We start from the raw sequence: 144,179 nt of genomic DNA, 5'->3' as shown, positions 1-144,179 counted from the left end.
TCCTTCCACGGGGTGGTCCTCACTCAGCTCCAGAGCCTGGTGGCCACGAGCAAAGCAGGTTCCCCAAGAGAGCCCGAACTGGGATTTCTCCATGTGTAGCCATTAACTCAAAATTCTTTGCAACTCCCCAAGGAGAACAGGTCTGCGGGCGTCCATCGGAAGGAGCTGCAGGGGTCCGCCTCCTCAGGTAACACAGGAGAAAGCCCGGGGGAGTGGAGGCTGCATATCGCTTTCACCTCCTACCGGAAGATTGCCAATCAGAAACCCTTGTCCTTTAGTTCCAAATCTGAGACTCTTGCTGCTGTGTCCCCAGATGGCGCATTGAAATGCATCCAAACTGTCTAACTGATCACCTCCTAGGGGCGCCTGGGTGGCTCAGTTGGTTGGGCGTCCGACTTCGGCTCAGGTCATGATCTCGCGGTCCGTGAGTTTGAGCCCCGCGTCGGGCTCTGTGCTGACAGCTCGGAGCCTGGAGCCTGTTTCAGATTCTGTGTCTCCCTCTCTCTCTCTGACCTTCCCCCATTCATGCTCTGTCTCTCTCTGTCTCAAAAATGAATAAACGTTAAAAAAAATAAAAAAATAAAAAAAAATAATTGATCACCTCCTAAAAAGTGGCAAAAGCTTTCTTCATCAAGGATCCTTTCCTTTCATTTGCCACAAAGCCACGTGATTTCTTCAACACATGCACTGAGATCCACTTGTCCAGGAGGCCTGTCCTGAACAACTTCACTTACTGAGAATTTGGAAAATGCGGATGATAGAAATTCAACTACTGTGACTGTTTTATTTCAGCTCGTCTCTAGCTCAGCACACACACACATACACACACAGACACACACCTCTCGCTTCCTCACTAGAACTCCATTCTGCCTGAATTGAAAGAAGGCGTTGCACACGCATGTGCACACGTGCAGTGTTTATAATGCCTACATGCCAGTGCAGTGAAGAAATCCACGTGTCGGCACGGAGTCAACGCGGTACGTGCTCTGTGAACATAGGGACCGTGGCACCAAGATCAGATCATGCCTAATTAAAAAAGCACGTATGTTTCAGGAAAATTAATATTTTAAAAGTATCATATGCCACGAAAACATAAATTTCACTCTAAGTGGGATAAATATGGGAGATACGTTGCTTCCTTTCACCTGAGACTAAAAGTTCATTGTTTGAAACTGGCGTAAGTCCTGGTTCCTGCCACTGGCTGATGAAATGAAATGCTCCAGTCAGCCCAGGTAGGCAAAAACAGCAGCAGCCAACCAAAATTCTAGTGTTCCCTAGCCCTGTGAGTGACAGATACATTTCACACGTGTTAGAAAACACGAGATTAGTTTGTGTACTAAAATCTGATCATGATCGTTCAACTGAGGCCTTCAGGCAACTCTGCATATAGAATTATGAGTTTTAAAGATAAGGATTTGGAACAGGCAGGATGATTCTGTGCTCCTGGAGAAACCCAAGTCTTTGGAATGTGGTGTGTGTTGAGTTTTCCTCGTGGACAGTGGGCAGGAGCTAAGAAGCAGAATCTGACCTTTCTGTCTGAGCTGCAGAGGTGAGCTGGGACAGACGCACCACTATTTATGATGATGCATCAGCACGGGCCCAGCGACCAGCAGATACGGATCGTGGTTCTCTTTTCTTTGCCACAAATAAGTTATGGGACTTTAAGACATTACTCATTCTCTTTCTGCCTTCTCTGGCTAATGGACATCATTGTGCCTGGCCCACATATCTGACGACATTGTTAGGGGAAGAATATGTCAATGACACTAGAAATAACAAGCGAATTGGTCTTAATTGAACATCGTCTTAGTCTCGTACTCTCGGAGGTATTAAAACATTAGAGAAGCAATACTTTTATGAGTCAAGAAACAAAGTTCGAAGGAAGAAAGCTACACGTCTGAAAGCCAGTGACTGAGGTAGGCAGTCTGACTGAGAGTAAGAATTGGGACCTAGTAGAACATTTGTTCATTCAACCAATATCTATATGTATGCTCACTTCGGGCCAGGCACTTGGCAACACAAAACAAGATACATCTTTATTTATTCATAAAGGGTATATCCATTAAAAAACAGTTGTTAACGGATCACTTGTATGTGTCATATTTCATCACATTAAAGAAGTCATTGATTTTAACATATGACCTTATTTAATAGGCCATACAGATCTCGAAGCGGTCAGCATAGACCCACCCTTGTCGAAGCTTACGAAAAATTTGAGTGAGATTTTTCTCAAGTATGCAAGTCCCATGTCTGGGACTGCTGTCTCGGACAGTTTGATCCAGGTTCCATCAAGTGTTTGGTGGCGAGGGGCCCCATTTTATGCGAAGCCACCGACAAAAAAATTACTGAGCCCGCCCTGTGCTGTGTGGAGGTGGTCTCTTCCCCCATGCCCCTCCAGAGGCTGACACAGACACCCATTCTCATCGACTTACTCACTCACTACGGCGTGTCCCTGCCAGTTCTCTATTACTTCTCCACCTGTAAGATGGGCTTTGTCAAATATCCCACCCTCATTAAATCCATACGTCGTTATACGTTGAAGTCTGGTAGCTGAGAAACAGCCCCAACGTGAGCTGCCCGAAGCAGGAGGGGAGAGGAACCAGAGCTGCAGAAGCCCCTTCCCACCACTCCTGCCCAGCAGGACCCGAGCCGGAGACACAGGGATGGTTTCAGCCTGGCATCGCCCCAAAGGGGGTCCCCATGCCCACGTGGGCACAAAGCATGGGAGTCTCTCCTGACCCCTCAGTGTCACATACATGGTAACAAGTGCTCTTTGCCAAGTCACCTCCGCTCCTCCTGCTGGAGATAGGACAGGTTTAGGCTGCTGGGGAGACAGAAGGGGGAACCCTGCCGGCGTTTGCACTGAGGGGTGTTGTTCCTATGGCCACACCACAACACCGCATCCTGTGTCGTTTCTAACAGGGACACAAGGTGCACCAACGTGCAGAAAGAAACCTGAGACCACTTGTTTTAGGAAAGTCTGCCTCTGGGAACTACTCTTTAATACTGTCTCCTGAAAGCAAGAATAGACTGTCTCGTGAATCCAAGGATTTTAGGCAATAACCACAGGCATGATTTCCATACCCCAAAACCAGAACTCAGGAGGAACTTGAATGTGAAGTTGGCCAGACACACTCCCGTGCCTGCTGTAAACAGGGAAAGAAGAGGGAAGGAGGGAGGGAGGGAGGAAGAAAAGAAAGGAAAGACAGAGGAAAGAAATTGCACTGTAAGAAAATATTTAGAAATAACAATTCTTTTTAGAAATACAAAATATAGAGAGCGATTGTTTGTAAGGAAGTCCTTGAAACCTCACACCCACTGCATTTTTTAACCCCAACATGTATAAATAGTTACGATTTCTTAATGGCCGTACACACATCATCGGGATCACTACAGATTTCTTCTTAAATTTGGGTGGAGACAGCTCTCCGCACATTTTTCTATTTCCTGCCAATCTGTGCAAAAGTAATCCGTGACCACACCGTGTGCTTATCACTCAGTGGCTGGAGGTCCTAGCGGCTCAGATCGCGACAGGCAGAAATAGATGGAGGAAACTTGAAGGACATTTGGTCCTCTCTGTTCAGAATGTTTTCTCACTGGGCAGAGAAGTGAATTACCTGAAATAAGTTCCGTACTGTACCAGCAGTAAGCATATCGGAAATTACGTGCTTGTAGAGTACTTGACGTGGTGTAGGCTCCTGATAAATATTAAGTGAATAATCGTGATGTTTGTGTTTAAATGTTAAGAAAACAGATTAGTCTGCATCTGAGCTATCCAAGATAGTAGCCACCAGCTCTGTGTGGCCATTCGAATTTTTTAAATAATTAAAAATTAAGGGGCGCCTGGGTGGCTCAGTCGGTTGGGCGTCCGACTTCGGCTCAGGTCATGATCTCGCAGTTCATGAGTTCGAGCCCCACACTGGACTCTGTGCTGACAGCTCAGAGCCTGGAGCCTTCTTTGGATTCTGTTGTCTCTCCCTCTCTCTGCCCCTTCCTCACTCACACTCTGTATCTCTCTGTCTCTCAAAAATAAATAAACATTAAAACATTTTTTTTAGTTAAAAATTAAATAAATGTTCACATTTCCTCAACTAGCCACATGTCAAGGACTCCACAGCTCCATGTGGGTCTTGGCCGCCATATTGGGCATTACAAAGGTTCCACTGGACAACACGGGTCCGTATACTGACTACCCAGGTCCCCCACAGCCCACGAGACCACCACGGCTGCTATCTGACATTACCTTCCTTATTCTTCTTATAGATAGTCTTATAACCTGCCTCCCCTTAAAGTTTGCTGTTTTAGGACAAGAAAAAAAAAATGCAGCCCTGCGAGATATTGACATCCAGCTGGAGTTTTCATCATCTCTGAATGTAGGAGAACTTCTCGGTTGGTTCCAGAAGGTCCTGACTCTCCCCATCAACCACCCCTCACCCCAGACTTCCTGTTTGTAATTGGTCTGCTGATCTGTTACTGTTTTTGGTTTGCTTGTTGCTTGCTTGCTTGCTTGCTTTTTATAGCCAGTGTTTTCTGAGAGCCTGAGAGTGAGTTCCAGATCAAAAAGTTGTACTGTAGATTCCAGAATCTACGAGACTGGGTTGAATCTCTTGTGACTTCTGCCTTTCATTATGATTTAAATAATTCCCTCAGATGAGCATTCATGTTATTCAAGATCTTTACTATGTTTTACATGATTATCACTCTTGTGAAGAAAGGGATTCCTTCTTACCTTTTCCTCAGTGCCACTAGAGAATGTATTTTGGTACCACCTTCTGTTGCTGGCATCACACTTATTTTTAACTTTCAGAGCAGTAGCACATACATTATTCAAAGCTTTTGCTAGAAGATCCGGGACAGACTCTGCTCTGGTGATTGCCTTTAAAAGCAATGAGTTGCCAAGCATTGAGCAAATCTCTTCTCCGGTTTGCTAGTGTTTTTATCTATCCTTTCCCTTCACCGAGTAAGCGTAGGAATTGTTATCGCAAAGAATCATTAGTGTGACCAGGTGGAGGAACGGGTGCCAATCATTAATTCATAACATCGTGTTTATTCTTCTGATTGTCTCGTCTAGTGCTGCTGGGTGTGAGGGTTCTCCTCTCCAACCTTCGTCACGTTGGAATTAGCTGAATGGCGAGTGTGTGAGTGTGTGCGGACTTTAGCTGTCATTCGTGATTTTGTCCACGGGATAAAACGAATGTAACTGGTTTCGAGGTCTTCTTCCATTTCCCCACCCATAAAAAAAAAAGATGACTAATCAATATATTTGTTTACTTTCATCCCTAAAATATCTATCGAGCAGTGGCTGCCTTGGGGGCATCCCTCCCTTCTGTCACTGTGTGGTCTCCATAGAAAGTCACTGATCTGGGAGCACCATTTTGATGAATTTCACCAAGTTCCCAGGACTCAGCTCCGGCTCTCACCCACAGCAATAATTACTTTGCTTTCGAAGCATCCAAAGCGAGCATGTCCTTCCATCAGTTGTTATTTTAGTTCCCGCTTGGATCAAGGTGACCGTGGAGAACAGCCTCTAACAATATCACCTGGTAGCTTTCATCAATTTAGTTGGGAATGTATGGCTTTCTACACAGAAAGAAGTAGTTCTTTTTCATGAGAGTTTTAGAAGATAAATATAAAAAGCACTATAGACAGAGTTTATACAGATTTACCCAATGGATGTCTCACTGTACACACACATACACACACACTCACACATGTAGTTGTATATAGACCCTTCTCATTGCAGACTGTCTCTAGGTCTCGAGTGAATCCTGCTTCCCTGTACCTCTTCTTGACCTATTTTATGTGAACACTTTGGGGGCCCATCCTGGCAAAGGCCACTGTCAGAAATGTCCCTCAGATTCTCTGTGTGTTTTCTCATTATCTGTTGTTAACACTTCAGGGTTTGAATAATGGCCCTTTCTCCTGGTAGTTTCTTATCATGGGGAAGTTACTTAACTCTGATGAATATTGAATATCAGTTTGCCCATTTGTAACATGGGCATAGAATGGTACTTGGCATGTAGGGTTTAGTCACCGAGACTAGAAGAAATAATGCAGTTCTGCGGCCCACAATTAAAAACGTGAGTGTCATATTACTCTTGTTACGATCATTCACAAGTTTTTTTTAATCCTGAATTTCAAGAAAATTCTTTGATTGTGCAGCGGTTTGGTACTTACCCTGTATCTCCTCGGTCTAACTCACGTCGGCCACTTACCGATTTTGCCGAGTTCAGTGAGGGGGTGGAAACAAAGTTCTCCATCAGATTTCTTAAGCTCCAACGGCTGTTGGCTGATGGCTGCCATGACAGGTAAAGTCCAGGATCTCAGCAGATCCTCAGAGTTGAAACCCATGCCTTGTTTATACCATGTCCAAAACAAGAGGTCCTAATTTAATTGGCAGGCTGTTTCCTTCTGGGCAGTAATTTGGGAGCCTAGGCCCCTTCCATCTTTTGTTTCCACCTTTGTCCACACGTGGCTATCAATTCGACAGGCTCACCTACATCACATGAACAGAGCATGCAAAAGGCGATGTCTCTCAAGGGAGTTTGTGTGGTCCAGCCTCGGAAATGGGACCTGTTCTTTGTGCCTGCATCCCATGGGCTGGAACTCAGCCCTACAGCACATGTAACTACACGAGGTTCTGGAAACACAGCCATGTGCCCAGAAAGAGTGCATGAGTTTCGTCATTACCTGGCAACACTGTCCAGCAGAATTTTCTGGGGTGATGGAAAGAGCCTTGATCAGTTCAGTGACCCCTAGTTTCATGTGGCTATTGAGCACTTGAAAGGCATCCCCTGTGATCGAGAACTGAATTTTTACTCACTAGCTTTAAATAAACTTGAATGTCCACACATGCCAGTGTTTCCATATTGGACAAAGCAGAATGACTGATCAATTTACTCCTGAATTTCCTTATCTACAAAGTACTGAATAACAAGCTCACGTGTTTCAAAAGTCAACAGAATTAAATGGGTAAGCGCTCAAGTTCACAATCACATTGCATTGCAAGCCTCCTTTCAAGAGCCCTCTCTCTCATTAGCCACTTACTGCCATTCTCAGCCCCCACATCAACTATGATGGTCAAGAGCAGCAAACTGTAGAGGGAGACCCCAAATCTGGCGTCTGGTCTCTCAGTGTATTTGTTGGGCTTTATTGAGCACATGACACCATTCTCCATCTGCCTATCTATAACGGATACGATACTTTGCTTATTATGTTTTTTAAGGGTTAAACAAGGTAATATATGTACAATCAGCAGAGAATTTAGCTGTTTGTTCTCAGCCCACATAGAGGCCCCTTATTGGACTCAAATCAACAGTCACCTGCATAAACTAACTCCCAACTAGTAACCGCTTCAACAATTTGCAAATAAAAGCCAAAATTGGCCGCTTTGATCTGAATCACTCTGTACTGTTCACTCGGTATAGTGACAATGGCTACTAATTTTTAACATCTGGAAGGCCCTATGTTTTCCGCAGGACCGTATGTTTTGTTCTTTTTTTTTCCCCCAGAATTGTCTCTCACTTTCCAGGCTCACAGCCCACGAGCTGCCCACCGAGGATGGCACAGAATACCTGTTAATCATTGCTTTCTGCCGCACGTGACTTGCAATGCCTGGCTTCCTCTGCCATATGCCAACCATGTGGTCCCCTGCACGTCCATAGTCTCGGAAGTTGGAGTGCGTGTTTTTCATCATGAGCAGGCTGTGCGGGAAGGTGAAGGGCCACGACGTGTTTGCAAAGCTGAGAATGAGCAAGAGAATCACGGGCCTAGAATTCGCGTCAGGTGCAAAGACCGTTTTCCATCACCGGGCACTGAGCCAAATGGCTTTCAGGAAACATTCAGCGGGTGTCTGGGGAGACATTTGGGGTGAAAACTGGCAGGCAGGCTCTGTGCAGTGGGTCCCCACCAGTCATGTACAGCCCTGCTTCATCTAAGTAGGCAATTCGCAGAATCGAAGACATATCCTTAAGTGTCTAGATCTCGTGCCTCTCGTTCCGTGTGAATGAAGTTCATGAGGACATGAACAAACACTCCCGTGACCGGCTGAAGGCAGGCCACGTATCTGTTCAGAAAGTTTCAGAACCATTTTATTGATTCTGATGCAAATAATAACTGGCTTATCACCCAGGATCACTGCACGTCATCATATACCACAATCGCAGTGGTTCGTGTTATAATTGCATGATCTCATGCATTTGAGGTGAGTGTGTTCTAAGATACAATGACACCATTAAGGTCGTGTCAAGGTAATTGTTCCTTGAGCTTCTCTGCTGGGATTTTTGTTTCATCACCAGATGACTATTGGCCTTGGGATGTCTATTTCAAGATGTGCCATGTTAGTATCTTTCTTCAACAGTGTCCTCTCTGTCACATTTAATAAGTAGCTTTTTAAATACAGGCCACTTAAAGAATTCAGATTGAAACTCACCACAAAAGCGAACCAGACTTGTGCCTGCTTTGGTTCCAAAGCCCACTCGGCCTCGGGCACTGCACAGAGCAGACTCGAGCTGTGTGGTGCTTGCTGGGTGGGAGGGGAAGGAAAGAGCCTTCAGAAGACATAACAGTAAGCAATTCGAAATAGGATCTGGAGTGAGACCTTCCATGGCTGTTTCTGGAAAATAAATTCAACATTTCCAATCAAGGAGAAAAAGCAGAAGCCTTTAATGAAAACTTCAAAGCCCCGTAGAAAGAGCCAGGAATGACGTGTGAGACTTCAGACTCAGTAAATGCTTTTTCTGAAAAATTTTTAAATGTTTATTTATTTTTTGATGGGGGGGGAGGGTGGGGCAGAGAGAGAGGGAGACACAGAATCCGAAGCAGGCTCCAGGCTCCAAGCTGTCAGCACAGAGCCCCAATGCGGGGTTCGAACTAGGAACCACAAGATCATGACCTGAGCTGAAGTCTGATGCTTAACCGACTGAGTCACCCAGGCGTCCCAATAAAGCTATTTTTTAAAAAAGAACGTGACACTAGCGTTCTACTCGAAGTAGTTTAGGGAAAGACTAAATTGGCCTCATGCCCCAAATTCAATCTTTAAAGTAAATGTTTGCTATTGAACTTCAGGAAAACAGCAACAACTTTAATGATTTTTAAGAACATTTTCTTCCGTTTTTGTCTGTAAGAGCTCTTTAAAAACAAATGGCCTAAAAGAATTGAAAACACACTCTAAATAATGTTGGTCATATAGGAGATAACATTAGCACTAAGTACATTCAAGTGCATATTTAGGGTGAATAAATCAAATCATAAAACTGGGGAAAATGCTAAATTGTATTTCTAAGACCATGCACTTTCTTCTTTGGCTGTGAATCCGATAAAAGTGAAGGCTAATAGGATGACATACTTTCTTTGTTTAAAATGCTTTTAAATATGAGGAATAGCAAACCAAGGCAATCTGGTGGTAGATATGGATTGTGGCATAAACTTGTGTCCTTGAGTCTCAAGTCAGAGATTAAGTGGTTGCTTCTTCCAATTTAGCTATAGTTGGTTATTATTCCATTCAGGTTGGACTTTTTTCCCCTTCGTCTTGAAAACACGCCCATCCTTTCTGATGATCAAGACTTGACTTGAGATGCTGTGGCGACCTCCTAAGTGATTCCTGGGGCCCCAGCCTTCCACAGCAGCAGGACCCATGCCACCCACATGGTTTACCTCGGTGGATAAAGTAGGGGGGGTGGACAGGAGCTGGTCTGGCTCAGTGACAGGGGTGGTTGGAAAGACAGAGCATCAGCCCAGCCCAAAGGGGTTGAACACTCTCGGTTCCAGCTGAGGGATTTCACGTGGGTATAGAGGCCAGATACTGAGGAGCCAGAAATCCATAGCTAGATGTGAAATCTCATGATTTCGTAAATGTCGGTGTCCACTTGTTGGATGAGCACTAGGTGTTGTATGGAAAACCATTTGACAATAAATTTCATACTAAAAAAAATTGCTGCTGTCCAGCCTAGATTTAAAACTCTGGGCCAACAGTGTGAAAGACACTGTTTGAGCCAATGACGTGAGGCCAAAAACCATTGCTGGGCCTGGCCTTGGGGCCCCCAGTTTGTGACTGGGGTGTGGGAGCTCTGGAGGGTCTCCTCATTATACCTGTCACCTATGAAACATCACTCCCTTGGGGTGACCCGCTTGGCAGTCGGCCAGCACCCCACAGCCAGAGACAGTCACCTACACTTACCGTTGTTAACTTCCTTTGGCTGTTGGAAAGGAACACGAGGCCCAGTTCGGAGCTGATGGCTTCCACGTCACTTGTCTCCAGAGCAGCTTAGGTCATAGTGCATATCCCTGTGCGTCCTTTCTGTCAGAATGCCTTGGCATGGAACTAAGCCATGACTAGATTTTGTACATCTTCATACATATCCACCAATAAAACAAAATAGGCCAAACTGTTTTAAATGCCATAATTGTTAAAGCACATTATCTAGTCACACCTGATTACCTCAAGTGCAGCCAGACTGCACTGAAAACAAGCCAGAGAATTCTCTGCCCTGAGGGTAGTTTCTCAGAAAGTCAAAGAAGACTAAAACAGGGAAAGTTAAGTGAAAATGGCTTCTCAGCCACCTGAGTGATTAAGTCTATAACACATTGCTTTTACTCTAATAATGATAGGGTTGGGTTGGCGGGATGATTGGTTTTTATTTCTGCCATATAGTTCAAAATGCCAAATATGGTGGCAAGTTGCCAACTTTTGTTAATGTCCTCGTTGATTACGAGACATTGTGCATCACTTAATTAAGATTTAGGGAGAAAGTTAAAAACATGAAATCAGATAAATATGAGAATTTTGGTATCTGGGACTGAGGGATGAAGAAGAAGAGGTGACCAAAGGGGTCAAGAAAGATTCAACTCCACTTAATTTAGCAAATACTATTTGAGCACAGCACTGATACAAAAAAATAATAATAATAAGATTCTGCACATTAATTAGGGCAGCTTATAACATAGGAGTAGAGATCTCTTTTTCAAAACTTCCAAAAAAATAATACCGACTAGAATCTCAGTATCATGGAGGTTACAGAGCCAGAGACAGATTGCATTAGGCTTGAAGACTGATGGGAATGTCCAACTCTGAAGCAGCCCAGTAGAACGGCTGATTGTGAAGGACAAATTCAGTTTTCGGGCTATTTCTTGGGGAATAGTGGAATCCTTAGTGGAAGCAGGAAAGTCAGAGGTGCAAGGAATAGATCCTGGAGGAAAGTTTGATTTGGGCCCTGATAAATCTTAAGGTACAAGTAGGTCACATTGGAGCAGACCACTGGAGGTGTGCAGCTGGAGTTCAAGAGAATCCAAAGCTGGAAATTTGTACTGGAAAATTGTCTACAGAGAGGGGATAACTAACATCCTTTGCTTGAATGTTATTCCAAGGTCAGAAGAGAAGGTTGAAAGAGAAGGGGCAAAAAGCAGCTGAAACCAGAATTTTTGAAAAACCTTATATTAAAGGCATAGAGAAAGAAAGCCTTCGGAAGCTACAAAAATGGAGGAAAACCAGGAAAACAAGTATTTTGATAGAAGCTTTAGGAAGGAAAGCTACCCAGAAGGATGTGGGAATCAAAGTAGGTCCAATAATGTCACATGCTGTCCAAGTTCAAAGACAGCAGGACTGCTTGCTTTGGTGAAGATAAGTCAATTTAGCAGCACCACAGGGAGAAACATTAGATATCAAGGGACAAATTATAGATAGGAGGAGTAGGCACAGGAAGAAAAGAAGAGCCAAGCCTGTTAGGGAGCATGACATCGAAGAGAGTTTGTTACGTATAATGATTAGTGAGGTCGAGAGAAGTTTTCGTCTTCTTTTTGGTAGGAGAGAGAAGACAAAATGGAGAAAAACTAAAGCACAAAAGAGGAAATAACTCATGGGTAAAGATTCTGAGGATAAAGTAAACTTCTTGGAGGACGCATGGGAAAGAAGGATTATTTCCTCTATTACAAGAGACAAGGAAGCTAGAGGGTGAGCATACAAAAACACGGGGCTCTGAAATAGAGACTAGAAACATCAGCAACACTCAAGACAAGACTGACTCCATGTATATAAGGAACGTCTGAGAGATGGTGGCGTGACTGGACTGAGGAGAACAGGGCAGCTTGATCAAGAGCGAGACGTTCGTGAGTGCCACTCTCACAAGGGAGATAGGGTTCTAGCAAAGCACAGACATGCATATATATAGTCTATCACCACATGTGTTGTTATATTCTCATCACTATCTTTTCCTTCTCCCAGTAAAAAGACAAGACACAGACTGGGAGAAAATCTTTTCAAGAAACATATGTGATTAAGGACGGGTATCCAAAAATGAACTCTTCAAATTTGACAATAAGAACCCAGTTAAGCAATCCAATTAAAAAATGGGCAAAAGATCTCACCAAAGTTACACAGATGGCAAATAAACATATGAAAAGATATTCAATATTATATGTCATTAGGGGATTGCAAAGGAAAGCAATAATGAGATACCCCTAGGTTCCCACCAGAATGGCCAAAATCCAAAAAACTGACAACACCAAATGCTGATGAGAATGTGAAGCAACGGGAACTCTCACTCTGGCTGGTGGGAAAGCAAAATGCCAGAGCCACTTTGGAAGACCGTTTGCTAATTTCTTGCAAAATTCAACATGCTCTGACCATATGACCCAGGAATCGTGCTTCCCGGTATTTATCCAAAAAATTGAAAACTTACATCTACATAAAATCTTGGAATGTTTATAGTAGTGTTGTGCATAATTGCCAAAACTTGGAAGTAACTCAAATCTCATCCAATAGATGAATGGATAAAAAACATAATACATCCCTGGAGTGGAACATTGTTCAGCCATGGGTGCATGAACAGGTAGAGCACAGGGGATATCTAGAGTATCAAAATCACTGTGTGATGCCAAAATGGTGTGTGCATTCCCTTACACATTGATTAAAACCCATGGGCTACATAATGTGAAGAGTCAACCCTAAGGTAAACTACAGACCTTGGTTAATAATCATGTGTCAGTACGGGCTCATCAACTGTAACATCTCACTAATGCCAGGTAGTAATACTAGGGAAAACTGTGCAGGTATATAGGAATGCTCTGTTCTTTCCACTCAATGTTTCCATAAACCTAAAACTATTTAAAAAACATCCACGGGGTGCCTGGGTAACTCAGTCGGTTGAGTATATAACACTTGACTTAAGCTCAGGTGATGATCCCAAGGGGATCCACACTAAGCATGGAGCCTGCTTGAGATTCTCTCTCTCTCTCTCTCTCTCTCTCTCTCTCTCTCTCTCTTCCCCCATCCCCTGCTCTCTCTCTCTCAAAACAAAACAAAACAAAACAAAAACAAACAAAAACCATGAATTTTTTATGTTATAATTGCAATTTTAGATCCACGCCAAAATGGAGTGAAAAGCCTGATTTGGGAATTCTCACCAATTATTTATACTTTCTCCATTTCTTTCGTCTCTTTCATCCTTAATTTTTATGTGTATGTGCTCAGCTTTTGGAATGTAAGTGAGAAGCTAATGGAGAGGGAATTTCCAGAGGAAGAAGTTGCACTATTTTGTTTTTATGAGCACTTGTCATATAATATAGCAAGAGATTCTGAGTATAATGGATGATCTTTACTTTTTATTTAATCTATTCAACCTAGAGCCTGTATTGCTCCTACATTAAATTTTCAGTTTGGGGAATTTAGAGAATAATTTTCACCTATTTTTCACAATGTATGATAATTTAGGAATCCCTACTTACATATTAATTGATATTTCACTTACCAGAAGAGTGAAATCAATAATGTTTAACTTATTTCAGATTATAATATTAAGTAAGGCATAAAGTTGGAATTTGGGAGAAAGTATTTTTAAAAATATTTGTAGAACAGGGGCACCTGGGTGGCTCAGTATATTGAGCGTCCGACTCTTGATTTCAGCTCAGGTCATGATCTCGTGGTTCGTAAGTTCGAGCCCGACATCGGGCTCTGTGCTGACAGTGTGGAGTCTGCTTGAGATTCTCTCTTTCCCGCCCTCTCTGCCCCTCCCCAGCTCACAGTCTCCCTCTGTCTCACAGTCTCTCCCTCAAAAACGAAAAACAAACAGAACATAGTTGTAAAACAAGTAGCCGACTTGAAATGATGGAAGTGCAGTGGGCTTGTGAAAATAAACGGCATGGGACAGAATGATGGAAATGGGTTGAGGTGGATGCGAGTGAAATAATGGATTAAATGAGGTTGATTTCAGAAGAACACTTTACATCGGGAAATTGGTAAGCAATCATTTTTTGCATTGCCGTGAATTACCCACATCTCCACCGTCTCTCATTTCAACAAAGTGCTGACAAATCACTGCTTATTAGGGAAAAAACCATGCAACAAAATGACACTCCACTTCAGGCAATATATGCGGTCAACACTGGAACACTAAAAACATTTAAAAATCTGCCAATTAATCCTTTTTTTTCCATGACTATATTGCCGGCTGATTACAAACGAGTCACCAAAACGATTCTCTGCATGCAAAATTTAGATTTAAGGAGGGTTCGTTTCAAAGCATAGAAATACAGGAATTACACCTGATTTGGTCAAACCTGGATAGTATACACCAATCTCGGAAACAAGTCAGCTCAAAAACGAGTAAATGTCATCCTAGGGACTGTGGCTGGTTTGCTCAGGTTCGTCCCCAGGAGGATGGTTAAACAAACCAGTCTGTATCCACGCCATGAGTATGACACAGACTTTAAGAGGTATGGATAACGAATGATAGTAAATAACGCAAGGAGGGGACGTCAGGAAATATCACCACAGATACTGTATTTGTTTATGTGTGCATCAAAAAGGACAGACACACACCAGTTATTTGAACACAGAAAAGTGAAGCAATTGTTGACTTGGCATCAGGTTGTGGATTAAGCAAGGCGGGGAGGGAAAGAATATGTCCACGGGGGCACGAGGGCAGCAAACGCAGTGGCCGCCACCAGTGCCGGGAAGAGAAGGGACGGCTGAATCGCAGGTGCTTGGGGGAGGCCCCCAGGAGCTCACGGCCCTCTAAGGAGGTGGGCGCCAGGGCGTCGGTGCTACTCATGACCCTGAGCTTCCAGGAGGCGCCCCCGGACGGCTGGTGCTGGTGCGCCCGATGTGGCGGGTCCTGTGAGCGCTGAAAAACTGTGCCCTGCAGACAGGAGCCGGGCGGACTCTAGGGGGGAAAGGTTGTCCCACGGGGAGCAGGGGAAGGAGCCAGCGCTGTGTCTGCCCTCACTCCCTGCAGAGTCTAGCACGGAGCCAGCTGGCCAGCAGGAATGGGATTGCAGAGCCCTGGGCCAGCATCACGGAGCAGTGGACAGACACACGGCAGCTTGGAGCTGAGGGACAGCGGCTCAGTCCCTGGCCCCGTGCTGGACAGCACCACCTCTCCCTCCTGCCAGTTCCCTCGTTCTGGGAGCACAGTGGAGTTGCTTCTCCCCTTTCCTAGAATGTGCCCTGGATGCTCCACTCTCCCTCCCAGGACATCCGGGGGCCGTCCATTCAGCCTCTTCACCGAGACAAAGGACCCCCTGAGGTCGGCCGCCCTGACTCAGTCGCCTCCGGAACCAGAGTCCCTTTCCTAAGCTGCACAGCGACCCGCCCGTCCTTGTCCTGCGGGCTGTGAGCCGGGCAGCGTGATCTGTCCCCCACCGCTCTGCAGTCTCCCTGGGGACCGGAGTCCCGTCTGCGGTATTCGGTTACGGCACATGCCAGCGACCTTGCCAGGTGGTCGCTAGAAACAGCGAAGGAGCAAACCCTTTAAGACAAAGAGCTGGACGATGCGTCCGGCTCTAAGACCACGCCACTTGGACTTGGTGCCAACACATCTCTAGAGCGAACTCTTCAGGCAAGTGGCTTCGGGATGTAAATTAACAACCGCTGAGAACAGACGCCGTGACCCCCATACCTGGGTGGAGGCTCTCATAACCTTGCGAGTCTGGGGTTCAGGTTCAGCGTATCCATCATGCAATCAGCCTAATTCATTGCCTTCAAATGCACTTCCTTTGCCACCCAAATGCTTTATCCTACATTTTCGCCGTGTCGTCATTAGTTCCGTCCCCAAAGCAACCTTCCAAGGCCGTTGCTCATTGGCTACCTGGAAGTCAGTGTGAATTACTTAACTGGCATGTCTTCTCCAAGGGTGTGTGATGGCGGATGAGCTGGAGAAAAGGAAGTGAGCGAAAACGGAGTCAGAATGGATGTCGAGCCTCCCCGCCTTCAGGCCACACCTGGAAATAATAACAAAACAGCATTCAAGCCCAAATGAAACCCAGGGTCCCCAGACCCGTGTCAGTTCTGCTTGTGCCCTAGAATTGGGCTTTATGTAGCCTTGCTTCAAAGATCACACCCCCTGCAACTCAGAAGTTGTGTTTCCTGACGTTTTATCTTTACAACTTGAGCCTTTCTTTGATCCTTTTCTCGGTCATTAGCTCCACGTAGACTCACCTTGGAATCATGAGGTAGATCCGGGTATAGCGGCTGGTAATTGGAACATCCCCAAGACGAATTAGCACAGACTCTCAGTATGACGTGGCAACCAAACAACCATGAGCAGAGCTGGGTCTGAAGTCGGGTAAACACAGAAATCGTGTCTCTCTTTTTTTTTTTATTTTTCTTTTAACGTTTATTTATTTTCGAGACAGAGAGAGACAGAGCATGAACAGGGGAGGGTCAGAGAGAGGGAAACACAGAATCCAAAACAGGCTCCAGGCTCTGAGCTGTCAGCACAGAGCCCGACGTGGGGCTCAAACTTACGAACCGCGAGATCATGACCTGAGCCGAAGTCGGCTGCTTAACCGACTGAGCCACCCAGGCACCCCGAGAAATCGTGTCTCTCTTAACATAGCCTGTTCAGAATCTGAATGAAGGGTAAGTGCCCGGATAGCGACAGCTGGCGGACCACAGTGCCAGGGATCAAGAAATGAGTGATTATGGAAAAAGAGAAGTAAAGAAATAAAATACTGGCGATAGCACAAGTACGAATCGGTGACAAAGTGCCCAGGAGAGAGAGGCCGAGAGAAAGCCCACCCAGGGGAGGAAATATTTAGGGTCGTAGTGGCGCACACGTGCAGAGATACAATTCAGTTTCAACAGGATGTTCACACCCTCCGCCGGAGAGCATTGAGGGAGTGGGCACCGTTACGCTAAATCATAATCTCCCTGGGGAGGAGCCACAAGCAAATTGACTAAGGTTATTTAAAATCGCACCAGGAAGCAATTTTTAAAAACCCCACTGAGACCTGTAATTCATTGGCAATGATATCAAGCCGACAAAACGTTTCCAGTTCTAATTTCGCCGGGCTGAGTGAGGCTCCTGTTTTTATTCTCTATGTTACTTATATTTAACCACTATCTTCTGAACTTTAAAGGGGGCTAAAAAAGAAAACAAAAAATGGGAAGAAAGTGCCAGATGTCCCTGAAAAAGATATTCACGATTTAAGATGTGTCGTTCTTACATCACGAATGAAATATCAAAGGCCAGTAAAACTAACAAAAAAACGAATGCCTTCATAAAATCGGGATTAAGGAAGAATCTTCTTTAATGGACACATCTGTTTTCTGGGGAGGGTTCACTGGAGCCCATCAGGAGCTGAGCGGCTGGTCTCTGCTCGCCACCAGCCCCCACTCCCTGTGTGTATTTGCACCTGAAAACACCTGCTCCCTTACCTCACGGGGCCGTACTCCGGATGGAACAGAGGATTGGATACTGAGAGCTGTCCAAAAAGCTACGGAACTCTCCCAGGGCACAGGCCAACTTCGTGTGACTTTCAAAGAAAGGCATCAAAACAGTGAAGTGACAAAATCTCGTATGGGATTACACACTCAAAAGATTTCTGCCTATAGCGAGTGCTCTTGGGTTTCAAACAAATGGGGATCGCCCACACAGACCGAACTGGATGAGACTGTACACCCCCCCCCCCCAGTGACTCCCTCAGTACCTTGAGGTGTCCTCTTATCTCTGACTCAAATCCTTCAGGCCACATCGTCAACCTGTTTGCATGTCTTCTGTCCCCAGTTGACCCTCCAAACACTTTGCTGTTCCTAAGTCATTCCTCAGCCATTTTACCTTTTGGTCCCTGGATCCGGCATGGGCCGCAGAAGACTCGGTTCTAACTGATTGTGTTCCCCTGGTCTCATGTCTTATCCCAAGAAAATAATGCTCCTCCCTGCCCCTAAAGTTCTGCAATTCTCCAAGTCCCAAGACTGCTCCCTGAGAAACCCTTCATGTACTTCGTGAGCAATTCTGTCACACTCCATACGGACCGCCATTTCTGACCCTCAGCAACCCCCCAGGCCCCCGGTCTCCACCCCTTCCCCACCCCCTCCCAGCACCCTCATTTTCAGTGCGACACCTTCTGGAGGGAAGCCATGTACCCCACACTACAACCACCTGACTTCACACGCTTGAACACTCCTCCAAGTTTTCCTCTGGAGACCTCGTGACATGCTATTCCAAATATTCTCTTTCCCTGTAGAGGATCACTCACTGATATGTTTAAGGGGCAGTGACCTTCATCACAAACTAAGCAAATTTACCATCTGTGTTCTGGGAAGTGCCCTCCAACCTCCTTCTGTGCTATTTAAATAAATGAACTTCCTTGTGCTTTTCATGTAGGATGACTGGTGATGGTTACAACTTGGTGGCTAGAAAAGTATAATCGATAAAATAAGAGAAAGGCAATTCGCAACAACTTCTTTGCTCATGAGGATCTTGTCCCATGATCCCCATATCAGCTGATGTGGGGTGGTTGGTGACCTTGGGGGACCTTGAAGGACGTGAGGATGAGGCAGCTAGAAGATTCTCAGTGTGTCCACGGGCTCAGTTGTAGTGAAAAAGTGGATTGACCTCCCCTTCCTTACAAGGGCAGGCCAGGTCCCACCTTCTCCCAAGTGCCCCTGCTTCCTGCTCTGAACTGGTGAAGCATTTTGTCTTCGCCCCTGGTGTCCTCATTAAGGGCTTAGCGTAGACTGCAGCACGTAATTACAAACCTATTTTTAATGCATGCACACATTCGCTCTTACCAAACAGTCGTAAAGCCATGAAAGGCAGAGAACCCGTTGCGTGTATCTTTTCCCCAGGGTCTGATGCTGGACCCTGTGTTCCAAGATATACTGAACGGGGACTCGGGTAGCGGGTGAAATGGTATGATACGCAACCAAACAAGAGAGATCGCTCATCCAGAAGCAGGCTCTCCGTTTCCTGGGTAGTTCCCTCACCCTCCACCAATATCTGCCCAAGAGCCGTTCTGAGCATTAAATGAACGAATACGCGGACACAGCTGGATCCAGCACGGGCTCGGGGCACATGCTCAGCGGAGCTCATGATTACTACGCTTGCCCGGGGGCTGCTTGGGGTGGAGGGCCATGCCTCTCCTTCTTCCACACACAGGCTTCAAGAACCACACTCCACCCAGCGTGGGAGCTCAGAAAATAATCGTGAATGTAAGAGAATTGAGGTGGCGGTAAAGATGCCCCAAACACTTCATACGTGTGATGTCTAGAACAAATGACTGATCAGATTCTACCGAAGCAAATGGCAGGAGGCATTTTGCTTTAGTTGTAATAAAATTTCATTGCAGATGCACTCCCGGTAATCACGGTGAAATATCGCCGAGCTTGAAGACCAAAAAGAAGAAGTAATGGGGAAGAAAGGAAACAGTAAAGACCGGTTCAGAACGTAATGCTGGAAGAGGGAAATTTCTTTCTTTCTTTTTTTCTTTCTTTCTTTCTTTCTTTCTTTCTTTCTTTCTTTCTTTCTTTCTTTCTTTAGATGTCACACACACACCTAAGTTTTTATTCTCAAGCTAGTTATTGAAACTGCGTCATACTGGGTTACAGGTGTTTTGCTTGGTCTTGTTTTGATTCCAGACAGGGATTATTAGGGGAATGTTGATATGAGGGGGAAAACACTGCCCTTCTGTGTGTCCTCTCTCAATACTTGGCCACAACCCTGTCCTCTGACACACGGAGCGATCCTGCAAGCCCGGCGATGAGTGCCACGATGTAACCGAACCCTGACACCATCTACCTGGAGATGGCCTCGGGCCCCACACTGGTCTCCCGCCCCCATGCCACACAGCAGCCACAGGTCTGGATAGTCACCTGTGCATCTGGCCTCCCGGCTACGAACTGGAGGCTCCCATGACTTCCTCTGCGGATCTGATTAATTTGCTGGTGTGGCCCACAGAACTCGGGAAACATACTCATTTCACTTACAGGGTCACCAGTTTATTATGAAAGGATGTAACTCAAGAACAGCCAGATGGAGGAGATATGAGGGGCAAGGCATGGGGAGAGGCGTGGAGCTCCAGGGGCTCCCCAGGGTGCCACTGTACCCCGTCTCCATGTGTTCACCAACCCCAGCGCTCTCCAAACCCTATCATTCTGGGGGTTTTGTGGGAGTTTCTTTATACAGGAGTGACTGGTTGGCAGCTGATCAAAACTCCAGCCCCTCTCGCCTTCCAGGAGGTCCGAGGTGAGACTGATATTTCCAAACCTCCCATCGTGGCTGGTTCCCCCAGCAACCAGCCGCCATTTTTAATGCTTGCTCTCCAAAGGTTGGGTCATTCACGTAAACTCAGATGTGGTTGGAAGGGGTTTCTTAGGAACAACAGGGCATTCCTTTTCCCTTCATGACTCCAGCGCTATTTCAGGAACCTAGGGCAAAAGACCAAATATTAGAGCCAAAAGATGTTCCCACTGCTCCGATCACTTCGTAAAGCGCAAGGGTTTAGGGCGCTGTGCGCCAGAAACGGGGATGAAGGTGAAATATACATTTCTTATAAATCACAATATCACAGCTGAGTAAAAATAACTTGAGATATTTTCGAATGCATGGTGGGGCAGCGGAATGAGAGCAGCTACCGTGCCCTATGACAGGTGAATAGACACCCACACTTCCTCTCTGGCCTCGGGCAGGAGCATGCCCGAGATACCAGGGCGGGATCTCTGAGCTTCCCAGGGCTGGGGGCGGGGAACGTGGGAGCCGACCACCCTCCATCGGCAATGAGCCACTTTCTGAAAACTGAGCTTCCCTGATTCAGGTCCACACTCCCCACTGAGGTTACAATGGGGCTTGATCATGTAGGGGCGAAGCTTCAGGTCATGCCACTCCCAGAATATGCAAAATTAGCATATTGATGATGCAGAAAGGGCTCTCTGGACCTCCTTCTTCTTACTCAAAGGAAGTCATCAAGTTTCCCCAGGAGAGAGGTGCCCTCCCTGCACCAAGAAGAGTACACTGTTGTCACCACTGCCAAAACAGATCCGTGCAAACATCCCTCCTAAAATAGCCCTGAATTCCCAGTAGTTCCCCACGCAGCTCCAGTGTATGGCCTGGAGCCCACACATCTTCTGCCTTCTTGCCAGTCTCTGCCGTGTTCCATTCTTTGTTGAAATGGTACCTGAGCCCTCAGGGCTATCTGGTTCCTTGGGTCTTCCTTTCTTATATAACGTAGGCCTCCATGCACACGAAGAATATTCACATTTAATAACGTGTATATGCTCGCCTCCTGTTCAGCTGTATGTTTGTTTTCTGTTCGTTTGTTTGCTTGCTTGCAGTTTAATCCCCAACCAGCCACAGAACTGAAACGGGCAGAGGAAAATCCTTCCCTCCCCTTCAGTTCCGAGAACATGGTTACCTGACCAGCAACGCCAACCGGGATTCAGAAATATTCCTGTCATGGCGACATTTCTTTTAAAAGCATCCGTCAGCGAGAGCTCCCTAGCAAAATTTTTCCTGATTGCCATACTTTATGCCCTTAGTTTAATTTGCTTAAGCAGGCGTTATGATTATAAATTGGCTCTTGATTATCCACAGAGGTATTATCTCCCCAAACTTTCTGAAAATAACGAAGCAGAAGCGGTAACCAAATTGTTTATTTTCTTTCACACTGCTCTGCTTGTGCCTTTACTTTCCTGGCTCCTGTGCCTGGCAGCCCGTGAGCGATTTTATAAGCTGAAACACGCGATTGCTTCCCCCAACCCCTGAAAGACGGACAGAATAAACTTGGGAAGAAGAACACCTAATGGGCATTTTTTTGCTGGAAGTGACAGTCATGTGGATGTCAAGGACACTCACAAGGAAAAATTCTGAACAAACTCAGGCGGGCGGGCATCTGGGGACGTCCCGGCAAGCCTGTGTCGGGCTCAAGGCTAGGGCTTCTCAGCTGTTACTTTACTGTGTCGTGAATTCCCAATGCACCTTGCAGAGTTAAACAACTTTTGAAGGTTCTTTATTCTACTCAGGGCTGCTTCCTAGTTCACGGATGGCGCCTTCTCTCTGTGTCCTCAGCTGGAGGGAGAGGTGAGAGGACTCCCTGGGGTCTCTTTTATAAGGACTCTGATCCTGACCTGGGGCCCCACCTTGTGACCCTATCACCTCCCTAAGTCCCCACCTCCTGACACGGTCACACTGGGGGTAAGGCTTCAACGTGTAAATTGGGGGTGGGGGTGCAAACATTGAGTCTACACCGTGCCTCGAGATCCACAGCACCTGCAGGGGAGTTCTGGAAGCTCCCTGTGGCCAGAGGAGAGGACAGAGGAACCAGACGGTGTGGAATGGGCACCACCAGGGCACTCAGGATGGCAATGAGACCCTGGCCTGTCGAGAGGCCGCGCAGGGGCAAGGCCTGGGAGTGTCCCCCCAGGACGCGGTGACACTGCTGTGATTGCAGTGCAATCCCTCCTGACCCCGCCTATTTCCAGGGACACTGTCACCTTTCTCTTGGAGTCGGCCCAGCACGCTGCGGGGCTGTGAGCACAGGGGGGCACAGGCTGGAGAAGCAGAGGTGCAAAGCCACCAATGGCAGTGGAACAAGGCTGGGGTGAGGCTGAGGCAGAGGGGCCTTCTACCCGCAGAGGGAAGACTGGCTCAGCAGAGTCAGCAAGGGCCAGCAGGTGCATTCCTTGTGAGAGCGGGACATCCAGCGTCCTGGGTCCAGCCCCGTGTCCCCAGGGCTGTCTCCACCCGTGCCTGCTGGGGCCTCTGTGACGCTCTGCGTTCCTGACCTCCTCTTGGGGGGTCTCAGCAGGATTCCTTCAGGCAAAGAAAGGTCCACCCAGGAGGAGGGGTCTCCCTGCAGACCCCAGGGGGGCCATCAGGAGCCACGGCCCCCCTCCCTCCCACACTCAGGAAGAGAAGAGGCGATCCGTGTGGTGTTTGGATGTTTATTTATTGATGTGGTGGGGGTGGGGGAAGTCTGAAATTTAGAGATGAGAGAGAAAGTTCTGTAGACAGTGCAAGAGAAAAGGCCAGCGCCTGCCTGGGAGGGTGGAGGCTTTTTATTTTATTTATTTTTTTTTAATTTTTTTTTAACGTTTTTATTTATTTTTGAGACAGAGAGAGACAGAGCATGAACGGGGGAGGGGCAGAGAGAGAGGGAGACACAGAATTGGAAGCAGGCTCCAGGCTCTGAGCCATCAGCCCAGAGCTCGACGCGGGGCTCAAACTCACGGACCGTGAGATCATGACCTGAGCCGAAGTCGGACGCCCAACCGACTGAGCCACCCAGGTGCCCCAAGGAGGCTTTTTAAAACACAGTTATCTGCTGTTGGTTTTAATTTAGTGAAGCTGATGAATTTTCCAGTTCCTGGATGGAGTCAAGAGCCCCCTTATTTGGGGTGCCTGGGGGGCCCATGCGGTTAAGCATCCGACTCCCGATTTCAGCTCAGGTCATGATCTCATGGTTGGGGACATCGAGCCCTGCGTGGGGCTGTGTGCTGACAGCTCAGAGCCTGCTTGGGATTCTCTCTCTCCCCTCTCTCTGCTCCTCCTCCTCCTCTCTCTCCCAAAATAAATAAATAAACATTAAAAAAACCCCAGCCCCCTCATTGGATGTCAGGTGAGAATGATGTCAGAGGCTTACGGGACGTATGGGCCTTTGCATTACGTTAAAATTTATAGCACACCGCTATTAATGAGTGACCCAAGTATCACAATACTAGATGCTCTAGTGGTACCCCAAATAACAAGTCTGAGAAACAGAAGCAGAGAAGAGGACGAGGGAGAGGGGCGAAGCAAGGGCCCTCCCAGGCGGATCCCCCCAGGGCTCGGGAGTGTAAATGAGCCCCCACCCAAGGTGCCAAAGTGGAATTTGGAATCCAGCCTCCTGGGGAGAGGGGATCCCTAAGCACTCAGCTCTCTCCCCTGCAGCTCCCCTCCCCTGTGTCTACCCCCCCACCCCCAGTAGAAGAAACACAGGCTTAACTAGAAGCAAAAGCCAGAGGTTCATTTTGTAATCGTTTCATGACATTTATTTTTGGAAGTTTTTCTCATGGGATGGAACAAATAATGGAGTATCAGGGAATATTTATATAAAATTTTTTTTTAATTTTTATTTATTTTTGAGAAAGAGAGAGACAGAGTGTGAGTGGGGGAGGAACAGAGAGAGGGAGACACAGAATCCGAAGCAGGCTCCAGGCTCTGAGCTGTCAGCACAGAGCCCGATGCGGGGCTTGAACTCACAAACCGTGAGATCATGACCTGAGCCAAAGTCGGACGCTTCACCGACAGAGCCACCCAGGTGCCCCCCCACCCCCCCGCCACCGCCGCCCAGGAAATCTTAATTTTTAAATGTTCTTACGTAATCACCTAAGATGTCAAATCTGAGGAAGGAGGGGGAATTATTTCATCACAGTAGGGTTTTTTTTTTCAACTTTTAATTACTGTGAAGTCACTAGACAAGTTGAATGATGTGTGGATTCGGTTTTGCTAATGATTGAAGAAAGCAGAGGGATCAGAAGCAGATGTCGGATAATTGGATTAAATCTGGACGTACCTAAAGGGACCTGCATACCAGGGTCACATAAAACAGGGCCGCTTATGTGCAAACACACATGCGTTGTTTCCAAGGCAGCTCTGGGGTGACGACTGAAAACAGGCTCCCGGGCTCAGGACCGCCTGTCTTCCTGTCCCCTCCCTGACCTGTGCAGGCTGAGACGCCGCCAGCAGCTCGCTGAACCTCCCCGTGACTCAGTGGCCCCGTCGGAAGGCGGACACGGCAATTCCTACCTTGGGGGGGAGGCCGTTGAGAATTAAGTGAGAGAACACCCGTAAAGCACTAAAACCGTACACACTCACTCGAGGAAGGCGTCGTGTCTTGCCCACAAGCCGGCGGGGTGAGGAAGGTGTGATAAAGCGGGGCCTCGCGTCTGCTTCTCAAGTAGATGACGTCCGAACCGAAGTCACACGCAAGGGGTTCTTCTCAAGGCCGGACAGTCTACTTGCAACGCCAGACACGGTGATGGGAATGTCACATCAACTGAACCTGCTAATCCTGACAATAGCCTGCAAACCGGGGGCCATGATCTACGTAGCTATGACTCAGGAAAGCCGCCATCCAACAAATGGATAACTGGAACTTGAAGCCGCGTTTAATAATCTAAGATGGAAAATGAGATGTTGACACTTCCTCAAGGAGAGGGAGGGAAGGAATAGTAAGAAATCATCAAAGTAGGTCACCCTCCAGAACACCTGGGCACAACTCCAAAGAGCGAACGAACCACAATGATAGTCTCCACACACGTGACACGAGACCTCGTTTTTGTCCGAAGTACCCGTGATGGGCAGAACTCAGGGGACGAGCGTCGATAGCTGGGGTGAAGACTAATAATGTCTGTGTGAACCTCAGATTTTAGTAATTACATCACTTTAAGGGCGCCTGGGTGGCTCAGTCGGTTGAGCGTCCCACTTCAGCTCAGGTCATGGTCTCCTGGGCTGTGAGTTCGAGCCCCGTGTCGGGCTCTGTGCCGACAGCTCGGAGCCCGGAGTCCGCTTCGGATTCTGGGTCTCCCTCTCTCTCTGCCCCTCTCCTGCTCATGCTCTGTCTCTCTCTCCTTCAAAAATAAATAAACATTAAACAATTTTTTAAAATAATTACATCACTTTCTATGCAGAAAGTAAATACTTTCAAGTAAGAATTTAAATGTTGAAGGGGTATTAGAACAATCTACCTATCTGACTATGACTCTCAAGGCATAGAGAATGTGTTGAGTGACGACCTAAGGAGGCAAATACTGGGAATATTCGAAGTCTGGTCATCTGGTTCAAATTAATTTCAGTAGCCGGAGAATAGCATCAATTATACACTAAAAATGGCTCTAATATGATTAGTGTGCAATACAGGGAAGCAGATCGTGATTTCCTTCCACGAACTTAGGTGACCTCCACACCAGAGCATCTCAACTCACCCCGCAGGGGGCTGGCATTTTTACAGAAAACGCTGCTCAGCGCTCACAGGCAGGTGAACTGTTCATGCACTTGATAAATCCCGAATGGCCATGTTGAAAACCTGTCTGCCATTCCATACCAATTCCAATGCGGGAGTGTATATATGGGTTCCCCCCGCATTGCCAAGCAAATGTCCACCACCCGCAGGGTGCCCTACGGTTCAACTCAGTTCTGACACTGTCCACCTGGAGATGGTCGGATCCCACAGGCTGAGGGTTCCGTCCCATAACCCTGCCCCCAACACACACACTCGAGACGCCAGTCAAAGGTCCCAGGTTGTCACCTGTGCTTCTGACCGACCGCTGTAGATCAGAGGTTACAGCGGTCTCCTGTTAGGTTCCATTAATTAGGGGCTCATAGAGCTCAGAGATGCAGCTTACTTACTGAATCACCAGGTTCTTATAAAGGATGCAACTCAAGACCCCTGCAAGCCGATGTCCCCAAATCTCCGGGTGTTCACTGGAAGCTCTCTGAACCCCATCCTTTTGGGGTTTTATGAAGCTTTCATTACACAGACATGGGGGGTTAACTCATCGGCCACTGGCACTTGGTTCCCCCTCCAGCCCCCTCGTCCTCCGTGAAGGTTGGTTGGGGCTGGATCTGAGAGTTCAAACCCTCCAGTCCCAGGCAAGCAGCGCCCAGTCTCCTGGTGTTTCCGAAAGTCACCTCGTTCACATGACATAAGATGCCTCAGTGTCTCTCTGCTTTTAGGAGATTCCAAGGGTGTGAGGACCTCCGCCAGAAACAGGGCAGAAAACCAAATCTGTGCCTCTTACTATAAATCACAACATCATAGCCTCCTTAAACGAAGGCTCTGAGCCTAGAAGGGAGCAGTCCCTGCCTGTCACTCCCCGGAAGGTCTGCCCTGCCCCTGGCCTGGGGGTGTGTGGGAGGAGTCTGCAGCCCTCAGTCTCCTTCTCTGCGAGAGGGACTGTCGAAGAGAGGGAAGGGGATCACGCACGCCACACTCAACCCAGAGTTGGAAACAGAGCCGAGTCCTCAGCAAGGACTATTATGTCATTAAAACGGCTGCCCCTTTGCGGCAGTTTCCTTCCTCATTTCGTGGTATCCTGTCTTACTCAGCTGTCCTACTTTTCGTGCTATAAATCTGATATCTAACCACAGACAGCAAGTTCCATCAGAGTCTGTATTTTACAGCTTGGTCTTTATTCTGGCATCGTCTAAACCACCTGCAGCACACTGAAGTGTTCCATAAATCCTTGGAGAATTAAAGGGGTTTTTCACATTAATAGTGTTAGCACTTATGTGTCTTCTTGGTGTCGGGCCCCATGTTTAGTGTTTCACGTGCTTCAGTTCACTTAATCTCCTCCAACAGCCTGGACACGCAAACGCCCGATGAGTGAAACACACTTTTTGATAAGCTGTGAGGATACAGCGTTTGTCGCCGTGGCAACCGAGGTCTGGCGGTCCCAGTCCGATTTTAGGAGGAAGTCATCGTGTCGTTGGTCTCTTCCGTCCTCGCTGTTCAAAGGCATTCACATGCAGACAGGGCAGCGTGAGGCCTGCCCCAGAGGGACCTTTGTCACTGCTGTCCCTGTTGCCCGCGACTCAAACGGATGTTCTAGAACCTAGACCCTCCGGTTACTGTATGGCAGCACTTTGTGAGCCCGGACGCACAGACCTCAGAGGTCCTTAGAACATGCCTTAGCCACATAAAACCAGAAGGAGAAAGTTGGTGTGTGTTGGGAGCGTTTGGCTCTAATTCAGCCGTCGAAGGGTGGAAAGCCTTGGTGTCGTGGTGCAGCGGGCATGACAGGTTATGAAGAATCCGGTGTTTGCATGAACGCTTCAGGTGAATTTTGAGCTTGCAGTGAGGGACTGCCTGCCAGTCGGCCCCCCAGACGTCCTGCTCCCGCTCTCTGGCAGTCCACATGGGTCACAGAAATCTCTGTCACGGCCGCAGCCTCTGCTCGAGAAGGGATTGTGTTCCCAGATGTCCTTACCAAGAGCTAGGAGCTGTTTCCTAGGTACGCTTCATGGTGCCTCGTCCACTCAAGCTCATACAAAAGCACTAATGAGCGTTCGAGGTACGAGGAAAGAATGAATGCCGTTGAGTAAAAAAAAAAAATGATGCAGAGATATATTTATAGAAATATATGTGTATGTGCTACAGTTTTCTCATTTTTAAAATGTTCTTAAATGCTAAAGTACAATATTTCAAAAATTTTTTTTACATTTTTGTTGTGGTAAAATCTATATGGTATAAAATATTACCATTTTTCCCATTTTTTAAACATTTATTTATTTTGAGAGAGAGAGAGAGAGAGACAGAGAGAGAGGAAAATCATGGGCAGGGGGAGGGGCAGAAAGAGAGGGAGAGAGAGAATCCCATGCAGGCTCTGTGCACAGCCTGACGTGGGACTTGAACCCACGACCCTTGAGATCATGACCTGTGCTTAAATCAAGAGTCAGACGCTTAACCGACTGAGCCACCGAGGTGACCCCCCCTCCCATCTTCGCCATTTTTATGTGTACAGTTCAGTGAGGGTCCGTATATCCACCTGTCGGACAGCCACCATCACCATCTGTCTCCAGAACTCTCTTTGTCCCAAACTGAAACCCTTTATCCACTAAACACACACACACACACACACACACACACACACACACACACACACCCACCGCTGTCCTTTGTAGCAGCTACCACAACAGACCCACAACAGCGGATTCTTCCTTTTCTCTCGCTTTGTTTTCCTTTTTCTTTCCTTTTTATTTATTGAAGTTTACTTGACATACATTATATTCGTTTGAGGCTATCACACAGGGATTTGACAATTCTATACATTCTGAGATGCTCACTGTTATAAATGTGGTCTTAATCCTCGTCCCCATCACGTATTTCACCCAGTTCCAACTCTTCTCCCCTCTGGCAACTACCAGTTTCTTCTCTGCAATTATGAGTCTGTTTCTGTTTCTGGTCTTGTTTATTCATTTGTTTTCTCTCTTAGATTCCATATAGAAGTGAAGACATGATATTTTTCTTCCTCTGCTGATTTATGTGACTCAGCATAACACTCTGTAGGTCCATCCATCTTGTCAAAACTGGCAAGATCTCCTTCTTTTGTGTGGCTGAGTAGTATTCCATTCTGCGGAATAGATAGATAGATGAATAGATACATAGATAGATAGATAGATATAAACATAGACATAGATAGATATAGACACACACACCACATCATTTTTAAAGATTTTATTTTAAAAATTTTGTGTTCACATTTATTTATTTTTGAGAGAGAGAGCAAGCGTGAGTAGGCGAGGGGCAGAGAAAGAGGGAAATACAGAATCTGAACCAGGCTCCAGGCTCCGAGCTGTCAGCACAGAGCCTGACACAGGGCTCGAACCCATGAGCTGCGAGATCATGACCCGAGACGAAATCTGACACTTAACCGACTGAGCCACCAAGGCACCCCAAGATTTTATTTTTTAGTAATCTCTACACCTAACACGAGGCTCAAACTCACAACCCTGAGATCAAAAGTTACATACTGCGCTGACTGAGCCAGCCAGGAGCCCACACCATATCTTCTTTCATTAATCTATCGACAGACACTTAGGTTGCTTCCGTATCTTGACTATTGTAAATAATACCACAATGAACATAAGGGTGAGTGTATCCTTTTGCATGACTGCTTTGTTTTGGAGGGGTAAATACCCAGTAGTGGAATCACTGGATTATATAGTAGTTGTATTTTTAACTTTTTGAGAAACCTCTATACTATCTTCTTTTTTTTTTTTTTTTTTTTTTTTTTTTTTTTTTTTTTTTTGAGACAGAGAGAGACAGAGCATGAGCAGGGGAGGGTTAGAGAGCGAGGGAGACAGAGAATCTGAAGCAGGCTCCAGGCTCCGAGCGGTCAGCACAGAGCCCGACGCGGGGCTCGAACTCACAGACGGTGAGATCATGACCTGAGCCGAAGTCGGACGCTCAACCGACCGAGCCCCCCAGGCGCCCCAACTCTATACTATCTTCTTAAGTGGCTGCGCTAGTTTGCATTGCCACCAACGATGCATGAGGGTTCCCCTTTCTCCACATCCTCACCAACACCTGTTGTTTCTTGCGTTTTGAATTTCAGCCATTCTGGCAGGCATGAGGTGATATCTCACTGTGGTTTTAATTTGCGTTTCCCTAATGATGAGCCATGATGAGCGTCTTTTCATGTGTCTGTTGGCCGTCTGTGTATCTTTTTTGGGAATATGTCTGCTCAGGTCCTCTGCCCATTTTAATCAATTTACTTGGTTTTCTTTGGTGTTGAATTGTGTAAGTTCTTTATATATTTTGGATGTTAACCCCTTATCGGATATGTTATATGCGAATACCCTCTCTCATTCAATAGGTTGCCTTTTCATTTTATTGATAGTTTCCTTTACTGTGCAAAATCTTTTTTTAATTTTTTTAATGTTTATTCATTTTTTGAGAGAGAGAGAGAGCGTGAGTGGGTGAGGAGGAGAGACGGGGTGGGGCGGGGGGGAGGAAACACAGAATCCGAAGCAGGCTCCAGGCTCTGAGCTGTCAGCACAGAGCCCGACGCAGTGCCCCAAACCATGAACTACAAGGCCATGACCTGACCCCAAGTTGGACGCTTAACCAACTGAGCCACCCAGACGCCCCCGCTGTGCAAAATCTTTTTAGTTAGATGTGGTCCCAATCGTTTATTTTTGTCTTTGTTTCTCTTGCCTGTAGAGACAGATCCAGAAAAATATTGCTAAGGCCTATGTTTAAGAGTTTACTGCCTGTTCTCTTTTAAGATTTCTATGGTTTCAGGCCTCACATTTAGGTCTCTAATCCATTGTGAGTTTCTTTTGGTGTATGGTGTCAGAAAGCAGTCCCGTTTCATTCTTTGCCATATTCCCATCCAGTTCTCCCAACACCATTTATTGAAGAGACTGCCTTCTTCCCATTGGCTACTCTTGCTTCCTTTGTCGAAGATCAATGAACCATGTAGTTGTGGGTTTATTTCTGAGCTCTCTATCCTGTTCTATTGAGCTACGGGTCTGTTTCTGTGCCAGTGTCACACTGTTTTGATCACTATAGCTTTGCGGTGTGGTTTGAAATCTGGGATTGTGATCCACGTGAGGATTCTTAAAGCATGTATATATATTTCAGTCTCTAATATTCTGGGATATTCAAGTCAGGAAATGTATTTTGAGTTATTTGACATTCTCAGTGGAGATACCTGTCATGTAAAACTTAGAATAGGAAGTGCCTAAGACTGTATTAATAAGGAAATGTGCTCAGCTTTATGAGATTAACACATGAAATTGAAGCAACAAATGCATTACTAGGAAAAAAAAGAAAGTAAAAGGAATTATGTCTAAGAGAAGCCAGAAAAGGATGCAGGTAGGAGCTGCTGAAGATAATAGCATCCCAGGGGCGCCTGGGGGTGCTCAGTCGGTTAAGCGTTCGGCTTCGGCCCAGGTCATGATCTCACGGTTCGTGGGTTTGAGCCCCGCGTTGGGCTCTGTACTGATGGCTCGGAGCCTGGAGCCTGCTTCGGATTCTGTATCTCCCTCTTTTCTCTCTGCCCCTCCCCAGCTCATGCTCACACTCTGTCTCCGTCAAAAATAAATAAACTTAAAAAAAAAAGATAATAGCATCCCATAGAACCTAGTACAGGTTAGTGGTTCCCATGTTAACCTCAGGTTCACGGTGAATTAACTGGAGTTAGTTATATTATCACTGTTACTATTTTATGTTCTAATCTTCTCACACCTCACTGGCCCTCAGGGACTGATTTTATAGTTTTGTGGATGACGCTGTAAGTGGGGAGAAGATGGGAATGCCAAAACAATGGGTCTGCATTGCGGTGACAATGGATGCCACCCACGTGGGCTCCCAGCACTGACCCTGCATTCGCCAAAAGCCACTGTATGAAGAGCCATAGGGGCACAGACGATGAAGCATCCGACTCGGGTCATGATCTCACGGTTCATGAGTTCGAGCCCCATGTTGGGCTCTGTGCTGACAGTGTGGAGCCTGCTTGGGATTCTCTTTCTCTCTCACTCTCTGCCCCTCCTCTGCTCATTTGCTCTCTCTCTCTCTCTCTCTCCCTCCCTCTCAAAATAAACTTAAATAAATAAATAAATGAATAAATAAAATAAAATAAAATAAAATAAAATAAAATAAAATAAAAACTCATAGAACCAGATTCAATATATATATTTGAAGACTAACTCTGATTTGAAGATTAAATTTGCCAATCTTTTTTCTCTCCCAAGTGGAGGATGCACTTCTCAACTTGTCAAAAAACACTTTCAGTCAGTATAGATCCCTTGTCCTCTCTCCCCTGAGCACAGTCCACGAGAGTTTGAAAGAAGAGTTTTGCATTACTAAATATCACTGTTTTCACAAGATTATGTCCAGGAGAACATCAAAGCTAAGCTAATGAACCGCCCCCCCTCCCCAAATTGATTTAGCGTTTGCAACCAAAGTTTTTCAGTCTGCAATATCTTTTATTATATTCTCCGTGCGGGCAAGTAAACATTCTGAGTAATGAATGTTTACTCCCCTATGTTCCTGATAAAAGCTTTATATTCTGACCTACATTTATGTGTAAAACACCGACACACGGATTCGCATTATAAAGCAAAGGTCTACAGAGTTACTTCCTCTGGTAGATAATACCTCATTTCCAGAAAACGGCCCCAAAATATTTGCCAGATGAAAAATTAGAGAATAATAGTTTTGTTCCGGTTAAAATAAATCCTATAAGGGAGTTTTGCTATCCAATCTATGTAGCATTCTCTGAACTTAGAACACGGTTTATGCTGCTGATGTTTTTTAAATCATAAAAGAAGAAACAGGAAGTTGAACTGAGCTGAATTATCAGATTAAGTTCTTTGATTTTAATAAAACCATTATGAAAGATAAAATAGAGGCCATCTATAATTTACTACCACCAAGTAACTTCAAATATTTTTGAGATTTTTTTTTAGCATTTTTATAGCTATTTTGGATAGTAATTATGACTGTGCTTGTTCACCAAACATGAGCACATTTCACATTGTAGAAACTTCACAAATATTTGAATGAATTTTGGCTCTTTTGTTACCTAAGTGTATCATGCTCTAATTATTCATTTTTATATTGTCAAACTTTAGATCGTTTTCTTTATTTCTATTACTATTCTGAGTACACCATGATAATGATTTTGGTGTATGTCTAATTTTTCCACATGTGTTGAGACTATTATCTTAGAAAGATTCCCCAAAATAGGAATTACTGAATCAAAGTCTGTGAACATTTAAGATTTTTGCCAACATGCTTTGCCAAGTAAATAATTTTCTCAAATACACAAGGCTTGTTGTTATTTATAGTCATATCAGCAATGTACCTGAGCACTCAATGTTTAATTACAAGATTTAAAGGTTAAAAAATACCATTTCTTTTTCATATGAGTCTTTTTTGTTAACTGTGGTGGTTAATTCCGTGTGTCAAATCAACTAGGCCACGGGGTGCCCAGATACCTGGTCAAAAATGACCCCAAGCATTTCTGTGAGGGTGTTTTGGAATAAGATTAATATTTCAGTGCATAGACTAAGTCAAGCAGACTGCCTTCCCTCATGGGGGTGGGTCTCATCTGATCAGCTGAAGGCTTGAATCGAACAAAAATCTGACTCTTCTCCAAGTAAGAGGGAATTCTTCCTGCTCGACAGCCTTTGAACCAGGACATTGGTTTTTGTCTGCCTCCAGACTTGAACTGAAACGTCAACTCTTCTTTGAGTCTTGAGCTTGATGGCTGTTGGATCAGAACTATACCTTCAACAATTCTGATTCTCCAGATTGTAGAGCCCTTGTGCAGATCCTCACATGAGCTGATTCCTTGCATCTATCCATCCATCCATCCCTCTACCTGCCTATCTCCCTATGCACTCACACACACAGACACTTGTACAACCTTGTGGTTCTCTGTCGCTGGAGAACCCAAGGCAACAACTTTGACTAGTTTATTGCATACTTGTCGATTCATTGTATTTCCTTACTTTGGAATGTTATGCTCATGTCCTCTAACTATGTCTATATGAGGGCATTTTTATTGGTTGCCATGAACTAACTTCTGTACATTTTTTTGTACATTTTTATAGTATTTTTAGTAATGCTTCAATTGTCCTGACCACCATGCCTCCCAAAAATCTCAAGAAATGCTATCAGAAATGCTAATTTTAACTAACACTTGAAGAAATTCTGATTCAGAAAAAAGAAAGAAGGAAAGAAAGAGAGAAAGAAAATGATGAATAACTAGAGTATGTACGACATGACTTTTCTTCCTCCTGGTCCAAAAAGAAAGAAAAATGAAAAGCAAGGTTCACATTTAGTCCACTAGGAATTAGTTGCTCTTTGGGCTTTGTGTGCTGGCCCAATCCCAGAGACAGGACACGGGTCTCGCAGGTTTTCATTTGTACTGGAGACACCCGAAGCCTCGTGAAGGCCATCAGCATGACTCCTTGCGACAGCAGCTGGTTTCAGGGCTGGAGCCACCCGCCTCTTATAGTCCAAGCTTTGGGCAATAGGGACACCACTGCTCCCGTCCGGCACCTGCCTGTCCGCACACCAGCTCATAGGACAGTTCCGCCGGCCGTTGGCTCTTTTCTCCACCTTGGGAAATGAGAGAGGAATAAAACTGACCCAGCAAGAGCAGTGGCTGACTGACCCCTGTGGTGGTTTGCGAGGATTTATCTAGCTGCTTCCGGTTTTCTTGGCAGAATTTCCTTGAAACACTAAAACGACCTCCACTTTTACATAAATCAGACCAAAATGGTTTCTGGCCTCGCTTGCTATTGTTCTCCCTGTGGCTACGGGTCTGTTTCTGTGCCAGTGTCACACTGTTTTGATCACTACAGCTTTGCGGTGTAGTTTGAAATCTGGGATTGTGATCCACGTGAGGATTCTTAAAGCATGTGTATATATATATTTCAGTCTCTAATATTCTGGAATATTCAGGGACACGCAGCCCGGGAACAGGGGACCATGGCCACAGCACATCCCCTCACGCTCTCCACCGGGCCCTTAACTACATTAGCAACATGCAGGGAGAGGGGCTCTACATTAGAAAGCCCCCAAACCCAATCCAAATTAAAAATCTCAGCATTCAGGGGTGCCTGGGTGGCTCAGTCGGTTAAGCATCCAACTTGGGCTCAGGTCACTATCTTGCAGTTCGTGGGTTCGAGCCCCGCGTGGGGCTCTGTGCTGATGGCTCGGAACCTGGAGCCTGCTTTGGATTCCGTGTCGCCCTCTCTCTCTGCCCCTCCCCCCCTTATAATCTGTTTCTCTCTCTCTCTCTCTCTCTCTCTCTCTCTCTCTCAAAAGAAGTAAACATTTAAAAATATTACAAAAATCAAAATCAAAATCTCAGCATTCATTGCTGCCTAACGTTCACTTACAGGAAGGAAAAAAAAATGGGATTAAGAGATCAGGGGGAAATGGAAATCTAGCCCTAAAGCCCAGCTGACCAATAACTACCCACAGAAAGTGTGATCATTCATTGTTTTTTCCTAAGACTGAAATTAAAACTATTACTGTTTCCCCCATTGAATGGCTGAAGTTTAACCAACAGCTGTAAATATTTTAGCAGGCAAAAAAGGTTTTCCTTAATAGGGGCTCGTTCAAAATATAGGATAGTAATTAAAGGAAACCACTGGTGTTTAGAGTTTTATATTCCCCTATTAAAATGAGCTATGTATGAAGAAAAATGCATACCATAAATGGAGATTATGGTCGGGGGGGGGGGAGAATTATCTATTTTAAGCTAAACATAAATAATTCATATGTTTCCCATAATAGCACATGCTGTCTTAGATGTTTGATATAAATTCCGAACACAAAGACACTGATAATATTACTAAAAGACAGTCATAAAAATATTTCTAGTTTCCATTGCCTACCACGAAAATGCTGGTCATTATTTAGGGCGAGAGCTTTTTTGTTGTTGTTGTTTTCTGAAATGATTCTATCAAAACCACTTCCTTTAGAGATGCACGACAGAGTGCAGGCCACCGCTCGCTGCAAACACACCCGTGCAAAATTGCAGAAGAACATATTCGAACGTGTCGTTTCTTTTTAACGTGCATATCTTGTGCCGTAATGGTCACTGGAAAGTGCTTCCAAATTTGCAGGAGAAAATTTTGTATGGAACATTATTTCAGGTGGAAAACTGGCTTAGGGGGAAAATTACAATTAAACCCTTTAAAAAAGATTTCACAGTAAGATGGTTGCATTTACATGGCCTCAAATATTTTCTTATTACTTACTTGTACCACAAAAAAAAAGATTTGGGGTCGCCCTAACAACAGAAAAAAGAAAAAACAGATACAATAGAAACATAGACCATTGGCGGAAAACTCAACGGCTGAGGGTCAAGCCGCTGATTTCCAGAGTCCCCAAGGAAAACTGTCGTCATACCACTTCTCTGGGCCACACTCGCCTACAAAAGGCAGGTGGCTCTCAGCATCTGCCAGCGACTTCCTCACCCTGGGCAAGGGGAGGACGCGGAGCACACCAAACGGAGGAACCTGGCGATCGTGTCCCGTGTGTGACCGCGGGGCACGGGGCCAGCAAGACAGATTCATGCTTTGCCTCAGGAAGCCCACGGTCTGGAAAGCAGGAGGGGAGAGTCATCAAGTCCTGAGCCGGAAACGCAGCCTGCAATGGAGGAAGTCACTTGTGCACCAAGAAGCCACCCCGAGGGCCGGCGGGGAGGTGTGGAGTGGGACGCCTGCCCTCACCTCCACCCGCCCGGTTCTCCTTTTCCATCCTTCTTCCCTTCCAACCTGCCAAAGGTGGCCTTTCAGAAGCACCAAGCTGAAAGAGATCTCAAAACCGCCAGGTGCAGAATGGTCAAATCATTCCGGGTCTCAGGTCTCACTCCTGCTAATAATCTTCGTGGGCGACCAGACGAGCCCCATGGAGAGCACCACAGAGTGCCGACCCCAGCCCCTTTCCAAGAGCTGGTGGGTCCTCATGAGCAGAGTGGGGGGCAGTGTCGCTGGGAGGTCTTGTGGGGTTTCATCAGCACAGCCATGCATTTCTCCCAAGACCTGCTCACATCAGCCTGGGCGCCTGGCAGCCCGTATTCCACACCTGCAAGCCGCCTGGCCCATAGCTCCCCAACCTGGCCAGTGGGACCCTGGATGATTATACCTCAGTTTTGCCTCAACCTGAGCCTCTCCTTGCATCCCAGGGAAGAGAACACTGGATTTAACAGCACAAAGAACATCGTTGACCTGAAGAGAGCAGTTTCCTGTGAAATCATAGGAATAGTAGCCCCGGCAAGATTAACTGTTAAACTTAATATATGGATAAGAGGAAGTAATGGTATCTCCGTCTATCTATCCATCCATCCATCCATCCATCAACCCTTCTTTCCTCCCTCCCTCCCTCCCTTTCCTTCCTTCCTTCCTTCCATCATTTATCCACCCATCCATCCATCATCCATCCATCACCCATCCATCCATCCATCCATCCTTCCATCAACCCTTCTTTCCTCCCTCCCTCCCTCCCTTCCTTTCCTTTCCTTCCTTCCCTCCTTCCTTCCTTCCTTCATCTATCCACCCATCCATCCATCATCCATCCATCATCCATCCATCCATCCATCCATCCATCCATCAACCCTTCTTTCCTCCCTCCCTTCCTTTCCTTTACTTCATTCCTTCCTTCCTTTCATCATCTATCCACCCATCCATCCATCATCCATCCATCATCCATCCATCCATCCATCCTTCCTTCAACCCTTCTTTCCTCCCTCCCTCCCTCCCTTCCTTTCTTTCCTTCCTTCCTTCCTTCCTTCCTTCCATCATCTATCCACCAATCCATCCATCCATCCATGCCTCAGGAGAGAGTACTGGCTTAGATAATGACATCTAGTCTCCTATTAGGCAAGAGTTGTTTGAAGTAATGGTTATATGCTCAAACAGATATGCCTAATAAGGACGAAAAACTCAAGGAAGGGATTAGCCTTGATATAATGATATAGGAGATCGTCAAATCCATAAGAGTGGGTGGAATCACCAAAGGAAAGACCTACCTGGAAGAGAAGAGACGTCTGCAAGGGAAAGCCCACTGGTCGGGGATAGAGTGGTGCCAAGGGCCAGAGGGTAAATGTAAGCTTTCATCAGAGAGCTAATTCAGGGACCAGGCTGGCAAACTGCTTATTTGAGCAACTTCAAGTAAAGCTGCAGGATATATGAAGTGAAAGTGTCCCCCATTGTGACTTGTTATTGCAAAAGAATCGTCACATGCCTTCAGGCTGCAGCCTTGTAGCACTTACACACACCAGGTGACCCAAATGTGGCATCCTCTTGCTCTATGGCTATGCCAGGTGGGGGGACTTTCTGAGCTTTCCAGCGGCGTGACAGCCCCTCAGGAGGCCTGACCTGCCTTCTTTCTGATAAATGATAAGCTGGTCTCCTCCTGAAAGATCATAAAGGCATGGGATGAAAAGTGCCTGGAGAGGGACATCAGGAAGCGACTTGCGGTCTTTCCTCTAAAAAAAGATGTGAAGTTTGGAAGAACTAACACCCCTCCTGAAAGTTCTACTTTTGGGTGGGCTAGAAGAGAACAATTACTGGAACAGTCGTCTAGTTATCTTGCCTGTGGGAATGAAATCTCTGCATGGGCTTTGGAGCCCAGACCCCCAGGAGCCCCCACTAAGATCTCCCGGGATCACGAGCAATGCTGAGGGGGACAGCAACCTGTATCTGTCCCGGACCCCAAGTCACAGCCAGCCGGGGCCAGCTCCCTCCCCTCTCCTCGCACCAGCATCCCTTCCAACACCCGCCTCCAGTCTCTGGGACATTCCGCTCCGAGGTCACCCTCTGCAGCACCTGCCACCACCAGCTCGGACCCTTACCTGTGTCCCCTGCCTGTGTCCCCTTGTTTAATGCTTCTCGCGCTCCTCCACTCGGGCCACGCACACAGAGGGCCATTGGCTTGCAAGAGGTTGAACAAGGGAACAGAGAAGTAGATCACTGGCTAATATCTCAAAAAAAAAAAAAAAAACCTGTACCGCCATGTAACGTATCCCAATGTCATCAACATCCCTTCGGCTAAAAATGACCATCGTCTTGTCCTCACGCTGTGACCAGATTTGGGTGCTCCTTCCCACTTCACGGCGATCATCCTCAGCCCCCTGAGTCATTTCCTACCACCCCGCCCAACGACGCTGTCTCTGGCTCTCATCCTGCCATGCCACATCTCCTGAAAAACCACAATTGGTGGTCCCTAGAAGCCTCTCTGGAAAAATACCATTTTACCCGAAGAAAGATTGTCTTCCCCCAAAAGGCTCATTAAATAAACACGAACAACAGAGAAGTCACTGGGATATATAGGTCAGTTAGCAAGTCACAACTGAAAACAGATTCAATGAAAGGGTTGCGCATTCAGGAATAGGATAGTGTTTAAAAGGATGCGTGGGGGAGTTTTTCCAAATCAGACTTGCTTTTTAAAGTAACTTAGATGATATGAGTGAAAGTATGCTCATTAGCAACATCTAAATCAAGGCCGATGTAATTATATGGGTAACAACTCTGTCTGAACACCTCGAGCTGCCTCAGTATTACTCCATCAACTGGAAATGGAGGGGCGTGCGGTGCGGCTGCCTTTAGCTGTGGAAACGGGTGACTTGTAGAACCAGATAAGAAAGATAACATTTAATCAACTTTACCATAAAATGGAAGAATCGTGTCCTGCTTCCCATGGACACTAGGGCAGTCACTTTCAAAGAAAATTGACCAGGTTTGTCATGCCCCGATAACCAACTACTCAGATTTCTAGAATGCTCTTCTGGACACCTGACATTACTGTCCACCTTTCTAGCTAACTCACTGACCCTCAGTAATGGCTTACATATGTTTTGATAAACATCAGCCAATATGACTACAAATAAATATATCTGTGGGTCAAAAACTTGAACATGAGTTTTTGCAAATGATGGTCACGTTTTAGAACCTGATAATTAAATGGTAAAGGAGATTAAAAGTTCTTATCGTGTTTGAAAAGGTGCTTTTTTTTTTTTTTTTCTGTTTTAACTCAGATCTTGACTAAACTACTATAGAATTGATTTAGTCAATGCTATTCTATTTCTTAGAACTATAGCAACTGGAAATTTTCTTAGCCGAACAGGATTTCCTGGTTTTCGAGAAAGCCGCAGAGATCAAACACACCTCTGGAGCCCGGGCCCACATCTGCCCCACCGTAGTGGCTCGATCATGCGGATTGCTTTATTAGTGTTTTGCTTTCGGGATCTCTTTCTTTGTTTTCCTCATTTACTGGAGGAGTGGCTGGGACACTCTGGGTTCTCCCCAGGACACCCTAGCCTATCCGCACCGTGGGCTTCTTCGGGTGTTGGCTTTGATTTTGCTTCTGATTTGTCTCCTGTTGCTTTTTGCCGAGAGAAACGTAAGTGGAAGTTTCAGACAGAGCTTTTCTCTTTTGGAGAAAGAGGAAATGCTTCTCCCGCTCCTTTGGAAATTTCCCCTTCGTTGTACGCGGAGCAGTCAGCGGCCCCAAGTGAGGACCGCGGGAGGTCCCCGGGGGTTGGGTGCCCCCGGGCTGGGGACAGCCCACTGCAGCGAGCAGCGGGTTGTGGTTCACGCTGTGTGTCTTTGGAGGAAATGGGCGCCTTTATCTCTGACTCACCTTGGGCCTCTTTCCCGGCATGTTGTGAGCGCCTAGCAGACCAGGCCTCAGTACTTCAGACAGTCAGAGGCAGGTCCGTACCAAAGATCCCTCGGGAAAGAGACGTCTATCCCTCTGGGCTCTTGACGGACCTTCGCATCTCTCTCTCTCTCTCAAGTCCGGCTCCCTGTCCTCAGTGCCAAAGCTGGCCGTGATCAGTAACCGTGCAAAACTACACCTGGAAGTGTTGACAGGTGTCAAACAGGTGTCTGGTCTTCCTAAGAAGAAAAAAGCCAAACTAGGCTAAAAATTGTTGACTTTTCCAATGCAGCTTTCAGTGGCGCGGAAAGTCTAAGCCGTGTTAGGAAGACGAGCCACCCAGCTCGCACACCTCCTTCGTTTCCTTTAAGCAGTGACTTCAGACTCCTTAAAAGCAGCTTCCTTTCCTTAATTTTTCTACAAACGGGTGGACAGGAATGCCTGCAATACAACCTGATTTAGACCCACCCAGCACATCTCCCCCTCTAGAGGCGTGCACGGTGCTGACGAGCCAGACCCGTTTTCTCTGTCAAGGCTTCTTCACTGACCTTGCATTTTATTTCCAGGTGACAGATATTCAGGGCGGGAGGGGAGGGAGATTCCGACCTGCAGCTTGTATTATGTTCAGTCACGATCAGAACAGTCATGAGCTAAAATGAGACCTGACAATGAAATCCAGGTTCCCGACAAAGGGGCGGGAGAGTTTCATGTCGCCCACTCTGCGGAAAGCGTGGTGGGGGCTGTGAGCTCAGGGAAGTGGGGCAAAATGAAGCTTGTCCCCGTGGCTGCTCACAGGAGAGACAGGGACACTGTAGACTCCAGGGAAAGGGCCAGCTGGGGGGCAGGAGACTGATGAAGTTCCTAAAGCAGCCTGAGGACCCCTTTAGGACAATGACGTCCTAAAATCCCGTCCCTGCAGTATGGCAGGTGCCAGAGATTACAAGGACTATTTGCGTTTAAATTTGCTACTTTTAGGGGTGCCTGGGTGGTTCAGTCGGTTAAGCGTCCGACTTCAGCTCAGGTCACGATCTCACGGTTCGTGGGTTCGAGCCCCGTGTGGGGCTCTGTGCTAACAGCTCAGAGCTGGAGCCTGCTTCAGATTCTGTGTCTCCCTCTCTCTCTCTGCCCCTCCCCTGCTCAATTCTGTTTCTTTCTCTCCTCTCAAGAATAAATAAACATTAAAAGAATTAAATTTGCTACTTTTACTAACAAAAATTGCTATAATTAAAAATCCTGAAGACATCCTTTTGTTGTGACCTAGGGAGCCATGTTCTAACACCAAGAACAGTTGTATTTTCCCAACATAAACTTAAAATTATCAAAGTCATTGCCACGATCAAATATGTAATACTTATTCACCAAATCTTTTTTAAAAAAAAAAATCTTCAATTGACCATTTATACTCTCCTTCCACAATCAGGCAAAACTACTAAAGATATGGAATCCCGGACAGGTGATAACAAAGCCATTTTTAGGATTAAAAGTCATATTAACCTCCACGCATAAATATGTCACATTCAGTTGATCATTAGAAAAGTACAAAAAATATTATCTCTTCACCCTGATGAAATTACGGGAAGACATAAAAGTTCCTTGAACCTTTAAAACCTTGCCAAGATCTGGCATAAAGTGCAAAATCAAGGGCAAGCTGAGGGCTTTTGTGGTGGCGTATAAAATTACCAACAGGCATCGCCAAGTTTCCTGGCTAATTTTACTTATAACTTTAAGGTTGAGTGTCTGGATCCCCATGGTGAACCAAGGATCCCTAGAGAGGAGGCAGCAATATGGCCTGGGGACAGGCAGCAGGGGATACGTTCAAAACGATTCAAAATGATGAGAAAACCATCGTGGTCGGGGCCTTGCCACGCTTCCCCACGCACCCCCCCGCCCAAGCCACTGGCTAATCTGTCGCCTGCCATGAAGTCCACCATTGACAAGAGGGAAATCCAAACAACTTCTGAAACTTTCACCCACATCATCACTGGCTGAGAATTGTCCGTCGCTGAAACACACACAGAAAATCTCCCTTCACGCAATCACGCAAATGATTATAAAATCGCACTGGATCACAGGTATGCAATATGTCGATGGTTCTCTCCCGCGGTAGCTCGGGCAAGAGGACTAGACTAGAACCTTAAGCAGGTCTTCAGAATTTAAGGGAAGCTTGACATTCTGTAACTGTACGTTCAGTATTTCCGGTGAACTTGATTTTGAGTACATCGTTCCAAATATTGCCACGATGCTCTTCCCCTGCTTTGTCGGCTAAAAATAACTTCTGACGGTGGTCAACCACTAGGGCTCGGAGACGCCACACGTGCTGTGATAATGGTGTTGAAATCTACTGAGTTAAGGCAAGTCATGAACAATGTCGAAGTGCTGAGTTTTGCAGCTGATTCATTCACTGTGATGTGTGCAGACACGCGTCCTTGCCGTTTCTACGTGGAACACGAAGGGAAGGGCAACATGCCAGGCGTGCCATCGTGGACCGGGTGACAAGGCGGACGAAGAAACGCATCACCGGGAGAGGCCATATCCAAGCAGCCTCTGCACAGAGCACCCGTTAGAACACATTCCGTGGGGCTTGACAGAACGCCCAGAGTCAGAGGTCTCCCTGCAAATACTCACGGCCGTGACATCCTGCGTGCAGACATACAGAAAAACAGAGAAGGACCAGTCTGTGGGGGAATGAGCTGCTTTTGCTGTTGAGAAACCAGAGAGAAGAGAGAGAAACAGGGGTGGGCCACGCAGGTAAAATGACGCTCGCGCTCAGTCCTGTGTGCCCGAACGTTCCTTCATCCTGTGTCAAAGCACCAGCCCTCTTTCAGATAGAAATTTGCTCAGTCCAGGGTTCGCAGGTGGCTCAGTCGGTGGAGACACCGACTCTGCATTTGGGCTCAGGTCATGATCTCATGGTTCCTGATTTTGAGCCCCGTGTCCATCAGCGCAGAGCCTGCTTGGGATTCTCCGTCTCCCTCTCTCTCTGCCCTTCCCCTGCTCTCTCTCTCTCTCTCTCTCAAAATAAATAAATAAAATTTTTAAAAAAGAAATGTACGCTATCCCAACGTAAAGGAAGGAAAAAGATCATAGAGCAAACTGAATTTACCTTGAACTTCATACGGTCACCGTCATTCGGAATATTTCAGGACCTCCTGCCGTGTGTCTGGCAGGGTGCTGGGCACGGGAGAGAGGCAAACAGAGCGAGGTCCAGGCCCCACCCCGAGTCAGCCTGTCTGTGGCACTAACGGGCCCACCGACGATTCTGAAGCCGGTGGCTTCAAGCTCCAGTGAACACAGAATGGCCAACCCAGGACCCCCAAGGCTGCTGAAGACACTCCACCGCTCTGTCAGGGGGATGTTCTCCACCAGTTGTTCCCAAACTCTGTGGCGAAAGGACCAGCTCAGATTGCCTTTGATTGCTTACTGGCTTTAAAAATTTCCGGCCTGGTAATTTTATAAATAAATCGCTAGAAAAATTAAATTACAGAAAAAAAAAAAAAAACTACAAAAAGCCAGCATACAAAATGCAAGCCAAGCTTTTTACTATTACATTCACTGACATGGAATCACTTTGTCCAATTACTATAAAACCTTCTGAAAGCTACGTGTCTGTTTCTGTGCTTAGCATGTGACAGACCAGTGACAGAATGCTTGTAGACAGCCACTCGTGTGCCCATCACCCGCTAAGTGGCCCCGCTCTCGACTCCAAAAGAGGATTGATTTGTGGATCAATGTACGTCTAAAAACAAGGTAGTAGGAAGCTTAATTTTAATTGCTGGCAATAAAGTGGCAGAGTATCTGGCACATAATAGGCACTTAACAAATATATGCTGAATGAATGAATAAATAAATACGTGAACTGTCAGTGACCGCCGACGTGGACAGGAACGTGGAGATGGAAGGAGGCCCCGCGGTGAAGGGCGTCTGGGAGAGATGGCGAAGCCCAGACACAAACGTGGCCGTGCAGACACAGGGCCCTCACACGAGAAAATAAAGACGCAGGGGTGCCCGGGTGCCTCAGTCAGTGAAGCATCTGACTCTTGATTTCGGTTCAGCTCATGATCTCACTGTTCATGAGTTCGAGCCCTTTGCTATAAGCCGGAGGTTGCTTGGGATTCTCTCTCTCCCTCTCTCTCCACCCCTCCCCGACCCGCTCTCTCTCTCTCTCTCTCTCTCTCAAAATAAATATATAAAGTTAAAAACATGAAAAAAATAAACTGAAGACACAAAAGTTGTGAACATTTAGAGATTAATCAAATGAAACCAAACAGAAGGAAATGTAGATCCATTGCTTCTAGAAGAAAGTGGACCGCAGACCAACACAACGGTGTAAAGAAGACACAAGGCTCGAGGACAGCGAGCCGAACAGTGAGGCCAAGCTGCCCATCCTAGTTTCACCAGGACGAGCACAGTGTCCAGAACAAGCGGTCCCATAGTCTTGAAGCACTCAGTTCAGGGTGAACCATTTCACAGAGGTTTCGACAGAGAGAGCAGACATGCGTAGGCAGGGGGAGAGCAGCAAAGATTTGAAAATGCAGTGACCTGGAGCCTGCCGAAGGAGCCCGTGACACTTAATCTAAGGGAGCTCAACCTTGGTGGGGGACAGGAGGGAGGACGGAGAAGGAGCCCTCGTCTGATAGTTCACGTGTGTGCCCGTGGAGAGGGCGTTAGGTCTGGTTTCTTGATGGCGGAGGAAGAAGGAAAGGATGGACATAACTAAACAGTAGTAAGGTTTCACCGTCCGTAGGAGGAAACCCTTTTTAATCATAAAATTGGTCTCCAATGAACATGAAATACGGTTTTCGGAAGGGGTGAGCTCTTCCCCATCACTGGGTGTTGAAGGTAAACGGGGTCAGCGCATATCAGGATGTTGTAGAGAAGGATACTAACTTGAACGGAAACCAGGACACCCGCTGGGACGGAGGCCCACCTTCCACTGAAGAAATACTGAGTGAGCACCTGTTGTGGGCCAGTGTGGTTCTGGGCGCCGTGGGCGCCGTGGGCGCCGTGGGCAGAGAGCAAATAGTTCTCACATCTAAGAGCTCTGTGTCTGCTGGGCACTTAGTGAGCACGCACCCAAACAGAACTTGCTTCCTGACCGTCAAATCCCTGGTTTTGTTCACACCAGCAAGACCATCCTCAGAGGCAGGATCGGTGGAAAGAAGAATTTCTGAAGGACCACGGCCTTTTTTCACGTGGTGGGAAGCAGGTGCTGCCATCCGCAGGAATGGGCGAGAGGGAAGGAAAGGTTCTTGTCTCCATGCCCGTGGGAAGTGCAGGGGGTGCCACGGATTTGTTGGATGTCAAATTCCTGAATGACCTTCTCCCTTGGTGGCAGGTAAGAGTGACTGTAGATGTGTCCAGGGAGTGTGGGGCCTCTGAGGACACGGGTTATGGACAGACGTCCCCGGAGACCCCGGACGGTAACCCCGGATGGTCAAGACAGTGTATTCGACCTCACAGCTTCCCCGTGGCTAAGCCAGCCAGATGCCGCCAAAGCCACATTCCTGTTTCAGACACCAAGACTCCGGAATGGGGGGATAGCGTACTTGTTTGGGCGAGGTGATAAATATGAACAATGAGCGTTTAACACACCGACTCACCTGAGAGAATTCAAAATGACAAAGCGAGACATGAAAGAGAATATTTGGAGCAAGAATCAGCACGTCGAAATTTTTCAAAAAGCGACCAATACTAAAGCCTCCGGGAAAATAATATATTTTTATTAATTAACTACCTGACACATTTCCGATTCTGCTGCTCATACCCTTTCCCTAAGTGTTCTTTGATCAGTTCCTCACGTGGTGATGAATTATAAATATTTCTCTCTAAAGAAGATAGATAATTCGGTCTTTCCTCTAGCGTAGTTGGTCAAAATGTTTTGATTGTTATCGATTGGTGCGAAAGATTCTTTCTTCTTCCTGACTTGCTCTTGGCTGAAGACTGTTGTTATCTAAAAGGTATGTGGAGTCACTGAGGACTCGATTAAAGCGATGAGAAGAAAATCTGGCTCGACCAATATGTCGAGATCCAAAGTATCTTCAAGTGGATAAATGGCATTTCTAACACAGACGGAGCTGAGTTCTTGAGGTCGACCAAAAAGAACCCGTGGCTTGAAGACAGGTCAGTCCCCGGGCTACCATCAGTCACCTGGTGAGCAGACAGGAGGGGAAGGCCGCAGCTAGTCTGAGCAAGAGGGGCAGGAAAACAGGCCTTTTGCAACGTCAGCCAGGGGAGGGGTGCCATTGGGCTCAAATGCCTGTGCCCTCACCAAAGCTTCTGCTGGGGGCTGGGGAGCAGATCAGAGTTCTCTAGTTTTATGAAATTACTTCCTCAGTAGAGTCGTCAAATGCAGAATGCTTAGATTCTCATTATTTATGTGAAGGCTTCATTTCACGCTTTTCTTAGTATCTTTTTTTAAGTTTATTTACTTTGAGAGAGAGGAGAGTGAGAGAGAAAGAGAGGCAGAAGGAGAATCCCAAGCAGGCTATGTGCTGTCAGCACAGAGCCAGATGCGGGCTCGATCCCGTGAACCACAAGATCATGACCTGAGTTGAAATCAAGAGTCAGACGCTTAACTGACAGAGCCACCCAAGCTCCCATTCTTAGTATCTTCTAAGACAAGTTACATTCGGGGGCTTTAGACTGTGGTCAAGCAGTTCAATGTGCACTGGCCACCATCAGCATTATTTGTGCGTCGTCCTCCGCAGCCTGGAAAGTTCAGGACGGCTCTGACTGGTACCAGCAAAGTCAGAGGAGAAACGTTCTTCCCGGTTTCACGCCACAGGACTGTTTCTGTGGGGCTCTGGGCACTTGCTGAGCACCAACGACACCTGCTTCTCTTAGACCTTCTGGGGTCGTGTGGACAACATAGGTCAGCCTCACACCCTTCCCCTGTTGAACAGTTTGGATGACGGGGCTGTGTGGCATAAGCCCCTGGATATACGTGTACTTGTGCTTTGGACATATTCCTTAGAATAGCCCCTTTACAGGCCTGAGCCCTTTGAAAAGCCCTTTATCATGATCTCACGACTGTATTTTCTTTGGTGACCTCAGTCATCTTTGTCTCCTCGGTATTCAGCAGACTTCAGTTCAAAATAGATGTGTCTGAAGCCTTTCTGTATTTCAAGACGCCTTGATAAAAATGCTTGATGGGTGACATTTTCATGCACATATTAGCTGTTTCCAAACACGAAAAGTCAAATATCGCTTTCCAGATGGTCTCCAAATCCCAGGTTCAGGTTGTGATACTGAGAAAGTGTGTGCCGACTTCACCCAGTCGAATTTGTTGGGCCGCACATTAGCACCTCGGGTGTGCTTTCTAGGGACCCTTGGGTTTTCAGTTTCTTCTACGTTTCTTCTTCAGCTTCAGTGACGACAGTGCTGGATTAGGGCCTTTCTTGTTACAAAATGAGATGACTTTGCTGTGCTGCAGTGAGTCAGGCTGACTGGCCATCGCTCCCCACTCGGTAAGGACACGACAGTGAATAACAATGATCCCAGTTCAAAAGAAGCAGCACCCGTGGGGTGGGTGACACGCTATGATGGCCACGTCACCACTCAGGATGCAGACACTCATTGCCTATGCCTCAGGACTGCGCCCGCTGTGGACTGATGGCTGAGTCCCTCCCCAGGAAGTGCGCTGACCCCCAAGGAACCGTCTCACTGAAGGATCATGTCCATCTCTGGGGACAGCTGGATCTAACTGCTCCAAAGAGGTGGCAAAAGCCCAGGCCCCTTGCCTCGATTCACAAGACTGTGGGATCCCAACTATAGAGCTCCCACGGGATTACTAGTGGAGGCCTCTGCTCACGTCAGAGCCCAGCGTCTGCTTTGGCCCATTGCTTCACCTTTACTGCCCCCCACCCCGGCCCGTCTTGAGCTCTCATCCCAAACATCTCTGTCTTGGAGTGTTGCCCAGAGCCTAACCTGGGATGCTCTGTGCCAGGACCCTGCTGGCCACTTCATATATGTCGTCTCCTGTGTGGTCACAGCTGAATCTCATGGAGAGATGTTGTAGTCTCAAGACAGATATCATTAGGTCCATTTGGCAGATGAGAACAGCGAGACTCAGATATCGCAGAAAGCTAGCATCAGGGCACAGATCCGAAACCGAGACCTCGGTCATCCACAGTCCCAACAACTCCTCAGTCCCGTCTCCAGAAGCTCCTTTGGAATCTTTCTGAAACGTGTCCGTCATAAAAATCAATCATGACTCCTAGAGAATGTTTGTATTTAAAAGCTTAACAGAAGATCATGGGGGAGGGGAAGAAAAAAAAAGATTAGAGAGGGAGGGGAGCCAAAACATAAGAGATTCTTCAAAACTGAGAACAAACTGAGGGTTGATGGGGGGTGGGAGGGAGGGGAGGGTGGGTGATGGGCATTGAGGAGGGCACCTTTTGGGATGAGCACTGGGTGTTGTATGGAAACCAATTTGACAATAAATTTCATATTATAAATAAATAAATAAATAAATAAATAAATAAATAAAAGCTTAAGAGTCCACTTAAAGAAGTAAATCCTATTCATCAGCAGCCATGGAGCGGTGGATTCTGGTAAAACAGTTTCTCTAGTTTTCCTCCTGATTTAATTGATCTCTTATAAAATGTAGGTAAGAGTGATCAGATTTCTCTATGAGATATGAGTGCCCCAAAAGTGTGGGTTTTGAATCTCTGTAGTCTGGGGGTGGGGGGCTACCCTCACCCGTTGCTCAAGAGACCAAGCGTCAGGGACCAAAGGGAACAAGGTATTGGGTCAGTGAGAACGGGCCACAGCCTGCGTGCCTTGCCAAGCCCCTCACCCTCTGTGTGCCTCTGTTCTCTAAGGAGACAGTGATAACATCTCCTCCTTGGTGCTGGTGTGGGGATTAAATGAGATATGTGTGGAGCTTTTACTAAGAAGTTTTTAAACCATTGATTCAAATTTATGAAACATAAGATGCGCGGCCAATCCTAACAATCTCTGCCACAAATAAAAAGGAAAATGTTGACGTACGTGATCGGGATTCTTAGAAACGCCCTCAAAAGTTTAACTCAATGAGAAGTCCCTCAGGCCGTGGCCCCAGTTGGCCCCGATTCAAACCCCCTGAGAGAGCTGGCATCAGGCTACATCCTCATAAGCAGCGAGCATACGGCTGAGGAATAAAAACCGATCCTGGGTGTGCGAGGTACGGCCAAGAGCTTCTCTTCTCCAGCAGACGCAAACAGCCGCTTGATAACCCTGGACGTTTAAATAATCTTCTGTTCTGAACGATCTTCGCCAGCACTCCAAAGTACATGCATGTGCAGGTGTTTGTGTCTGGGGCTGCATGGCAGCTGGGAAGAAACCAGACAGGCACGCATTTACTATTTGTTCCTGTTTCGTGACGCTGTCTGCAGTCAGAGGTATTCTTGGATCCTCTCCTTGATGTAGAAGGAAAAGACTGAGCAATCTCCCGCTAGAAACAATTTTGAGTAACCACAACTATTTTTATCTGAAAGTTCAGGAGCTAGTGTTTGATTTCAGGACAAAACATTGGAAACAGTATTAAAAAAAAAAAAAACGGGGGGCCTGGGTGGCTCAGTCGGTTAAGCGTCTGACTTCAGGTCATGATCTCACAGTCCGTGAGTTCGAGCCCCGTGTCAGGCTCTGTGCTGACAGCTGGGAGCCTGGAGCCTGCTTCGGATTCTGTGTCTCCCATTCTCTCTGCCCCTCCCCTGCTCACGCTCTGTCTCTCTCTGTCTCAAAAATAAATAAAAACATTTAAAAATTTTTTTTTAAAAGGAAAGGAAAGGGAAGGGAAGGGAAGGGAAGGGAAGGGAAGGGAAGGGAAGGGAAGGAAAGGAAAGGAAAGGAAAGGAAAGGAAAGGAAAGGAAAGAAATGTCAGTTGTATGTTTTGATTTTTTGAAATTCTTTCTCCAGAGGCAAGATTTGCTTAGTCACCGAGACAGAAGTTTTTCTCCTAAAAGTTTAATCTGCAGAAGAACGTTGTTAAGGAAAGCTTAAATCCAGTGTCACAAGGAAATAAAACCTTCAGTGACAGAATTAAAGTTAGCTTGTACAAAATGGAAACCAGACGCAATCTAGCCAAGGGCCATCTGTAGAGTCTTTGTGACATAAAAAGAGGCATGGAGTGTTTCAGACCCCGGATAGAAGCAGTCTGCAGGATTCCAGCTGGCCTCGGCTTCCTACGGGCTGTGTCTGGGAGGACACGAGTCCCACATGAATCCGGAGCGTCTCTGACAAGGGGCGGGGGTCAGGACAGGAGCCCTCGTGCCCGGAGGAGGACCCAGCATCTCAGACGCCTGCCCAGCTGTGCACGGCATGAAGAAAACACAAGGCCCCTGGAGAGAGAAGGATCGGCAATCTCAGTCCCCCTTTCCCTCCAGCGGTTCAGACAGGTCCGCGTCCCCACACGCCCAACGACGCGCACCTGCCTCGGTCGCTCTACACCGTGTTTCCATACGGCGTCTTCCTCCTCTGTCCCTCTCTCATCCTTGTCTGGGGGCCTCGGTCCTCCAGACTTGCCTTTGATCATCGTGGAGTTTTTTGAAGACGAGGAGGAGAAAGGAAAGGAGTTAGAAGTGTGGGAAAGAGGCTCCATAGACAGGCTTCTTGAAAGTGCTGCAGCTTTCTCTAAACCAGAACAGCATGTTGAGAAGGACAGGCGACTGCCTTCTTCTCTTCACCCCAGGGATGAGTTAGAGGCTTAGTATTTGTTGCAAAATTGAAGACAACCAAAATCTCTGAAATCTCCATTCAGAGCTTCCTGATGACCCAAAACATCGCGTGTCCCCCAAACACTCCTTTTATTAAAAGCATAGGTGAAATTCTAATGAAAGGAGTCCCTGAGAATCTAAACGTCTAATGCGTTTGCTAAAAAAAATAATAATAATGCTGCAAAGATAATAATGATGATCTTGTTGACTTTTAAAGTTCATAAATTAGGGCTGCAGTTATTATGCATGTTATTTTAAAAAATTTTTTAGATGTTTATTTATTTTTGAGAGACAGAGACAGAGCATAGGCGGGGGGGGTGGAGGGGGGTGGGCAGAGAGATTGAGAGGGAGACACAGAATCCAAAGCAGGCTCCAGGCTCCAAGCCGTCAGCACAGAGCCCGACGCGGGGCTCGGACCCACGAACAGTGAGATCATGACCTGAGCCGAAGCCGGACGCTTAACTGACTGAGCCACCCGGGTGCCCCAATGCATGTTATTTTTTAAATGAAGTCAGAGGTCAGCAGCATTACTCATGAGATTTAGATGGTGGTAAGATTTTAGTTCTGGCATTCCTGGCTTCAGAAAAAGTATCCGAGACAAGCTGTCTGTTTTCAGTTTATTGATGCTTCAGTACATTTTGGTTTTTCCCCCTGATAGGTAAAATATCAAAATTTCCTGAAAATGGCACAAAAAGCTAAAAAGGAGTATGATTTCACAAACAATTAGACTATATTTAAGAAAGACAAATATTATCTTGCTCTTTTGGTTTCTTCCCTGTAGCTTAATTATACACTACAAATCTCTTGCATAAGTAGCCTATTAACTAAATACACAGAGCTCAACCCCACAGGAAAATAGGCTTTGCTGTGAGTTTTCCTAAACTGCCTCCCTGGAGAGTACACGTTATCGTAAAACGCTGTGGCCCTTGATTTGAAGAGACCAGCTCCGTGCCAGTAGGTAGCGTATCTGTCTTCTAGAAAGGTCAACACACATTCCCCCTAAGGAGGCTGTGCCCTCCTCCCAGAGAGGAGGCTTCATTCCTCTATTTCCACCTGCTACGTTCAGGTCCCCGTGACACCATACGCCTCCTACGTCTGTCCACCCCACGTCCTTCTCAGGTTCAGAGGTGGGGAGCGGCTTCCGAGGGCTGACACAAAGAGTTTTATAGTTTGAGTGGAAGGACCTTCATTTTTGGTGTTTGTTCCGAAGCTGGAAGGTGCATTTCTGGCTGTTGGGGCGTAGGGTCAACCCAGCGCATCCCGAGATGAGGCTTTGCTTCTCGAAGGGGCAACCACGGCGAGTCAGACTAAACTGTGTCGGAGAGAAAGGGCCACGTAATTCTGTCTGTCCTTCCAGGACACCGGCCCAACCCGACACTCCCCAGCTCTCCTGTGCGTGGTTAGTTAGTTAGTTATGTGCTGCAGAGTGTGTATATTTAAGGCACACAACGTGATGATGTGATATACGGATACGTACTTAAATGACTGCCACAGTCAAGCTGGTGCACATACCATCTCGTCACAAGGTTAGCCTTGTGTGTCCTTGAAGGGAGCACCTGAAATCTAGCCCGTTTGCAAACTTGTGGGCTTCGGTACTGCATTGTTAATTACAGTCACCATGCTGTACGTTACATCTCCAGACCCGTTCATCCCATCTGACCACAGCGTGTGCCCTTCGACCCGTGTCTCCCCATTTCACCAAGTCCCTGCCCCCATGTGATTTGGCAGTCTCCCTCCTGGGTGTCTACCCAAAGGAAGTGAGATCCGTGTCCTGAAGAGGTATCTGCACCCCGTGTTCGCTGCAGCCGAGACATGGAAACTCCCCAAGTGTCCATTGGAGGATGAATGGATGAAGAAGAAGTGGTGTGTACACACAGGGGAGTATTAGTCGGCCATTAAGAAGTCCTGCCATTTGCATAAGATGCACGAACCTGGAGGACATTACACTAAGTGAAATCAGCCAGACACAGGGGGGGAAAAAACCTACATGATCTCACCTATATGTGGAATCTAAAAAGACGGTTCCATAGAAGCAGAGAGTAGAACAGTAGTTATGGTGTGTTTGGTTTTGATCACTGGCTCCCAATGGAAAGGATCCCATGTTTGTGTTTAGTGATTTATAAGTCAATTTGCACATTTAGCGTCACCTATAAATAACAGCCATGTTCGAAAAATTTTGACTGGTGTATCTATTCTCTTTGTGTGTGTGTGTGGGGGGGGGCTGTGTTATAACATTTTTAAAAACTAGAATACACTGGGGCACCTGCGTGGCTCAGTTGGCTGAGCATCTGACTCTGGATTTTGGCTCAGGTCATGATCCCAAGGTCATGGGATCGAGCCCCACGTCAGGCTCTGTGCTGAGCATGCAGCCTGGTTGGGATTCTCTCTCTCCCTCCTCCCCTCTCCCCCACCTCTAAAATAGAGGAAAAAATATAAATAAATTTAAGAAAAAACTAGAATACACTATCCTGATAAACAAAATCTCTGTAGCCTGATGACTATTTTGGCCGGAAGTCAAGGAAAGCTACAGGAATTTTAAATGGGATTTCTCTGAAAGAGCCTTAGGAATATGTACTTTATAAGCTTTGAATAAATCCACTCTTTCCCAATAACTCAAAGGTAAAGCCCTGCTGCCCCATCTCAGCTCAACCAGGTGCAGAGAGTGAGCTGGGGAAGTGTCTGAACAAAAGACCAAGTCACATTCCACATTTGTCCTCCTGAGGCCAGCGTATCTGACTTAGCACAACCCCCTCCCAGTCTATCCTAGAGGGCACGAATGACAGGATCTTTTAAGCCTGAATGACATCCCATAGTATGATGTATACATCTATCAAAACATCAGATTGGATACTGCAAATAAACATGGCTTCTATTTGTCAAGCATACCTCAAGAAAGCTGGAAAAGAAGAAAAGAAAAAAAGACCGGGTTACAAAGTCATTGGTCCTACCAAGTGCTCCGGTGACAAGGGCTCCTGCAGCGGAAACATTGTTCCTTTGGATTCCAAGTTTTGGTGCAAAACCAAGGTTTCGGCATACCATGTTACTATCTTAGAAAAAGTTCAGAAACCTAGTGAGATGCTGATATGTGGACATGTTCATTGCATTTTGACGCAAGTGCTGAATGGCCGTTGGTCAAATGTCAGCAGAACAGAGGGAAATGTGTGAAGATTACCAATGTCCCAACAGACACCTTTGCAACGTATTCAGACATTTTTAAAGTCACTGATAAGTAAAGTGTCACAACGAGTAGAGGACTCCGTCAGAGAAATGCCGTGTGATTGGAAATTAAAATAACTAACACAGGGGTGCCTGGGTGGCTCGGCCGGTTAAGTGTCCAACGTCAGCTCAGGTCATGATCTCACTGTCCATGAGTTTGAGCCCCGCATCGGGTTCTGTGCTGATGGCTTGGAGCCTGGAGTCTGCTTCAGATTCTCTCTCTCTCTCTCTCTCTCTCTCTCTCTGCCCCTCCCCTGTTTGCACTCTGTCTCTCTGTCTCTCAAAAATAAATAAACATTTACAAAAAAAATAATAAAATAAAATAACACAAATGTGCCAGATCTCTCCATCTCTGTCCTTCCCCCAGAAAGTACAGTGGAGTCCTGGGCCCAGCCTGGCAGCTGCACAGTCAAGGCCGCAGTCCCTGAACCCGCCCTCAGGCAAGGGGAGGAGCCCCTCTCCACTCAGCCTGCCCCGTTGCTCCCACAGTTATTCCCTGAAACGCCCCCAAAGGTGCCAGGAGTCCACCCGAGATCCCTGCGCTAACCGGCTTCGTCTTCCTTCACTCAGAGCACACAGCTCACACTTGTCTCCTCCCCAACAGGCAGCAGCATGACACGCCAGAGTTTTGCCAAATGAGGCAGAACTAATCCCAACAACAGCCTCCCAATCGGGAGGACGGTTTAACAAGGGGATGGGGACACCGTTCCAAGGGCCATCGACTAACGACGTGAGCCCCCTCCTTCCTGTGTGATTTCCGAGCATGAAAGCCAGAGATGCAACCAGAGAGTTCCTAAGGCTTCCCATCCTTCTAAATCTTATGAAATGTAGCAAGAAATGGTTTCACAGAAAGGACATTTGATTTAATAAACACTCATCCACACCTTTGGTCACTTTTGTGGGAGAAGTGAAAGATGCTGATCTGAAAATGCTGCTTTCCGGATGCTTCCAAGTCTATGACATGCTGGAAAAGGCAAACAGCGAAAACAATAGAAAGATCAATGTTGCGAACGGGGGTGGGGAGAGACGAACAGGTAGAGGAGAGGGGATTTGGGGGCCGTGAACATTCTCTGTGGGATATTATCATGGTAGATACGTGTCATTGTAGGTACGTATGAACCCATTAGTCCAAGCCCAGAGGAAGTACAAGACCAGAGCGAACTCTGGGTGATGACGGTGTGTCAACTGACGTTCATCCTTGGCCAACGGAACTGCACTCTGGTGAGTGCTGTTCATACTGCGAGAGGCTGTGCGTGGGCAGAGTTGGAGGGTATATGTAACCTCCCTCTCAATTTTATTGTGAACTTAAAACTGCTCTAAGAAATAAAGCCTTTAAAAATAGAAATAAAAGCACTTGAAAGAGAAATTATAAATATTAATAGAGGAGTTGTGCTAAGCTCCTAAGAACAGATAACTCTATAGAACGTATTTTATAAAAGGGAAATCCTTAACCTGTAGATGTGCTAATAATCTCTAAGGTAAGATGAGGCTACCCGGTTGGGGCATTGAAATTCCAGAAAGCAGTATTAATTATCTGGAATATGCTTACCTTGGAGAAACATCTGACACTAAGTCTCTGAGAAAATACATTTCACAAATTATAGGTTTATTATTCAGTCTAGACCAATTCAGGTACCAGTAATGGGTGCTTTCTAAAAGCAAAGCGTAAATTAAACAGCTCTCCTTGGCACTGAGAAAGGACCCTCATAAAGAGAGAAGAGCCTTTCTGCGTGTCCTTGAGCACTTGACTGAGGCATCTCTGTCTCTATTTCTGCATTCAAAAAGTCAGAAATAAAACATGCTTCTAAAATTACTTAAAGACCCCTGGTAGAAAGGTGAGAAATTCCACTGGCATCTTTATGGGGCACTACATCAGAGGCATAAAGGCTGTGGAGAAAAAGGGCATTGCCTGACAATAAATGGTTTCAAACGTAACAGCAAATTAAATGCAAATGTAATATTAAATGTAATCGTATTGTGTCAGACCCTCCAAAAAGCCATTTCCTTGGGTATTTGAACCTGGAGGTCACATTCATTTTGAGAGTATATAAATGTTTTAAAGCTACAGTTATTTATAAATTATTGGTTGTGTACTTTAAAATGTTGCAACTTCAGCTCAATGGGTTGATGGAACATAAAACCTTGGGAAGAACGCGGGTGAGTTATAGTCCAGGAGTCATAAGGTCGAGTTTTAGGGTTGATTTCTATTTTTACTTCAAAGATGAGGCAACAAGGTCATGGAGTCGACCCTTGGCTGGGGTGAAATCTTTAAAATTTACATGTCTTTAAGTGGACCACTGTCACAGAATCAGAAATATAGACATCAGCGGATGGGTTGGTTGATTTAATTTTCAAGTTCTGTATGCCTACTCTTTACTTTGAAAGGAATAATATGATTTAAAGTGGCTTTTATTTTTAAAATGTGTAACAATTTCCCTGGTGTTGAGCGTATCATGCTCTCAAATGTAATAAATAAGTTTTTTTTTAATTTTTTGCCTTTTTTAAAGATGACGTTAGTTTTAAAACATAGCCCCCAATTCCTAACACTACGCCCGTCAAGACTCGGGGTGTCTTCCACTCCCCTTGACTCTGGGATCTGGGCTCTGCATCAGCCTGACCAATAGAATGTGGTGGAAGGGACACTGCTATGTTCTAGGTCCCGATCCCAAGAAACTATTATCCCCAACTTTTTCTTTTAGGGGAGAAAGTCCGAGTACCCAAGGAGAGATCCACGGAAAAGTAACCACGGCTTTCAGCCCTCAAGCACAGCTGAGCTCCCAGCCAACACCCCACACCAACATGGCGGCCGCTGCTGGGTGCCATCTTAGAAGTGCATCCTCACAGACCCAGGAACAAAATAAATTATTGCTCTCGTTGGAAGCCATTCAATTTGGGGACGGAGTGTCATGTAGCTATAGACAACCAGGACAGATGTGGGTACACGGAAGCAGGGTGCTGCCATAATGAAATATGGGGCACTGGCTTTCGGACAGCAGTGTGTAGAAGCTATGATGGCCTTGGGAAGAGTTTAGTAAAGTCTTGAAGAGCCTCAGCGTGAGACAGAAGAATGGAATGGCCTCGAGGAGACTGTTCGTGGGAATCCAAGCCCTCGAGGCCGCTCTCTTTCTGAAGCACGAAGGAAAAGGGGAAATAAGTTACAAAAGCGTGAGGAAGGACACTCGGGTCACGGTGCAGCAGAAAGTGTGGCAAGTCTGTTGTCTGAAATCGTGGGAAGTTGGGACCGTGCTCTATCAGTCGGCTCGGCCACGATGGAAGAACATCACAGACATTCACGTGTCCCAGGTCTGGAGGCAGGAGGTCCGAGAGCAGGCTGCCGACAAGGCTGGTTCCTGGTGACGCCTTGCAGACGGCCTTCTCCACACTGTCCTCACAAGGCCTTTCTTCTGTGTGAGTGGAGAGAGGGGGGAGACCCCTCCTTGGTGTCTTTGCATTTTCCTGTCGGATCAGGGCCACAGCCTGGGAACTTCATTTAATCTTAACTAACTCCGGAAGGGCCCCATCTCCATATACAGCCACGCGGGGAGCTTGGCTTCAACATTCGGACGTGAGGACACAAGTCAGTCTACACCACGAGGATAATGAGCTGAATGACCTAGCTAAGGAGAATCCCAGTCAAAATATTAAAATAACCAATGCCATGTGTCTGTTGCCTGTGATAATATGCAAAATGAAATAAATCTGCTGAAGCATAAACTGAGGATCCAGGATTGGCCGAGCTGATAAATAAAAGATACTCTCTTTCCCAACTTCTCCAGACGACAAAACATCGCATGGTGTCTGGTCTTTATAACCTCCAGCAGGATATGATCCTGCAATAATAGGGCCAGTGCTTTAGCCAGTGGGGATGGACTGGCCTTGAGGCTGGAAACATTCAGATGGATTGTGGGACCACTATTCTGATCCAATGGTTGATATCACGTGTGGGTTTTGAGTTCACCCTCCGAGAAGTTTGGCCGGTTTTTTCTTATTTATTCCTATAAGTCACCTTTTCTTGAGAGGTGTTTTAATATATTTTACAAGAATGGTTGTTGATCCCCCTCGCCCCCCGCCAAAAGTTTCATTGCTGCGCATCAGTTTAATTTGGGTCCCATGATACAGCCACTAAAGGGCCCAGCGTGGCCACCTTTCAAACATGCCACACGACTAACAGACAGGCCATCCATCCACGTCAGCGAGTTTCAGAGTCTCCCGAACGTGCAACTCGATTCTGGGATTATTTTTACACCAGGAAGAGCGATGACAGGGTGGTTCGTCCGTGCCACGATGATGCTAAGAGCTGCCACCATAACACCGGCAGAGCTAACGCGTAGTGCTTCTCGTGGCCGACCAGACACTGACCCAAGCACACCTCACGCATTCGCTGATTCCACTCTCAGAACAACCTATGACTTAAGTATTTGTTTTATCATCCACATTTTGCATAAAAGTAAACTGAGGCACAGAGTTGAAGTAACTTGACTAAGTTTGATGAGACCGGTAACAGGTGCTTGAGCCAGGATTCCAAGCCAACTATTCTCAAAGCTAAGAATATTCCGTAGAAGAACGCAAGATACTTAGGGAGACAGAAAACTAATTCCACCCGCCACCGTGAGCCCAGGCTCACGATGAAATTAGTCTCAGTGTTTGGAACCTCGCATTTCATAACAGACTTCAGACAAAACACTGAAGTCCTGCTTGGTAGCCGTAGTATTTTTAAATGGCTTTATTAGCAGTGCTCACATTTCATTATAAATCCTTGTTTCCGTGTTTCTATTTCATGGAAACATGTCAGGCTCGAGACTTAGTCCAGGTTAGTGTCATAAGCAAAGCACAAATGAGGTAGGGTAATGAGCCAAGGTTTGCCTGGGCTTCAGGTGAGGCCACCCCAGAACTGACGCTCGGGGCTCTTTATTGTGGGGAGTCAGCACTGCCTCACCCCCTCTCTCCACGGCCACCTCTCGCTGTTTGCAGAGCCTGCCCACACCACTCTGACCTTGAGGCTTGCCAGACACCTCTGCCAGGCTGACTTTTCTTTTAACGTTTACTTATTTTTGAGAGAGAGAGACAGACAGACAGAGCACGAGTAGGGGAGGGGCGGGGAGAGAGGGAGACACAGAATCCAAAGCAGGCTCCGGGGTCTGAGCTGTCAGCACAGAGCCCGACGCGGGGCTCCAAGTCACCTACTGCGAGATCCTGACCTGAGCCGAACTCAGACGCTCAAGCACCTGAGCCACCCAGGGGCCCCGGCCTAACTTTTCAAAAAAGGATCAAGTTGGGAGTGCATTTGCCGTAAAGCTCCAGGCTGATTAGGAGAAGGAAACTTTTTTTAGCCAAAACATCTTGGAGGAGCTAGGGGACCAGCAGCCGTACCCCCCCCCCCCCCCCCCCCCGCCACCGCCAGCAGACCTAGCAAACCAGCCACGGCTGGTGGAACAGTGCAGGGGGGAGGAGAGCTGGGTTCAGGGGCAGAGACCCTGGGAGCTGGGGAGCGAAGAAGGAGCAGGGGAGAGGAGCCTCCAGAGCCGGCCTGGGGACCACCAGCTGCAGGGATGGTGTGAGGGGTGTGGCGTCTCCTGTGGATACAAGGAGAGGACCCTGCCCATGCCGCAGACTCCCCGCTGTACCTTGCTGGGTGTTCTCTCCCAAAGCCCATCACGGCCTGCTCTGCAAAGACCGTTACGCCGGAGGGGGGGCACTCAGACTATGGGGAGCAGCGTCTGGTCTCATGTCTCCATTCCTTCCATCTTTGAAGGTTTATCCTCCCCCTGTGGTTCCCCGGTTCCCAAAATACGACCACACAGTCCCTTTCAACATCTGCAGAGGGACTAGCATCCACCTCACTTAGGGCTTGCTCCCTGGATCTCTCCGTCCCCTTCCAAGCCCCGCACCAGCCCCTGTGGGGTTCTGGAAAGCTTCGCCTTCGGCTTCCCAAGAGGGTTGACGAGCAGGGACGGACGGGCTCGTGCGGGACCACATCGGAGGGTGACTGGAGAAGACCTGTGCGGCTAATGAGACCCGCAGGCAGCCCGGGACGGGGGCCGGCAGGGCAGGGTCGGTGCCCGCGGGAGACCCGGCTTCGGGGGCCCTGCAGGGCAAGGCCAAGTGCGTCCCGCGGAGAAGCGTGGAAACCTCAAAGACTCGTTTTCTCACTGGCCTAGATTTTGGATTTCTCTATTAAGACCAGGATGGCATGTCCTGGCAGGCAGCTAACCCTTTTTCTTTTTTAAGAAATAAAAATGGATATAGAGAAGGGGGGGCAAATCCAAAAATAGGACCCGTCTTCTAATCAGAAAGAAATCCCACCAGCCTGGCACAGTCCACATACATACAGTTTGCTTAAAATGTTTAAATAAAAAAAAGGAAGAAAGGAAGGAAGCGAAAAGTTCTTTTATTTTGGGTTTGCTTCACTCTTTCTGAAGACCCCTTCCTAAAGCCTTAAAAAAAAGACAGCATTTTGTGTGTCTGAGGTCTTTTAAAAATCACCCCATATTATTTGAGAGAAAAATCAGCAGGAAGCTTTTTCTGCAAAAAGGTGTTTAATTTTATCCTCGGGGCGGCAGAACCAGCAATTATGAAAGTAACCACCGCTAGACAAAGGGAAATTTATAAACTGGGGTGTTTAACACAGACTCAGAATGCAGCTTGTGTTTGTGGAACTGTCCCTTAACTGCAAAGGCACCTTTCAGCATCACAGACCTTTTTCTAATATGTTTTCCTAACTCCGAGTACGATTTCATGAACCCTTCACGGCAAAACTCCCTCCATGTGTCTGGGTGTCTGGGTCGTGCTCCGCTTTTACCGTAGGGTAGAACCGTGTGACGGTGCGTGTGCGTGGAATGCTCCCACCTTGGTGTTTGCAGAGGCCTGTCGTCACAAGAGCTGATGCTCAGACGGCCTTCGCCACGGGCTGGACGCCATGCACGCGTTTGACGCCTCTTACCTGGTTTATGCTTCGCATCAAACCCGGAGCAGACACTGTGGTCGGCCTCCCGGGGCGCAGGTGAGGATCCCATTGGACGTTTCAGGCCCTGGCTCGGATCTCAGAGCTGGGATGTGCGTGGCGGGGCAAGGATTCCCACTCGGGGCTCCACGGCAGGGAGCAAGCGTGCTGGTAACCCACGCACACCACAGTCCGCCCCGCGGTCTCATTCACGATAAGGAAGCGCTCTTCTCTTGCCTACTGCCGAGCCCTTTCCCTCTCTGCACTCCAGACTCTGGAAGAAAGCCAGGCAACTTTCAGAGAGAAAGCCTGAGCCTCAGCGTGCTGGAACCATACAATGTCCATGCTGTGTGTGTGGTTCCTCCTGGTCGACATTCCACCTTTGGAATTCATCAGGTCGCACACGTCAGCGACCGGCCCCACACGCAATTGTCCCCATGGCGGTGGAAGTCACCACAGCGTTAGGTGCGGAGGGTGCAGGGGGCGTGGACTGGGAAAGGGCAGACCAACCCCGGGGGGTGATGGAAGTCTCCATTCGGATCTGGGTGGTGATGTGGCACAGTTACTCGTGTAAAACGTGGCTGATCTGTGCACTTCCAGGCTCCGTATGCCTCAGTGAGCAAGACACAGTGGGGAGACACTGTTTAAAAGAAGCTGGTGTTATCACAGCATCTCCCGGCTTGAAAATCTTAAATAATTTCCCACCAGCATAAAAATAAAAGTCATCCTCAAGCTCCTACAGCCTGACCCGGCGTGGCCTCCTCATTTCCCACCTGCCCCCTTCTCTCTGCGGCGGACCATACGGGAGAGGGGGGTCCTCCTCATCCTCAAACACCCCAAACTGCCCTGTCCTCCCTCAGGGCTCTGGATATGCCCCCTCTCCATCCGGCACCGTACCTGTTTGCCTGTTTGGCACAAAATCTCTATTTTGACCTCAGGTTCTATGGGAAAAATTAGTCACCAAAAAATACCCTCTGGTGTCATTGGGTACCTGTCTGTGTTAGCATCTCCCTGATTATAATTTTACGTTGTTTCGCTGCTGTCATTTTTCTTTGTTTTGTTTTTTAACAGACGTCATTTTCCGGAGCAGTTTTGGGTTCAGGGAGAAACGGAGCAGGAAAGAAGCGATTTCCCTGAGACGCTCAGCCCCCACACACGCCCAGCCTCATTTTAACTGGCTGCGTTTCCGTGTTCGGTGGTGCCTTGCCTCGTTGATATACCTATTCTTCCCCAGAGACAGGAGCTACAACGTTTGTAAAGACTTGGCACAAATCTCATCAATGAAGACAGAGGGAATCTTTCCCAGGGTTTCCCCGAAGTTTGGTGTTCGTCAGGGATGCGGAACAGAAGCACTTGGCCGTAGACACCTGTTCAGTGAGGAAAGGCCCCTTTGCAGTCAGGACCTGCTCAGAAGCTTTAACCTAATCATTCACCTCTTAAAAGTCCTGAAATGAATTAAACACCACACAAATCAACTGCCAAGTGAAAACCACACACCCATCTGTTCAGCTCTGTGACTCAGATACTCGCGTAAACCTCCAGTCAACTCTGTACCGTTCAGAGGTGAGAATGTCCGGGTGACTCAATCAATTAATAAAAGCGATAGTGCCTGTGCCGTGAGTCTAGACACGTTTATTTACTCTTTTCCTGGGGGTATCTAGAGAAATCGGCGGACTGGTTTAACTTTACAATCAGTTGTCACGGCAACGCCTGTAAACAAGTTTGATGACTGGCTAGAGAACGGTTGAAATCATCTGTGGAAGTGGCAACGTGTGTTAACAAGTCAAGGCGAAGAGTCTCCTGTTAGCGAATTTCTAGGGACCCTCAGCAGATTTACGACTCAGTAAATGTCTGCCAGGGGAATGATGGAAGGCACGATTCACGTTTGTTCAGAGTTTTTCGCGAGATGTCAGAAGAGAGGAACCCAAAATTTGTACAATTCTGAGAACCAATAGCAACGGTGAGAAAGGCCACCCCCTACCCTCATCTTCCTGCTTCATTTCTATCAGGATCCACAGGTGTTTAATCTCTAATAACTTCCCTTCTGCGACTCAAAAAGGTTGACTTCGTGGGCCGCAGGCCCGCCCACAGCATCCTGTTCTTCCCGGAATCTTGTCCGCCAACACGAACAGTTTTTTTCATTATTTTCCATTATCTTGTTCGTTGTCCAAAGGCACTCTCTCCACATCAACTGTCTTCTTCCTATAGAGACAGATTATTCTTTCTCTTGATGTTCCATAGAAATACAAGCCCTGAATTTTATCTTGACAAATGCCTGCCCACAATAGGTCCTCTAAACTGCAGCAAAATGGGAAGGAAAGTGTCACATGACAGCTCCCAGGCGTGTTCTTTAAAATGTTTCTTTTTGTGTGCTCCTTCTCCTGCTAACTGGAACACGGATGTGATGACCGGTACTCCAGTCACTTTTTGGACCATGAGGATGAGGGCCACACTCCAGCGATGGCAGAGGATAAATATCTAAGGTCTTCAAAGAACTGAGCCGTCCCGCTGAGTCTGGGTCCCCCACTCCCAGGCCTTTATGTGAGACACCACTTACAACATACCTGCATTTTCGGGCAAGGGAGGAGGGGTGAACAGCAGTTGAAAGTGCCATGCTATGGGGGCGCCCGGGTGGCTCAGTCGGTTAAGCGACCAACTTCAACTCAGGTCATGGTCTTACAGTTCGTGAGTTTGAGCCCCTCGTCGGGGTCTGTGCTGACAGCTCGGAGCCTGGAGCCTGCTTCCAATTCGGTGTCTCTTTCTCTCTGCCCCTCCGCTGCTCACACTCTGTCTCTGTCTCTGTCTCTCTCTGTCAAAAATAAACATTAAAAATTTTAAATAATAAAGTGCCATGCTATGGTACAGCCTCCAATGTGCAACTGGGGTTCTCTGGGCCTCAGGCAAAACCCGGAGAGGGAGTGGGCCAAGGGCATCTCTAGAAACCAAAGAGCAACGGATAGCTGTTAGCTGTGTTCAAATACATGGTCCACGCCAGGTTTTGGTGCAAATCCAAACCACAATGAGCTATCACCTCCCACCTGTCGGAATGGCTAAAACGAAAAAGACAGGGAATAACAAATGTTGGCGAGGATGAGGGAAAAAAGGAGCCTCGTGCACTGTTGGTGGGGGAATGCAAACCAGTGCAGCCACCGTGGAAAACAGCGTGGAGTTTCCTCAAAAAATTAAAACTGGAACCACCCTATGATCCAGTAATCCCACTATCGGGTATTTACCCAAAGGAGATGAAAACGCTAATTTGAAAAGACACACGCACCCCTCTGTTTCTAGCAGCATTATTTACGATAGTCGAGATACGGAAGCAACCCAGAGAGGTCCACTGGTAGATGAATGCAGAGACAAGACGTGGTGAGCGTATACACAATGGAATGTTACTCAGCCATAGGGAAGAATATAGACCTTGGCCTCCGTGACAGCACGGATGGACCTGGAGGGCTTTATGCCGAGTGAAATAAGTCATACGGGAAAGACACTACCATATGACCTCACTCTTAAGTGGAATCTAAAACAAACCAACTGAATAAACAAACTAACAAAAAGCAGAACCAGAACCATAAACACAGAACAAATGGATGGGTATGAACGGGGAGGGGGGAGTTCGGCAAAACGAGGGAAGGGGGGTACCGACCTCCAGCTGGGCAATGAGTCAGCCGTGGGAATGGGAGGCAGCGCACAGGGAATGAACGTTCTCAGCGGTGCTGTGATTGCACGTCCGGGGCGCTGTAGGGGACAGAGCACGGCTGCACTCGCGGTGAGCACAGCATCGCACGTAGAGAAGTGACATCACTACCTTGTGCTCCTGACACTAATGTGAACGTTGTGTGTCGACTATGCTCGAATAAAACCACTTTTTTCTTTAAAAAAAACGGCCCGTGCCTTTTACATGTTAAATACGGAAAGTTTTACGCGATGTTGGGATTTGAGACTTGAATGTATTACTTTCTGCTTTATGTTCCTTTTGTTCAACTGGCCAGTTGAAACTTTTATAAAGTTTTATTACGTGCAGCCCCACAGGTACGGGCTCAGTTCTGTTTTCAGCGTCTAACGCTCTCACGTTCAGCCTGGCCTTTTCATTGCCGTGAACGCTTTTCAAACTCAATACTAAAAAAGAAATCAGCGTCCGTTAATCAAATTGTCTTTTTTATTGAACTTGCATTTGATGTATGAAATCTTTCCAGATGGATGGTAACGTTTTGTTTTATTAGAGAGTAGCTCCCACTACTGTTTTCAGAGAACTTTCTGGCTCCTTTCCTCGGGAGCTGGCTTTTAAATCAGCCCCGGAGGCTCCGCACTCAGAGGCTCTGAGCAAAGGGCATGTGGAACAGTGTCTGAGCCGCTGCCTCCAGAGTAAGGGCTCCTTCTGATGTTGCCTCTTTGCCGCACGAGCGCCTCAAAGCTCTCTGAGCGCCTGCCAGCAAACGACCCACCACATAGCAGCATCCTAGGAGAACCAGTGGGGGTCGGAGAGATCACTCCCGCTCGGAAACGTGGGCAGCAACATCTCCTTAGTGGAGTAGCAGCGTCTTGAGCGGAACTTCTCGAGGCTCGTGCTGTCTTGATGTTCTTTTTTTTTTTTTTGAGTGTGAGCGAAATAACCCAAGAGAGAGTAAGTATGCCAGGACATTTTTCATGCTTTCGTACTTAAGAAATGGAACCGTTTTGCATTTTTGTTAAAAGGTTGCAGGACGGTGAGGAGGCCCTGAATTTTGCAGAGACAGACGTGAGTGGCGATTTGGCAAAACGTTTTCTCGTGTGCGTGGACACCGGCTGTTCTGTGGCCAGCATTAGGGTCCCCGTGAAATGCTTTGCAGGCTCAAGATTCTTCCGTGATTAGCTCCACGGAAGCCGGGAGCCAGAGCGATGGAAGGTCACCTTACAGAAGCCCTCACTTTGCAGGTGAGGAAAGCAGGCTCCCGGCAGGTGGGGGCGCGTGCGGTCAGGTCACGCTCTGGTCATGAGCAGCAGCCCGGGAAGCTGGGATCTGGGTGGACCCTTCCTCCTGTTCAGGCGGCCGGTTCTGCCCAACATCCAGCTTGCTTGGGTCCCAAACAGGGTCCTTCAGAATCTGTCACTACGACACAGGAGCCCAGACCTTCAAACATAAGAGGGACCGCAAAACCAGCCATAACAAAAGGGGGCTCATCCCCTGGGGACCCCCAGGGAGTCCGGTCCTCCAGTCCCTGAGCACCTTAGGCTCAAGGGCGGTCAGCAGGGTGTTCACGGTGATTCTAGCCTAGCCAAGCCCGGGGAGTGAGGCTCATACATCAGTCCCTCTTGTTTGTATTAGTTCTGTTTAGTTCAGTATATTCTATTATTCCACTTCATTTACTTTTACTTCATTTTATTGTATTTTACTTTTTAATTTTCACTTTATTTGATTTACTTTGTCTTATTTTACCTAACTTTGAAACAACAGCGGAGACCCTTCTGTGGGCACCTGCCCACAAAGGGTCTGATTTCCACCCTGCGTCTCCCCCGGGAGCCCGGGCAGGGCTTGAACTCCCCACCCCGCCTCTACCCCCACCCCCCTAGAGGGAACAGCCGCTGGACAGGACTCGTGTTTCACAGGAGCGACCTTCAGTTCCAGTGATAACTGAATCAATCAAGCCAAAAACCAAAAGGCCAACCTGTGTTTTCAAGGAGAAGAAACAAATTACGAAGAGGTGTTTTCCCCACTGATCTGCCGTGGGCTACAGACCTGGCTTCTTGAGTGGTGACGTACGGTGGTGCGGGGTGATGACCCCTGCAGCCCCCTGGGGGTCCAAGCACATCCTCGGATGGAGCTGCAGCCAGCGGAGTGTGCCCGAGCCACGGTCCAGCTGCCGGAAGGGACAGCAGGGCCAGGTGAGTAGGAGGTGAGAGGTGATGAGCAGAAGACATAATACATAGGACTTGGGATTCAGGAGCCACGATGTGGTACGTGGGACCCCAGAGCCCAGGAGCCAGGAGCCAGGATACGGGGCCAGGACCCATCATCCAGAACTCAGGACCCAGGACCCAGGACCCAGGACCCAGGATGCAGGGCCAGGACCCAGATGCTCTCAGCCCTGGGCTTTCTGGGCACAGCCTGACCCTTCGCTGATCTCCTGAGACTGGGTTCACAGGGGGAACAGCCAGTCCGGCTTTTCTGTGAACATCGTTGAGTCTTACTCAGTCCTACACCCTCAACTCCGAGCATTTTGCCCTGTTAACAGGAGATGTTGGTTTAATAAACATTTGTCTCATTCAACAAAGACGTGTTGAGCACCCTCTGTGTGCCACGGTCCTCGGAACACACGAAGAAACAGTAGAAAATTTCCAGACTCTTTTAAAACTTGCATTCTAATCAAGTTTATGCTCTAATCAGTAAGTAAATAACCAAGCCACCAATCTCAGCTACAACCGTGATGGATGGAGACGTGGGGGGACATGTGGCCAGGTGGGGGCTGCCTTCAGGGAGTCTTGGGGGGGGGGCATGTTGGAGGCAGGTCGCTTTGACCTCAGACCTGGGCAGCAAGAAGGAAGCAGGCAAGTAAGAGACAAAAACGAGCTCCCGCAGCAGAGGGGACAGCCCAGCCGAGGCAGGGACATGCCCAGGCTGTTGCAACAACATCAAGGGCATTGGTCTCAGCTGAGCTTGAGAGCTCGAACGGGGGTCTTAGTCTGCTCTGGGTGCTGTAGCAGAACAGCCCAGACTTGAGGCTTCTGAACAACAGATGTGATTCTTCACTGTGTGGAGGCTGGACGTCCAGGATCCCGGCGCTCCCAGATCTGGGTCTGGGGAGAGTCGCTTCCTGGTCCATCGATGGTGCCTTCTCGCTGTGTCCTCACATGGGGGAGGGGTGAGGACACTCCCTGAGGTCTCTGTTATAAGGACACTAATCCCAGCACAGAGGTTCCACCCTTATGACCTTATCACCTCCCAAAGGCTCCTCCTGACATGTCACACCGGGGACAGGTGTCAATACATGAATTTTAGAGGCAAGGCAATTTGTTCTATGCCAGGGAGTGGAGGGAGGTAACAAGTCTCTACACAGAAGGAGCAGTGCCTGCTGGCTCTTGGGGTCCCAGTGAGGAGTGGGGTGTCACTCCAAGGAAGTGCGAAGCTACAGGCAGGATGGTTATGAACCAGGGACAGACATCAGCTCCTTGGGGTCTTACATGCTGGAGGCAGCATGTCGGGAGAGAGGGTTGTGGAGCTGACCGCATATCGTTGAACCGATTCGAAAAGGAGATGTTTGGTCCCTTCGCACACGTCTCGATGGATACACGGTGCACACACAGTGAACACCTGCTTCTTGAAATGTTCCAGCCCCCCCCCCCCCCCCGGAGAGCCCCGTTCCCCTCACTGGACAGCAATAAACAGCCACTTCCAAAGGAGCTCGGGACTACTCACAGCGGTGGCACAGGAAGTACATAAAATGCCTAAATGGGTCCCGTGGGATTTCAGTAATCAAATATCATCACTTGTGTATTTTCCGCGCTACGATGGGAACACTTCGGAGCCAGGCTGTTTCCCCTCCTGCCCCTGTTACGTCGTATTCTTAGAGTAAATCCTCGTCGGTCCCACCTGAACCCTCGTCCAGGTTGTGTCTGCACTCCCATCGTAAGCCGTGTTTACCGAAGGTTTACAACTTGGCTGCAAAAACCAGTTGGCACCGAAACTGGAGACTTGGCGTGAACAGTTTGGCATAAACATTGCCCGGAAGCAGTTTTTCTATCTAAATCTGAGAAAAACAGGCTAGGTCATTTTCAAGTTATTTGTGTTATTCATGCATAAATAAAATGAAGCCTGACAGCTTCACACAGTTGTTTGCTTTTTGCACCCGTCAAAAATAGATTGGATCCAAGAAAAGTAACATTTGGTAAACAAATACTCCATGACGGACTGCTAAAAAGAAAAAAAAAAGAAGAAGAAAGTGGGCTGGAGTACATTAAGTAGAAAGGGAAAGTGGAAGTGTTTCAAAAGTCACTTTGTGTCAGAAAGTTGGAGCTCGGTGAGATGTTGGGTGCTAGGGGCACAGAGAGGCCCGTGGACTCCAAATGAAAAGTGTGAACAAGCCAATGACAGGCTTTCAATTAAAATAAAATTCTATTGAAATCTTAGGCAAAGCTCATCTCAGAACACTAGGTCACTGAATCTACGATGTTCAAGCAAGAAAGAAATAAATGAGGGGCGCCTGGGTGGCTCAGTCGGTTGAGCGTCCGACTTCGGCTCAGGTCATGATCCTTCGGTTTGTGGGTTCAAGCCCCATGTCGGGCTCTGTGCTGACAGCTCGGAGCCTGGAGCCTGCTTCCGATTCTGTGTCTCCCTCTCTCTCTCTCTGCCCCTCCCCTGCTCATCCTCTGTCTCTGTCTCTCTCTCTGTCTCTGTCTCTCTCTCTGTCTCAAAAATAACCATTAAAGGGACGCCTGGGTGGCTCAGTTGGTTAAGCATCCGACTTTGGCTTGGGTCATGATCTCACAGTCCGTGAGTTTGAGCCCCGCATCGGGCTCTGTGCTGACACCTCAGAGTCTGGAGCCTGCCTCGGATCCTGTGTCTCCCTCTCTCTCTGCCCCTCCCCCGCTCATGCTCTGTCTCTCTCTCTCTCTCTCAAAAATAAAATAAAACGTTAAAATTTTTTTTTTTAAAAAGGAAGAAACAAATGATTTTTAGGTGGGTTTTCTAAGAGCAGCGGGTAGAAGTTAGAAGGAAGAAAAGAAGATATGAATGGTACATGAAAATGTGCTGATTGAAACACACGCGTGCACACACACACACACACACACGCACGCACACACTGGCCCTTTGAGGCCCCTCTGCCCACCTGTGTGCCACCCTGAAAGTTTAGAAATGCAATTTGTGGGCTTTGAATTCCTGCAGCCAGCACCAGCCCTCTCTAAAAACGAGAACGTGACGGTCTAGACCTGTCTCCAAAGAAAGACTTTCTGGCAGATTTAAAAGTCAGCCTTGACGTCAGGCGCTTCATGACAACACTGGCTTTGAGCTCGGTGGAGCGTGGGCAGAATGGACTTTCACTCCGGCCACCCTATCAGCCGATCACTGCAGAGACCATGTAGGGCAGAATAAAACCGAGCCAACTCAAACAGAAAGTAAAAATAAGTCAGAGAGGAAAGAAGGCGGAATGGAGAAAGGACGGCGTGCCGTGGGCCCCGCCTGGAACAAGCAGTCTTGGCGGCATCTCTGTGCGGAAGGAATCGTTGTCACGGCTTTGCTTTCAGTGGACGTGCCTTTCAAATGGGTTTTTTGGGGTTTTTTTTAGCTGCCATTACTGTTCAGATCAGATGTAGGAAAATCCATCCATGGTTGTCCTCGGTTTAAAAAAATTTTTTTTTTTTAAATCTTGCTTTTAGGGAGACCGTAAGCAGCGCAATGGAATTCTACCGTTTGCTGGTGGAAGACTTTGCCACCTGATGATTTTTACCTGAAGGACCCCCTCTGGCCATCACCTGACCCACACGATCAGAGCAGTTCAACCGTGCCTGGTGATTCGAGCGTCTCAAGGCTCCTTTGCTCCCGAGGACCATAGCACTACCTGGAGAACCTCCTGGCTCCCGGCCGCTTTCTCAGGGCAGACGCTGCTGAGGTCCCTGCTGCAGAGAAAGCCCATGGCATCCTGCGTTTCCTCTAATACCTAGGCCGTTCCCAGAGCAATGACACGGCCTTTAGGATTCCGACCCGTCCCAAGACTCGTCAAACAAGTTTCCACACTGTCCAGAGCTCACCTTCCTCACTGAGCAGTGCAAACAATCCCACAGATCCTCCAATAGAGAAAACTCCCGAATGGAGAAGTAAGTGATGTAGGGAACACTGTCTGCGTTTCACAGGCGGGAGACAGAACCAATAGCCAGCTGACAGGCTTCATAGGAACTGGCTGGTGAAACCCCATGTATTTTCTCAGAATTTGTGATTATTTCCAACTATGTTCTTTAGAGGGGCGCAGTTGGCCCAATCTGACTCGTTCTAGAAGGCCGTTCCTGGAGGCCCAAGATGCCTTTTATTTCTGTGTTTTCAATTCCTAGCACAGATCCCGACCGTCAGCAGGGCCTCACTGAACATCTGTGGAGCGAATGAGCCATCAGCCTGGGACTGATGGTGCCGTTGAGGGTTTACGCCCACAACCAGAGAGAGACCTTTCACTCTTGTTTTATTTAGTTATTTTTTAATGTTTATTTATTTTGGAGAGAGACAGAGGGTGAGCGGGGAAGGGGCAGAGAGAGAGGGAGACACAGAATCCGAAGCAGCTCCAGGCTCTGAGCCATCAGCACAGAGCCCGATGTGGGGCTTGAACTCATGAACCGGGAGATCATGACCTGAGCCGAAGTCGGATGCTCAACCGACTGAGCCACCCAGGCACCCCTACGTTCTTGTTTTAAAACTGGGGGGAAGGTTTAGAAGCCAAAAGAAATGTGTACTGCTCAGTGTAAAGGTGTGAGTTGTTTTGAAAAGCGCGTGTCCCACGTGGACGTGAGGCTGAGGCCCGATCAAGAGGGCAGGATCGGAGCAAACAGACAGTTCCAGAACCATACACTCTCAGGCTACATGTTCTAATGCTCTGGGGCCCAACGATGGCCAGTGAAGCTGGGCGCCACCTTGGACGCAGGGCCGTCGCGCTTAGGAATGGAGAGCCCAGGGGAGGCGGGAGGAGGGCGGGCGGATGCCCTGGAAAACATTCCCTATTTCCATACACAGTTTCTAAGTGGAGGAAAGCACTGTATCTTTCATGCGACCTCGGGAACGAAAAGAAGGAAACTCCACACTCTCCCAGCCGAATGGCCTCTCCAGTCCCCTGCATTTTCGAGGCAGGACCGACCGGGGCTGCAGACGGGTATACACCTCCCCTTCCACGCGGGGGGATCGAGGGCCAAGTCAACCGCTGCTTTGAGACTGCAGAGATGGGTGTTCTCTGTACTGAAACCGGAGGGCAGGAGACACTCTGGCAGGGAATGAGCCCGACCCCACATCCATGTCCCGGGGGGACACATCTTCACGCTCCTCAGCGCCGTGTCCTACACCTTGGGAAGCGGGAGAGAAAGCCGATCGCCAGCGTCCGTGCTTGGAACCCGAACCAGGAAGAGACGTGTCGGCGTGGAAGGAGCTTGGGTTTGGGATTCAGGGAGCCCGGGGCTCCTTTCCTACCTCTGCACCTGCAGGGTCTGCGACTTCTGGCACGTTTCTCCGCCCATCTGAGCCCCGATCACTTGGCCCTAAAATGAGGCCGTTCACGTGTCTTTGCAGACAACTCGCCGGGGAGGACGATCGGAGGCGATGGAAGTTAGGTTCCACCCCCTTCTCTCTCGGCACGTGGCTGCTCGGGGGGAGAATTCGGGACCCGCTGCCTCCCCATCCAGCCGGATGCTGACCTGCCCGGTCCCTTCCTCCTCCGGGCCACAGTCAGGTCCTGCCTGGATGCACGCACGTGCTCTCAGCCTCGGCTGGGGCCACCGCTTCCCCCTCCCCCCTGCAGCCCCAAGATGCCTTCACAACACTCCACATAAAGGCACGTGTAAACCCCGAGCAGAGCTGCCCTCGTGCTCCCCCTCTGCTCATCCTGCCCTCCTCCTCCTCCCTGACCACCAGGCTCCCTCCTGCTCCAGGGCCAAGGCCTCCTGGCTTTGCCTGCCGGGAGACCTCCCCCGCCTGGACCTTCCTGACATCTGGTCCTGATGCAAGAGATCACTTCCTCCGCTAAACAGACTTCTCCACCTTCCCAAGTCCTCTGAGAACCTTCCGGTAGCGCTCACGTCAGTTCTGTGGCTCTTATCTGCTCATTCCGGCCGCAGTGAGCGTGGGGGGGGGGGGGGGTGGCTGCACCAGCAGGGACCCTGGAGGCTAGAGTCTGGGATCAGGTGCTGGCCAACTTGCTGCCTGGTGGGAACCCCCTTCCTGGTCCCCAGACGCCGCGTCCCGCCGTGTCCTCACACAGAGGAGGGGGTGAGGGGGCTCCCTGTCCTTTTATGAGGACACTAATCCCACATGAGGGCCTTACCCCATTGACCCCCCAAAGGCCCCGCCTCCTAATTTCATGACTGGGGGTTGGTGTTCAACATATGAATTTGGGGGGTTGGGGACACCGTCTGTAGCCGTGGGTCTACCAGTCCCCCCGGAATGTAAGCCCCGAGGAGCACAAGACCACCGCACAACACAGGGACGCCGCTCCCAGGAAACACGGTCCGCACGTGCGGCACCCGCTGGGCCCTATGTCCTCGCTGCCCGGTGCCCTCTGGGTACGTGGGCGTCACCGGACATACGTGAGAATCGAATATGTTACAAAGTAATTATGGGGGCGCCTGGGTAGCTCAGTCAGTTAAGCAGCCGAGTCTTGATGTCGTGATCACGGCTCAGGTCGTGACCTCAAGGTTCGTGATCTCATGGTTGGGACTCTGTGCCCACAGCTCACAGCCTGCTTAGGATTCTCTCTCTCTCTCTCTCTCTGCCCCTCGTCCACTTGCTTTCTCTCTCTCTCTCTCTGCCCCTTGTCCACTTGCTTTCTCTCTCTCTCTCTCTCTCTCTCTCTGCCCCTCGTCCACTTGCTTTCTCTCTCTCTCTCTGCCCCTCGTCCACTTGCTTTCTCTCTCTCTCTCTCTGCCCCTTGTCCACTTGCTTTCTCTCTCTCTCTCTCTCTCTGCCCCTCGTCCACTTGCTTTCTCTCTCTCTCTCTCTGCCCCTTGTCCACTTGCTTTCTCTCTCTCTCTCTCTCCGCCCCTCGTCCACTTGCTTTCTCTCTCTCTCTCTCTCTCTGCCCCTCGTCCACTTGCTTTCTCTCTCTCTCTCTCTGCCCCTTGTCCACTTGCTTTCTCTCTCTCTCTCTCTCTCTGCCCCTCGTCCACTTGCTTTCTCTCTCTCTCTCTCTCTGCCCCTCGTCCACTTGCTTTCTCTCTCTCTCTCTCTCTCTCTGCCCCTCGTCCACTTGCTTTCTCTCTCTCTCTCTCTCTCTGCCCCTCGTCCACTTGCTTTCTCTCTCTCTCTCTCTCTGCCCCTTGTCCACTTGCTTTCTCTCTCTCTCTCTCTCTGCCCCTCGTCCACTTGCTTTCTCTCTCTCTCTCTCTCTCTCTGCCCCTCGTCCACTTGCTTTCTCTCTCTCTCTCTCTGCCCCTTGTCCACTTGCTTTCTCTCTCTCTCTCTCTCTCTCTCTCTCTGCCCGTCGTTGCCTACCGGGCTATTGATCTCCGCAGTGGCTTCGACGTGCTCCCTGGCAGGACCCACCTTGCGGTGCACGCAGAAACCAGTGACAGGGCTTTAGGGACGCCTTCGGCAGTGCTGTGGCCGGATCGTATTTTAACGGCTTTATAAATTACTTTCTTCTTTTTCAGGAGAGCGTTGATGACGTGAAGGGGTCAGTTACATTTTCAGTTATGCTTTACTGCGTTTTATGGGAAAATTATATATTACAGCCGGATTTGCAAAGCTGGGTGTTTTCAAAGGTCACAGCTTGTGCGATTCACAAAAGTGAAGGGGACACTGTGAGGCCAGATGCTTTACGAGCTGTCTTAAGAATAACTTTTGGCCTGATATGCACTTTTGACTTAATCTTCAGACTTCCCAGCCAGCGGGCCTCCCTTTCTTTTCCTGCAGACTCGGCCCGTGGGCAGAGAGCGGTGGCCGGTGGTGTCATCTCTACAATGGGGCGCTCTGGGACCTCCCCGCGAGCCGGTGCTGAGACAACAGGAAGCAGGAGGGGCCCAGGTGGGGCGGCGGGCAAGACCCGAAGGTGGGAACCCCTTGCCCACGTCACAAAACGTAGACGGAGGGGATGTGCCCTGGGCTGGCGTGAATCTCCAAAGCCCCCAGTCAGTCCGGTGTAGAACGTCTCGGGTCTTGCTTCATGGCAGAATGGTGAGATCTAACTTTTACTGGGGTATCTGCCACGTAGAGGCGCTGGTCCCCTTGCGAAGCACATCATAGTTACACACCTGTGCCCCACCTGAGGGCGTATTTCTCCCTAAAATATCAGAAATGCCCCCACGGAGAGCAGCTAGTCCGCAGCGACCAGACTCAAACCTAGGCCTGCCATTCTTGGTGACACGATCATGGTGAGGACAATGGGCATTTATTGAGCAACCACTATATACATGGGACACATAAATTGGAAAAGCAGCAGCCCCGGGAGACCACTCTGGTATCTTCCTTATTGTGCCGGTGAGGAAACCAGAGCTCCCAAGGCCAGAATCGCAGTGTGGGAAAGGGCTGTCTCCTCAAAGTCCACTCCCCACGCAGGGCCTGGTGGCAGACGTCCCCAAGACGGGGGTACTGTCCCCACAATCCCCGCCAAGGCTAGAACCCTCAGGGGCTGGGACGCACCGGAATCCCGGCGGGAGGTCCCGGCTGGCGTCAGACTTGCCCTGGCCTCGGTGCTCGGTCTGTCCGCTCCCTTTGAGTTCTGTCGCCTTTCCCTGCCTCCAAAGGCTGTAGATTCAGAGAAGTCCTTCCCGATCCTCCCCTGGAAGGAACATCTACCTTTCACTCCCCGAGGATTTCACTAGCACCTCTACGGTGCAGCACTCACGTCCCCCTTACTGTCACCGAACTTTTCCTTCTTGGTCATTGTTCAAGTGCCTTTTCCTCCCCGAGTGTGGATGCCCTGGGCGCACAGACCCACTCAGCCCATCCCTTTTGGGCCTCGCAGGGCGCTGAGCACAGAGCGGTGCTCGACCAAAGTCCACTGACGAGGATGAAATGTAGCAGGGTCGGGGGAAAGCTGATTCTCTCCGGGACTAAGCGAATGCGTTTCTCCTGCCCAGGAAGGAAGGACGTTTGTAAACCTCTCGCAACGTGGATGCGTCTGGCTGTAACTCAGAGTTGGCATAGCCCCTCCTGGAGAGCTCAAGCACATAGAAGCCTCACTGTGGAATCTAGCAGGGCACAGGCATCACCAGTATCTAAGGAGAGGCACCCCCCCCCCAAAAAAGGGAACATGGGTTTTTCAAAACGTACTTTCTCTGCTCACACTGACCCCCTCCTCCGTGTCTCCCCTCCCTCCCGCCAGCTACTTCTGGTGAAGGCACTGGGACCAAGCAGGCATTTCTACATCTATTTGGACATCTACAGGCTACAAAAAGCCCTTTATTGTGACGGCTGGCTAAGCATTTGTTATATTTATACTCTGTGGCTGCTACTTTTCTGCCAGCATCCTTTTCTGTAGTCAGTGTGGCATCTTGGCAATACTCAGAATAGAGTGACCAGACACTGAGGATCTGTGTCACCGTGAAATGTCTCCAATATGTAAATATACACCGGATGCCAGGTACAGTCAAGTTTTTAGTTTATCATGGAAACTATTGAAGTAGTTTAAGATACAAATATGCATTCAACACTGCTTTTCTTTGTTGCTGTTTACTTGGGTCGTTCCTCTCAGACTTTTCACAGAAATGCTTGAGTCTCCTGAGCGAGGTCAGAGACTCGACAGAGAGCACAAAGGAGTCGGGGCTCAAGTGAGAAAAAACTCTGTCACATGGCAAATAAGTGGGTACAAGAAAGCCCAAACGCACCTCGTGGGTCACTGTGGCCACTACTAATGACCCCTAGGCAAGGCCCGGGGTGATGGGTACCCAGCAAGGTATCTGTGGATGGACAGTTACAGTGAGGCGTTGGTGGATTTAAATACTGCATCGAGTGTGTGTGCGTGTGTGTGGGTGCATTATCTTGCGGGAAAGATAGTAAACAAGGGGTAGGGGCGCCTGGGTGGCTCAGTAGGTTAAGCATCCGACTTTGGCTCAGGTCACGATCTTGCGGTCTGTGAGATCAGGCCCCACGTCGGGCTCTGGGCTGACAGCTCGGAGCCTGGAGTCTGCTTTGGATTTTGTGTCTCCCTCTCTGTCTGCCCCTCCCCTGGCTTGTGCTCTGTCTCTCTCTCTCTTTCTCTCTCTCTCTCTCTCTCTCTCAAAAATAAATAAGCATTAAAAAAATGTAAAAGCAGAAGGTATAAAGGGTAAACAGCGGTTACTTTTCAGGATAGAGAATATTAAATAAATAGAAAAGCTTATTTTATTTTATAGCTGCCCGTCCTGCTTTAAGGTTGCCCATGAAGTTCATTTCTTTCTCATTGTTAAAAATGTCAGCCGAAGTTTTCTTGGTGGTGGAGTCAATGCCCACTCTTTTCCTTATATATCTCCATATTAAAAATAAGAACAATTTATTTTAAAATAATCAACTTATGGCACTTTTTGGACTTTGATCGCTAGATAACTATATCAAGGTGGAGAATGGACTTTGATCCACACACGCTCTACACGTTTAAAAGTTTAAGCCAGTATTTTAACACGTTGTTCACACTTTCTAGATCGGCATCACTGTTATTTCCACCAACGCGAAAGCAGTTTCTTCTGTGCAGACTTCCTTTATGACAGTCTGAGTTGCGGGGCAGAGGCCTGGAGTCCTCACCAGGGGACTGTGATGCGCTTGGAGCTTTCGGACTAATTAGTCAGATCCCACCTCTTACGGGAATCACGGGGAATTACGGCAAATCACTTTAATAGGTTTCTAGCACCTTTATTACCTGGTAATTTTATAGTTTGTGTGCTAAATGCTCCGAAGCTTATAATCATGTCTGCCCTCCTTCCGCACCCCCACCACTTTACAAACACGGGAAGGGAAACAGGAGGCCAAGTGCATCGCCAGGTGAAGCAGGCTGCTGCACCTGCTGACAAAGCAACATAGAGATACAGCTTTTCCAGTTAAGTTTTCTTCTTGCCCACAAGGGCTTTAAAAAGTGGGGTCCGGGAGACACTCACACAGGGGAAAGGATGTCGTTGACGCGTTTTGGGGGTTTAAATGAGGAGCGTATCTTGTTGAGAAGCACCCACTCACTGGGTGTCGTATCAACACTCCCAGCTCTGAAGAGTCCAGAGACTTTTCTTCTGGGTCCAATCCCCAAAGCACATCGTATCACACCATGCTTTTTCTCAAAATGAAGGTCCATTCGCGGGAATAATTTAGGATGACGCAATGGAAGCAGGTCGGGAATTTTGCTGTTCTGGTAATGTGTTCTTTCTTAGAAAAAACTAATATGACATTTGAAGCAATCATGTTAAGCTCCCTCAACTTAAGTTTGCTAATGGCTCGCCTGCCATGGTGTGAGTCCTCAAGCACGAGGCTCTCCTGGATTCCAAATTCTATAACCGAAGGCTCTTCTCGTTCCTCTGTGTGAGCTCCACACCCAGATACTTACAACTCCTTGTGCTCCCATGTTTGCTGTGACCCATATTTATGTTGGGTACTTCAAAGGGGCTGGATAGACTCCTCTACCGGATTCCGAAGCCAACGGCCTTTTGCGTGTGCAACAGAGGGAGGTTCTGACGGACATCTCACCAGTGGGAGGGATGATTCAACAGCCAGAGCAAGCCACAGGGATGGGGCTTTGCTCTACCTGATCTGACATCAAACGAAACACATCCTTGTATTTGGTCTTTAAATCATACCCCAGAAGAAATACTGTGTATTCGCAACACTATTTTGGGCTGATAATCAACGTCGTGCAGGATAATTCTATCACGAACGGTGGCCTAGGGACCTACACACCATTTATAACCTTGGAATTTGGGAAGAGTTTTTCTTGTTTTCCCATAGACACGTAAACATATTTAAAATTGTGACCTTTAGCACTCTATTGATTTGTACGTTGGAAACTGATCCTACGTTAATTCTTTTTACTCTGACCCACGAGTCAGAAGGGACATGTTACTTCCCAAAGGCAGGCTGCCGATGGCTTGTTCAGCCAGGCCGCAGCAGCTGAGACTTCGATTTTGCAGACGGCCACCCGGACTTGCTGATGCTGGAGATATGCACGCTTCTTAAATCCAGTCTGCTGTCACCACGCTCCATGTCTGTCCTTCCAGCCTTTGCCGCACCTGACACGGGTCCTGTTAGTGGCTCCATCCGAGCTCTAGTCAGAACTTCGTCTGCTCGCCCTGCTTGTCCACCTCAGAAAGAGGAGGAGCCATGATGTTGGATAGTTAAGAAAAAGGATGTAACTAGAGGCTGGATGATAATAGATTCTGAGCCTTCGGCCAGAGGAGACCAAGACGCCTATATTGGGCAAAAGGTCTTCCTTTCTCTTCCTCGTGAGAGGTTACCAACATCAGGTTACTACTCCCACAGACCAAGAATAGAATAGCGCCTAGGAAAATGTGCCCAAGAGTCTTTACACGTTCACACGAGTCCCAAGACAGCTCATCGAGAGAGTACATTGGGGTTTCAGTCTGAAGCTCCAACCAGAATTAAGAACAACACATTTCTGGAGGATCCCCTTTCCATATACCCCTCAGGAACCTATAGCAGGTGATTACGAAGTTGAATATTCTGGGCCCTGACCAATTCTCTCAGCTTTTCTCTTTCTACTTTGGATAAGACCAAGAGATCATAATAAAATCCCATAAAATCCTTAATAAACATAGAAAGTCAGCAAGGTCTGGCCGGGATCTGCACTCACCAGATACACTGTATGCACTGTGCTGAGTCCGTGCTATCCGTGCATGTTCTGGAACATCAATTCTAAGACCTTCTCATGAATGAACAGCAGCACTAAGGTTAACATCAAGTTCCATGGGCTCCAAGGTACCAGACGAGTACAGCACAACACAAGCCTCCAGTTCTACCAGTGACCAGGTCCTAACCTACATCTTTAAAAGCAACCATCAGCGTGCATGGCTTCTTCCCCATTGGCCACAGTCCAAGGAGGGACAATATCCCTGATTCATAAGGATCAGCCTGTGATCCAGGGTGGCCGTTCAAGTCACACCTATCTGTCCCCAAGTCAGCATTCAACCCTCACGGGGCCAGCACAAGCCCTGAGATGGGTGGGGATTGGCAAGGAAGCAGGAAGTACCTTTTTCTGAGATCCTGAAATCCTGAAATCCTAAGGAGACCTTCCTTTCCACCAGATGGGGAAAACGTATCTCAAACGAAGCCAGCATTATATGAAGCGGAATTGCAAGAAACGAAGCTCCACTAATATTCTCGAACTCCTGGGTCTGGCTCTTCCTGAAGACTGGTCACTCCTCGGGCTTCTGGTCACATGTGCCCACGTGTTTCCCTTTTGTTTCATCCAGACTGAGATGCATTCCTGTCATGGACAACTTGGAGATTCCCAACTAGTGCCCTGTGATTTTTTTTCAAACAGTATGTTGTAGAAATCACAGGAAAACAAAACACACAGGCTGCTTTTACAAAGGGTCAATATCAATCATGCAAACTGCTTACTGTCCATTTATCATTTCTTAAATTCATAATACAGAAAATTAAGACCCTATTTTTAGAATAACTTTGAGTTCTTGTGGGGGGGGTCTTCTAATTAAATCATTATTCAGTTTAATTGAAACACCAGAAGCAGACTGATTTGTCAAAAAGTCAATGGGCATTATTATAGTATTAATGTTTTAATCAGACTGATCATCTTGGCAGTTTGCTTTTTTTTGAGTTTATTTATTTATTTTCAGAGAGAGAGAGAGAGAGAGAAAGAAAGAACAAGCTGGGGAGGGGCAGAGAGACAAGGAGAGACAGAGGATCCAAAGCAAGCTCTGTGCTGACAGCAGACAGCCCGAAGCAGGGCTCAAACTCACGAACCGTGAGATCATGACCTGAGCCAAAGTCAGATGCTTAACCAACTGAGCCGCCCAGGCATCCCCGCCGTTTGCTTTTTAATAGCAGAAATAGCAGATGAGATCCCTGCATTTCTAGAGTGAAGCTGCTACGTTGACTGTTAACCTCAGGTGGCATCTATGCTCCTGTACTCACAACTTCTAGAATTTCAGGTGCCTGGTTCAAGTGGTGCTTCATCCAAACACAGAGATGGGTCAGTATGGTCTGCAGAGAAAGGGACACTTTTATGGAGCCCCAGCGTATCCCTGTCTAGAGCAATGCCAGAAGATGCTATCAATTTGGAGCCCACTGGGGAACATCCTATGGATGGGAGCGAGACGTAGACAAAGACAGAAGAGCTCTCCGAAGGCAACAAGTGAAACGGGAACGTGTGGGCTCAGAAGCAGAGTAGTACGTTAGTGGAGAAAAGGCAGATCTTCTCGAGATAAGAGGGAAAGACAGAAGGAAGAACTATCTAGCCGTGCCGGTTAAAAATACAGTTGAGAGGATTAGAGGTAGATGATTTCCTCTATGGGACTCGAATGTCAAGGCACCATCAGCCCAACAAATAATTCGCACGTGTTGCGGTGGCTATTCCACAGGTGCCAGAGAGGGGGGAGCCAGAGTGCAGGGGGAGGGTGTGTTCAGGTGAAAGACACGGCTGAGTGTGCTGTTTCATACAGAGACGAAGAGGGAAGAGAACATATCGTGATCGCCTTGTTTTTGTTGTATCCACAGCCTCGGATAACATTTTTGAGACCTGCTTTAGCAGTTTCGCTGTTGAGATCAAGAAAAACACTGCTCCATGCAATCCTGTCTCAATGGGGGTCAGTTTCGATTTATAAACACAGTTCGTTGTACCAAAACCCCCGCTCGGAACTTCTTCGCGAGGAGAAGCCGTGGGTGCAAGCGCTGGCGGCTACGTGAGAGGGACCTCACTGTCCCTCTCCTGGTGACGCCAGTCGGTCTCCTGTAACGCGGGATTTCTTTCCAACGGAATATGAAACGTCTACGCTCTTACAGTCTTTAGGCCTTAAAAGCTGGAGAATCACATGGCTCACGCACAGTGTTTCGAAAGAGAAACTTTACGTGCACTTTTGGTTAAAGGCTATTTTGCTTTTCCTAACACGTTCACGGTAGAAGGATCGCGTGAGTGACGGATCACTCCACAGACGTTTCCCCCCGCTTACGTACGCCCGTGCAGGTAACCACATCTATTGAGAAATCTCTGCTTTGCATTGATGCAGAGCAGAGAGAACAGCTACTATCGTACTATTTGCATACGCCGTGTGCAGCCCCGTCCCAGCAGCCCTAATGATAATAGCAGAGTTTCGGAAGCTTAGGTATATTCTTGGAGTGACCCAATTCACTCAATCACCCTCCAGACACAATGCCCGGCTATTGAAGGCTCCGGGACCCTGGCGGATTTGAAGGCTTTGTCCCGATTTCAGGACGTCTTTGTTCCGATAACAATAGGTGACATCCCACACAATGCAATGCCATTTGTACCACTGCCTGCTGAAACTTCCTGTTTAGAATGGAGCGGAGAGATTTCTGAAAAGCCTGGATAGGTTAGTGAGAAAAAGGGACCACACAATGCCGGATTTCCAGGATCTTTTCTCGTTGGAGACGAAACCCAACGTGTGCGGGGCAAGGGGAATGACGGCGTTCCAGAGGGCGGCCCTGGCCGGGGTTAGGGCCGAGTTGGGACACCTGGGAACTCACCAGAACTGCTCAAGAGAGAGGCCTCCTGAAGTACATCCCAACGCCCGGGAGCCCAGGCGCCTCGTGCAGCCGCAGCACGTCCTGCCTGTTGGGAGGTTTGAAGCTAGGCCTCCAATCAGCCTTCCCAGGCGGCCGTTTACGAAAAGCTTGCTTCAAAGTCTTGAACACGTCTTCGCGGAGCTTCAGCCATTGTGGGTCTTTGAAACCTGCCAAGTAAAGAAGAGAAAGCAACACGTCTTCTCAACAGGGTGTCGCTAGAGACGAAGACACAGATTCTGGGACCTGCCAGCGGGACGACGGGGACCTAACGCCCGCGCCCCCGATCCTGCCCATCACCTACAAGCATGTGGCCGACGGGGGGCCGACTCCGGGCTCCCAGCGAGAGCTGGAGGTGGACTCAAGTCCCGCCCTCTCATGGCCCTGCAGCCAGCAGGCCCTGAGCACGACCGCCTCCCCGAGCCTCTCCTTCCTCTTCCGGAGGGACCAAGCAACAGTGCCCTGCATGGTGGCTGTGCCAGGCTTCAAGTAACAGAGCGCATGCTGGTCCTTCCCTCTGCAGCTGGACACAAGAGACACTTGTCCACACTTGGAGCTGACTCTCCTTAGACTCTACGTCTACGTGATAAACCCATAAGCTCTGATTATTTCCAACAGAGCTCTCCAGAAGAGCTTTCTAATGGATCGAAATCCTTTTGGACGGTGACCTGTATCCTAGAGGAGTGTCTGCCTCTAAGGCCCGTCTTGGTTTTGCACGGAAAGCAAGTGAACATATCGGTGGTTCGCTGGTGAAATACGGAGAAGTGGAAAATCTGTCTGGCACCTTTTCTCTAAGGACGTAACACAGGATGAGAGCCCAAGAACACGCTAACGGTACAGAATATACTCGCTGATTTGCCACGGGTAATAGCAGCTGACGCTTACTGGGCAGACAGTACGGCCCCAGCACTGTCGTTCATTTTACACGCGACCTCGTCCGTCGTTCCTCGGAGGGAGACGCCATTATGGGCTTGATATCACAAAGGCGGAAGCTCAGTGAAATGAGCTAGAGGATACTTGATCTTGAACAAGACAGAAGAGGAGTTGAGATGTCGGCTACCAGCAGGCACTCCAGTGAAATATTTTGGTTATGAAATAACGCTATCTGATACTTACCCTTCTTATCCAATCGGTCAGCAGTGAGTCACTTCCAGTGACTACATTTAGCAGCCACACTTCGGCAGACAGGTCGATGCAAACCTGCCTACGCCAAGTGATTCTTGGCCAGCTGCTGTTTCCTTCTCTGCTCTAACCGTAGCCTCGCGCCTGCTCCCGAACCCCGTGTCATCCCTGCAAGAACCGGCCGTCAGCGTCACCTTGGACGCGTGATTTAACCTTGCTCTTCCTCTAGTGCCCCGTTTGTAAGATGGGCTCATAACAACAGCCCACACTGGAGTGGGTGTCCTGACAACTGGATTAACTGAGCTGTTGCCCGGTTCGTAATAGATACACAATAAATGTTAGTTAGTATAGAGATTACTAACTATCACTCCTTCGTCCCTTGTGTATGGAACTCTTAGCTAGGACACACAATCACGGAACTCAAGTGCTTGAGTGAGCTGTGAACGACGCTTAAGTGCAAACTCCCATCCTTCTGGAACTGACTGGCCCCCCTCTCTGGCACAGACCGCTCTCTACAAGATTCTTCCTTACGCTCTGGTCCTATCTTACCTCTTTCCTCCTGCTCAGCTCTCTGTAGAGAGGGGCAGTGGTGAACAGGTTTCGCTCTGTGACCTCCACCTGCCTGGCCCTCGCTCTCCGGGCCTCCGGGTCAGTCTGTGTTTCTGTGGCCTTCTCTGGAAAACCTGGGCTGTCTCTTCTCTTCTCTTCCAGTATTTGTGCCTCACGAACCCTTTCTTTTCTTGGACTTGGGCCGTTTGCATATCATCCAGAGTACATTTGTGTTCATCCCACTGTAAAAATCCAATTTTACTGTGTACCAATTTTTTTTTTCTCCAAGAACACTGCCCTCTAACTACTAAAATGGCAGGCGGTATGCTGGGGCTAGAGACACGGAGGTAAATAATTCAAAATCCTTAAGCTGGCAGCTTCCCCTGTCTGGTAGGGGAAACATTTTCACAGACAATTGAAATGAACTAAGTCCTGTGAGGGCAAACAAATATCCAGGAAGCACAGAGAGGGAGGGCAGAGGACCCCACGAGATCCCCACCCCACCCCATGGGGACTGCCGCTGCTGGGAAGGGGGGGGGAACCCATCCTTTCTCCCCACAACTGGAGAATTCCCTGTGGGCTGGTAAGCTGGGTCTTGAAGACTCTTGGAAGGAGGAGCAGGAGACAATGAATCCATCTCCTTCTTTTTCACAGAAAGGACCCAAACAGTGACCTGCCAGTGGGTGTGACAGGGTGGTAGCGGGTGAGCAACCACCTTCCTGAAGCTGAGAGCAGCTTGAGAAAAGTCCCGGTGGCCATGTTGAATGGGGCCATCTTGCTGCTGAGTGGGGCCATCTCGCTGGGAAGGTGAGGAAATAAGGAGGAAGCACGGACAACTCTCGATTAAGAGAAACCCACAGGCAGGTGCTCTGTCCCCATGTCCACCATGTCCCACCCACTGCTTCTGTGAATGTAGCCATCCCATCTTGGAAAGTCCTGCCCCAGATATATCACCTGCTAACTAATTGGAAGCCAAGGGAGTCAGTAGGGAAAACAGAGACGGTTCTCGAGGTCCCCACCTGTGTTTGTCCTCTCACCCAAAGAAAGAAGGATGTGCCCTCTCAGGGACTGGGACATGTAAGAACTTGTCTTGTGTCTTATCTCCTAAACTTGCAGATAGCTCTCATAGTTGGCCAGGAGAGAGGAGGCACCGAGAACCCACAACATCACCTATGGAACCTGCCCCTCCTCCCTTCTGCCCTCCCTCCCTGTAACTCCTGCCAGATAAATGGAGGAGAAGGTGATGAGGAGCTATGCCATTTGGAGGTGTGGGGGGTCAAGTGGAGAATGGATGGTCCCCAAATGATAAAAGATTAGACCCTCAAAGTCAAGAGTTCATTTTGAACGTAGGTGTACAGGTGTAAGCCCACACACCACAAAATACATTTTTTAAGTTTATTTATTTATTTTGAGAGAGAAAGAGAGAGACGGGGGGTGGGGGGTGGCAGCAGGGGAGTGGCAGAGAGACAGGGAGAGAGAGAGAGAGAGAGAGAGAGAGAGAGAGAGAACCCCAAGCAGCCTCCGCACTGTCAGCACAAAGCCAGACTTGGGGCTCAAACCCATGAACCGTGAGATCACCACAAAACAAATTTTAAGTCCTGATTTTGAAGCTGGGCAGGAAAGAACCTAATGCAGGTAGATGTGTGGTGGTCGCCCCAAGGTCTTTTGAGCCAGTCGGTCTGAACTTCAATAACCTGAGGTTTGAAACAACTTTTTTTTTTTTTTTAAATTTTTTTTCAACATTTTTTATTTATTTTTGGGACAGAGAGAGACAGAGCATGAACGGGGGAGGGGCAGAGAGAGAGGGAGACACAGAATCGGAAACAGGCTCCAGGCTCCGAGCCATCAGCCCAGAGCCTGACGCGGGGCTCGAACTCACGGACCGCGAGATCGTGACCTGGCTGAAGTCGGACGCTTAACCGACTGCGCCACCCAGGCGCCCCTGAAACAACTTTTTTAAGCTCCCAAAGACACACAGGCTCTTTATCACCTGAGGGTGTCTCCTCTCCCTCCACAGATAACGTGCGGGCTCGCACCCTTCGTGCAAGATTCCATCAGCAGCTGGAGGGCGTGTGATGTACGGCATGTCCACAAGGGAAGAATCATTTTTTACTAGCAATCTGTGAGCACGACTGAAAAATGTTCTTCTGTGATCAAATTATTAATGCTTTCACATCAAACACAAATTTCTTGTCTAAGCCCTGGGTGAATATCAGATGCCATTTTTTTTTTCTGCTTGGCATTTTGATGTAACTATGTGATAATGTCCAAATAATTCCATGTCTGCATATGCCAGGTGACAAGACGCGTTGTGGAATTATGGCATTTAGTAGGGGATATTAGAAGTATCTGAAGCATAATGAAAACTGTATATTGAAGCATAATTTTTCTTCTACAGCTTTATAGGCAGTTGACAAAAAGCGGGCATGAAAAACCATGCCAATACCCAATTGCAGAAGTGCTCCCTCCCCTCCAATGCTACTCTCCTCAAACCATTTTCCTATTATGGCTGAAGTCAAAGATGAAAGAATAAATCACTGGAGAATTATGTAAAAAAAATAAAAAAGAGAGAGCACCATTACACAAGTGTTGTAATTAATGCTATGGAAATCATTTCTGTGAGTGTGAAAAATTAATATTAATACTTCTATATGAAGACTATAATTTTAAGTCAAGCTGGTCTTTCAAAGACAAACTAATTACCATTTTGAACAAAAAGATAAACTATGCCAAATGGCATAGTATGCGTTCAGCCTTTGTTTAATTAAAGAGGCAAAATGGACTTGAGCGATGATTTAATTGACTCTACTCAACATAGCTCATTTAGACCTAAAAGAATGATTTCCTAAATAGCAGGTTATCAGTCTTGAAATTGTCTAGATAACTGCCTCAGATGTCCCCATTTCTTTACTGTTAACATGTAGCTAAAGAAACTGCATATCTAATAAAACAAACAAAAAAATGCAGATTTCGTTGATTAATTCTCTTCCTCAACAAGCTTAACTTAATATAAGTATTTATTGAGTATCTATTTTGTGCCAGGCATTAAAGAAGCCTCTTAGAGGATGAACCTTTCCTGATTAAAAACTAAGATTTTTTGAAGAGGTGTGCCAAGCCTTCCAAAGCCTCGGTCTGTGTTCACCTCGGATTACCTCTTCTGCCCAGTAAAACCTGAATGTGGCTGTCTTGCCCCTCTTCAGAGCTCATCACAGCTCAGACTGCTACTTCCGCTCCATACAGACCAACAGGAGCTAAATGCTTCAAGCCTCAGGGGAAATGCCACCCCCTTTATGAGGTCCTCCCTGGTAGGGCTCATCTATGCTTCATCCCTTACGGCAATTTATAAGAATGAGGTGTACTGACACGTGCTAACGTGGAAAACTGCCTGAGATAGATTGAAAAGAAGTCACTAGATCCACCTTCTGCCTGTCATGCCCTTACAGCCCCGGAAGGTGCCAGCTGGTTCCGTCTGGCCAAGGCAAGGCACCAAGTGCTGGCTGAGAGTGAGAAGGGAGGCATCTGGTGTCTCTCCCCTGCTGTGACACAATGCCCATGGCAACAGCTGGGCTCCTCCTGAACTCACAGATTCCAGTGACCTCTTCTCTGGTTCTGCCAATTGCAGGGGCTCCTTCTCTACACTGAACTCTTCCTTTTGTCCCTCCTGTCACCGGGTGGAAACGGCTCCCTACCACCTCTGGTCTCAGGTCTCACCCTGCCCCGTTCACATTCACCAACAGGAGTCAATGGACACAGTTTTAGCTTGTGAGGTTTTAAAACATGGTTTAAATGGATCTCAAGACTTTTATCCCCTCTTAGAAGTCTTCCAAAAACCAAAGACAAAATACACTAATTTTTAAAAATAGAATAAGACCTTTAATCTTTTAATTACCATACAGCTCCATTGGATTCTCGTGTAAGTTCGTCATCACCATAAGACACATTCTAAGTCTCAGTGACCTGATTTTTCCTGTACCTCAAAATACTTTGCTACTTATAATCCCAGAGCGTATATCATCATCTCTCATCCTTATTCATCAGTTATTCCCAGCAATGTTAAAAAAAAAAAAAAAGAAAAAAAAAAAGACCAAATAATGGGAATCAGAGGAACGTTGGAAGAGCCCGGAAGATGAAATAATTGGGAAACATATCCTCTGTCAGCCGTCTTCTCCTTGCCCAGCCCGAAGGACTACACAATCTTCAGCAAAGATTTAGAGACTTGGGGTGACAGTGAGAGCTCAGAACTTTTCACGTCCCATCCCTAATGGTGCAGAGGAAAACTTTCCACACTCATTAATCAAAAGGTGAGTGAAAGAGATGGGCGTCGGCACTCTACACTTTAATCATGATAGTAAAGTTGATGCACAAGTAAAATCTTAGATTATAAACCTAGACAAATATCCTTCTACTCGACAATCATTGAGTGATGGTTACCAGAGGCTCGGGAAAGGGACAGGGGGATATTCTAGGGGGTCATGGGAATGTCCTATATGTTGATTGTGAATAGAAGTATGCCCCCAATAAAACTGGAATTATTAATGATCTATTGCCACATAACCAATTACACCACGGCTTAGTGCCTTGGAACAACACACGTTTATTATCTCACAGTTTCTTTGGGTCAAGGATCCAGGCACAGCTTAGCGGGACCTTCTACAATGTAGTCCCATCAGGCTGCAACCCAGTGGGGGCCAGGCTGTGGTCACCAGGAAGCCCAGCCAGGGAAAGAGCCATGACCCAGTGGTTGTTTGTATAACTCTATTCCTCAAAGGCTGGTGGGGGGAGACTGCCCTCAGTACCTTGAACAGTGGGCCTCCCCATTGTGAAGGCTCAATTCATCAAGGCATCAGTGCAGAAGGCAAGGGAGATACCAGCAAGACAGAAACCACAACTTTTGTAACCTAATCACGTAAGTGGGACCCTAACACCTTTGCTGTGTTCCATTGGTTGGAAGTCCGTCACTAAGCTCGGCCACCGACCAGGAGAAGTGATTACAGAGGTGCACGTGGGCGGCAATTATTTTGGCCGTCAGGAAGTTTGCCTACCGCAAATACATTTCTTTCTTTCCCCAGCTTTATTGAGATATTAGTTACATGCAATATGTGTGCGCTTAAGATGTATGACGTGAGTTGTTTCTTAACTAAGATCTCATTTGAGCCATGTAGCCTGAATTTTGTTTCCTCCCAGAACCCCGATCGACATCAACAATACTTAGTCTAGGCACATTTGTGTTTGAACGCACACACAAACACACATGCAGTGGACTGTGTGACCAGAGCAGCCACCCAAGGACCCTGGGGCGGGTGACCTTCAGGTCACGGCTGAGTGCTCACCGTTGCCCTAAGAGAATCACTTCGGAGCTTTACAGGTACTTCCCTATAATGCTGCTTCTGTTGCTAACCACTGAGTTCTTTCCAAGCAAAAATCATGCAACCTGAACACACATTCTGGTGGTCGACGTTGTAAAGGAAAAAAGAATCCACGCTGTCTCTGGAAATGGATGGTTCCTGGCTTGCTTGTCTCACATGCATGCCTCAGCTACTGTAGGAGTGTTTTCTCAAATGAAAACGTGCCTTCACCCAGCACCCCATAGAGGTGCTCTTCTGGTCCCCATACATCCACATGCTGCACATGGGACCAGACCCTCCCATTGTCTCTCTCTGACTCGGTTTGAACCCGGTCGCAGGTCATGACTCATACATTCCTTAGCAGCTCGTGTTTCATGATGACACAGATTCTAGGCAGGTAGAGAGAAAAACAGCTGGATCTGGGAGAATAATTGACCCTTAGCTCCAGTCTCTATGAGTCACCGTAGAACTCCCCAGGATGAAATCGTGGCAGATCTCTGAATATTTGGGTAAATAATACCATTCTTCAAATACGGCACAAATTCCTAAACAAAGACCGCATTCCACTCAATGACCCAAGGCACTGTTTTCACCTTTGCCTCTCCCAGGCTGAGTTGCAGAGCTACCTGGTTGAGTCCCATGGTGCCTAAATGATGTTTTGCGTAGGGCAGGACACTAATACCCACTTCTCAACCGTCCTTTAATCTGATGAAGCCGCACAGATCACTTCCAACTTCAGTTATTGGTCTGAGTTCTGGTCCATTTGTCACAGGGTCTTATTTTCACCCAACGCTCAACGTGTTTTATTTACTTGTATCTAAACACATGTCGTCTTTGCTTAGATATCTCGTAGGGAGTTAAGAGAGCACGTGTCCATAACTAGACTTTCGCATCTGCCAACAATGCCGCTTCTCATGTCGGCAGGTAGCACGCCTGCACCCGCCTGTTCAGGGCAGAAAACCAGTCAACGTTGACGGCCCTCTTCTCTGACTCCACACTCACTGGCAAGAACCATCGAGACACTCTTCCACACGTATGCGGAATGGGAGCGTTTCTCACTGGCCCACCACTGCCGTCATTGGGGAACAAGCCTACACCACGTCTTAAGTAGCCCCTGTGATTGTGGCCGCTAGCCGGTATTCCTGCTTCCACCCAAGACCCTACAAACCCTTCACTGCCCAGCCGTCATTGAGCCCCGTAACATACAAACAGAGAGGTTACCTCCCTAGAGAATCCTTCCTGCCTCTCCTCTTAGATATGCTCACCTCCCTCGCTCTGTACCCTGTTATTTAGTATTGGGGCTGTGTGTGTCTTCACTGGCATTTACTGCTTCCAATATCGTATATGGAGGCAGGGACTTTATCTGATTTGCTCGCCACTACACCGCCACTAGCCGCCACGCAGCCATCATTTAACAAATATTTCTTGAATTAATAAATGACGTAACTCCTTCTAAACTGGGCTCATCTTTGTGACCCACCAATCTCAGCCCCTGCCAGCACCCACACAAATCCTGACACACAGATCATCCTGCTGTCCACGAATGCCAGCACCGTGGCCGGTCTGCATGGCTGTGCGCACATGTGTACTTCCCGATACGATTTTCTCTTCTCTCCAGAAATCCAGCTCCTCTGCGATCCATCCAGACCCGATTCCAGTCCCACTCCTGCGGGAAAATCCTCCCCTGATCACACCGGGCCACGGTGACTCCATCCTTCTCTGGCATCTGCCCTCCCCCTTATTAAAATCCCTTATTTCTGCCCATGAGTCACATGCTATTTGAATTCAATGTTCTTTAAAAACTATTTTCTATTAAGCTGGAATTGTCAGTAAAAGCTGAATCAGAAGCTGGAGCCCATTCATCCACTGCTAAGAAATCCAGGAGAAAAGTATTTACTGCGAAGAGTTATTAATTATTTTAAAGGAGCAAAAATCCACCCCTGCCTTTTAAATACTCAGAAGTTAACTGGATACCAGGGAAAGGTCATTACAAAAGGTGTCTGATGCAGCATGATATTGCATTTAAGAATTTCTCTCTACTTCTGTTTTGCTATGAACCACGGTCAGGGACCAGGGGAAATTACAAGAGAAGGGACTTTCCACGAAGAGGGTTTTTAGAAAAGGCTCAGGCCCTCCCTCTCCTTGCCCAATGACCCCTAATGGCCCCTGCCTTTCACCAACACTGACTGGGAAGTGTGTTTCCACTTCAGAAAGTCACTGAAGACACTCATGGCTTGTTGGATAAACTTGAGCTTATGATGATTTTATAATGTACAGATTCCTAGACCCGGAGAAAGGAGCCCACTATGCTCAACATATGCTTGGAGTATCTTAATACATCCTCAAACCGGAAAGAAAGAAACAACAGCACAACAAAACAACAATGAAAGTAAAGCTACGATGCCTCACTATACATTTATTACAAAACAGCGTATAACCATCTTGTTCAAAGTTTTGGTACCCACCCAACTCAAGAGTAGCCAATAAACCACAAAGCCCAGGAAATCCAAAAAGCAGGTTGGGGGCTGGTGAAATAAAATCTGGACTTTGGTTTTGATGAGTGAATTTGAAGATGTCTCTCTGTGGCGGAAATGTCAAGGGGGTTACTGGACATACAGAAGTGGATTTCAGGAGACACCCGGATAGTGACAAAAAATGGAGAGATTGTCAGTCTTACAGGGAATTTAGGACCATGGGGGAGTAAAGGCAGGGTAGGTGGGAAAGGCGTGATAAACACAAGATAAGGGAAGAAAGCAAGTCAAGAGGAGGGAAGGGCCATCTGATTCCATGTTACAGCAGGTCAAGGAAAGTTAGGAGGAAGGAAAAGTTGTGCAAGAATCCAGCTCCATTGCCCTTCTCAAAGTAAGTGAGATCTACATTCCCTAACCATGAGTAAGCCATACTTTCTCCAGAAGGTGCTTGAGCAAACGGGTTAACACAGTTCTCCTCTTTCAAACAACTTCCAGTGTGAAAACGCTATTGGTCACACAGACACCTATTCGTGAGTTTTCTTCCAGAATGGGAACTGGGCTCACCAGCAGCAGCAGCCACCGTATTCTTCAGGAATTTGTACCTGAACCCTATGAAAAGATGAGTGCCTACAAAATCACTTCAAATCTCACCACTCATTTCTCCCCAAAGTTTAAACCCCTTCCCAAGGAAGACTGGTCTTTACAAAAAATCTCCTAGGTTCCCCAGACCCAGGACTCTTTGCCTCAAGCGTACCAAACCGATGACTGCTAACTAAGCAGGCAGACAGGCAAAGCAATATAGTAGGTTCCATAACTTGAATTCTTTGTTAGTCTGTCGGCCATCCAGTTGGGTCAATATTCAAGTTCCGGGAGTATTCACATCATTTAAAATACGTGCCACCCAATTTCCATATGTCACATTTTCTTCTTTCTTCCTCAACCACTGTTAACTGCTAAAAGAAATTTAGTCGACACTAATAAAAATGGAAATCTCCTTTGGAAGAGAGATGAAAGTTTTTTCACACGGGTTTAAATGAAAATTAGCAATCAATTAACTAGAAGACTGTGGAGTGATGTAAAATCTCTCAAGTTTGTGGATATGAGACAATGCACGCAAAGTACAGACCTCAGAAGTCTGAAATCGGGCAACCAGTAAAACAGATCAGGGTGTGCCTGGTGGCTCAGTCAGTTAAACAGTTGACTTCAGCTCAGGTCATGATCTCACGGCCCATGGGTTCGAGCCCCGCGTCAGGCTCTGTGCTGACAGCTCGGAGCCTGGAGCCTGCTTCAGATTCTGTGTCTCCCTCTCTCTCTGCCCCTCTCCCCCTTCCCTTCAAAAATAAATAAACATTAAAAAAATCTTTTCTTAAAGTTAGATTGGGGCAGCTCTGTGGTTTGTAGGCCCTGATGGCCATACAGTTAAAGGGTTCCACTTTATGGACAAGAATACAAAATACAGGGGTGCCTGGGTGGCTGAGTCGATTGAGCGTCCGACTTCAGCTCAGGTCATGATCTCACAGTCTCTGGGTTCGAGCCCCACATCCAGCTCTGTGCTAACAGCTCAGAGCCTGGAACCTGCTTCAGATTCTGTGTCTCCCTCTCTCTCTCCTCCCCTCCCTGTGTTGTGTTATCTCTGTCTATCAAAAATAAATAAACATTACAAGAAATTAAAAGAAGGGGGGGGCACCTGAGTGACCTAGTCAGTTAAGCATCGAACTTCAGCTCAGGTCATGATCTCATGGTTCATGGGTTCAAGCCCCGTATCGGGCTCTATGCTGACAGCTCGGAGCCTGGAACCTGCTTTGGATTCTGTGTCTCCTTCTCGCTCCGCCCCTCCCCTGCTCACACTCTGTCTCTCTCTCAAAAATAAATAAACATTTTTTAAAAAATCAAAGAAAAAAGTAATGCAAAATACAGATATAAAAGTCAGGGTGTAGTTGGAAAGAGAAATCGAAATAAATGATAGATGTTGTAAAGTTGACAAATGCCACCAACATCACAAATTCCAGGAGAATCCATAATATTTGATTAATTCGCTTCCTGACATATCTAACACACTTCCTTACTTTTTTTTTTGTCCCCTACCTATTCTTTGATTGCCTCATCATGGCAATCGTTTTGTGACATAATCTTCCTAACCTACAAGAAAGATAATTCAATCTTCCCTTCAGCAAAACAGAAGTAGTTGTTTTTTTTTTTTTTTATCAGTCATACTTGAAAGACTCCCTCCCAGCTTTACAACTCCTTGTTGATGATATCAGTAAATGTTTTAGATTTCTTGTCAAACTTGAGAAACCTCTATTGACTTCTTTCATCTACAAACTGTAAAAATGGCATCTTAGGTTTTCCTGCCCAGGAATTAATTGTAACTCAGTACTTGGCACTTCTGTTAGAAACGTACCTCTTCCGTTTAGTATGTTACCATTTCAACATGATAAAAAAAAAAAAAAAAAAAGTTAAACAACTTACTTCTCAGCGTGGGAATCATTTCTACCGAGTCACTGCTCATATTTATTGTTTTGGTTTCATATTCTATTGATTTTCATCTCAATTGCCCCCCCCCCCCCAGTCCTTTTGACTAGATGACTAGAAAAAGTACCTCTTAGATTCACAAAATCAGAAGTCTGGAATTTCTTGCTTCATTGAAACTTTCTAAAATGGCTTTCCAAACTGCTGTCAAAACGGCATATTCCCGACTTAACTTCCCCTCAGTCCCGTCTCAAAAATTCCTGTAGCTTCTCACCACCAGCAGAAACCACAGAGCTGCACAGGGGACCTGGAAGGGAGAAGGAGCAGTGGTCCCAACTGGTATGGTTACGGCCCTTTGGAAAAATAGTCTCAAGGTCTGACCACGTTGTCATTGCGGAGGCCTGAAGCTTCTCTAGCTTCCTGGAAAATCCACCTTGGCCCAGTTTCCCTTTCACAAAACACAGAAGATTTAAATGACCAGATTCTTCTACCTAGAGATGCAGAAGCCTCGAAAAATACCACAGAACTTCCATTAAAATTCCAGACCCTTACCATTTCTTTTTTAAGCCTATAGCAAATCAAGCCAACCACCGCATCACTCGTCGGGAAAGGATCATTTACGTGACATGAAGTTTTAGAAGCACCTTGCCTCCGAAACGTTCCAAACTTGCATTATTTGTGGCTTAAAGCAAATGCATAATTCACTCATTTAGGGACTCACCCATCTTTTTTTTCCCCTTCTCTGTGCCTTATTTGCACTAGATTCTGGCAGATGGAAACAAAGGACATGTTTTCTCCCTGAGGATCAGACTCTAGCCAGGGCGACAAGAAAGCCAGCCGTGGACACACGTCAGAATGACTTTGCAGAAGAATCAGCAGGGCACAAGTCACATCCAAGTGGGACCTCTGGGGAGAGTCCCATCCTGGGAACGTCCCCCAAAAGTACGATGTCTAAGCCATGCCCTAGCGGACGAATAAGGCTAAGATAGTCAAAGACTGGTATGTGACGGCAGAGAGGGATAATTGCTGAAAACCTTACAGGAGGAACATCATGGACAGCTAGCATTTATCATAGAACAGATTTATTGGCTAATTTACTTACCATCACATGCTAGTAAACCACACAGCCAAGATGAGACCCAGACAGGCTGGAGGGAGAGCCGTTTCATTGCCTCTCGGGAATAAAGTTAATGCTAATAATAACAGGAGTAATGACAATATAGCTGGAGGTAAACTGCAGTGGAAAGAGGGTATTCATATGGAATGCTCCTTCCTGCATCACACGTGCCCAGATTTATTTTCATTCAGTTTTCTCCTGGGATCATCTCCCTAAATACTTCTATTTCACTCCCTTCTTTCTCTTGTAAAAATTTCTAATACCGTTGTATTGCCCAGTAATTTTTACTTTTCTCAAAGGTACATTATCTCCTTTGAAGTAAATTATGACACACTTGTAAGAAGATATAGCAATGGATTTTTTTTTTCATCTGCTTACAGATAAGAAATAAAACTCATGGCAAGAAAAGTATCCCAAACCAAGCCATATCAGAAAATCCACCCCCAGGTCCCCAAGCCTCTTGATTCTTAGCCAATTCATCAAACTCATTTTTCTGGTTATCCATTTCTGTGTAGCCAATTACCCCAATACTCAGGAGTTGAAGGTAAGCATTTCAAGGGCACCTGGGAGGTTCAGTCAGTTGAGCATCTGACTCTTGGTTTCAGCTCAGGTCATGAGCTCGCAGTCATGGGATCAAGCTCCATGTCGGGCTCTGTGCTGACAGTGCAAAGCCTGCTTGGGATTCTCTCTCTCTTTCTCTCTCTCTCTCTCTCCCTCTGTCTCTCTGCCCCTCCCTCACTTGTGCATTTTTTTTTCTTCTCTCACTTTCAAAACAAATAAAAACACTTATTTTAAGTAAGTATCTCATCTGGTTCACTTAGTTTTGGGGTCACTAATCTGAAAAAGGCTTGGCTGGGCATTGCTAGCTTAGGGCCTCCCCATGTGGTTTTTCAATGCAGATATTCCAGAGAACGTGTAGAAAATTCCTTATCTTTTCTGTCCTAGCCCCAGATGCCATGCTGTATTGCTTCTGCATCTTCTGTTGCTTATGAGGGAGACATCATCCCTTTCAGAATCAACAGGAGGGGCTGTGGCCCCACCTGCTTACCTCCCTGACCCCAGTCCGGCCTCCTCTCCAGGTTCCAGCTGGGGTGGTTTCCTCAATCTTATGGCTTTAAAGAGAAGGATATGAGAGAAAAAAGAGGAGGGAATGATAGAAAGTAAGAAATGAGGTAAAACAAAGGGAGAAAGCAGCAATGGAGAAATGGGTCAAGTGTCCAAAGGAACCGAGGGACACTGGGAAGGTTGTTGATGGACAACCCCAATGGATACCATGTGCAGGTCCCTTGATTTCCTTTTCATTTATCTTTAGAATGTCAGCATGCAGCAGCAAATTATGTAATTTAAATTTCCCTTTCAGCAATTTCTGTTCCAGTGGATCATCCGTGAACACACTTTTTTTTTTTTTTACGAAAATGCTATTTTATCTAATTTACTGCAGTTGTGAAAAGTCCCTAGAAAAGTATAACGGCAACAAACAGTCCCAAAATTTGTATGGAACCACAAAAGACCTCCAATAGCAAAAGCAATCTTGAAAAACAAAACTGGAGGTATTGCGATTCCAGATTTCAAGTTATATTACAAAGCTGTAGTAATTAAAACAGTATGGTACTGGCATAAAAATAGACACAGAGATCAATGGATGAGAAGAGAAAACACAGAAATAAACCCACAATAATAGGGTTAATTAATCTTCAACAAAGCAGGAAAGACTATCCAATGGGAAGAAGGCAGTCTTTCCTACAAATGGTGTTGGGAAAACTAGAAAACCAAAAGAATGAAAATGGGCCATTTTCTTTCACCATGCACAAATGGCAACTCAAATGGGTTAAAAACCTAAATGTGAGCCTTGCAACTATAAAATTCTTTGAAGAGAGCACAGCAGCAATTTCTCTGACATTGGCCACAGCAACATTTTTCTAGCTGTCTCCAGAGGCAAGAGAAATAAAGGAAAAATGAACTATTGAGACTTCATGAAAATAAAAATCTTCCTGCATGGTGAAGGAAATAATCAACAAAACTAAAAGAAAATCTACTGAATGGGAGAAGATATTTGGAAATGACATATCTGATAAAGGGTTAGTATCCAAAATATATAAAGAACTGATACAACTCAACACCCAAAAAACAGTCTAATTAAAAATGGGCAGAAGGCATGCACTTGATATTTCTCCAACGAAGACATACACGTGGCTGGCAGACACATGAAAAGATGTTCAACGTCACTCATCATCAGGGAAATGCAAATCAAAGCTACAACGAGATTTCTCCTCACACCTGTCACAATGGCTAATATCAACAACACAAGAAAAAACAGATGTTGGTGAGAATGCAGAAAAAGGGGAAACCCATGCACTGTTGGTGGGAATGCAAACCGGTGCGGCCACTCTGGAAAACAGTGTGGAGCTTCCTCAAAAAGTTAAAAATAGAACTAGCCTACGACCCAGCAATTACACTACTGGGTATTTCCCCAAAATATACAAAAACATTCATTCAATCGACTATATGCATTTTGTCTTATGTTTTACATGCCTCATGTTTTATAACAGCATTTATAACAGCATTACCAATAACGGCCAGATCATGGAAGCAACCCAAGTCCCCATCATTGACGAATGGATAAAGAAGATGCGTATGTATGTACAATGGAATATTACTCTCCCATAAAAAATAATGAAATCTTGCCATTTGCAATGACATGGATGGAGCTAGAGAGGATAATTGTTAAGAGAAATAAGTCAGAGAAAGACAAATGCCATGTGGCTTCACTTGCGTGTGGAGTTAAAGAAACAAAACAGATGAGCAAAAGAAATAAAAAAGAGAGAGAGACACAAACCAAGAAACGGCCTCTTGGCTACAGAGAACAAACCGATGGTTCCCAGAGAGAAGGTGGGTGGGAGGACGGGGGAATAGGAGATATGGATTAAAGAGCACCCTTATCATGAGGAATAAATAAATAAATAGATTTTTTTTAAAGGCCCTGTAAGTGAATCACTTCACCTTTAGTCTAGATTTGAAAACCAGTGAATATGGCTTACAACCAACCCTTCCTCATGGTTTCAGAGTGTCTTACAGTAATTCCTTCCAAACTTTTAATTTTTAGGGACAGTAATATCCCAATGGAAAGACAGCTGGAGGAGGTTTGGCCCCTGCAAAGGAGTTATACAACAACCCTAACGTGCTGATTTCTGAGGAAGGAACAGCCGGCCGCCAGAATGCGCCACGGGGCTGGGGGGATCCGTGTTTGTAGGCTAGAGAGGACTCTTGCCAGAACGAAGATAGGACTCAAACAGGAAGTCCAGATGGATGGCCCGTTCTCTTCTGCAGGACAATCGGTTGGCATCAATTCAGTTTTCAAGAAGAAATATGCAAGCATTAATCAAGCCACCCCATTTTTATGACTCTATCCAAAACCATTATCCAGAAATGAACTAGGTCACAAAATAGGAAGGGAATCCCACGAATCAAGTTTCCCCCCTCTGCTGTAAATAAATTTTGCAAACCATATGTTTTAAATATTTGAGACTCATCAATATACACATGTTGGAATAAAACAATCCTTTAAAAAACGAAACAAAACCTGAGAGCATTGCCATTCTTGTTTATGTTGTGTTACAGACAAGTAGTCTTCATGTGAGACGAGAAAGCCCTCTGATGCATGAGCGATAATCCCTGGGAAAAGCAGGAACTGAAAAGAAGCACCCCTTTTGCAAATTGCTTTAGCAAAATCTCCAAACCCAGAAAGCACTCACTGGCGGTTTCTCTCCCTGCCTTGTTTTTAAATATTCAGTTTTGGTCTTCAAAGACATTCAGCTGGAAAACTCCAGTGGGTGGGACAGATCTGCCCATATGTTTATTTGAATTGACAATAATGGAAGAGATTTCAAATTGTAAAGCCCAGAACTTACCCAAGGAGATAGCATCTTTTATGAAAGAGGGGACTCGAAGCCGGGAGCCCTGGACTGCACTTAAGTCTATCAGTTACTCACCGTGTGGCCTCGGGCCACATCTATAAACCGTATCCCATGTACAAACTAGAGATGATAAATCTCCCTTTCAGAGCTGTCCTGAGATTTAAATAAGTTCATACCTGGGGAAAATCCATTGTAAACTATGAAGTCTCATGTACATATCATCTGCCTAATGTGGAGATAGTGACTTCCAGCAAGTTCTTCTGTCGGGTATGAAAGGCTATGCCAACAATCCCAGCCTGCTCCTAGGAGAAGATGGGGGAAGGAATCCTATTTAACTGTGACAGGGTTAAGGGAAATCAATGCTGTTAATAAACTACTATTTGCCATTTAATTGGATTATGTCTACCAAAACTCCCAGAGCTAAGATTTTTATGACTAAAATGCTATATAGAATAGAGGTTGCAAATAAACATGCCTACGTGGGCCAAGAAGGCCACGGAAGAAGAAATGCCGGTTGAGAGTAAGAAAAACAGACACAAAAGCAGAATAATGATTAGCAAGAAGCACTTGGCTTCAGCAGGGGGATCTGGAGGGTGTGCTACAGACCTTGGGGAAATGGGGGCAGGCATCCCTTAATGAAAGCAGCGCTGTCTCAGGGAAATTTCAGTCTAATCTTGCTGGATTTCCCTCATTTGGGGGGAGAAGATGGAAATCTAGATATGTTATAAAATCTTCCCATTTTTTAAATGTTGGCTCGTATTTTTGCCCCCAAGTACCCCATAGATGAAAATGGGGGCCCAGGAAACACACGTGCCATTGGATCCCTTTGCCAATCGCACCCCCTTCCAAAGAGAGAAGACGAGAGGCAGGAAGTGGAGGGGCTGGAGGTTGAGTAGCTATCGTATTGATGTCAAAATTCACTGGAATTGTTAATTAGCTAATGTGGAATGTGGACACTGTCAAAGAGAGCACTCATAAGAAAGTGAAAGCTAAAGTCATGGCCAGGTCATTTGTGGGAAATGACGGCTGAGATCATCTGGCCTCATGTGAAACTGACCTTTTCTTTCTTTCTTTTTTTTCCCCCCTGATGCTGAACATTCCTGATGCCAACCCAACATACATGGAGATGAAACCAAAACATCCCCCTCTGGCCAGAGGGCCCTTGATGACAAATAGGGTGCTCATGACAGATGGCCAGGGACAAGGTAGCTCGGTGGCAAACGCTGGTCCCAAGTAGACCAGTAGACCCAAGCTGAGCTCAGGAAATGTCACCCTGCCCTTTGAGAGAAATGTGAAGCCAGGAGTTCAAATCGGTCTAGGAGCTTTTACAGCAATATTTTTATGACATCTTAGATAACACACAAAAAGAACAATATGTACAAAAATAAACACCATCATTTAAAAAAAAAAAAAAAAAAGCAGCGTCCTGAGAACAAAGACTGGCTTTCATCTTGGAAAGAAATTCTCATTAGTTTGTGCACTAGATGAGAATCTTAATTCCTCAAGCCAGTGGCTGCCAAACAAGCTGGGAATCTAGAGCTGAATAATATTACAGAAAAATTGAATTTATCAACCTATTTTAATTTAAAATTGGACTTAGAACTAGGGGGTGTATGTTGTGTAGGGGGACCAATAACCAATTAGAAACTGTTAGTCTCAACTTTTTATTAGGTACAGTCTTAATGGTATTTTTTGCATCATGATAAAAATATGTATATTTTGATTGGTTCAAAATAATTGATTCAATCAGTAAAGTCACAGGATGCAAAATCGATGTGCAGAAATCTGTTGCATTTCTATACACCAAAAATGAAGCAGCGGAAAGAGAAATGTTTTTAAAATCCCATTTACAAGTGTGTCGAAAATAATAAGGTAGGTAGGAATATACCTCACAAGAGGTAAAAGAGCTGTACTCTGAAAGTTATAAAACACTGATGAAAGAAATTGAAGACGACACAAAGAAATGGAAAGATATCCCGTGCTCATGGGTTGGAAGAACAAATATTGTTAAAATGTCTATATGAGCCAAAGCAATCTACAGATTTAAGCCAATCCCTATCAAGATACCAACAGTATTTTTCACAGAGTTAGAATAAACAATCTTAAACCTTGTATGGAACCACAAAGACCTCGAAGCCAAAGCAATCTTCAGGAAGAAAAGCAGGGCTGGAGGCATCACAATTTCAAACTTCAAGTTATCCTACAAAGCAATAGTAATCAAAACGGTATGGTACTGGCACAAAAATAGACACAGAGACAAATAGAACAGAATAGAAAACACAGAAAGAAACCCACAATTATATGGTCAATTGATCTTTGACAAAACAAGAAAGAATATCCAATGGGAAAAAGACAGTATCTTCATCAAACAGTGTTGGGAAAACTGGACAGCCACATGCAAAAGAATGATGGTGGACCACTTTCTTACACCATACACAAAAATAAATTCAAAATGGATGAAAGACCTAAATGTGAGATCTGAAAACATAAAAATGCTAGAAGACAGCACAGGCAGTAACCTCTCTGGCATCAGCCACAGTAGCTTCTTTCCAGATATGTCTCCTGTAGTAAGGGAAACAAAAGCAAAAATGAACTATTGGTTCTTCATCAAAATGAAAAGCTTCTGCACAGTGAAGGAAACAAAACTGAAAGGCAACTTACAGAATGGGAGAAGATATTTTCAAATGACATATCCAGTAAAGGGTTAGTATCCAAGATACATAAAGAACTTATACAATTCAACCACAAAAAGAATCCAATTAAAAATTGGGTAGAAGACACAAACACATTTCTCCAAAGAAGATGTACGCATGGCCAACAAGCACATGAAAAGACACTCAGCATCACTTATTATCAGGGAAATGCAAATTAAAACTACAATGAGTTATCACCTCACACCTGTCAGAATGGCTAAAATCAACCATAGAGAAACAACAGGTGTTGGTGAGGATGTGGAGAAAAAAAAGAACCCCCTTGAACTTCTGGTAGAATGTAAATTGATGCAGTCACTGTGAAAAACAGTATGGAGGTTCCTCAAAAAGTTAAAAATAGAACTACCCTATGATCCAGAAATCACACTACTGGGTATTTACCCAAAGAATATGAAAACACGAATTCAGAATGATAAATGTACTCCTATTTATTTGCAACATTATTTACAATAACTGAAATATGGAAAGAGCCCAAGCATCCATCGTTTGACGAATGGATAAAGAAGACATGGTGTATATATATACAACAGAATGTTACTAAGCCATATCAAAGAATGAAATCTTGTCATTTTGTACACCCGAAACTAATATTACACTGTATGTTAACTAGCAGAAATTGAAATAAAAACTGAAAGTAAAAATTAAAAGAAAAGCTGGGGCACCTGGGTGGCTCAGTCAGTTAAGCGTCCGGCTTCGGCTCAGGTCATGATCTCACGGTTTGTGGGTTCGAGCCCCGTGTCGGGCTCTGTGCTGACGGCTCGGAGCCTGGAGCCTGCTTCTGATTCTGTTTCTCCCTCTCTCTCTCTCTCTGCCCTTCTCCCGCTCACCCCACTGTCTCCGTCTCTTAAAAATAAACATTAAAACTTTTTTAAAAATAAATAAATAAAAACAAAAAAAACTAAACTAATTCGACTGACCCTACCACTACCACTAAACTAGCAATTTTCTTGCATAGCTTCAGCGAGATCAGCTATGGACACAACAATGAAGAGGAAATTTGCATTTGTATTCCTCAAAAGAAAGGCAGCATTTTAGACTGCAGACACACATGTACAGTCTATGTCTACTTTTCCACCCATAGTCCCTGGATTCCATTCCTTCGTCCACCCTAAGCCCTCCGACCCCAACGCTGCTTGGTTCATCAATGTCGTCGTGCGCAGTGAGAGCATCTTAGTACCTCTGATCTCACAGCAGAGTGACTGTGCCACGAGATAAGTGCCCTGGAAAATAGCTCCCTATCTTGCCGCTCCAATTTGCTCACGTACTTAAGTCACACATATTTACAGAGCGGTCGACGTGCCAAGCACTACGATAAGCACAGAGCCTGCAAAGCAGGCCACCCGTGACCTTGCCCACAGGGACCCATACCCTGCCTGCCTCTCTGACTGTCTACAAGCAGCTGCCTATTTTGTTAATTCCTTGAGGACTGAATAAAACCACAGCTGGATCCTTACTGACTAGCAGATGAATATTGTCATTCGTTTGTTGAATGAATGAATCAGTGGCACCGGGAACAGAGTTGGGGGCGCCGGAAATCTTTCCAAGAGTTTGAGGAGATAGGTATGAGTCTGGTGACGCCTCGGGCTTTGGAAGTTCATCCATGCCGATCCCAGAAGCTCCGTGACAATAAGTGACCCCAGACACGGATATGTGGGCCCCAGTTTTGCCAGAAAATTCTCCGTCCTGGGAAGGATGGATCTGTTTTAATCTATTACTTCACCTGCCTGCCTTGAGTTCGCAAAAGTCTCCGAAAATGTCTGGAAATTTGGGACGATGGATAAAACAAAATGGGAAACAGGGCAAACCCCTCTGACGATATGACAAATGTCTAGTCGTTAGGGCTACCCAAAGGATAAGGTAAAGTGTTTCACCGCCTGTCTGGCTCATCCAGGTAGGGGTGAGGATGGGCATGCCCCCACAATAAGGGAAGGCGTCCTGGAATTTAGTGATAAGCAGAAGAGTTGCTGAGTCCCCTCTGGCCCCATATAGTTCATTGTACATTAACTAGTACAAGTGAGTCATTTCATTTCCCTAATTATGTAGTTCGAGGAGGAACTTTACTCCGATTCCTCCTCGCCTGTTGCTGAACTTTGTTATTAAAGTGAGATTAGGCTGCTTACATTTTTGGTCACACTGCTCTCTATGTCCCCTCCCCAACGCAAGCATGGTTCATTGCAGCTTGGAGTTCCCTGTGACGTCAGTAATAACTGACCTATTTATCTGTGCCCCGGGCTGTTCATCTGAAAGTGGAGGCTTAAAGAGAGGACCAGAAATCATGACACGGTAATGGGAAAAACCCACCCACACATCCACACACACACACACACACACACACACACACACACACACTCTCTCTCTCTCTCTCTCTCTCTCTCTCTCTCTCTGGGGCCTGGGGGAGGGGAAATCCTGTGTGAGCCATGCTACAGGGAGAAATCCCTTGGAAAGTTAGAAAATGCCTTCTTCAGAGCCAGATCGCTATCTGGGTGAGTCTTCAGCAAACGTTTTGCTGACTGGGTCCTGCAGTGAAAAACCTCCCCGGGAGGTCCCTTAAGATTACAGGGTCTGCTCCACCCACCAGTTAACCCAAACATCACCCCATTACCCATTCAGACCCCGGGGTCAAATTCTTTCTCTGGGTCTCTGGAAGTTCCTCACTTTCAAAGCAATTACAGAAGTGACCGCGCTGGCACCTGAGGGCAGGCACATCCAGGCAGCAGCTGTCCTGGGCAGTAAGAGAAAGGAATCTCGGGTCACTGAAATCTCTGAAAGACAAAAGCACCCATAATTTTTGGAAAATGCCACCGCAGAGGTGCATAAAGATACATACGACAGAAAACAATCAGCGCGTATTTCAAGGGGAAAAAAAAAAAAAAAAAAGGGTCCAAGACCGTTTTCTGCAAAGAGTTGATGTCTAAGAGGACGCAGACCACCGGGCTTCCTGGTCCAGTACAAGCTGTCAAATGATAGTTAGCACAGGGTCCTGTGGCAGGTTGGGGGTTTGGTGGGGCCTCCGGGAACCCAGCCAGCTTCTCCTGCACAGGGGCGGGTAAATCAGAAAGGCTTCCTCCTCTAGGAGGAAAAGTATGCTCCAGGAGAAGACTGGGAGGCAGCCACAGGGCGAAAATCAGGCTCTGCCCCTGGTTGGGGGTGACCGTCCCAAGCGGTCCTCCTGAGCCTGAAAAGGACTCAGTCCCTGCGGGCGGCTGGAACACCCTGACTCAGGCGAGCAGGGGCCTGGCAGGCTGCAAGGAGAGGAGGAAAGAAGGGGGTGATAAGCGCAGGGTGCACAGTCTCAGCGTGCCCTCCGGGTTCCCGTCCTGAGGGCCCAGCTCGTGGTGAGGTGTGCCTGAGCTGCTCGGGGACCCGGCCTGTGGCTCTGGGTCTGTGTGGGGGCCGCTGTGGGGCTTGTAGGATTTGAAAAGGTGGTGTGCAATGATTATGTCCATAAAGAGAACTTCACAAGGCCAGGCGAGGAGCACAAGACGTCTTTCTTCGGAAGCGCCCCACGAACTACAGGCACGAAGGGTCGGTCTCTGTTTTCCAAGACGAGCGGTCTCAAGGTTCTTCGCCAGAAGGCCTGCACTGTGTGACCTGTGTGCTGCGTGCCGATGGCAGAAAAGGGAGGGCGTTTGCTTGTGGGTTTTGTCCTTCGTCAACTCACCCTGTACCTCTGTCCGTCTGCGGTTACCCCTCTTTAAGTAGAACTCCTCAAAGGCCCCCTACCTCCCTGGGCTCCAAGCTCCCACCTGCCGCACCCCCACCGGCCACCATCAAGCATATCCCAGGCCCTGGTGAACCACCAGGTAGGACGCTGCTGTTAGCTTCCTTAGGCGCTCCCTTGCCGCACTTTCTGTTTCTGGCTCCTTCCTTCTCCGCTCCTTCCAGGACCCAATTATTTGGAATTTCCCCGCGTCACAACGCTCTCTGATCTTTATCTGATTTGGAGGCATATTGGAACCACATTTCAAAATTTCACCCATTTTTGTTGAAAAATATCAGGGATTTCTTTGCAAGACCTTCATCTTACAAAATCAAACCCGGGGCGCCTGGGTGGCTCAGTCGGTTAAGCGGCCGACTTGGGCTCAGGTCACGATCTCTCGGTCCGTGAGTTTGAGCCCCGTGTCGGGCTCTGTGCTGACAGATCGGGGCCTGGAGCCTGTTTCAGATTCTGTGTCGCCCTCTCTCTCTGACCCTCCCCTGTTCATGCTCTGTCTCTCCCTGTCTCAAAAATAAATAAAATGTTAAAAAAAAAATTCAAAAGCAAACCCTTCCCAGGGGGCTTCTGACTGGCTCAGTGGGTTGAGTCCAACTCTTGATTTTAGCTCAGGTCATGATCTCACGGGTTCATGAGTTCAAGCCGCCCGTTGGGCTCAGCGCTGACAGTGCTTGGGATTCTCTCTCCCTCTCTCTCTCTCTCTCTCTGCCCCTACCCTACTCTCACTTGTGTTCTGTCTCTCAAAACAAATAAGTCAACTTAAAATAAAATCAAATACTTACTGCGAATCGAAGAAAATCCATCTAAAACCATCTCACGCATCCTCAAATTTCAACCCCTTGTCAATTTTTCTAACCCACAGACCAAGGTGACACCCCTCAGTCAAAACAGTGTTAATAAACTGCCATTCATGTGAAAAGAACAGTCTATTTCTTATTCAACATCAGGGACATCTAATACACCATCAGTCACTGTATCAGAAGGCAGCCGCGGGATTCAAAGCGTGCACAGTGACTGGTGCTCAGGACTTTTATTCAGGGAGGACGAAGCCGTGTGTCTGCTGACTTCGCGCCCCAGGAAAATGTTCACCACATCCGCCTCGCGTCTCAGCTCCGCTCTGCCGGCCCTGGACTGGGTGATGCCGAGCCCGCCTGCCCGGAGGGGCGCCAGCTGGAGCCCGGGCTTGGGGAAGACAAAGTCCCCGCCCCCACCCTTCCTGTGGTGGCCCCTGGCCTCTTGTGCCTCCTGCCTCTACTGCTGTGACACTAGCCATGCTGGTCCTCTGGGCCAGCGGGGAGCCTTCCCTCCAGCAGCCGCTGGCCCCAGAGTGGTCTTCCAGCACCGAGAACCACCCTTACCGCCTCCCCTCTGCCTGACACCAGCTGCGGTCCCACACTTGCCCTCGCAGAGACCCGGGTCCCGGCTCCGGGAGCCCCTTGCTCCGGGCTTTTTGCCTCCTTCCCTCGGCCCGCCCCGGGAATGGGACCTTAGTTCTACTTTTTCCTCTCAATTGTCCCGGTAGCCGCCTTCCCTGTAGTTCCCAGCTCTTCGTGGTAGATGCTTGCTGTCTCCAAATAACTGGAATGCTCTCTGCCTCCAAGTGGACCCTTCAGAGTGACCTTGAGAACTATTTTTCCCGTTCAGAGAAGCCATGGTTGGAGAAGCGGGCCCCAGGCTTCTTGCACAGTTTTCTCTCACCATTGTCCTTGATCAACAGCTTCGCAAAGTACGGTGCCAAAGACCGGACCCACCGCTGAAGTCCACAGCAGAATGTTCGGAACTGGCCGATCGAGTTCCCGTGGAGAGGGGGGCCGGGCCCCCTGCCCCACCGCCGCCCGGCTTCCCCCCCCACCCAGTGCAGGGTTCACAGCCGAGCCCTTCCAGGAATGGCCCTGCTCGGGGAGCCAATAGGCCCCAGATTATAGCCGGCCCCCGAGGGTGGCCCGGATCCAGTGTCTGGTCCGTGCCGGCCACAACGTTGTGCCCCCTAAGTTTGTCTGGGAACAGCTCCTAGGCAGCAGCCCAGGGGATCGGATGAGCCCTCTGCAGGAACGGCATTGTGGTTCTCCTCCCCGCTGCCCGCCTGCCTCACTCACCTCTGCTTGGCGCAGCTCGTGTTGTTCACAAGCCTCTGTCTCCTCCCTTGTCAGCTCCCTTGTCAGCTTCCCTTGGCGTCCAAACCGCACGGGACTAGTGTCCCCACAGCTTGGCACTTGTCGGCCTCACGACCTCAAGGAGACTGGCGACGTTAGACAAAAGCTGACACCAAACTCACACACTGCTGCTCAGAGAGCGGTTCCCTCTCCAGGAGGAAGGGAATGAGCGGGGCCCTCAAAACCAAGAAAGAGGGGCGCCTGGGTGGCTCAGGCCAGTAAGTGTCTGACTTCGGCCCAAGTCGTGATCTCACAGTTTGTGGGTTCGAGCCTCACATCGGGCTCTGTGCCGACAGCTCAGGGCCCAGAACCCGCTTTGGATTCTGTGTCTCCCTTTCTCTCTCTAAAAATAAACAAACATTTAAAAAAAATTGTTTTAAGTATTAAAATAAAATAAAATAAAATAAAATAAAATAAAAGTTCTCAGACAGAAGAGCAAACAAAAGCCACGGAGAGCATGCAGACTCCATGTACGAGATAGTAGGACCACAGATGGGGAGGTGTGGGTGGGGACACCGAGGGGCCACGGACCGGAAGGTGTGTCCTGAGAAGGAGCATTGGACAGAAGCGCTCTCGTGTGATTCTAGATTTACAAGATGCCTGCACAAGAAACACACCTACGGACTGGCGCTAGGGACTGAATGTTTGTCTCTCCCCAAAATTCATTTGGTGAAGCCCTAACCTGCGATATTTGGAGATTGGGTCTTTACGGAAGCCAAGTTCAATGAGGTTATATGAGCAGGGCCCTGTTCCGATAGGATTAGTGGCCTCGTACGAAGAGGAAAGTAGACACGTGTTCATGCCAGCCCTTCTCAAGCACTGTGGAAGAAAAGTCACATGAGGACACAGAAGATGCCATCCGTGAAGCAAGACGCAGGTCCTCACCAGACAGCGAATTAGCCCGTGCCCTGATCTCGGACTCCAGGCTCCAGGACTATGCGTCTGTGGTGTTTATGGTGGTCAACTGGGCTAAAACCATTGGGTAATGAGTTATTACTGTAATTCTGTTGATATAGTTAATCCCCGAGTTTAAGAATTATTGAATATCCAAGCCATCTGGACTTTATCTTGACCTTTACAACCTTTCTGAACAAATAGTACCTGCCCGACCGATTACTAGGTTCTTTCTAGAATTTGAGATCCTCACATGACTTAGAAGCTTCAGGCTGGCTAAATGTTTGCCAACATTACAGGATCAAACCGTAATAAGTTTAGAATCAGCTTTGGCAAAATAGGAAGCAAGTCATAAAACTGTTGTATATGACTAATGGCCTTTAAAAAAATTTTTTTTAACATTTATTCATTTATGAGAGACAGAGAGAGACAGAACATGAGCGGCGGAAGGGCAGAGAGAGAGACACACACACACACACAGAATACGAAGCAGGCTCCGGGCTCTGAGCTGTCAGCACAGAGCCAGACGCAGGGCTCGAACTCATGAGCCGTGAGATCATGACCTGCGCTGAAGTATGATTAATGGTCTTAATGGCAGTTATAGGAGACATGATTCACTTTCCACTAATCACTAACATGTATTGATTACTGTGCATAAGGCACTGCTCGAATCACTGTGTATGCTGTAATGCTCATTCCTACAATAGCCTTTTGGAATAGGTACTATTACATCCTGATTGCAAAGATCAGTAAATAACTGAGGCACAGAGAAGCTAGGGAATTTTCTCCAAGTCAGACATGAAGGGTGGAGCCCAGATTTGAACCCAGGTACCTGACAGCTGAGTTAGTGTCCATAATCATTTTCCTGGATGCCTTCAGCTGTTATTCCTTCCAATGAGGGTCCCCAGGTTCTCCTTCCACTGCTGCTGTGCATTTTTAACAAAGCTGGTGTCTATCATGATGTGTCTTTATGCAGGGAAAATACTGTGAGCATCATCTTCATAAATAAACTATGGAAAAGCCCCACAAAATAATGGAGAATTTCCTGTACACGCCCCTTCGCGATTACCCAGAACGACCCTAAGAGAATGACTTAATGGCCCACCGTAAGTGAAAACCATCCATCCGATGGAATGCTTGACTCTGGTGCTTTAGAATGGTAGGTTGACTTCACCTCCAACAGTTTGTTCAGTTTTCCTCCCTCTTCGTTCTGCGAAAACAGTACTTTAATGTTAGTGCTTTATAGCAGAAGCAGTCATACAGCTGGGTAAGATTAATTTTTAATCAATACACTTAGAGGAAAAGCTTATATGCCTTTCTCATCGAAGTATATACATTCGTTCGTACGTGTGTGTGTTACGAGCATAGGTTCTTTTTTCTCCATTGAGATACGCTACTCTTTTATTTGAAAAAGTTTCTTTATAAATCAAGATTTTCCATAGGACAGTCTCTCTGATCAGACAACCCTAAGAAATCTGTTTGAGTTGGATGTTCAAATTATAGTAATGGTAGACTTTCAGAGAATTTTTGCATTATTTCCTTCCACTGTCTTGTGTCAAGTTTTCCACAACTATCTGAAATGATTATCTCTGAAAGGGTCCTCCTTCATAGAAAAAAATTATATATACATATATACATTCATATCTTAACATATGCACAGAGTTGGGGACAGTGTGGGCTGCCACAATCCTGCTTGTTACAAACAATGAGATGAGGTTATAAATAGTGAGATAAGAGTCAGGGATAACGGGGGCACCTGGGTGGCTCAGTCGGTTGAGCGTCTGACTTTGGCTCAGGTCAGGATCTTACGGGTTCATGAGTTTGAGCCCCGCGACGGGCTCTGTGCTGACAGCTCAGAGCCTGGAGCCTGCTTCGGATTCTGTGTCTCCCTCTCTCTGCCTCTCCCTATCTCTCTCAAAAATAAATAAACATTACAAAAAAATTTTTTTTAAAAAGTCAGGGATAATGGCAATAATTAATACTTATTGAACATTTGATATGTGCCAGGTGGTAAGTGCTTAATTTCCATGAGCCCTCTGCCCCTCACTGTGTGAGTATGATACTGTTTTCATCCACAGTTTTTATATGTTTATGTGAGTTTTCATTGACAATTGGGAGTATTTTCCAGGGCAAGCCAGGCACTGTGAGGAAACGGGCTGCCTTCTTTTCCGAAGGGAATTGGTTTTGTTACAATTGTATTGTTATTTTTGAGAAGGGCAAATGGATTCGTCATGATTTATTATGAGGTCAATGCCAGTTGAGTGAATATATTTGGCATATGAATAAAAATGAAAATAATTCTGTTTGCATCTATTTATTAGAAACCACAACCCCCTGCTTCTTAGAAGCGTATACGGTCCTCGACAATGAGATCATAAGCAAAGAAAACACAAGTGATAAAATCCCCTAGAAAGCCCTGGTGGGTGTTTTTTAGACCTTTCAGATACAATTTCCTTTAAAAATATAATCTCAGAGAAGACCGAAATGCCACGAAAAGGTTCATTTTCAAGAAACATTGCTATTAACATACAACAAGTAAAACGCCAACAGAGTTCTGAAGGACAAGAGAACAGAAACCGAACACAACACTATCCAAGAAAACTTAGCTTGTTGTACCGCCAGCATAACAAAAAGCAATGAGAAGGCACTTTCTCAGAGAATTCTGAAACATTAAGCATATCGTAATTGTTGATGATTGCATAAGACAGCCAGCTTCTAAACTCATTCATAAATAAATCCCTGAATTCCTAATCAGGGTATTAAACTATTTGTGATAATCAATTCTGATAGATGTCGTACATTTTCCTTAATACAACTGAGTCATCTGGATCCTTAGGCTCATGGAAGATTCAAATCAGCTGAACAGAATTTGGCAGGTGACAAACGGTTTTGATGCAATTTTGCATCTTCCCTGGTTCGTTCCACTTCTAAAGGAAGGAAATGTGCCACATTCGATCACTGGAAAGGACCCAGAAGATTCCAGGCAGCCCGGTCCCTCAGTCTTACAATGAAGCCAAGTTCAATGAGAATGGATGGCTTAGATCCTGTCCTAGGAAAAGAACCCCAAATGTGCCCCAGCCAAAGTAGCTTGAGGGCCCAGTGTTATGGGAACTGGCCCCTAACTGGGATCCTAACAAATCTGAGAAAATCTCTGCTGCGGGGAGTTTAGATCCTTCTCGTTCAAGTCCCCTGGACCAGCAGGCTGTGTGTTACCTGAGAGCTTGTCAGCCCCACAGAAGCCCCACCCAGATGTGCTGAACAAAAATCTGCATCTCAGCAAGGTCCCCAGGTGACTGCTGTGCCAGCAGGCTGAGGGACGCTAGGGTGGGGGGACGGAGGTCAGGAAGGACCCCTTCTCTGGGACATTCCGTACTACGAGTCTGCTGCTCATCGAGGAGACCCTCCCACACCGACGATGAGGCAGCTCCTCGGAGTCTGAAAGTTCACCTCCTCTGAGCTCAAGACCCCAAGCTGTGTGCTGCAGGGAGGCTGGGGGGACAAAGCTGAGGGAGCCGCATGGCCAGTGCTCTGTCCACCTGCACCTCTGCCTGTGGCCCTACAGAGGAATCAGGCTGTCTCTGAGCCCCAACTTCAAATTAGCAAAAAAAAAAAAAAAAAAAAAAAAGAAGGGGAAATCAGTCCCGGGTGACAAGGCTAGCACTTAGCAAGTTACTATGCTGTTTCTTTACAGTGTCTCTAATCTCCCCACCAGGCTGCAGGGTGGGTGGGTGGTATTTTAGAGGTGAGGAGGCAGGGCTCGGAGAAGCCTGGGAACAGGGACCACGGGCCACACAGCCCAGGAGACACGGAGACACCCGAGCTGAGTGAGATGCCCCGGCCTGGCCCCCAGGGCCGCTTTCCGACCTCACCTCTGGTTCCTCATGGACTCCAGAAAGCAAAACAAACTATTTCCCATTTGCAAATCATGACCTGCCCTTGCATATCAATTCCTTCTCCGGCTAACACCGGGAAGGGAAAGTCCTTTAAAGACCTTCTTAAAGGAAGGGGTGCTCAGAGGGAGAGTGAGAGGCGGGCCTGGTTAAATGGGACTGGGGCAAGGAGACCCAGGCTTGCACCGAGGAGCAGGCCTCCTCCAAACACCTGACAGGAAATGGCAGTGCTGGGGGACTGTGGGAGGGCTCCTCTGGCTCCTGTTACATAAAAGCAACATCCCCACCCTGGCCTTGTCTGTCCCACACGTTGGCAGTCTCCCTCGGTGCTCCCTAAACCCGCCTGTGGGGTGCTGGGGCTGAGACACAGTCCCATTGCAGAACGAGTCCGAACGATTTGCTCCCCAGAGAAGAATCGAAGGGTAAGACTAAGCAAATTTAAAGACAAAAGCACAAAAACACTAATTTCTCTCCCTCTCTTTTTTTTTCAATTGGAGAGAAAGGAAGTAATAAAATTCCCTTGAAGTCTATTTCACAGCGTCTCCTCCGGGGCCACAAAATAAAAGGCAAAACGCGCAGAAATTACTTAAAATGCAAAAATGGCAAAGGGAAATATTGCTGTGGGTAGGTTATAAATGACTTTAGAGATTTGGGGAAGCTAAATCGTCCAGGCCAACTGAAAAACTGTCACTTTAATCCGAAGATGGTAAACGTCTCCCTGTGCCCTGCTGTGGTATCAGAACAGCCGCTTATTAAATTATGGTGTTTTATAACTACTGAATAAAATTGGTATCATGTTTACTATGCAAAATCCCCACGATTTTTCAAATGGATGTGCATTTTAATATGAAATTGAAATTTAATATCGAAAGCACCAAGCAATAAACCCAGCCCACCTAGTTCCAAACCCTGCTTAAATTATTTTTTGAATTTTGTATCTAATAACATAGTACAATAACACTGAAACAAGATTAACACTGCGATACTATTTGTTTAGGAAACCAAGAGTGTTGCTATGGAAACAGACATTCTGCATAACTATGGAAACAGTGACAGTGTTGTAAATAAAGATACCAGAAAGGGGAACCATGTAAACTTAACATATGAATTCTAAGAAGAATAGAGTGAGGAGGTGGAGGGAGGAGGAATTCTATTTATTATTATTATTTTTTTTTTTCGGTAAAGCAAGCACAGTTATATATTTTCTGTCTCCTGGTAAGACTTCTACGCTCTTTTCAAAACCTTCACCGTGTTTTCTAGAATCTTCTGGTAGCTTCTCTTTTTCCATTAACTGTCCAGATGATAATCTTTTTTTTAAATTTTTTTTGGAACCTATTTATACTTACCGATAACATTCATTGAAAACTGTTTTTGATTTTTGACTCAACTTTACTCTGATAGCGTTTCAGAAGCCAAATTCCTTTTCCTAAAAATGTTAAAATGGGGAAAAAATGCAGAAAGGGTATGTTTAACTTATTACATTTTGAGGTCTGAAAAGAATACTTTTTAAAGCCCTGTACATAATATTTAACCCACAAAAAAAAATTTTTAATTAATGGAAAATTAGGTTTTTTTAAATGAGAGGACCTTTTGAAACCATAATTGGAAGACACTCCTCCTCCATTTGTGACGGATTCCCTGCTACCTCGCGTCCTAATGGAAGCTAATGACCACGTCTTACCTCTGCAATTCCCCTGACATTGATTAGACTGCCAGGCCCCAGGAAATACTCCACCACAGTGGCATGAGTGGGTCCCTCAAGTTATAAAAAGATCAGCACGTCTCACAACAATGCAATACACTAGAAACAACAGGAGGCCACAGGACGCCTGACCCCCTGGCCGTGATTCAAGGAGTTCACTGGATCACGAACTGATCTGATCTCCTTTAACAGGCAAGGGCCAGGGTAACAGGAGTGCTATAGTAACACAAGTGAAACCACCAACAAGGGATGGGGGGGAAGGTACAGGCTGTTTTCACTGGGGCAAAGCCCGAGACCCGCCAGGTCCCCCTGGGATGTGGTGATCCCGTGAGCTGCCCACCACCATCGCCCCGGAAAGGTCAGAAGGAGTCGGATATAACAGTCCTGGGGCTGAGGGCCGCGTTGTCTCCTCAGCTGCCAGTTCCCGATCCTTGAGGTGTGAGCAAACTAATATCCGTGTGCAAACATGACTGTGTAACCTGGCATTTTTTAAGCCCGTGGACAATGCTGTTTTTGTTTGTTTTAATTTGGAACACTGTCATGTTTGAAGATACCTAAGAGGGCAACAGATAAATGAAGATTTTAGATAAGCACTTTGGACCAGATCACTGGGTTGCGAATTATGTTTTGAGGAAGGAGAGGCCTGGGGAGGTCAGAGTGGTGGTGGTTGGCGGGGGGGGGGGGGGGGGGGGGGGGGTCAGGGTTCCGCTTCACCCAACAAGCTGCCCCCTTCAAACTGCCCCTCGCAGGATCGCCTCTGCTGCTCACAAAAAGTAGAAAGCAAAAGCGACCTTCCAAACTGCCAGACAGAAAGTTCCTTCCAGCTTTATACTTCTGTGATTCCCTGGTTACTTTCTCAGTAAATAAAGAATTATGAAACAAACCACTAAAACAGTGTTTTTAATCAAAGAGCCTCTTTAAAGTCGAGCTGAGAGTCAGATACGTGTTATACACATCACATTACACATTATAAACATCAGACGCGGACTGAACATCCACCGCGTGCCAGGAGCACTTCCTGGCGGGGACGAATGAGAGTGAGCAACACCCACCTGTTTGCGCCGTGGACACCCGCAAGCCGGTGAGGGTCAGGGTCGGGTCTGCGGGCAGGAGGTCGGTGAAATCACAGGGGACCCCCCAGCTCGGGAGGGCTCGGGCTTGTCCATACTCTGCTACTGTGTCCTGAATTCTTAATTATTTTATCTTTGAACTTACGCTTTTAAGTGAGGTCTGATGGGACATTGAAGCAAAAACATGAGCAGATGTAGGGTAGGATATGGGGGGGGTGGTTATGCACAAGGGTATTGGTGAGCTCAGCCTGTAGTAAGAAAACACCACAGATGAGGTGGTTTATAAACAACAGGCATTCATTCCTCGCAGCTCTGGAGGCTGGAGGTGTCAGAACAAGGTCCCCTCGGAGCACAGACCCAGTGTCTGGTGAGAGCTCTCTTTCCTGGTTTCACTGGGTGCAGGGGAGGGAGCTCTCTGCTGTCTCCTCCTGTCCTATCAGGGCCCCACTCTCCCACCTCACTTAACCTAACTCACCCCAAATACAGACACACTGTTGGCTAGGCCTTCAGGATGTGAATTTTGAGGGGACACAGTTCAGTCCATAGTGGTATATTATCCTTGCTCTGTTCTTCATGGTAGAAAGAAAGATGAAAGAAAGAAAGAAAGAAAGAAAGAAAGAAAGAAAGAAAGAAAGAAAGAAGAAAGAAAGAAAGAAAGAAAGAAACAACAACCAGAAGGCAATTGTTAAACTGGTCTAACCACTTCATGGAAGGTTACATGCTCATTCGATTAAATTACATTTTTCAAGTTTCTTCCATAACACAGAAAAGACCTTGGAAACGTGATAAAAGGGAAAACTCTAGTATAATGTACACAGTATATTGACAACCTGGTAAAGAGAGAGACCTCTGCCTGGAAAACAAAGGTAGCTGGTATATGTGACTACATCTTAGGGATGATTATATACATCGATAGAGAACTAATACAGATTGCCGAGGACAGAAGACAGGTAGAGGATCTTGAAAGGCAATCGTCCTAAGCACATTGTTGCCCACACAACAAAAGTAGGGAAATAGAAGCAATGTATTTTAAAGCGTGCTTTGGATGCTTGGATGTAATTGTAGTGCCCGCTTCGTGGTTGTCCCACTGGAACAACAAGGGATTCAAGGGATCCGTTCTGCGGGTGTGGCCACATGAATGACATCCACCATATGATGTGACAAAACCAGTTGGCAGGAGTGGGGAAGAAAACACCCAAAAACCAAACCAAAACAAAACAACAACAACAAAACCAAAGACGAAGACCCAGGGTAAGTAGCTGTGGAATCAGAAAGGCCTCCCCCACCTTTTGCTGGGTGGCCATGGCCAAGTTGTTAAACATCTCTTATCCTTAGGTGACCCACTTGTACACAGTAAGGATATTGCTGCCTAACGGTGTGCGTCGTTTTGGCAATTATGTGAGACAGACAATAATAGCACGTGCTATGTACCAAACATTTCATGTGAAAGTGGCACAGCCCTATCTCTCTGAACATGTTTAAGCCATCTAGAAGCGTGCCTGGCATGCGGTAGGTCATCGATAAACCTTGCTCCCCATCTTCTCCCCTCAGAGATTTATGCATGAATATATGCCCTCAATCTCACTGATGTGCCCTAATACAAAATCCATTACTTCCCCTCTGTGATTATGGCAAACATCTTGTAGCTGTGCTCTACCTAGAAGAAAATAATTCATCCTTTGTGATTTCAAAGTCATAAACATCACAATGAATCATACTAATGAATATTTAAAAGTTACTCTTATCCAGTGTGGCTTTACTTCGGTAGGGGAAGAAACATCCTCACTCAGGCTGGAGTCTTCCAGAGGGAAGAACTGTTTCATTTTCCCCCCTGAGCCGCTCACTGAAGCCCTCGGCTCTCCTATTTGCTCCGGGGTCTCATAATCGGGATGTGCACCTGCATGGATACGTGCTCATGGGTGTGAATATCCCTTCACGTATATGCTTATCTGATTCGTGTTTTAATTTGATGTGTCGGTATATCTTTTTAATTTTTTTTAATGTTTGTTTATTTTTGAGACAGAGAGAGACAGAGTGAGAGCAGAAGAGGTGCAGAGAGAGAGGGAGACACAGAATCTGAAGCAGGCTCCAGGCTCCCAGCTGTCAGCACAGAGCCTGATGCAGGGCTAGAACCCACGAACCGTGAGATCATGATCTGAGCCGAAGTGGGACGTTTAACAGACTGAGCCACCCAGGTGCCCCAAGGTGGGCATTGTATTTGTGTTTTTTTTTTTTTTGTTTTGTTTTTAACATTTGTTCATTTTTGAGAGACAGAGTGCAAGCAGGGGTGGGGCAGAGAGAGAGGGAGACACAGAATCAGAAGCAGGCTCCAGGGTCTGAGCTGTCAGCACAGAGCCCAATGCGGGGCTCGAACCCATGAACTGTGAAATCATGACCTGAGCCAAAGTCAGATGTTTAACCAACCAAGCCATCCGGGGGGCCCTCTGTATATCTTTTTAAATGCTTAAGATATATTAGAAGATTTCCATCTCCACGACTTACAAAGAAAAAAACAACGTCTTTGGATATTTATGATGGAAAACTTTTCACTGATGGGGGCTGCGTCCCCAAAATGTTTAGAAACCTCTGCTGAGAGTGTTAACATTAGAGTCACAGCCGCCAGTTAGCATTCATATGAGCTGGGTCTAGTTATGTCACCCAACTTGCAACAAACGTGTTTCACAAAAATATAAGAAAAGAACGTGGTTGGGTTTAAGGGCTGTTTCTGAATTACAGGTAAGGCTTGATTCCTTTGGAATAAGCTATTCCTACATTAGCTAGCGACCATGAGCTAATTAGCACCACAGCAGGGAGCAGGAACTAAGTGGAAACTGCTGCTAGACCAAAGTCAAATGTCAGACGGTTACCTGCACTACCGTCCTCAATGCCTCCCATCCTTGCTGTTCATCGAGCAGAGCCTGGAGCCCTCCGACAGAGCTCCAGAATAGCTGATGGTTGCTTAGCCTCCGTGTTCAAAACATCGCATGACAGGACACCAAATGGACAGGCTACGAAAGCAAAAATAAACAAGTGGGACTACATCAAACCACAAAGTTTCCTCTGCGGAGCAAAAGAATGACTGAAAAGACAACCTACAGGATGCGAGAAAATATTTGCAAAGAATATGCTGGAGAAGGAAGGCATTAACAGTCAAAGCGTATAAAGAATACTTTTTGAGGTATAGGCTACTGAGTTATAGGTAAATAACTAGCTAAATAAATGGCCCTATTAAAAAGCAGTTAAGGGAGCAGAATAGACGTTTTTTTTTTCCCAAAAAAGACAAACGGTCAGGTGGTAAATAAAAATTTGTTCAGCATCCTGCCTCATCACGGAGATGCAAATCACAACCCCTGCTCCCACTGCCTCTCAAAAATAAATAAATGTTAAAAAAAGTTTTTAATATAATTTATTGTCAAGTTTGCTATTTATAGCAGCACTATCAACAGTAGCCAAAGTATGGAAAGAGCCCAAATGTCCATCCGTGATGAATGGATAAAGAAGATGTGGTTCATGTATTCAATGGAAAACTACTTGGCAATGAGAAAGCATGAAATCTGGCCATTTGCAGCAGCGTGGATGGAACTGGAAGGTGTTACGCTGAGTGAAATAAGGCAGGCAGAGAAAGACAGATATCATATGTTTTCATTCATAGGTGGAATTTGAGAAACGTAACAGAGGACCATGGGGGAGGGGAAGGGGAAAAAATAGTTACAAACAGAGAGGGAGGGAGGCAAGTCGTAAGAGACTCTTAAACACAGAGAACACACTGAGGGTTGATGGGGGGGAGGGGGAGAGGGGGAAGTGGGGGCTGGGCCCCGAGGAGGGCGCTTGTTGGGATGAGCACTGGGTGTTGTATGGAAGCAATGAACCGTGGGAATCTACCCCCAAACCAAGAGCACACCGCAAGCGGATTCTTACTTTATCAAATCTCTACCCACTTACTCCAATGCCCATTTTAAAATACGACGTCAACCTTTCTATCTACGTTTTTCATTACTGAAATGGCAATAGAATTCCCTGCTTTTCACTTTTAACTCAGTAAGTGAAACAGTGCAACGGATATCCTTCACTCGCACACGTGGCCTGGATGAAGCTCCCGTTTCTTCCTCGTGCAGACGGAGGTACACAGGGCAGTAATGCAAGGGTGGCCATGCTGTAGACCAACTACAGATGCCGTCTCAGGTGCCCACCGGCCCCAGCAAGCCAAGACGTTTAAAGAACAGTGGAGTATTTGCAGTGTATTTCACAATCCCAGAAGATCTAAGAAGAAATCTTGCCAAGCATTAGGGACAACTAACTATTTTCGGGGCGTATTACAACTTGTGAAGTTTCGGGATGAGTCAAATTTCCATTGTGGTCTTACCCTATTTGCTTTCCTTACTACCGTTGATATTTAGACTTACATGTTGGGAATTTCCTTAGAGGAAAATAAAACTACAGTGATGTTGTATCCTGCGCCGTAAAAGATTTGAATGAGCTGTTGGGAGGGTGGCACGGACTATAATCTGAGCAGATATGAGCAAGTGTCGCGTCCATTGATAGAAAATGAGCAGATGGGAAAAGCTCTCAAAAAAACAGGTCAGAGCTATATGTAAAGGAAATCTAAGTCAATTATTAGATAGTTTTTTTCATATGACTTGGGATCGAGCGTTGAAAAGGAATTTGAATTTAGATAAGCTCTACCAATGGCAATAAATGTTCTCATCTTTATGGATGAAATCCACTTTTCTTTAATGATTGTAAATGGTAAAGTCATCCCCAATAAGGATGCTCCCCTGGGTATTTCCTACACGGCACTTTTACATTTTTACCCTCATTATAGAGGTATATGGAAATAACAAAAGGAAATTGGGCATTTTTGCTTTTCTTTGATGTTTGAAGTGGGATACAGTGTAGAGTGAATGCATGTTCTCCTGGAAAGTTTGAGTGTGACAAAGGACCTTCTCCTCCCCCACAACATGAAAGCACCTTGCCTACGTGGGGATTCATTTCTACCCAGTTTAAGTCTCTTCCCGTCGCCCGTGAGGACACACGATATGCTTTGCCTCGGCTTTGGCCGCCAACTTTCACCTCTGAGACCCTGGGCTCAGCTTTCTTGCTCTGGACCATGCCCACGGCTTGCATGGTGCTCCTTGGAGGTGTCTGTCTCTACTTATCTCCTGTCGTGTGAATCCAACAGCATTTGTGGTTTCTGAATTGCCCTGTGGCCTTCAGACCGTGATTTGTCTCCTACCATTGCTAAGTGTTTCATGGGGTCGCTCGCTGTAAGCTCTGGATGGGACATGACTACCTCGGGTATGACTTAGCTCCTGTGTAGACCTAAGGGCTTACTTTGCTACGGCGGCCGGAACAAAGACCCATACAAAAACAACACAGATGTGTTGTCCCTGCACTTCTGGAGCCCAGAGGTCTGAGATCCAGGGCTAGTTGCTACTGAGGCTCTGAGGGAGGGCCTGCCTGGTCCAGACCCCTCTCCCGCGTCCAGTGGCGTCCTGGCCAACTTCGGCGTTCTTTGCCTCACCCCCACCTCAGACTTCATCTCGACTTGGCGTTCTCCCTCCGAGGGCACCCCCTTCTTGTAAGGACACCGCTCAGGTCGGGATCACCCCAGTGACAACTGTTAACTTCATTCCCGCGAAAAGACTCTATCTCCGAATAAGGTCACGTTCTCAGGTAGTGGGACCAGGACTTCAGTGTATGAATTCGACACCATCCAACCCATTACACCTGGAAAAGGTTATGCCGAGGAGATGTCCCCAAATCCTGCAAATCACTGAATTCACACCCATAGGGCCTTTGCCGACCGAGACGCCAACATCGTGAAGGCAAAAACGGGACAGGAAGCCTATCTTGACAGGTCTCGAACTGCTTAAAAATGCCAGCTTGTTTGCACGTTTTGTTTGCAATTTGGGGGTTCCTCTATGATGCTTTCTTATTCTCTTCCTTTCACCTCCCTCAGGAGGGCAGAGGCAGAAAGCTCTCCTTTATGGCCACCAGTTTGACTCAGAGCTGATAGGCAGGCTTCTTGTCTGCTTCTATTTTTTTTTAGTATATATTTTTTAATTTAAGAGAGAGTGCATGTGAGTGGGGGGGAGGGGCAGAGAGAGAGAGAGAGAGAGAGAGAGAGAGAGGGAGAGAGAATCCCAAGCAGGCTCCACGTTCAGTGCAGCGCCAGACATGGGGCTCGATCCCACGTCCCTGGGACCTTGACCTGAGCCGAAATCAAGATTCCGACACTCAACCAACTGAGCCACCCAGGCGCCCCAGATCCCAGACTATTTTAAGCAGTCAGTGTAGCAGGTCTAACCCCGGAGTTGAGGGTCGCAGAACCCACTTCTACTTCTCCTTCTTCCTCAAAGTCATCACATCAGGCAGAATAAAGTCAAGTCTTTGTTTTTTTTAATTCCATTTTTTTTTTTCATTTAAGAGTTAATGAGTTCACCTGGGCTTAAGGAGATTTGTAATGAATTTTCAAATCCCTGTAATTATTATTTTTATTGTAATGTTGGATTATTAATACCAAGCTAGAAATGTCGCTCAATATGCAAAAAAAATCCCTGTAATTATTATTTTTATTGTAATGTTGGATTATTAATACCAAGCTAGAAATGTCGCTCAATATGCAAAACCAGGTGATAAGTACCACTTGGCTTTTAGGAAGCACATTATATAAGCAGTCCATTATGAGAATAATCTCGGGTTATAGCCAGCTCTCAAAAGACCTGGCAAATAAGGTTTTAAAATCAAGGCACTTGCAGGCCATTATAACAACTACATTGGTAAAACATACTAGAATCCCCACATAATAAGTGTCCCTTAGAGAATAGCAACAAATTATATTAATATTGTATTTCAAAAAGAGTGAAATAATAAGACTCGGTCGAGGTTAAAACGACTATGTCCAATGATATCAATGCAGAAAGTACACAGCATCCATGCCTATTAGTTGTCAGGCTGGAGGGGACACGCGGTCCCTAGAGCCCAGTCATCACCTGGTGGCCATTGCCCCACATCCCACACAAGTGGCCAAGTGCAGATCATGTCGCAGCGCTGTCCTCACTGTGCCAGGAAATGCCAGTGGGCACTCTCCCATCTGCAAAGAAGCAAAAGGCTCCAATTACCAGGAACAGTGAGCAGGAAATCGTGAAGGGCCGGGAGGAAACCCGTAGGACTCATGGAAGCAGGAGGAACGCAGGGCACTGAGGGCAGGGGGTGTGGAGCGAGGCACAGGTGCAGGCTGGGGGCACAGGGCAGCTGCTCAGACAGGACGTTGGCAGCTGGTGGACAAGCTGCTTGGGCAGAAGGAAGAAATCTCTGGATTCGTGGACTTACTGTAAGTCCCGTGACATTGTTGTTTGCCTCAGTTAGCTCCAATCGTGAGGACACAATTAAAGGGATAGAAAGTGGCCTCTGACCTACACTATGCCCCAGAACACTCGTGCCTCATGCATGGAGCAGGGGGCAATTAATTTCCCATTGAGTGAACGGTAACATTTCCGGGAGATAAGGGAGTATGTGTGGTAGTACAATGGGTTGACAAGAAAGTAAGAAACGCAGCGTATAAGTAAAATAAAACACGCATGACTTTTTGCATCCAAAAGTGTGTTTCCTCCTGCAGTAATAAAAATACTTGTGTGTGTTTGTGTGTGTGTGTGTGTGTGTGTGAGATCCGTCTACATGTAATCCAAAAATGTGCTTAATTTAACCTTAATTTTTCATTGTCTTAATATAGGCACATAGTTCAAAATTAAAAAAGATATAATGGAAAAGAATCAGGAAATTCCTCTTTTGGAAATGCATTCAGACGGAGTTCATTACGCAAGATGGTCAGTCTCGTGGCTTGAGAATCATACTTCAACGTTTTGTTTGTCTGTTTTTACCAGAAGCAGCCTTCCCCAGATTAATCTCCAGCTACCACTAAGAAGCATCCACAGACTGGGCCTCTGGAGTTATCTCCACAGGTTTGAAGACGCAGGCAAAAGCTGTCCTGAGACTCCTAAATTTAGCCTTTGGAGAAATCGATCGTGCCGTGCATTCAATTGACTGTCCCTGGTATCACATTATCCACGGAGTTACTGAGTTTTGGGGATGACCATTTTGATCGGTCAACTGAACGTAATAAAACACTCTGTGGCTTTTTACGTGTTTGGGGGAAGTGGAGTGCCGAGGCAGTTATTCAGACAATTCATGTCAAAGTTGGATTCTGACCTGAACCATTGGTTGGATCGTGCCTTACAACAGTGGACAATCGTGGCAGGGATCCGCCCGAAGTAATTTGCAAAACTTCGCTCTTATCTGTGTGATGCGAAGCATGGTGGTCCCCCCGGTGATCCACTCTTTTGCCTTTCCTCTTCCCTGTGCTCTATGAAATCCCAACAAAGGAAAAAGAATCATTCCTAAGGATCATTTGGAAATGTGTTTTTGGGGCGCCTGGGGGGATCAGTTGGTGAAGCATCCATTCTTGATTTCGGCTCAGGTCATGATCTCATGGTTGGTGGGATCTAGTCTCATGTTGGGCTCTGTGTTGACAGCACGGAGCTTGCTTAGGATTCACTTGCTGTCTCCTCTCTTTCATTCTCTCTCTCTCTCTCTCTCTCTCTCTCTCTCTCTCTTTCTCCCAAAAGTAAATAAAAAAACTTAAAAAAAAAATAAATGTGTTTTTACCAAAGAGCAAGAAAACTGGACTGGGTTGGGGGATGTATATTATACATGTAAACACTTTTAAAAACAAAAGCAGGTATTCATCTTAACTGGCTTCTAGAAAGGCTAAATACAAATTGCATGAGTTTTTAATGCCTTAAAAGACTCTATTTCAGGCATTTAAACACCATTATTTTTAACAAATGTAATTTTATTTCTGCTATAAGTTCTTGGCAACACTAGGAGAATTTTGCGGAGGAAATTTTGTCCCTGCTATGTGAATTACATTAGATTGCCAAAACTTTTCTAGGACTTGAAGTAACTTTACTAAGTAACTTTAAAGGCCACCTTGATCTCTACAACTTTAGGCTTCAGGGACTTCGGCATCAGACAGAACTGAGTTCAAATCTAAACTCTGCTGCTTTCAGTGGATCATCGGAAAGGTTTCTGAACCTCTCTGAGCTTCATTTTACTCATCAGTAAAATGAAACTGATAGGACATACCTTAGTGGGAAGACTGGGTTCAAGAAGAAACAGGATTAAATGGGATAGTGGGATAAAATAAAAATGAGAATAGCTCCTTTAGTGGGAATGTTATGCCTTCTGACTGGCCACTTGTATCAGTCAGGACGAGCTACATCATGCTGTAGTAACAAAGAAACCCCCAGTCTCTGAAGCTAGGCACACACAAGCTTTGACTTTTCACTTTCTCCTTCCTCTGATGTTTGAGTTCAGGTCTAGAAGGGCTCATACCGTGTGTGGAGCAGTCTTTCAGCTGCATGGGGCTTGAGGGCCTGGATTCCCGCCACTGACCCAACATTTTTAAAGTTCTGTGACCTTGGAGAGTGACTTCACGTCTCTGAATCTCGTTATATTACCTATAAAGTGGGGAAAATAAAAGAACCTACATGTTGGTTGGGAGGGAAAAAAAAGTTACCAAATGCATAAAACACTGGATCAGTTCCTGGCCCAGAGTAAACACTATATACGTGCTAGCTACAGTAAAACCTTGGTTTGCAAGCATAATTTGTTCCGGAAACATGCTTGTAATCACACACTTGTCTGTCAAATGAATTTCCCCATAAGAAATAATGGAAAGTCAGATAATTTGCTCCATCGCTCAAAAACATTCATATAAAAATGATTACAATACTGTTAAATAACACAAAATAATAAAGAAAATACAAAATATAAAGGAGAATAAACAAATTAACCTGCACGTCCCTTTGAAAACCTTCGTGGCTGGTATGAGGGAGACAAGAGAGAGGAGGATTATTGTGTAGGACGACTTTCACTATCACTAATGGGTGTTGACTACAGTGTAGTATTAATAAACTCCTGTCATGTACTGTATTGAATGTAACTGGCAATAAGGCAGCAGAGGAAAGGGTCTCTATCTGCAGGCAGCCTGACCTAGAAGGAAGCAGAGCATCCCTAAGCTTACTCTTGTCTGGAAAAGCAAAGGACTGTCCCTAGGTGCTCCGAAGTGACAAAAACACACCAGTGCTGGTGTGGGCACCTTCCATCATTCTGAAAAATCACTGATTTCTGCCAAACACCACGGCCTGAGACCGAGCATCCGAGCATGGGAGATGATCACTCACAATCCCGCAAAGAGACAGAGAGAGAGAGGGAAGAGCCGTAGACTCAGTTGTGATCATGTGACGTTCAGTGTCACATACGACTCGTATTGCAAGACATCGCTCGTTTATCAGGTTAAAACGTATTAGAAATGTTTGCTCATCTTGTGGAACGCTCCCAGAACAAGTTACTCATAATCCAAGATTTTGCTGTATTGTTATTCTTTTGCTTTAGAACAATACATGCCTTTTATTCACAAAAATAACTTTCTGCTAATAAATTTACTCAGGACCTTTCGGAATATACGTCAAGGTAGACTTGTGGCAGTGGTAACAATCAAGTCTTCCTCCAACTTCTAAGTGAGTTTTCTGAAGAGTATAAATACATTTAATTTCTCTGCCAGCCTCTGCGCAAAGAGAAAGAGCATTAGGTCCGGAATCAGGCGACCGTGGCAGCAAATCTCAGCTCCATTACTGACCAGAAGGGCAGTATTAGATCAGGAAATTTCTTAATTTCTCTCCCATGCTGTGCCCCTGTCTGTAAAGTAGGGTAGGATCAAACCGCCTCATAAGGCTACGGTAAGGATACAATCTGAAATTGCTTTTGAAGTGCTTAGTCTCACATCCGGAACACAAGAAGCTCTCAACAAAGGTAGATATTAACAGTATCATTAGCATCCACGTTTTTGAAATATTTCCCTCCATTCAAGACCCTGACCGAGAGATACGTTTTACAAAGTGTTCCCTGAAAACCTCCATTATGTCCTGATTCTCCGAATGTTCACTTATTTGACATGTTTCATAGAGTCGGGTTCCTTATTATTTATTTATAGCCTGTGGTAACAAACGCATTGTCTCTTTATCTTAAATGGATTAGCCGGGATATAATCTTCTTAAAGGAAAACCCCACAGCACAGGATGCTAAACAGATTGCAGGTGTTAAGATGGCATCTGCAGGGGGTTTTTTTCTTTCTAATTGACAAGACCTTTTCACAGATCTATGGGGTACGATGAAAATCACAATGACAACAACAGTAGTAACAACCAGTATTTTTGAGTGCTTGCTTTGTGCCCGGGATCTCGCAATCCTTGCAAATCATCCCATTGGAAAGTTGGTGAATATCAGTAACCTTGTTCTGCCACGGAGCTTCGTGACCTAACCCAACAGTGCCCGCAGTCCTTCAGCATATCTGTGGGCCTATTGCTCAGACCTTCTGCAGGTCTAGCCTGTGCTTACACACGCAGCTGCGTTTAGCTTGTAGGTTGGAAAGACGTTGGGCTCAGTGGGGACGGCTACGATCTGTGCCTGTCTTTCCAGAAGGTCTTTCCTGCCAAGCGTCTTCACAGAATGGAATCTCCAACGCACCGCCCTCGCCCCCTGCACAAGCTTGTCCCATGTGTGTTGTGTTCTGCTTGCTTGTTTCATGTAGTTTGATGTCTGACTGGCCAAAGAAAGTCTGGGCGAAGCCTAGGTTCAATGTAGAAGAGGAATTCATACCAAAGGAGCGATGCACTGGGCCGTTCCTGCCAAAATCTACCAAGTGCATTGTAATCTCATTTTTACCAACGTGGAAACCAAGGATGGTAGGCAGGAAGCATCTTGCCTAGATCATGCAGCTAGTGGGTGATAGATAGCACAGAATTTGAGTCCCACGTGGCTTATTTCATTTTATGCTTAGTTCTAGTAAATTAGAAAAAAATCATCAGGCATTGTTTTCTCTATTGGTATTTTGTTTGGGTGAGGTCAACAAATAATGAGACGAACCCACAACTTGACTTTCTGTGATGCCTCTCGTAACACATACATGAAAGACGCTATGGCAGAGGGCTGGATTTGCTACCCAGAAACCATGCAAGTCACTGTCCAGACCAGAAAGCTGACTCCAAGCCTCCTTTGAACTGGGGCGCAGACATACGGCAAAGTTCGCAATCGTGAGAGGTAGGCAGACTTTCCTGGGAGGACTATACTTTCCAAATGTGTTTAAAAAAAAAAAAAAGAAAAAAAGATAAAAGATAACAGATAAAAAGGAAAGTTTCTTCAGGAGAAGTCTTTGGACTCTTCTCCTCTTTTAACAGCTTTACTGAGTAATAATTGATAACTCAATTATATAATTGATTACCATCAAGGTAATGGACATACTTATCGCCTCCTAAGTTTCTTAGTGCCCCTGTTCACCCTTTCTTTCTTCCTCCTCCTTCTTCTCTCTCCGTCTCCCTTTCTCACTTTCTTTCTTATTGGTGTAAGAATACTTAATGTGAGATCTACCCTCTCCCTTTGTTCAGCGCACGACACAGTATTTCTAACTACAGACATAACGTTGTACAGCAGATCTCCAGAGCTCATTTATCTTACATAAGTGAAACTTTATGCCTATTGAACAACAAACTCCCCCCTTTTCCTAACCTGAACCTGGAGCTGCCTGGACAGGCAGCAAGCATCCTAGAACCATGAGAATAAAAACTACAAAGCAGAGATGATGAATCAGAAATTGAAAAATGATACTGGATCTTTGAAGATGTTACTGAGAGGTTCCTTCAGCCCCAGATCCTCCTCCTTGGCACTTAACTTTATGTGAACTAAATACGAGGTCTATTGTGAATATCTCTGTTCATTGTACCCTCTGTAACTTGCAGCTGAACGTTACCCCAACGGCATGAAGTTATGTAGAGTCGTTTCAGAAAGGGGGAAGTTGACAACACAGAGGTTTTCCAGGCAATTAACTAGGTAAACAGTCCGAGCAAAACGTTTATAACATCAACAGTCCTGATCATTTTGCAAGTGCCAGTTTGGCCTTGCTGACGAAGGGGACAGTCGTTACAATTACTGAAGCAGTGAAGTCAATGCTTTCCCTTCCTTTACTTCTGGAGCCTGAGCTGAAGGCACCAGGCATCTGTGAGGTGGGGCTCAGGCACGCGACATCACCCAACTAGCTTGCCGTGTGGCCGTTAGACCCAGATGTTGTAATTTAATGAAATAGTGTCAGAACCATTTTAAAAAATGTATTTGCCAAGCTCAGATAGAAACGGTTAACTTCGCGGATAACAAATGTCTGAACATCACTGTTGAATAAGCAAAATATTCCTAACACGCGGTCTGAATGAAAGATCACTTTTGAAATTGAACAGAAAGGTAACTCATGCTTCAGTGGCCCCACATCAAGCAGTTGGATCACGCACCACGCACGGGGTCATGTTAGGTTAGAAATGCACATGAAAATGGTTTTGGGGGTTGTTTTACGACGTACGTGCACTATCTGTGAGAACAATTAAAAAGTGTCCATCCTGGGTGGCTTCAGCCCACATGGCTTTATTTTCTGATCCAGTCCAGGTTATTGCTGTTAATTGAAAATCTTGCTATTGCGCCAAAGAGTTCACCTCCTTTCTTTGAAATTAATTTCATGCAGGATGAAGAAAGGAACGCCGTGAAAGGGAAAGGTATTTTCCCTTTTTGTACTAAGAAGAGATGGGATAATTTTATTTATTTATTTATTTTAATTTTTTTTTTAACGTTTATTTATTTTTGGGACAGAGAGAGACAGAGCATGAACGGGGGAGGGGCAGAGAGAGAGGGAGACACAGAATCGTTAGCAGGCTCCAGGCTCTGAGCCATCAGCCCAGAGCCCGATGCGGGGCTCGAACTCATGAACCGCGAGATCGTGACCTGAGCTGAAGTCGGACGCTCAACCGACTGAGCCACCCGGGAGCCCCAGGATGGGATAATTTTAAAGAAAGGGTTTCAGGATGGAGCTCCCTGGTCAAGTACCAGAGAATGGAAATGGAGGGTTTTAATTTTATTGATAAAACACTCCCCGTTCAAAGAAAATTAAAGTGAGCCTTTCATAGAAATTGGTGTCTGATGCCCTATTTTACGTCTATACGCCAGTTGGAGGGCAGAACTGAGCTAACTCTCTGGATCATTCCAGGAGAAAATAAACAACTCTCAAATCTCAAAACAGCCAGAATTGTGTGCAGAATATTCTCAATATTTCGTTGCCGATCCTGAAGCCAAAGTAAAAACAAACTGTTTCAGCACACCCAGGTACATCTTGGCTAGTCATCTGGCAGACCAGTTAATCAGGCAACAAATATTACTTTTCATAGTGTGAAGAACATATCTGGCTAGTCCCCCAGGGTACAAATAATTACATGACCCATTCCTGGAGTCCTAACAGCAGCGCTTCTAATCAAGGTGGGCAGGTAAGAACACACACGCCGTGGGGGATCCCAGAGCACCACGGAGCAGAGACAAAGAGGGAAAAACATTGCCAGCACCCTCCTTGTAATGGTGGTTGAAGACACCTTGTCTTGGCTTGGGCCACCAGAGCAGAACCCCACAGACGGGCTGCTTAAACCACAGACATTTATCTCCCGGAGCTCTAGAGGCTGGGAGTCCAAGATCAAGGTGCCAGCATGGCCAGGTTCTGGGGAGAGCTCTCTTCTTGGCTTGTAGACCACCTCCTTCTCATTGTGTCTTCACAGGGAGGAGGGTGAGAGAGAACTCTCAGGTGTTCTTTCCTCTTCTTGTAAGGACTCCAGTCATATTGGATCAGGGTCCCACCTTTATAATCTCATTTAATGTTAATTACACCCTTTTAGAGGGCCCATCTCCAAATACAGTCACACTGGGAATTAGGGCTTCAACCTATAAATTGTGGAGGGACGTGATTTAGTCTGCAGCAGTCCCGTGGGCTGGAGGGGGCCACGGAAGAGCTGGGTCAGTGTCATGCGGGTTGCACGACAGTGAGTCTGGGCTGTCTCCTTCAGAGGCATGAAGTGCACGTTTCTCAGAGGCCACTACTGTCACACTGCAGGGTGCAAAACCCTCAGAGTCTGATTTCCGGTGGCCCCAGCCCCAGAATTTGTTCACGTGCCCTCGACGGGCCTTTGCTTTTCACCCAAACAACTCGAAATGACCCCCCAGAAAAGATGAAAGAGACGGGAGTTATAATCTCTGTCTTCACACACATGTGATTTCCAGAGAGACTGCATTGTTAGCTATGAGCTACGGGAAGTGACTTTTTTGTTGTCGTTCTTTATTACTTGATTGCTCTACGGGAGAGATCTCCTACAGAGGCTTATGTGCTCGTGGAAGACAGACGGCATTCTCCCCCTCAGCCCCTTGCTGAAATATGCACTCGCAAGCACACACTCGCAAGGGGACACAGCCCCTGGCACACAGCTGCTCACTCTGGTTTGAAGGAAGGATGGTTGACGGGCGTCGCAGACGTGTGCTCTAAGTATCTCCTGGTCCTCGTCATCTAGGAAGGGCATCGTTGGCCCTTACATTTAAAACGGCTTTGTATGTCGAGTTAAAATGGTTGTATTCAGGCCGCTCTATGCACACCATGGTCAACAATGAAAGAGCAGTGCTTTGATATTCATTGAGTAAACTAATAGATAAATGAGTCAGCGGGATTCGAATACCCTGAGACAAGGGGGAAAGATTTTTATTAGAAAAGTGACACTTTCGAAGCAGCATTTGAGGACCCATCTGGCCGTCTTGTGAAGCATTCACGAGAGCCGGAGGGAGGAGTGTGGCCCAAGCAAGAAGACGTTGGGAAGACAGATGGGCCTGACATAGGGAAGGCCCAAAATAGGACGGTGGCCGTGGGGACGGGCAGGCTGGGGTGGACAAATCTGAGGGCCGCCGAGAAGGCCCATTTGCTCTTTGGAAGGGGGAGTGGTGGGGTTGGGAAGGGAAGAAAGTTGGCTCTCGGGATCTCGGGCTTACTGTCTCGGGAGAAGAGGTCACCATTCAACGGGGCGGGGAGGTCTCACAGGGAGAGACTGAACCTACCGCCTTAGCCGTCCCCATCACAGAAAGTGGGTTTCCTGCAGAGTCCCACCACTTGTAAGGCCACATAGCACAGAGACGGTCAAGAGGAAGGGACGGGGGAAAGAGGGCAGAGGACGGGGTCTGGACTCCACCTGGGCATACCAGGCACCAGCACAGGATCCATTCTGTGCTGAGAATCCAGAGGAGGAACCACCTCGACAGACCGGCTCGTCACCCTGCCCTGACTCCTCTTGTGAACGGCCAGATGAGGTGCGTCGGCCTCTTTCTCTGTCGGCTTTGACATTCCCTTCTAAACAACCTTGAAATGCATGTATTTATCCGCTCGTGTTAAAAAGAACTCTTGTCTGAAAGCAGATCAAAGTAGAGTTGCCCAATTCCTCAAACAGATAAACGAGGTGGGGGGAGTCGGGACGTGCAGCATCCCACCCCCCAAGTTCGTTGTCATCCTCCCCGGAGACCCACGAGATGCCTCTGCAGATTCTCAGATTCCAAATGCTGAGCCCTCGCGTTGTGATCTGTGCGCGAGGAAGGAGACAAATACCACGGACGAATCTACTCTAGGCCCCGAAGTATCTGAAATTATCCCTGCCTCCACCCTGCATCACAATATTTAGCTTGAGCTCTTTGGGAGAATTAATCGCAAAACGTAGGAGGTAACTTCAAAAAAACAAAAAAACAACAAAAAAAATAGAGTCCCGTGGATTCCCAGAGACTAAAAATTCCAATAGCCTTTTATCAGGAAACCAAGAGGAGGCAAGAACCACTAACAAAAATTCTTGCTAGGAGAGCTCATATGGATGTCCTGCAACGAGATCTCTGTCCCCTGGGCAGACCTTTGCCGTTGCTTTTTGAGGAGTGCTGGAGAGCTTTGCTGTGACCCAACAGTACACTTTTGCAAAGTGGTTGGCTAACGTTCTGGAATGTAGTCTATGGCCATTCAATGAATTCTTTCCTCTGAGCAAACAAGCTGGCGCTGGAGGTATTCCACACATGGTCACTTATTCCCATTAGCAACCCCAAACAAGCAAACGGCCTTACCCAAACGGCAGAAAAGGCGAGGTTATTTTTAAATGTGCTCCATTTAACGTGTTTCACAATCTGTGGTTTCCCGACAACAAAAAGAGTTGTACGACCTTTGAAATTACACGAGAATTCAAAAGAAGGCACACCAAGTAGGGAAGGAGGCGGTCAAGGGCAAGTCACACGTTACAAATGAATGAAAATAACAAAATCCTCTTCAGAGAGCTTATTGCCATTTTGGTAACCTCCTAGTAAAATCTACGCCAGGAAGGAAAGAGTTATGACTTTGGGGGAGGAACGCATTGATCTAATGTTTTTCTCCCAACAGGCTTCTCGTATTTTTAAAAATAAGTACGCTCCAAAGTAGCTTTGAGGAATGTGTTTGTAAAGGCAGCCTGATTATAAAGCCCAGGAGATTACAGCGAGTCAGGGAGGAGGGGGGTTCTCGGTTTCCCATGATGGCAGTGCCTGCCAAGTGGGCTCAAGTCAACAGGACACGGCTGGAAATCCCACAGCCCCCGTACCATCGGGACGTCCCTACCTACGGAGGGGGCCATCCAGCACCCGCCCACAGATGTCCTACACAGATGTCCAGGGTAATAGCTGCGGCCTCACCAGTAAAACATGTCTGGTGGAAGATAAAAAGAAACCTTGCGTTGAGTCCACATTTTTGTTTTCAATTTTCAACCGTCTTGACACGTGATTTGTACAAGCTTTACACGAGCTCTTTCTCGTGAATATTGTCTGACATCAGCCACCCTCACACCGTTAAGGACTGAAATGGACCTGGCTTTTAACCCCTGACATGATTTCCTAACAAAACGTGCTTTTCAACAGACCCGATAACTGACGAGCCGAGGTCATGGCCAGCCTTGCTTTAAAAAGACTCACCACGCATCGCATCACCTGTACCTGTGAGACAGTCACTTCTTAAACAATCCCTTTCATCTGCAAATGAGGAAATGAGTCAGCCTTACTAAGTGTTACCTCATCATTGGCGTTTTGCTATTCAGCAGGCATAGGAACGTATTTTGTTACTCACACAAGCCTGGTGTCACCAAGCATACGGGTCCTGTGGATCCCTCCTCTTCAAACAACCCCAGGTTCTATTGTCTAAGATCTCAACAGTCTCTCTGATTGGGAAAGTGCCCGGCCGGTCACAAGACGACATGACTCACTGTCACTGCTCAACTTCAGCTCAGCACAAGAGCTCAAAGAACCAAAGCAGCCCTGTGATGTCATCCCTTTACTATGCACCTTTAACATAGTTCAGATACAGACCTTGTTGAGTAAGACACAAAGCTTTCAACTGAGAAGAACGTGTCTCCACTACTTAGGAGAGCAAACATTCTGGGGTTATGTTTGATTACAAACACCAGACATGCTCCAGGAATCTGGGTGTGTGGTCTCGGCTGATACGAAGTATTCCGCCAGGTTTTGAGCTCGACTGACCGGTCACCTGAGTTGGTCAAAGTTTAACCCGACCGACATAGTTGGAGCTTCAATAACCGTTCTGTTTCCCGAAGACACTGAGGGGTTTACCTAGCCGAACTCCTGGTCCCGAAAGAGCCCATGTGAAAGGGGTCTCCGTAGCCATCGGCTATAGTAACACTCGCAGCAAAGGCTTGTAAGAGGCTGAGTCACTCCTTTTGGTAAAATCCAGCCAAAATGCAGAAAGCCCACAGGCCACTGTACAGCCAAGACGAAGGAAGTATTTTTAATTGAGCTGATGACACCACTTGCTCGGGATGGCTCCAGCTGGAAAATTGGAGAACAGAACGGGGCAGAGAATGTTGCGTTCGGGAAAGGTTTGGTATCATGTGAAAAGTTGGGTTTCTTTCAAATTTAGCAAATCATTGTTTAGCTTCCTCCTCTCCCCTCCTCCCCCCTCCCCCCCACTCCGGCATTGTCTGTTTGCTTCTGGGAGATCTTAAGAAAACATAGAAGCTTTGTCAGCCTCTAAAGAGGAAGCCAAGTATTGTGATAGGGTGGTATATCGCACTCCCTTACCCGCAACGCATACAGCTTGTTTTTGAAGAAACTTGCTTCCCTACCCATTGTCCTGTTTGTTTTATGAAGGCTGTAGGGGTAAAATCATGTGTGTCTGTCACTGAATCGTTCGTTAAAATATCACTTAAGCGAGAGCCGTTCGGTGCTCAACTCTGCGCTGTCGGAAAGAGTTCTGCGAAATCTTACCACCCCACTCCTGTGACTCGGCTGGTCCCTGGAACCCTGGATGTCTGTGGTCACATGTGGGCCTCTCCTGGCCATGTGCCTCCCAGCTTCGTGGGTCGATGTGGAGCCTTGTCTCATCTCTGATCTGTCCACGGGCTAGTATTGACTTTAACCTTGAGTAACTACTAGAAGATATAGTTCATCAGAACCAAACATTGGCATCTTTAAAGGCCATGACCATTTTTACAGACAGTAACAAAAATCATATATGGACCTCGAAAGTGATTCTTAAAGAGGCTGTTTCCTATAGATGTCCTTCTGGGCAGGTTTTAACAGTTAGTGATGACCAGATAAATATGTTTTTCAATGATTTGGATTACTCTGAAAACCTACAAAAGTGGTGCCCCAGCTCTTTTACAGAAACTTATCTTAGACTTGGAAACACTTAGTTTTAAGGGTGAAAATGACAAAAACAGAGTAACTTTATTTTTTTTCTTGCATCTCATTTAAAATTCATCTATTGGGCTAGACTAACATGCCAAGATGTTCCCCATAATGTAAGGATTTAATATCATTTTACCCAGGCCGCGAAAGGACTCCATAGACCAGAGGTGCTCCTCACGTGGGGTGCCGAGAAGTCCCGGGCACCCCAACCTCTCTGGGATGCCCCTACTCCATCACACTGATGGCGTACCCTGTCCTACTCCTCCAGAGTCAGGCACGTACACAAAGTATCTTTATCTTCAGTAAGACAGGTGATAAACTCATTCAAACCAGAGAAGCTCCCACGTTAACATTTCAACCCGGAGATGCAAAAGAAAAACACGCGATCATCATACATGGAAGCAAGAGAGCCTTCCCAAAGCCTCCTCTGCCGCTTGAACCATCACGTATATACTTTCTGACCCAAAATAAAATTAACGACCTGACCCATGGTTTTTTCAGATTAGTAATTTTACGTGTATATGAAATGTCGTACACAGTTATACAACTTAAATTACACATGCTATACTTTCAATGATTTTCTTCCAGCAAATGGAGTAAACTCGCTGGGAGACAGTGACCTTGTGGAAAACATAAAACTCCTCATGGCCAGTAAGACTGGATCAGCAAGCCGAGGGAATGTGATGGTCGTCAACAGCGACATTCTTGTGGTTTTATTGCCCCTCAGTGAAACCGTACGTGACACAATCTCAGCTCACACTTTCTCCCCCTGTTCCGTGACGCCCCCCACTAGCATCTCCCCCTTGACTAGTGCTGAGCGAGAATTTTCTAAAAAGAGAGAAAGAAAGAAAGAAAGAAAGAAGAAAGAGATTCACCAGCCCCCGCCCAAAACAAGTAGAGAGGTTAACCCCTATAAGGAGTTCCAGTTAACAGATTTTCCAAAAATTAAATCACTATTTCATAAAGGTTACTGATATAGTTCATTTCTACTCAGCAGAAAATCATTTGATTCAGTAAATTTGAAGTGAAATTACCTAGAATCTCCACGGCCACTTTTCTAGATTCAGGGTGCCTTATATTTTTTTTATTGAAATTGTTTCAATTAGTATGGAACAGAGAGGATAAAGGTTTATAAATATAATGTAATATATTTATTATTATATTCATATCGTATTAATATTATATTTAATAATAGATACTTTAATATATAAATATATATGTACTACATATGTTTTGCTATATATAAAACATACATAAAATTATTCTACTTTATGTATAATATATAAATTATACATAGTTACAGTTATACACAGTTACACGCATTCACACACACATATACACATAGAGAGAGAGATGCCCGGTTCCTCTCTCTGTCTTGAGTTAAAGATAGTAACATAACTATCATTCTGTATTTTAAGGAATAGCATTCTGTCATTCTATGACACCAGTTAACTATTGTGTAATTATTTTTTCAGTAGATTTGAGGCATCTGATGATTATTGATCTGTTTCCAAATATCTTAACATCAAGATCGAACAAAGCTGCAGAGAAGCAATGATCCACTTTCGGTATGTTAGAGGACTGACTCTTATCTAGTCATTTCTATATTAAATCACAAAGCTGACCCCAAGCAAAACAGTATGTTTGCTTTTTGAAGCACCCGGAGCTCATCTACGGACTCTGGGTTTTATATAAATTAGAACCCAGGCTGAAAAAATAACCACTAGAGAGAACAACCAATGTCTTTGAGTATTTACTTCCAAGCAATGAATGTGTGCAGTTTTGTACCCAGGGGGAGATGGTCTGAATTTATGAATCACTTTGGAGTTATAAAAACTTAAGTCAGTGAAAGCGTCCTTTTTACCATCTCACCTTCTTATGAAGTTTCTTAGAGGGATTAAAAAATATTGATATTAATAAATATAGTACATGAGATGAATGGGCCGTAGAACTCCCAAGCCCGTGAAATAAATGCAACACTTATCTGGTCGTATGGCTGGCCTAACAATTAGTAGTCCATGTTGGAAATAACACGCTCACCATGTCCCATTTCTAATTTAAAAAAAATTTTTTAAATGTTTATTTTTGAAAGACGGAGAGACAGAGCGTGAGTGGGTGAGGGGCAGAGAGAGGGGGAGACACAGAATCCGAAGCAGGCTCCACGCTCCGAGCTGTCGGCACAGAGCCCGACACGGGGCTCAAACCCACGAACCGTGAGATCATGACCTGAGCCGAAGTTGGACGCTTAACTGACTGAGCCACCCAGGTGCTCACTATGTCCCATTTCTAATAAAATTTTGTAAAAGCCTATTTGATATCTGATCATTTGTAATGACTAAATCTGGTTAGGATGTTACTACTGAAGAACTTTAGTGGCATCACATATCGTAATGTAATAAAATATTCCATCATGAAGTGTAGCTCTACGCCTAAGATTCTGCATCGTATGAAAGACTCTCTTTTAAAAAGGATTGATAGTCTATCTGTGCAGCCCATTCAATGTCAGGCACAAACCCAGGACAGCTGGTGAGGATGAAGCAGGGGGCAATGAGGGGGAAGAGAAGACACAGCCATGGCTGGGCTGAAGCCTTGCACGTAGGCAGAACGTCATTAGTGAAGTTTTCAAGAGATATGTCCTCAAGTGACTTAAAACTCACAATACTTAAATATTCTTAGTACATAAGCCCTCTGGTCAAAGGGTTGATGGAAGAATCTGATTTGACAGACTCAGACTGTGTATTCGAATTTCAGTGGGAAATCTAGCATCACGTGGAGGAGAAAATTCTCCTCCGTATGGACTTACAAAAATGAAATACCCATTTCTCCCAACTGTCTGCCATTCTTGCTGGATTCAAATTACGTTAAAGTCCGTCTATGCTGCGAGCAGTTAGATGAGCAGATACAGAAATCAGTCTCATAGACATCACTTTATGAGAAAATGAGCTAAAGAGTAAATACTGTCCCCAGCGTTTATGCTACTTGAGAACTCTACTGATTAACACAGGCCCACCGCACCAAACAGGAAAATACGTGACCTGTAGGGAAGAAGAAATTTCAATAATAAGGAAAACAGTATTTAAAATTGTTCAGATTACTAACATCTCTAAGGATAACGGGAATCTCTATTGAAATGTTTGCAAGGGGCAGGTCGACAGGGAGAAAAGCATGCTTAATAATCGTATACAAAAATAAATTAATTAATCATAGAAGTAAAAACAAATCATATACAGTGAGACATTATCTCAGATATATTTCCATGTCAAGAATCAGGAGTCCCTACTAATTTCCAGTGAACAATAACATCTGATAGGCCAATGTTTCTGTAAACCAGAACTCACAGTAATTAGCTATTTGGCATATTTAAATAACCCCCCAGATCCCAGTTTGGTTCAGTTCAACAGCTATGGCTAGTTCAATAGCAGAGTTGATTATTCTGAGTGTTTCGTTAACCCAGATATGTCTCAAGAAATGAAAGAGAAGGAAGAAAAAATGCCTAAAACTAAGTACTCCTCAAGGGACTGATTAGATAATAATGTGTGTTAAAATTACTGAGTAAAACACTTATTACACTATAGCAAACAATAAATCTGCCGGTTGTACTGAAAATTCCACTTAAAAAAAAACACAACAAAGAAACAATAAGAGGAAAGATATTTTTAAAATGACATCAAAACTAATTTCCATCCCTGGGTGTCATGCAGCTTAAAGCCCAGCGATGACTTTAGATAAAAATATTCAGACAATTCTGTATGCAAAGTCAGTCTAAGGAGACAATGTTTGCTTACGAAAACGAAAATGTGACTTCTATAGCACCTCCCACAGAATCTTCTAGAAAGCTTGTGAAAAAAGCGGACTTCTGGGCCTTTTCCCAAAATTTCATCGAGCGTGTCGCTGTGTGCGCCTTAACCTCGCAGGTGCACCTCAAACTGCAAGATTGAGGACTGTGCAGTGAGGCAAGGGCCCCCTAGGCCCATATCCCCGTGCATTTCCTTCAAGACTAATGTGTGTGTGTGTGTGTGTGTGTGTGTGTGTGTGTGTGCCTGCGCGCGCACTTATTCTCCGAAAATGTTCTGTGTATACATACCAAAAAGTAAATATTTTTATTCTTACTCTTGTGAACTTTTAAATAACTCAATGTTATTACTGTATCTTAGTCCTTAATTTAAATAACACATCATCATCATGACTTTGTGCCCGCACACAAAGATAGATAAAGATACAGACGGATACAGAGACATGATATGTAGGTGCAGATACAAGTAATGATAATTTGCAGATTGTAAACTTCCTGGAGGCAGATATTACTTCTGTCTTACCACCCTGTTCCCAACATCTAGCAAAATGCCTGGCGCACGGCCAGGAATCATTCCGTATCTTGTAGTGAATAGTAATGCGTTGACGGCACTGTTCTACATTTCAGTTGTTCTAACAGGGAGCTTAAAATAGCTCTGGAATCTCCATAGAACGGCTAGAGCAACGTCTAGAAAACCCGCTATCCAGCGCACTCCCAAGAGGCTCTCTGGGGATCAGTCTGCACTCCAGCTCCTCATTGGCTGACGCACCGTGGGCTCTCCTGGATGGGCTGTGCAGCTGGGGACAGCGCTTGATTGTGGGGTGTTGTATGTCTCAGCTCCCCTTGACTATGTCGGATACCAGCACGACCAACCTCGAGTCTCCGTTTGCTTTTGCACCAGATTGGATTGGTGTGGTGCCAGCTTCCCGCATTAGCGTCTGACTGGCCAGAGCGCTGACCGAAACCCCCATTTCTCTTGGGCTCAGCTGACTCAGGCCTGCAGGGAGCAGGGTTCCAGACTGTGCTAATATGATTAGGAGCTGAGGAGGGTCCACGTTAGAGGACTAAGGATGAATTCAAGGGTCAGTTCCTGAGGACTCCGATTAAGGAGTTAGGGCTGAAGTCTTGGTCCTGGATAGAGCGTGTTTTATGGAACAGTAAGTACACTTAAATTCATCTTTCAAAAACCAACAGTATTTTGGAATTAAAAACTGATAATAATTGGGGCGCCTGGGGGGCCCAGTCGGTTAAGCGTCCGACTCCAGCTCAGGTTATGATGTTGCAGTCTGAGTTCGAGCCCCGCGTCGGGCTCTGTGCTGACAGCTTGCAGCCTGGAGCCTGCTTCAGATTCTGTGTCTCCCTCACTCTCTGCCCCTCCTCTACTCTCACTCTGTCTCTCCCACTGTCTCAAAAAATAAATAAATATTAAAAAAAAAAAAACTAACAATAATTTTAAAACCAACAGCATTTTCCACAGCAACCATCCAGTTCATTGGCCCTTCCAGTGAACAAGTACGTGTTACCCTTCTGTTCTGGGAACGCTGAGCATCACGGGTGGAATCATTGCCAAGACCACAGCCCTATTCTCCCTGCCTGGTGGTATCCAAGGTTTGCAAACTGTAGCCCTCAGGATAATTCCAGCCCACTGCCTATTTTTGTATGACCACGATCTCAGAATAATATTTACCTTTTTAAATGGCTGAAAAAAATCAAAAGAGGATTAGTATTTTTAAAAAGTGACTGACAGGGGCGCCTGGGGGGCTCAGTCGGTTGAGCATCCGACTTTGGCTCAGGTCACGATCTCGCGGTCCGTGAGTTCCAGCCCCGCGTCGGGCTCTGGGCTGACAGCTCGGATCCTGGAGCCCGCTTTGGGTTCTGGGTCTCCCTGTCTCTCTGACCCTCCCCCGTTCATGCTCTGTCCCTCTCTGTCTCAAAAATAAATAAACGTTAAAAAAATTAAAAAAAATAAAATAAAAATGTGACTGACATATGATTATCAGTTGCACATCATATAAGAGAGATCACACTGTATTTGTCTGACTTATTTCACTCAGCATGATGTCCCCAAGTTCCATCCATGTTGTTGCAGTGGCAGGACCTCATTCTTCTTTACGTCTGAATAGTATCCCATTGTGTAGAGACACCACCTCTTCCTTATCCATTCGTCTACCAATGGACACATCTTGGCTATTGTAAACAATGCCGCAGCGAACACAGGGGCACCGATCGAGTTAGTGGTTTTGTTTTCTTCAGATATACTCAGCAGCGGAATTACTGACTCATATGGCAATTCTATTTTTAATTTTTCGAGGAAACTTCATACTGTTTTCCAGAGTGGCTGCACCATTTACATTCCCACCAACAGTGCGCGAGGGTCCCCTTTTCTCCACATCCTTGCCAACACTTGCCATTCTTGTCTCCCTGGTGACAGCCGCTTGGACAGGTGCGAAGAGATCTCTCATCGGGTTTTGAGTTCGCAGCCACTCACCGTTCCTTCTGTCTGAAGTGGACCCCACTCCCACAGCCTTGTTTCGTCCCTTCCCCCACCTCCTCCTCCCCATATTCAAGGACACATTGTGTCAGTCTCGTTTAGAAGCTCCAGGTTTATTGTTCAACAAATGGGTCAAGGGGGTCCAAACGGATTCTGCTGCTTGACGTAGGGGGGCCTCCTCTGAGATGAGCTGAGCGGAGATCGGCAATAAGCTTCTAGAGGCTCGCTCACACTCGCTAAACTAGCTAAACAGCTAAATTGCTGTTATATTTATTTTTGTTGTGTTTTCCCTGTCTGGTTACACAGTCTCTTCATTTATAATCCTGCAGTGATGCCCTCCATCACTTCTAAGGCTCAGTCTGGCCTTGCTTAGTGGGCCAGGCACATGCCCCCTTTCCAGTCTCACCCTAGGATCGCCGCCCTCCCCCCGCCCCCAGCCTCGGGGTTGAGCACCATCGAGCAAGGACACAGACCCCTGACCATGTCACCACCTCCCCACCTGCCCGGACAGCGCCAGACACTGCCTTGCTCTCTCCAGGGGCCTCCCTGGATTCCGCCCAATGCTTCCCCTGCAGAGAACTGCCCCTAGCTGCCTTCAGTGCCTCTCCTGGATTAATCTCACTTTATTTGAATTTCCTCCATGGGTCAGTCCATTTCAAGCGCACACTTCCATGTTGAATGAAGGAATATATTAAAATGCACATCATTGCAGCATTTAAATTGTCTCAGTCCATTTGAATAGGTACTGATAAAATTATAATAACACAATACACGCATTGTGAACACACTAGAAATCCAATGTAACGCTTATTAGACCAGTGTTACCATTGCCTTCAGTCCCTGGACACTATCTGCCCCTCACTTCTCTGAGCCCCCTAATAACCAGCATGGGGGGAGGGATTTGTGACACATTGTGTTTAGAAGGAATATTTTTTAAAGCCGAATAAAATGCGAGAATGCTCTGCATTTCTCATTCTAGAAGAGATCATCCCCAAACCGGGCCCTGAATCCCATTTGCCCAGCCTAACCCAAGAGGGTGGATGGCTGACTGGGTGGGATTCTAAAGGCGATCCGTGCGACTCTGCTGTGTGCAAGCCAGAGGGCTACAGAAAATTCCCAAGGAATCACTGAGGTGTGGAAATGCCATGAAAGCACTCCAAGGCACTATTAAACTAATAAAGATGATTGAAACCACTCATATGTGCTAGAAAGATACCATCAGTCATAAAATTTTTGCCATTAAAAAATAAAGCAGGCACGTCACAGAAAATTCGTTCAAGTGTTATGATTTAAATTTAATGTTTAAACCGTCTCAGATAATTCGGACATGGTGAGTTTTATTATTGCCATTATTGGAAAGATGAAAAGTCAACACAAATACAGGAATTACTGCATTCCAGGCACTGTTCTAATTACTTGAAGTGGATTAACTCACTTTATCCTCGCAAGAACCCTATGAGGTAGGTACCCTATGTTGGAGAAGTAAACTGAGGCACAGAGAGATTAAGTAAACACCGGTGAAGCAGGAATCAGAAATGAACATGCTGGCTTGAGTTCCTTCCCTTCTCCACACCCAGCGGGCTCTCGACGAATGGTAGAATAGTTGGGAATGGCCGCTTATCACTTCACCAACTCTGTGTGGCCAAAGCAGGATTGACGATTTGTCAATCATCCAGGGAATCTGGTCAAAGAAAACCCAGTCATAACATTTGACTCCATATCAGATTTGTTTTATTTGCATTATTTCTTGTTGGGGGAGACAAGAATACCAGATTACTTAGGTCAGCTGGTAAAAAATACAAGCAGTAACAAATAACCACATGTTACTAGAATCACACCTTTGCAGGCTCTCGGGAAATGGTATAGCTAGATACCCCCGGCCTAACTTTGTCCCAAAGACATCACTGATTCTTTAAGTACACTAAGGTGCAAAGCAGTAATTTAAGAACCAGAGTGTGTGGTCTCCAGCTGGAAAGTCCTGCAAAGAACGCAGAGTCGAGCCTCTGTGTGTCTCCACCATTCGGAGAGACCCTTATCTCTGCCCCATTGTCTTC

Source organism: Panthera onca, chromosome B4, assembly GCF_046562875.1.
Source record: "Panthera onca isolate mPanOnc1 chromosome B4, mPanOnc1 haplotype 2, whole genome shotgun sequence".
In the NCBI taxonomy this organism is placed as follows: domain Eukaryota; kingdom Metazoa; phylum Chordata; class Mammalia; order Carnivora; family Felidae; genus Panthera; species Panthera onca.
This window is presented reverse-complemented; position numbering follows the sequence as displayed.